The sequence below is a fragment of the Equus asinus genome, chromosome 25 (genome assembly GCF_041296235.1).
Source record: "Equus asinus isolate D_3611 breed Donkey chromosome 25, EquAss-T2T_v2, whole genome shotgun sequence".
Lineage (NCBI taxonomy): Eukaryota > Metazoa > Chordata > Mammalia > Perissodactyla > Equidae > Equus > Equus asinus.
This window is the reverse complement of record NC_091814.1, coordinates 15,928,913-16,050,808: the sequence shown is the minus strand read 5'-3', so window position 1 is coordinate 16,050,808 and position 121,896 is coordinate 15,928,913. Positions and strand designations below refer to the sequence as shown.

The window sequence follows — 121,896 nt, the reverse complement described above, 5'->3', positions numbered from 1 at the left end:
AAATCAAGGCAGTAGCACCAAACTAGTCATTGTATTCATGACCACACATTGGCAGCAAAAGAAAGCCAGTTTCTCTTAAGAATGTCCTTAATAAAGCAAGAAAAAATATTAACATGTGATGGGTTTATTACAGTTATTTTAAATGAGTTAATAAGGACTTGTTTTAATTTCTAATGTAGTATATATCAATAGATGTAACCCACATAAACAAAAGCTCTTTGGGGCCCTCAATAATTCTTAAGGGTGTAGACAGGTCCTTAGACCACAAGGCGAACTGCAGCCTTTTCAGATACTGCATTCCCAGATTGAGAAAGAAGTTTTATTTGAAGTAGAGGGTGGAGAACATGGCTGTGTTTTCTGGCAACCCTCGCTCCCTCCAAAAGAGACACTGTCACTGGAATAAAGATTTTAATGGTCTCTGCTCACAGGAGAAGCAAGGCATACAGGCCCGCAGCCCCTCTGTGCTGCCCCTTTCTCCCCAGTGCACTGTGTCCAATGTTGGGTGGTGGGGGACAGGAAAGTGTTTGTGGCCCATGTGGGCTAGACCCAGGTGTGGACTCCCTCCATCCCCTGGATTCACCTATAGTCCCTTTTCCTATTCCCCAAAGGTGGCTCTTCCCTCTCCCCATAAAAGTCACAGTGTAGCAAGGTTGAGGGAGGAGGGCACAGGGAGGGGCAGGAGGGGCCAGGAATCCACACCCCAACCTGAGTCAGGGTGGAGAGGGGGTGTGGGTGCCTACGTGTGCGCCACTAGGCATGACTGTGTGCTTGGTCCAGTCCTGTGAGCTCCGCGGTCTCCCCCATACCAGTTCTCTTTCAGAGGTAATATCTGTGTCTCCACCGGGGTTAGCATACCGGAGCTGTTCAAACCACTTCTCCAATCCTTTGGCAATGGCAGGGCTGCTGTGGCAGAGGCTGAGGCCTGCCACCTCTCTGTCGCCTCTGACACAGGAAGGGAGGTGTGGAAGGCCAGGAAAGGAGGCAGGTCAGCCTCGGGTGCTGCTCCCCCACTCCCCCAAGAGCCAGTAGGTCCGAACTTTGCCTTTGCCCTGGAGGGAAAAGGAAGAGAAGCATGGGGTGGGAGGGGCACGCCCACTTTCCCACCTGATGGGAGTGGGGCTGGCTGCTTGAGAAGGGGCCTGGGAGGGTTACTGGCTCTGGGACCCAAGGGGTGGTGAGAGCAGGGGCTTCCTTCTCTACCTTCATTTCTACATCCCCTCGAAGCTCCAGCTCGAAACCACCAAACTCCTCCAGGACAGCCTTGGTCTCAGAAGACAAGTGGATCTTCAGGGCTGGGTAGGGTAAGAGAGAAGAAGATGAGGGATGCAAGAGACAGGAGCAGGAGAAATCAGGGACTGTGGGAGTGGAAATTTGCTCCCCTCCTTCCTTTTGGCCCAGGAAGCCTCCTAATTCAGAGCCCTCCCCACTCCCCCACGTGATGTCTGACCATACCGGCCCCTCCCTTAGAACTCTAGAGCTGTGATGTCCATCACAGTAGTCAAGAGCCACATGAGGCTATTTAAATTAATTAAAACTAAATACAGTTAAAAATTCAATGCCCCAGTTCACGACCACATTTGAAGTGATCACTAGCCCCCTGTGACAGAGGCTGCCATATTGGACAGCACGCATTACAGAACATTTCCATTACTGCAGAAAGTTCTATCGCACAGGACCCTAGAGCGTCGCCAGGCTCGGACAGTAGAGTGCACTGGTTAGGAGCCAGACTTTGGATCTTGCTCTGCCTAGTATGAGTCTCAGTGTGGACACTTGCTTGGGGAAGTAATATAAACTCTCTGTGCCTCATTTTTCTAGTCTATAAGATGCTCATAGCAACAGTACCCATCTCAAAGCCTTGTGTGAGAATTACATTTAACATTCATAAAGTATTTAAACAGACTCTGGCACTCAGGAAGCACTATAAGTGGCTGCTATCACTCTTATTTAACTCAACACTTTCATTTCATGACGGAGGGGCTGAGGCCTAGGAGAGGCAGTCTGCCCAAGACGTTGAGGTCAGACCCAGGCCTCCTGATTCCTGACCAGGTGTATCCCACACCCCTTCGACCTCCCTCTGAACCTGCCCCTACCACTCCTGGGGACACTCACAGTGTCCAGGGAATATCTACTGAATCAGCCCCCCTCTGGGCTCCCAAGCAGCCCTTTTCCCACCAAGAGGCTTAGGTAGGGTTCGCATGGACTCCCCAGCAAACTGTGGGTCTGGGTCATCACCTCTCTACAGGGCTTGGTACTCAGTAGGCGCTAGATAAATGTTTGCTGAATTGAATTGTGTTGAATACAGCAGGAGGATAGAAGATCAACAGGAAGAACGACCAAGGGAAGAGGTGGGAGGAGGCATTGATTAGGGACTGACTGTGTGCCAGGGGTTGTGCCAGGTTTTTTACAACTCTGAGACAGGCATCATTTTACACATAAACAAACAGCTGAGGCTCAGAAAAGCTGAGTGACAGTTACATGCTGGTCATGTTATATGGCTTTCTCACATAACTCTTCTGAGGTAGATATTTTCTTCTCATTTTACAGATGAGGACAGCCGAGGCTCAAGGAAGTGTAGCCAACAGACACATTGTGTCAGTTGTGGAGCTGAGATTCACACCCAAGTGGGCTGCTGGGAAGCCCTCTTTACCACACCCAAGAGGGAGCAGAGGGGCCCTAAAGGTGGGATTCCTGCTGGGAACTGTTGAACATTGACCTGGAAAGACTTCTCAATCATTTGGCAAGAAGGGGCCACAGGGTTCTGAGTCTCTGATTAGATTCAAGGTGATGGGCCCAGACTGAACCCTTGAGAAGGGAGATTAGGAGGAGAGCTAGGAGCCGGAACAGGGACTGGACAGGTACAAGCTGCCTGGAGGGCCTTCCTGGGCTACAGCTACCTGCCCTCCCCATCTGTCTAGGGGGGCCACATACCTTCCCCGTTAGACTCCATTCTTGAGGCCGTGTTGACCGTGTCCCCAAAGAGACAGTAACGGGGCATCTTCAGCCCTACCACACCAGCACACACGGGCCCTGCAGAGGGTGGAAGCCCATCAGCATGGGGATAGACGTGGTGTTAAGGGTGGTAGGTGGGAGGAACGGAGGGTGGCCACAGGGCGGGGCTCCAGGAGAGGCAGGAGGTGGGATTTGTGGCCGGTGGGAACACAAGAATGTGTGTTGGGTTGGGGAGGGGCTGAACCTGGGGACAAGTCTCCACCCCGCAGCTCCAGCCTTTAGGAGCCCCCTCCACGAGCCTCAGGCGGCCTCACCTGTGTGGATGCCGATGCGCAGGCGCAGCTGCTCGTGGGGCCGGTGGCGGATGCGGAAGGAGCGCACGGCGTCCAGCAGCGCCAGGGCCATGCGGGCCACCTCGCGGGCGTGCAGCCGCCCATTCCGCACCGGGAGCCCCGACACCACCATGTAGGCATCGCCGATGGTCTCCACCTGTGAGGACGGCGAGAGAGTGGAGGACAGGAAGGCTGGAACTTTCTCTTCCCTGTGCCGCCCCCACAGCAGGCGCACTGTCATTCTGTCCCCCAATCAGCCATCCACTGTCTTTGCTCATCCCCTACACCCCGCGCGGTTTCCCTGCTTGTTCCTGGGTCTCCCTGTGACACTGTCTTTGCCCATGTCCCTTGGTCTCCTCTCTTAATACTCTATGTCATTCTGCCCCTCACCTTTCTCTGACCCTGCCCATGTCCCTCTGTCTGTCCCTTCCTATCCCTACTCCCACCCTCACCTTGTACACATCAAAGTTGTCTATGACGGCATCAAAGCAAGTGTACAGGTCATTGAGCAGTGTCACCACCTGGAAGGGAAGAGAAGCCAAGAAGGGTGGGGAGTAAGGGACCCACCTGGGCTTGGATGTGGAAAGCGGAACCAGAGGCAGGCCTGTAAGATGGAGATGTTCAGGGACACACACCTGCCTGCTCTGACGCCTGTGGCTGCACCCTGACTCACCTGCATGGGCGTGCTCTCTGCTGACAGGGCTGTGAAACCCACAATGTCACTGAAGTAGATAGTAACGCTGTCAAAGGCTTCGGCCTGGACCGTCTCCCCACGCTTCAGCTGCTCAGCCACTGAGCTGAGGGGTCAGGGACAGGTGTGGGATCAGAGGGTGAGGTGGGTGGGGACAGGGGCAACAGGGGGTCACCAGACACGGGCACTCACTGAGGCAGGATCTGGTACAGCAGGGCTTCGGCCTTGCGCTTCTCCTCCAGGTAGGCCTGAGTCCGCTCCTCCACCAGCTCCTCCAGGTTGTTGGCATACTGCTCCATGCGGGACAGCAGGTTGTCCAGGATGTTGCTGCTGTGCTCCCTGGGGCAGGGGATGGCGGCAGGCGGGGGTGGTGAGAGAGGAGCAGCCCGCCCTACCCTGAATGCCCACCCCAGGCACTTGCCCTATCAAGGCTTCATGTCGGCCCATCTTCAACTACTGCGGGGTCCCTGGAGAGGGTCAGGGTTGGGAGGCAGGGGAAAAGGGTCAGAGGAAAGTTCAATTCATCTCTGAGACTCCAGGGTTGAGTATGAAGCTTCATACTTCAACTGGCTGTTTTGTTCCTCTTTGCTGAACACAGTGAGTTAGAAGGAGGTTGAGGAGGCGAAAGGGACAGGGATCAATTGAGAACAGAGTGAGGGCACACAGGCTGGCAGAGGGTGTGTCTGGAGGAACTGGGCCCCAGTGGGGACCCTGAGAAAGGGAGATCAAAGGGCTGCAGTGGGAGCTCCTTCAGAGGGCATAGATGCCGTAGGGGAGAAGGTGGGAGGCCAGGGGTGGGTGGCTCATTTACTCTGCACATCACTGACGACTCAGGGCTGGTCCCAGGGCTGAGTAAGAAGGCTGTGGAGTGGTGAAGTTGGTGGAGGAGAGGGGTATGAGGGGCAGGACTGGGGACAGCTGGGTGATACAGTATTCCTGGGGGGGCTGTGAGGCTCTGGTGGGCTGAAGTAGGCTATGTAAGTGGGCTATGAGTGGGCTCCCTCTGCCACTGCAGGGATAAGACTTAAGTGTGGGGTATATGGTGGCTGTAGGGGGCAGGGGAAGTGGGGGATCCACAAATAACGCCAGTGACCTGTTAAACTTGCGCAGCATCAAGCGGATCTGCTGGAAGGGCGGCCGCTCCTGCGGGTCCTCTGCCCAGCACCTCTGCATCAGCTGCCCCAGTTCCTCCAGGTGACTCTGCAGGGCCAGGGAGGGCCGGAAGGGGGGCTGCTCACCCCGAGTCACACGCTCGATGATCTCTGTAAAGTGGGGGGAGAGGGGCTGTGGGGTGGAGCCAACCATGGGCCTGTTTAGAGGCGGGGTCGGGAGGTACAGGACCAGGGCACGAGGCAGGGGAGCCCCGCAGGGAACTGGGCCAGTCATGCATCAGGGTCACTGGCAGCAATAGAGCAAAGGATGGTGGCTGAGCATTCCAGAAGGAAGGTGTGGTGGTGTTTCCAGGGGTCCCTCTCTCTGGGGCCAGGGCTAGTTAAATGTGGCAGGGCTAGGGGACAGCATGGTCCTCTCACCTTTGGGGCTGAGGTCCAAACCTTCCACATGGAAGACACCACTCCTCAGGGCAATCTCCTGAAGGATGATCCCAAAGCTGTACACGTCACCAGCCTGGGAGCCCCGGGCAGGGGGCGAGGCCATTCTCAGGAGCTCAGGGGCAGTCCACAACTTTTCTGTGGGTCAGAGGTCAGAAGTCACAGGATGAAGGGCCGCAAAGCCAAGGGGTGAGGGGAAACAAGGTCCTAAAGGATGTGGCTGGGACTGATATGGAGACATCACACTGAGTGCTAGAGCTAAAAGAGGCCTTGAGACCCCTTGGTCTGGCACTGCTTCCTACTGATGGATGAATTGAGCTGGGAGTCAGGAGGGTCCAAGCCCATCAGAGGCCAGGCATCAGTCTCCCGACTGGGCTGTGCTGGGGGTGGTGTTAGGGGTCAGAGTCAGGCCTGGGCTCACTGGCATAGAGGGTGTGTCCTTGCTCAGTCTCCAGGTCCCTGAAGCTCTCCAGCCCGTAGTCGGTGATCTTGAGCACAAAGCGCCCGTCTACCACGCAGTTGGATGACTTGAGGTTCCCATGGGAGCAAATGGCCCCATTGTGTAGGAACAGCATACCCTGGGAAATTTGGGGAGGCAGGGGTCTTGGCTCTGGGTGGGACCTACAACCAAGGCGGAAGGAGAAGCATGCCTGGCCCTCTCCCACCCCCACCCACCCCATCCAGTGGGCTTTTCTGGGCCTACCTTGACGATGTCATTGGTGAGAGAGTACCGGAACATCCAGTCCAGGGTGATGCTCTCATTCTCCAGAATGTCCTGCTGGGGCAGTGAGAGTCAGACCTGTACCCTGCAGACTCCCCCAGGAGGACGAGTGCAGGGGTCCCACTGATAAAAACCGCACAGCAGGACAAAGCTCTGGATTTACTCTAGTGCCACTGCCCTCCCCCCACTCCCATTTTACAGATGGGGTAAAGAAAGGTCAGAAAGAGGGGGAGGCTTTCCTGGGGTCATATGGCCGGCGAGGGGCGGAGCCAGGGCTAGACCCCGGTTTCCTCATACTCCCCTGTCCCCTCACCTGCAGGCTCCCCCGGGGACAGTACTCTGTGAGGATACAGATGTTGGGGGGGTCGGTGCAGGCACCCACAAACCTGGTCAGGTGTTCATTCTGCACATCCCGCATCTGCAGGTGGGAGCCAGCATCAGGAGCCTGACAGAGCCGTCACTCCTCACCAAGTTGCCCCCCACCCTCAGGGACCCCTCACTCTTCCTAACTCCCTGCAGACATTCTAGGACCTTCCCTGGTGATTCCCACCCATGTTCTTAGCCCACCTTCCCCAGAATCTGCTCCCTCCTCCCTCTGCCTCCTAAGCCCTCCACTGCCAGGGCATCAACTATGGCCCCTCAAGGACTTCCTCCATGATCTCTGCTAGTCCCTTCCCGCATCTGTGATCCCCTACTCCCATTCACAATTTGCAAGGGCCCAGCCCACGGCTACTGTCCCTGCTGTTTCCTAGGATACCCTGAGGTCCCTCCATAACCAGTTCTGTTGGCCAGCATCCCTGTGTCCCCCTGGGACCCTCCCCCAGGCCACTGCCTCCTCCCCCACATTACATGCTTCAGTTCAAACAGGACTTTTCGTGTCAGCTCAATGCGTTTACGGTTCAGGCGTTTCACAGCCACGAGGTTGCCCTGGGCAAGGAATGGAGACTGTCACTGTAAGGAAATGGCCCAATGCCCTGGGAACTCCAGCTGCTCCTGACAGCCAACCGCTGCCCCTGCGACCCTCCCTATTCTCATCAGAGCAGAGCTCTGCCCCAGTCCTGAGGACAAGCATCTTTTCCCAGGCCCACCTTATAATACGCTGTCTTGGCAAAGACTTGAAACTGGCCTTCTGTGGTTAGCAGGGAGCCGTAATTGGAGCCTCTCTGAAGGGATGGAGAGCAGGAGGGGTGGTCAGCCCGGGGGGGCCCCCCATGGACCCAGATCTCCATCCTGTTTCTTGAGCTCTGATCTTCACCCCCCTACCTTATCCTTATGTCACTCTGCTTCTCATTCCACATCATGAAATCCTATCCTTATTTACATTTTTTTAAATGATCTTTCACAAAAATACTATTTTTGACCTTTGTAAGAGCCCTGTGAGGGAGCCTCTATAGACGTAATCATCTGAGCGAGTCTCAGAGATCTACCAAGGTCACACAGCAAGTGAAGGCAGAGCTGGGACTAGAACCCTGCTCTCCCCCCTGCCCATCAGGTACTGCCCCCCACCATGCCCAGCTCTCCTCCATTCCCCCCAACAACAGTGTACTCACCCCGCTCAAGGTCAGCCGGCTGCCTGCGCTCCGGAGGTGCCTCTCAAGGCTACTGGGCTGCACATCCTCCCAGCGCACCCGCCACAGCTCTGAGGCCAGTTCCTTTTCCAGCTGCATCTTCCTGGGGCGTGAAACCTGTATCTGAGCCCATGTCTGAGCCTGGACTCAGGATGGGGGTGCTCTGCTCCACAGCCCCTTCTCAGAGCCCTGGGACCACTGCTTGTGTTAAGAGACAGCCCTACTGCTTTGCTAAGAGGCTGATGGGGAATTGCATCCTCTGGGCTGAGAGTCAGGAGGCTTGGGTGAAATTCTGCCTCATTGGGGACCTTGGGGTGGCCACTTCATTTCTCTGAGTCTCATGTCCCAAATGTCCTCATTTGGAAATTGGAGACCTTGATATTTATTTCAAAGCATTGTTATAAGAATGAAAAGAAATATTGTTGTGGAAGTGCACATAGTATATACTCAACCAGCACCGATTTTCTCCCTCCCTCCTTGCTTCTCTCTGTTGGCAACTTCTCCTGCACTTTCCTTTCAGCCTCCCACCGGAAGGCAGGAACAGGCTCCTTTATCTCTCTCCTCCGTTCCTGGTTCCACCTGGTACACACAGGGATCACCATCCCTGCTGAACTAAAATGGGCCCAATCCCAAAGGGTTTGAACTGCTGCTATCCATCCGGTCTGCTCCAGTAGGAAGGGAGGGTAAAGGGGCCTACAGGCTACAAGCCACGCCCCTGTGATGTCACTCCCCCAACTGCTCGGCTCCGTCTGGGATCCCCCACACCCTCCCTGTCCACTCCTGTCCTTGTTCCCTCCTCCTTCTCTCTTCCCTGTGTCTCAAAGCTTTTTAGTCTCTTTTCTCCCCCATCTCCCTCAGCCTTCCCCTGCTGTGCCTTCACCCCTTACTCCTTCCCTCTGGGTCCCTGCCATCTCCTCTGCTGCTAGTTCTCCTGGTCTCCCAACCTCACTCACTGCCGTCATCCCGAGGCTCACCTGTATATGAAAAAGGAGACGATCAGAATGCTGAGCAGGGAGAGGCTGCCCACCAAAGCCAGCACTACCAGGGTGGAAAAGTGGTCTGTAGGAGAGAGTCCAAGTTGCAGCAATAGAGATTTTGGTTAGACAGCAGGAGGAAGAAACTTCTAATAGTCAATCAGTCAACTAGGATGATGGACGAAGGGAAGAAAAAGGCGGGAGGAGTCTCTCCAGAAAACTCTCAGTGTGGGAGAGGAGCCCCTCTCTGACTCCCTGAGGTGGGGAGGATGCAGCGTCTCCAGAATGGAGGCCTGGATGGCAAGGGGCAGTCACCTTGGTTGCAGGCTGGGTCCTCATTGTCAAAGCCGCATTTGGGGATGTCGGGAGGCGGATACCCCAGGGGCCAGTTCAGGTTGCGCCCTGACATGGCCACAAGCTCTTGGGAAGTCCCATTGTAGTTCAGAACAACCTATGGAAGAGCAGAAGTGGTGGGCGGGCAAGGCCTGGGGTGAGGCCTCCTGTCCAGTGGGGCAGTCCTGCCTCTCACCTACCGCATCGTAGCTTCCAGGGCCTGTATCTGGGCTGTCAGCTATTCACAAGCCCCTCTGTGAGTGGCTACAGAAAGCCGTCATATCTATGTCCATGTTATCAGAGTGGAAACACTTGGAAACTACTCAAGGGTTTTATAAAGGAAGCTCCATACAGAACCCTAGCCCTACACTCAGGGAGTTTATAATCTTGGGCTGAATCACATAGAAAACAGGAAAAGGCAGTGTTCTCAGTCCACATTCCCAAGCCTAAGCCATGTACCCCTCCTCCCGGAAGCCTTGCCTGGATGATCTGCTCCTTGGTGCCTGTGGCCTCAATCCCTTCCCGTTCCTCATGTGGTTATAGAGCTGTACGATGTGCATTCATCTTGGCCCTGAGTCGGCCTGTCTCTGCTGGGCTGGGGTCCTACCTACCTTAGGAGACATGGGACTTCCTGAGGGTAGGGCTATGCTCCCTTCTAAGACATGGGGCTCCCCAAGGGTCATGCCTGTGAGTCCTTGTAATTCTGGTTGCTCCCCCAGACTGGAGCTGTGTCTCTTTTATCTAGGGCTCTCTGTAAGTGACCAAGCATGGTTGTGTGACTACAGAGTAGACAGATGCCCTGGCAGGGCCATGGGGGGAGGTAGGAGGGCAAGATGTCATTCCCAGTTGGCACTGTCTTCGAAGGGCACAACCTTACCCTGAAGGCCCCAGTCTCAGGATCCATATCCCAGAGGGAGAAGTCGGTCTCCCGATCTCCATTGCTGTCCATTTTCAAGTATCCTGTCACACCTGGGGGCACGGAGGAAGACGGCTGTGTTTTGAGAGACTGGAAGTTCAGGGACCCCCCCCCCCACCTCATCTCCATCCTGGGTCTTCTCTGCCTTCCCCTCCAAACATATACATACGGAATAATAATAAAGGGACTGATGTTTCAGCAGCAGTAATGATTGGGGCTGGGCACTTAGGAGGTCTTTTTGATGGAACTAGGGAGATAGACGTGGAAGGAGGACCTAAGGGAAGCTGTGGATGTTCCTTACAGAGGAGAGGAAGAGCTTGGCGTGGGCAAGCAACTACCTTTGCTGCGGGGCTAGAGGTTTCTCATGGCCTCCTGCTTGGGGCACCCCAAGGCAGCCCATTCCTGCCACCTCCAGGCCCTGACCTTGGAAACTTCGGTTCCACATCCGCTGAGTGATGCCCTCCCCATCGGTGACAGTTCCCCCATGAGCCAGAGTCTCTGTCACTGCCTGGACATAGAGCAGGAGCCCATCGTGGAAGGATGCTGGGATGGTGTTCACCTGCAGGGGCAAGCAGAGCTTGGCTGGGTGGGATGTATGAAGGGCATAGCGCGGGGCGCTGTGGGGGAGGAAATGGGAGGTACTGGGAGCTTGGAGATCATGGGAGAAAACAACACAGGACAGAGAGATTTTACTACTTATAAGATGCCTCTGCATATACCACCCCTTCTGAATCCTGCTAGGCAGCTAGGACAGGATGTATCATCCTCACTTAACTGGTGAGGATGTGAGTTTCAGAGGTTGAACAACTTGTCAATATCCTTCTCCATCATCAATAGAGATATAGGAATGATGGGAAGGGAAAGAAGAGGAGACCTGGGAATACTGGGCTGGCTGAGAGAACAGGTGGAAACTGGCAGAGGCCCATGGGGTGGGGGCTGGAGGTCCACACTGGAGGGTCCCAGGACCCCCTCTTACCAGGCCATCCTCCAGGGTGAAGTTGAACTGCTCATGGACCAAGTGTTTTAGCTTCTGCAGGAACTCCAAGTACTCAGGATTATCCGGCTCTTTATATGTAATGATTTTGGCAGCCTGAGGAAGGGGTCAGTGGAGAGGGGAGAGCTGGGAGCTGACCCCTGTCCTCCCAGTACCCTGGGGTCCACCTCCCAGAGCTGCATCTTTGCTTAGTTCAGGTCAAACTGGACCCTATGTCCTGTGTGAGGTGCTGCCTGCTCCAAATCAAGGGATCAATGGGATGGCTTCTCCAAGTCCTGTTAGTCTGCAGGACTGGAACTCCTCCCACTTCAAGCCCATTCTCTCATCTTTTTAGCTTCTTGGCTCTGAAGTCCCCTGGCCCTCTATACACCCCTCATCCCAGCCTCCTGCCCTCCGTCACCTAACTTTCTATGAGCATCAAGAACCTCTTTTCCGGAATCCTTTCAGACACTGAGGGACCAGTGCCCAGAAACTATGTGCCACCAGCTCAGAGTCCCACAGCCTGGGCTTCCAACCTGGACACTCACCTGAAAGGCCTGATGGGCACTGACATCATGGCCATCCCCTCTCTCCCAGGGCCTGCGTGGAGCAAGGCCATGTGCACCTTGCAGACTTTGCCCAAAGAGGTCCAGGTGGAAGAAAACGTAGTTCTCCCCACTCAGGCCAGCTTCCAGGGCCAGGAGCATCAGGGTTCTGAAGGTGTCTGGGGAGCTGCAGATGTAGATAACTGGGAAGGAAGGGGGAGAGGTCAGAGAGAGAGAAGCCTAGACTCTGAGGGAGTGAGAAGATGGGACTCATTGGGTAGGGCAGCTGGGGCTTCCAGAGGCTGCAGTTGGAGACCCTGTGGTAGCTAAGTGTAACTCAGACTTCCTCTAGTCTGCGGCTGGAGAAAGACGAAGTGTGGGAGGAGGAGGAGGAAGAAGCAGAGTTTGGGAGAGGGGTAATAGCGGAGCTGAAGGTAGGCAAGGTGGGTCAAGAAAGGAGGAAAGGGAGGGGAGGGGCCAGCTGGAGAGGGGACTGGAGGAAGAGAGGGCCGCGTGGGAGCAATGGGAGGAGAAGATGGAGGAGGGGAGAAGGCTGTTGGGAAGCGACAGAAAATGAAGGAGAAAAATAGGGATGAGAACTAAGCCAGGGACCTACTAAGTGTCAGGGTGGTAGCAGACGTTTTCTCCCTCCTGTTAACTCTGGAGGAACCGGTGGGAAGGAAGTGGGGGAGTAGGGGAGGTGAGAGGAGAGGAGAGCATAGGAACGAGAAGAGAGAGAGGTTGTTGAGAAGGAGAGGGAAGTGAAAACTCCGAGGTAGAAAGGGCCAAGGAGGCTGAGACAGGAATGACGAGCCTCGAGGCGAAAGAAGACTGGCCCAGAGAAGACCGCCCGGAGCCTTTGACCGTTTAGAGAGAAGGCCCCGGGGCAAAGCGGCGGGACCCGGGTGCCGGCCTCTCACCTCGGCCTTTGCGCCCCACTGTCCGCAGCAGCATGGTGTAGTGGTCGTGGTCGCCCTCGGCGAACTCCAGGTGGTCCACCGTGATGTTGAGGCGGTCGCGGACCCGCATGTACAGCCCCTCCACTACGAAGAAGCAGGGCTGGTCGTTGCCGGGCTGGTAGGCGTAGAGCACGAGCGCCTGGCGCTCCCAGCCCAGCCGTCGGTGCAGCGCCGCCACGAAGTCGCCCAGCTTGGCGTGGCTGGGCCCCGTGCGGGTGGTCAGCGCGTATTCGTCCTTGGCCCCGAAGCCCAGCGCCGGGGCGCCGGCGGTCAGCAGCGGCACCCGCCAGTGCGCCGTGAAGCGCCCCACCGGGGCAGCGGCGTATACGCAGCCGGGGCCCAGGAACACCGCGGGGTTGTGCTCCCACTTGAGGTCCACGGCGGCCAGGGGCGCGGCGGTGTCGGAGCAGACGCCCAGCGCGTTCTCGCTGCTGCCCAGCACCGTGCGGACCGTCCAGCCGGGCAGCAAGTCGGGCCGCGCCTTCACCCCGGCCAGGGCCAGCTCCACCGCCGGCCCCACGCGCGCCCACGACCACGGGTACGAGGTGTTGGTCAGGGGCAGCACCACGGCCACCGTCAGGTTGCCCGCGCGGCTGCCTGGGAGCAGCAGCAGCGGCAGCAGGAGCAGGAACAGGCGCAGGCGGGCGCCGGCGGGGCGCCCAGGGCACTGCATGGCCTCAGCGGGCACAGCGGCGGGCGAGCGCTCCCACCATGGCCTCCTCGGTCCCCTCCGGCTCAGCGGCCCGTCCCGGGCACCGGGCGCGCCCGTGTGGGAGGGAAGGAGCAGCGGGGAGGGGGCGCTCACCCCAGGGCAAGCTGGCTCTCTAGCCGCGAAGGTCAGGGCCAGGAGCGCAAGGGGCGCGCGGCGGGCGGGCGTACCCCAGGCAGGACGCGCGACGGAGGGGTGCACGAAGGGCGCTGAGGAGCAGGTGGGCGCCAGAAGGAGAGCGCAGGAGCCGGGAGGACCCTAGCTTGAGTGACAGCGTGTGTGTGTGTGTGTGTTAGAAGGAGAGAGAAAAAGAGAGCTCCAGCGAGCACTCCAGGGAGAAGGATGGGAGAGGGCTCGAGGGAGGAAAAGGGGAGTGTGAGTGTTTGTATGCGTGCGTGAGCGCCTGCCCCAGGGAGTGTGCCAGAAGGGGCGTCCGGCCGGCCCAAGTCTCCGGTTGTCCGCGGGGGACTGGGAAGGACCTGAGCCAAGCTCCGAACCCTCCCTCCTGGCCGCTTCCCCTCCCCGACTTGGTGACAGAGGAGCCAATCCTGGATCTTTAACTCCTTCCTCCCCGCACTTAAATTGCGGGCATTCCCGCCCCCCCCCCCCCCCCCCCCGCCTTAGACCCTCTTCCCGCTTCTCGGCGCCCGGTCTTCCGCTTCAGAGAAGCGGCACCCGCAGAAGGGGATCCCTCGCGGGGATGGGAAGGAGGGCTGAATAGAGAGGTGTGTGGGAACATCCAGGGGCCTCTTGCGCCCCACCTTGTCCCTCCCCTCCTACCTAGTTCCGTCTGGGGAAGAAAAATGTGCTGGTTTGGGATCCTGGCAGGAAGAAGTGTGAGTCTGTGGATGTGTCTATCTGAGGGTGGTGCGGGAGGGTGATGGTTTCTAAAAAAAGACATTAATTTAGGTGAGCCCAGGGTCCCCGAGACCAGTCCACCTAGGATCCCTCCCTCCCCACTCCAGCTTCCAGATTGAGCGGATTAGCAGAGAAAAATGACCAGGTGTAAGTGCGGAATTAACTCTTTAGTTCCAAATGGTTGTAGGAAGGGGAAGAAGAGCGTGTAGGTGGCTGGAGGGGGAAAGAGGAGCGACCTCAGGGCCGCTCCTGGACTGTGATTGCGTGTTTGTTTTGTGTTGAGGAGGATTGTTAAAATAGGGTTGGTGGTAGCGGTGGGAGATGGTGCTGGAAACGACCAGCGGAGGCGTAAATTGGGGAGAGGGTTTTGGAGCCCTTGACGGCTGGGCCGCTGCTCCGGACCGCTGTGGAGTCAGTCTGCCCTCTAATGGTCACCAAGAGTCATTGACAGTATCGCGCCGCCAACTTCTCCAACCCTGCGCGTAGGCAGAACCGAAGATCAGCAAACTTCTTCTGTTCAGCAAACAGTTCCAGAAGACCTAGAATGCACTAAGCATCGGCTGGATACTGAGGGCGTAAAGATGAAAATATATGTATAGCCCGTAGCTTTGAGGAGCTCAATTTGGGACAAATAGTCATAATGTAACATGGTTAAGCACTACAACAGAGAGAGAGACAAATTGCTCAGAGGCCCAGATGAAGACTATTCTGCCTGCATTGGGACCATGAAAATCTCCACAGAGAAATAATTCAACAAACATAGAAGGGTGAGAAAGGTATTCTGTGCAGAGAGAGAAGAATACTGAAGTATGTTTCCTATATATGAAATTTTAGGAGAATTTGGAATGTTCTTATGGTCTAGAGCAAACGGTAGCCCATGGACCGACTTCAGACGGCAGGTATGCTTTGTTGGGCCTTCAGTCTCCCTATATATATTTGATTTAATTGCCCATACGTAAAAATCAGCAGATGGCACATGAATATTTGGATTTCTGACATGGCTTGAAAATATTGGAGAGCAGGTAATATAGGTCCTGCTTCTCTCCATGTACAATCAGCTGGAACCAAGTGTCCCTTACCTCCTTGAGATGAGTCCTGTTCTCCGCAGTTCCTATCCACCCTGTTCACTCACTTGCATTACTGGCTGCAGTAGTTTTCAGCTCTCATCTAGGATGTAAGGTGTGTGTATGTAAGTATGACTGAGGAGGAGAGGCAAGAAAGGGCAGCAGAGAGCCCTTTTGTGTGACAGGCGTAATGTCTTTGTCCTGTAAGGGGAGCTCCAGAGGCTGTAGATGTAGATAGGAGATTGGAGACTTTTTAAAAGGCAGTTTTATTGAGGTATAATTGATATACCATAAACTTTACTATTTAATGTATACAATTTGATGAGTTTGCATATATGCTTATACCCGTGAAATCATCACCACAATATCAAGGTAATAAACATATCCATCACCTCCAGAAGTTTCCTTGTGTCCTTTTCTGTGTGTGTTGTGTGTGAGTGTGTGTACTAAGAACACGTAACATGACATCTGGGGGCTGGCCTGGTGGTGCAGCGGTTAAGTTCGCACATTCTGCTTCGGTGGCCCGAGGTTCGCTGGTTCGGATCTTGGGTTGGGACATGGCACCGCTTGGCAAGCCATGCTGTGGTAGGCGTCCCAACATATAAAGTGGAGGAAGATGGGCACAGATGTTAGCTCAGGGCCAGTCTTCCTCAGCAAAAAGAGGAGGATTGGCAGCAGATGTTAGCTCAGGACTAATCTTCCTCAAAAAACCCAAAAAACATGAGATCTATCCTCTTAACAAGTTTCTTAATGCATAATACCTATTGTTGACTATAGGGAGATGTTTTGTAAGTAGAATCATTTGGACTTCAGAAAGAAAGACAGTATACAAATAACTGAAGTCTAGGTGACATTGACCCATTAGTTGAGGAACTGAAGAAGCAGATTGTGGGGGGATGATAAAAATTTTAGTTTACTGGGTTTGAGGTGCCTGTAGATGCCCAAGTGGAGGTGTCCAATAGGCCATTGGATTAGAGGAACTGGAGCTCAGGAGAAATGACTGGACTAGAAATTGAATTTAATAACTGAGCTCCCCTTTCAACAATGGTGGACTCAATAATTTGTCCAATCCCCAAGCTGAACAACTAAAAATGTTGGATGAAATACTTTTAAAAATCAAAGAAGTAGTAAGACAGTGAGGAATTATTGGTGTGGGAGCACGAAAGCACAGGAGAGCAGAGCGGCGACACAGCAGCAGGACTGCTTTTACCCTGGGCTCATTTGCTGACCTGGAGTTGGTGGCAGAAAATAGGCTGTGTGGGGCAAGTGAGACAAAACTGGAGTCCAAATGTCCCCAAAGGTGAGAGCCACCTTCCTGTTTCGGGTTAGGGTCCTGAAAGGCTGCACTCCTAGGGGAAACCTAGGGTTAGGGTAAATCAGAAGTAAACAACACGTCAGAACCCAACATGTTCAAAACCAAACCAAGAACCAATCGATGGGTTTAGCAGCCACTGACACTCAACTTAGGAGTGAGCAATGAATTGGAAGAAAAGATAAAAGAAATTACCCAGAATGAAGCATGGATAAAAAGGAATGAAAAACATAAAAGAGAGGGTTAGGGACATAGAGGGTACTGTGAGAAATTCTAACACACCTGTCTTTGGAGCCCAGAAAAGAGGGAAAAAAAGGAAAATAAAATAAAAGAGCAATATTTGAAGAGACAATGGCTGAGAAACTTTAAAAATGGATGAAATACATCAAGCCACGGATTCAAGAAGTTCAACAAACCTCAAGTAGGATTTAAAAAAAAAAAATCCATATCTGGACCCATCAGAGTGAAATCACATGAAATTAAATTGAAGTTGAAATCTTTAAAATAGAAAAAAGAGGACTGATTACCTTCAAAGGAGCAACCATTAGATTGACAGCTTTTTTTTTCACAGCAAAAATGGAAGACACAGACAGTAAAATCACATTGTAAATGTGGTAAAAGAGAATAACTTCCAGTCTAGGCTTCCGTACCCGGAGAAAATGTCCTCCAAAAACAAAGGTGAAGTAAAAATGTAGGCAGACAACCTGACATCAAGAAAGTTAGCCACCAGCAGAGAGGCGCTAATTCTGAAGCAGAAGGAATATTATTCTAGATGAATGGTTAGAGATGAAGAAAGGAGTAAAGAGCATTAAAAACGGTAAATTGAAATGACTGTTAATTTAATTAATAAGCATTAAGGTCTTGTGAGATTGAAAACATATATAGAATTTAAATTCTGTACACATATACACCTATACCTACCCAAGAAAAAAGAATGCATCTGACCGCAAGACTCTCATACAAAAATGTTCACAACCGGGCAGCCTGGTGGCACAGCAGTTAAGCACAGACATTCTCCTTTGGTGGCCCACGGTTCGCCAGCTCGGATCCAGGGTTCGCACATGGCACAGCTCATCAAGCCGTGCTGCGGTAGGCGTCCAACATATAAAGTGGAGGAAGATGGGCACGGATGTTAGCTCAGGGCCAGTCTTCCTCAGCAAAAAGAGGAGGATTGGCAGCAGATGTTAGCTCAGGGCTAATCTGCCTCAAAATAAATAAATAAATAAATAAATAAAATAAAAATATATAGCAGATTTGTTCATAATGGTCCCAAACTGGAAACAACCCAAATGTGTTCTATGGGTCTCAGCCAGTTGGAGGTCCTGAAGTCATCAACAGGAGAATGGATAAACAAACTGTGGTATGTTTATGCAATAGAATGCTATTCATAAATAAAAAGGAGCAAATTTCTGATGAATGCAAGAACGTGGAAGAATATTGAAACGTGTCAAGCAAAAGAAGCTGGACAAAAAAGAGTACAGACAGTGCGAATCCATTTGTGTGAAGTTCAAGAACAGAGAAAACTAATGTATGATAGAAACGAGAATAGTGATTGCCTCTAGGGGCAGGGCAAAGGGATATGAGCGAATTTTCTGAGGTGATAAAAGTGTTCTTTATCTTAATCTGGGTACATGGACGAAATACATTATTCAAAATTAATGGAGCTGTAGACTTAAGATCTGTGGATTTTGCTGTAGTAAATTATGCATCAATAAAATACTTAAAAGAATTACGCAACGACAATGGTATATAATTCTGGAGGGAGTGATGGTGGTAAATGGAATTAAATTATTTCTGCATTTTCACCAGGAGGGTAAAAGTATTACAAAAAATTAGATTTTGCTAAGTCAAGGATGCATGTTGTAATTTTTAGGATAACCCCTAGAAGAGTAGAAAAAGAGTGTATGACTTGCAATAACAGAGGCAGGGAAGGAATAATAAACATTAATCAACGCTTAAGAAGGCAAGAAGGAGAAGAAAAGCGATTATAGGAGAAAGAAAAAGCACATAGTAATATGATTGATTTAAATACAAATACAGTATACCTGTGTACATGGCTGGTGAGACCTCGTATAAGGGTGAAATGAACCAGGTACTGTGTGGAGTGAGGAGAGAAGAGAAATTGGAGGGGAATCGGGCAACAACGGGTGGGTCCTTCTCTTTTTGCCACTTCTTTTGTTCTCTTTTTCTGAGCTCTCTTTCTAAAGGCTGCCTCAGTTTCCCTTCTCAGTCTCTCACCATCAGTATTTTCCCCCTCTGATTCCACCAATATACTTCCTCCTTTTCTCAAATCTGCTCCTCCTGCCTCGAGCTTCCAGCCTTCTGTGAACTACACTCAGACGTGTAGTGTTTATTGCTGCCTAAAGTCCCTTCCTATTCCCCTATTTCACTTGATAGCAAAAACAGCTTCTAAAGGCTGTGTTTTTCACGGAGAAAAAAGTAAAAGGATGGCATTTACATTTACTGAAGAAATTTAAGTCACAAATACCGTTGTACGGAGTAATGAGAAGGAGCAAAAGCACACTCCATAGCAGAGGATGGTTTCGATCCATCGACCTCTGGGTTATGGGCCCAGCACGCTTCCGCTGCGCCACTCTGCTATCCGAAGAACCGTCTCTTCATGGTTTCTACAGAAAGCTTTCTGCAGGTTGGCCGTCTTGACTGCTTCATACAGCGCCGTCTAGCGTCTGGTAAAAAAAAAAGTCATTACTGTTAAGTCTGTTCTTATTGGGTAGGTCCTCACACAGTAGGCGTTTTTTATTGGTTCACAAGCCACTTTGCCAAAGTAAACCAATAGGCACAAGCGGCGGAGTAAGGCGGGAGCCAATCGCGCCGGAGTTTGTTGGGACGCGCCGGCAAGCCAGCGCTCCGGTTGTCGGCTCCTCAGAGGGAAGGGGCGGTTGGTGTGGCCTCCATTGTTCGGGTTTTAGGGCGCCATGAGGTAAAGGCAGTGGGGGGGCTCTAGAAAAGTGTCGGATGTTGGACCGAAAACTTTGGGAAGGTGGGCCGAAAGGAGTCGGAGAACCTGAAAGGGCCACGTGTCTGTGGGCTGCCCTAAAACCTGAGAACGCCGGGTTGGGGGACGGGGGGGAGATCGGAGAGCGCGGGGCGGGGAAACTTGGGCCTGGGCTGGGGGTGGGGCCCGGAGTGGGGAGGCGCTCGACACCTCGGTCTCGGAGGGGTTTAGGTGAGGGGTGTCCTCAGGCCCCAGCAGAAGCACCGCCATCTAGACTGGGAAGGCTGGAACGTGCCTCATTCATTCTCAATACCAAGTGCTTGTCATATGGGCAATGCCCGCTAAACGTCTTACTACGTTAATGCATGAGCGATCGCTTTAGTCCCTGAAGTGTTAGGGTTGGTGCTTTCCGGGGGTGAGGGGGTATTTCTTGGAGGCGTTCAGTGTTGGAGCCCATCATTATTTGGCGTGGAGTGTGATTAAATTATCCAGAATGGAAGATCATGGGGGTGAGACGGGGCGTTTGGAATGAGGGAATGGGGTCTCTTGGCTTCCAAAGGTAAGTTCAGAACGATGGAGGTAGGCTGATTTGAAATGATAATGGCCAGTATGGTGGAGATTCCTTCAACGGGTCAAAACAGGTTAAAATCTATTTATACATTTCTAGGGGTGACAGAGGCCGAGGTCGTGGTGGTCGCTTTGGTTCCAGAGGAGGCCCAGGAGGAGGGTGAGTGCCAGTTTTTAGCGTCTCTGCAGTGGTTAGTTTCCATTTCCATCATCTAAACAGGAGTTTGGAGTGGACTAATACCTGCTTTTGTGAGATCCAGCTGTGGTTTAGAAGCATTTCCTTTCATGCTCTCCTGCTAAATGAGTTTGGCCCTGTTATGCTAAGTCACTTGATTTCTGTGGTGAATAAGTTGGACTGTTTTTCTTGTTTTAGGTTCAGGCCCTTTGTGCCACATATCCCATTTGATTTCTATTTGGTGAGTATCTTGGCCCCTTTCACGTGTAGAAATGGAGCTTGGCCACTGTTCACTTGTAGTTTCCAGAAGCCCAGCATCTCCCTGTCAATGAAGTGAAATAGTGGTTGGAGTAGGAAAAGGGATGAGTGACTGGAGTTGGGGTTTTCAGTCAGTTGTGTGTTGCTTTACTTACAAAAACAGTGTAAGCAGGGTGGGGAAGATAATTCCTTGGGTACTCTTAGCAGTAACATGATTATAATCCTTGTTCTGAATAATTAATTCTATCTCTGGCTTATCTGTTAGTATAAAGATAGTGAAAACTTAAATTATGGCTCTTCATTCCAGCTTGTATCCTTGTTTGAACTTCTTAAGGAGTAAAGACAAGTGTTGTAGAATTTTCTATTTTCAGTTTTTTCTGTTGCCACAATCTGTCCTGTATACTATTTTTGCTAAGTAGTTTATGGTGGTTTATTTCTGGTTTAGTGTGAAATGGCCTTCCCCCGGGTCAAGCCAGCGCCTGATGAAACTTCCTTCAGTGAGGCCTTGCTGAAGAGGAATCAGGACCTTGCTCCTAACTCTGCTGAACAGGTACCTTCTTTTGGCTTCCTTCCTGAGATTTCACTAAGAAAGCTAGAGAAGTGAATAACTACTGGTGCGGCTACTGTTATCAGAGCCTAAACTGCACAGCGGGTTGAATTGTTTTATTTCTCATCATACGTGGAGGGAGAGCACCAGGTGAGTATATAAATAGGTTACATATGCATTCATGTTTTTATTGGGGAATCTATCTTTAGGATCAAAAACTTGTTCTTTTATGACATATTCAAGGCCAGAAGGGTCAGTGTTTTCAAAGCCCTATATCAGTATTGATTTGGCTTGTATGGAACGGATTAGGGGAAAATATTCAAATTTGAAGTTGCTTGTAATTTTTCACCTTAGGTTATTTTTTGTTTCCTTCTGTTTTTCAGGCTTCTATTCTTTCTTTGGTGACAAAAATAAACAATGTGATTGATAATTTGATTGTGGCTCCAGGGACATTTGAAGTGGTGAGTTTTTGATGATTTAGTCTTAGGAAAGGGCAGCCTTGGTAGTGTAGAAGTTTCCTTGGCTCCTGTCTCTTAATTCTTTTGTTGACTGTTATCTAAAGCCAAGCCTAAAATGGGAAAGTACAGTGGAATTCCTTTGTAGTACTGATTTTGGGGATCACTGTTGGCATCTAGTCATGATGTATCAGGCTTGTCATGTGTGTGTTTGGGGATATGACTTGACCTCTCCTACATCCAAATCTGGGTAATAAGAAGCTGTGTTGTAATTGAGTTCTGAGAGGAACAAGGAGGTCTTTTCACTTCTGATCTTTTCTTCCTGAAATCCCTTTTCTAACAGCAAATTGAAGAAGTCCGACAGGTCGGATCATATAAAAAGGGAACGATGACTACAGGACACAATGTAGCTGACCTGGTGGTAATCCTAAAGATTCTGCCAACATGTGAGTGTACCTCTTTCTGGCCACGGGAGAACATAGCAGTTGGATTTGAAGCATAGGGATCTTTAAAGCCCAAATTTCTCTTCTTTGCACCCCAGGGGACATTTGGTAGTATCAGGAGATGTTTTTGGGCTACTGGCGTCAAGGGGATAGAGGCCAGGGATGCTGCTAGGAATCCTACAGTGCACAGGACAGATCCTACCCCCAACCCCTCCCAAAAAGAATTATCCAGCCCAAAATGGCATTAGTGCCACTGATGAGAAGCCCTACTGTGGGAAGAGGGTGTGGATATAGGAGGGTGTGTCCTGTCCTGTTTCCTGAGCCTTCCAATATTTCTGTCCCGGCATTAGCGTCCACTTGTAAAAGTGTTAATTCTGTCGCTTGCCCTTGTTCCAGCCTTGAACATGGGGCAGAATCAGAGTGTAAGGCAGATTTAATTTAGAGATTTATAGAAAGTCTACATAAATAATAACAATGTTCATTATCTCCTTTTCTCTCAATCTAGTGGAAGCTGTTGCTGCCCTAGGGAACAAAGTTGTCGAAAGCCTAAGAGCACAGGATCCTTCTGAAGGTTTGAGTTTGTTGCTGAACATGTATTTAGTGGTCATAGAAGCCTGGTTTATAGTTAAAAGTACACTTTTAATAAAGTCAGGTCAGGCAAGAAGGAAGAGTGAATGCAGAGTTTTATGTTGGGGAAGTTTTTGCAGAGATCTCCAGTGTTCAAAATCCAGTCAATCTCCCTTACTTTTAAAAACTCTGTACTCTAAATCCTCATTCTGGACTCGGTGTTTTTATTTCTTAGTTATTTTTTTTGAGGAAGGTTAGCCCTGAGCTAACTCCTGCTGTCAGTCCTCCTCTTTTTGCTGAGGAAGACTGGCCCTGAGCTAACATCTGTGCCCGTCTTCCTCTACTTTATATGTGGGACGCCTACCACAGCATGGCTTGCCAAGCGGTGCCATGTCCGAACCCGGGATGTGAACCGGCAAACCCCAGGCCGCTGAGAAGCGGAATGTGCGAACTTAACTGCTGCGCCACTGGGCTGGTTCCTCTTTTTTTTTTTTCCCCTCCCAAATCCCCCCCAGTACATAGTTGTATATCCTAGTTGTGGGTCCTTCTAGTTGTGGCATGTGGGACGCCGCCTCAGCATGGCCTGACAAATGGTGCCATGTCCGCGCCCAGGATTCGAACTGGTGAAACCCTGGGCCGCCGAAGCGGAGCGCATGAACTTAACCATTCGGCCAAGGGGCCGGCCCCCTCTTGGTGTTTTTAAAACTATATCTGTTCCTCCACCCACGCACCCCAACCCGGATTTACCTTTGGTAGTCTAATGGAAATGTGAACATTATAACTTTTGGTTTTTCTTTTCTTTCAGTTTTGACCATGCTGACCAATGAAACTGGCTTTGAGATCAGTTCTTCTGATGCTACGGTGAAGATTCTTATTACAACAGTGCCACCCAATCTCCGAAAACTGGATCCAGAACTCCATTGTTAGTCCTTTTTTTCCATTGCTGGGAAATTTGGGGGAAAGTCAAAATATGGTATAAAGTTACTGTTGCGTTTACTTAGCTTATTGCTATTCCACATGAAACCTCTGGGACCTATGTTTACCTCCAAACTTTGCTATGTCCCTCTGTAATTTGGAGACAGTTTTACCAGCTTATTAGTGAAACTGTCAGACAGGATGGCCAGGAAAGCAGTATGAGGACTTAAGAAAAAGGTCTGAGGAAATATTTATGGAGGGGGTATGCTTTGGGAGAAAATCATGATCTTGCATGCTTCTAGATTTAGTTTGGGGGAGGAATAGTGATTTGGGGACAAGTGATTTGCTGACCTGAGGAATATGTGGTAGTTTAAGGAATTACTAAGTTAACCTGTCCTCCTTCCAAGTTCTTGGAGTGTGGCAATGGGATTGAATTGCTTGCTTACTAATAGGAATGCTTCATCTTGTCCTGTCATGCTTGTCGTCTAGTGGATATCAAGGTGTTGCAGAGTGCCTTAGCAGCCATCCGTCACGCACGCTGGTTTGAGGAAAACGCTTCTCAGTCCACGTGAGTCCCTCCCTCACTGTTTAAGATAACCCAACCTTCTAATTACAGTGAAAGACAGAATACCCCATACCTCCTCTTACAGGACTTTTTCAGTTGTGATCTTCTGTCTCGATTTTGATTTTTACCTTAAATAAGCAAATTTAGATTGAGAGAAAGAAGAGAATGTGTAGTTCTGGAAATAGCTTCAGCTCCGTACCTCAGGTGTGGAAGGTACATGATCTTACTACCTTTAATCCCTGGGTCTCTTTTACCTTCAGAGTTAAAGTTCTTATCAGGCTGCTGAAGGACCTGAGGATTCGTTTTCCTGGCTTCGAGCCTCTCACACCCTGGATCCTCGACCTACTTGTAAGTAAAGAAGGGCATTTGGAGTTCCTGATCATCCCTATTTAATAGTAGTTACTTTGAAACCTACCAGAATCTGAAATTTGGTGAAGCTTAAAAGAAATCTCATTGGTGGGCAAGTAACCCAATAAAGATTCAACATTTATTATTTCATTGGGTTTTTGGAGTACAGTCATGCATCACTTAACAACTGGCTATGTTCTGAGAAATGTGTTGTTAGGCGATTTTGTAGTTGTGTGAACATCATAGAGTGTACTTAGACAAACTTAGATGGTATAGCCTATGACACCTAGGCTATATGGTACTAATCTCATGGGACCACAGTCATATACGCTGTGTGTGGTTGATCGAAATATCATGTGGTGCATGACTGTATTCAATTAAATTGAGTAGTTATTACTGCTCCTGGGTCTTTTTCATTATTGCTGTCATTTCATTAATGTGATAACGGAGAGAAATTACTGAATGAACAGTCATTTCAGAATTGCTTCTGAACCTGAAAATTTTGGCTAGACCTTAATAACCAGTTTTCCTCATGATGGTTAACTTTTAGTTTGTTTGAAGATACACTTGCCACATTTATGGCATACCTACCAGATTTATTATTTTTTCAGGGGCACTATGCTGTGATGAACAATCCCACCAGACAGCCTTTGGCCCTAAATGTAGCATACAGGTATAGCATGTGTTTTTGGGTTTGGGGCTGGATGTAAGCTGTGTGTTCTTTTAATACCTCCCTGTGTTTCAGGCGTTGCTTGCAGATTCTGGCTGCAGGACTGTTCCTACCAGGGTCAGTGGGTATCACTGACCCCTGTGAGAGTGGCAACTTCAGAGTACACACAGTCATGACTCTGGAACAGCAGGTATTAGGACAGCTCTGGAATGGTCTGTTATGCCCCACTCTTGGATGCTCCTGATCAGAAGGCAAAAGGGTCAGGGATTTGAGGGTTCTTACAGGCTTTGGTTTTCAAATTAAAATTTGTCTACATCTCTATTTTTATGAGAATATTAGTCAAATAAAGTATTTTGATTTTCCTTGCAAAATAAGGTACTTAGATTTTCCTTGCTAATTTACCCTCACTTTGCTCCCCTTCAGGACATGGTCTGCTACACAGCTCAGACTTTGGTCCGAATCCTCTCACATGGTGGCTTTAGGAAGATCCTTGGCCAGGAGGGTGATGCCAGCTGTGAGTGACCACTGTGGGTCAAGGGTTCCTTGTGGTACTCTGTGGTCTACAAAGAAAGCAGCTCTATGCTACTCAGATGTCTGAATATTTCTGCCTTGTGGATCCTGACTTGTATGCTGGGCTACTTGTCTGAAATCACCTTTTTTTCTTTTAGATCTTGCTTCTGAGATATCTACTTGGGATGGAGTGATAGTGACACCTTCAGAAAAGGCTTATGAGAAGCCACCAGAGAAGAAGGAAGGAGAGGAAGAGGAGGAAAATACAGAAGAGCAACCTCAAGGAGAAGAGGAGGAAAGCATGGAGACTCAGGAGTGACCTTCCCTTGTCTTCACTTCCTTTCTTACCCAAGGGGAAGACTGGAGCCTAAGCTACTGGTCTTTGTACAGTGGCATTTCTGAGGGATAGGGCAGACAGGAAGGGAAACAAAAATGAATTCTATAGAAGGAAGTGTCATTCCATTGGGTTCTGATATTGACGCAGTAGCCAGAAGTCTCCCGTTTATGACCTATGCCATCTATAGTGAAGCAGGATACCAACTTTTCTTCCTAATACTCTAGAATCCCCGGGTCCTGGAAACCGCTCTCAACCAGTACTTTGTTGTTGAAATGTTGTGAACTGTTAGTGTCTAGAAATGTTTTTTCTAAGAAAAATGATTAAAGTACTTCCTAGTAGGGCTCTTGGTCCTGTTTTTCCTTGGTGCCTGACGACCTTGTTTGCTTCCTTTTGCTTTCTAGACTCTTTATTGAAAATGATACTTGAATCTTCATTATAAACAACTAGATCACAATTTGAAGCTGTAAAGTACAAAGACACTTGGAACCTTTCCATATACCAGAGTAAACTAGAATACTGTTTAAGCATTTATTCAATTAAATGGTTCTAGCAACACTGCTACTGTATTCAAGCCAGTGCAATCAACAAAAGAGGGTAGGTGGGTCATTCACCTTGACTTTGCCTTCCTCCAAATTCTCAGTGTAAACAAAGGGAAATGAGAAGTCACAGGGAGCAGACATGTTGCCCAGGTGCCAACAACCACACATGTAACAGGAAGCCCTCCCTGATTAACTAGGCTTGAAGGTAGAGTAGGTGGGCCTTGAATATGTAGCTTTAAAAAAAAATCAAATGTTAGGGCCAGCCCAGCGGTGCAGCAGTTAAGTGTGCACGTTCTGCCTTGGCAGCCGGGGGTTCGCTGGTTTGGATCCCGGGGGTGGACATGGCACCACTTGGCAAGTCATGCTGTGGAAGGCGTCCCACATACAAAGTAGAGGAAGATGGGCACAGATGTTAGCTCAGGGCCAGTCTTCCTCAGCAAAAAGAGGAGGATTGGCAGCAGTTAGCTCAGGGCTAATCTTCCTCAAAAACAAACAAAAATAAAGGTAGAGGCCTCAGCTCATTCTTGGAAGGAAGCAAGAGCCATAATCCATTGGGATCCTGAGTCCTACTGTACACAGGTTTCTTTGGGGCCCCACATAAATGGATCAGACCTAAGTGCTTCAAACACAAACCACAGGGCTGCCTTTTTAATGTCCTAAGGTTTAAGGGAGTCCTGGAGGAAACAAGGCAGCTAGGGAATGGTACTTGTGCTATTCTGAGGCCATGGGCCCATCTTCTGGCCTGTTACTTGCTTGGGGAACCAGGGGGGTAAACTCCTGAATCCAGCATTGCCCTCCTGCGGGCTGTTTCCTTGGCAACACTGTGGTTTAGCCGCCTCAGCCGTTCCTACAAGAAAGATTTGGAATGTAATTAAACTGTTCTGTGAGAGGCCTTAGAACTGTCAACCAGGCGCTGGAAAATACCTTAGGCTTGCTCCATCTCAAGTTAAGTCTTCTAAGGTATATGAGAATGTAAATGACAGCAACTGGGTATTGAGAATAAGAACAGTGAGTTCGGGCCGCCCCGGTGGCACAGCGGTTAAGTGCGCATGTTCTGCTTCGGCGGCCCAGGGTTTGCTGGTTTGGATTCCAGGTGTGGACATGGCCCCACTCGTCAAGCCATGCTGTGGCAGACATCCCACATAAAATAGAGGAAGATGGGCACGGATGTTAGCTCAGGGCCAGTCTTCCCCAGCAGAAAGAGGACTGGCAGCAGATGTTAGCTCAGGGCTAATCTTGCTCAAAAAAATAAAAAAAAAAGAACAGTGAGTTCTATTATGGCTGACACTAGTTCAGTTGACAACTCCTTTTTCCTAAAGACTAAAAATTATGGTGACTTTCATTGTGTTGGGGACTTTGTGACATCCTTGAAAACTGGAGAATACCCTGAGGACTTAGCAGAACAAAGAACCGCTGTTGGTAGGAAATTCTTTTACCTGGGCATTCTGTAGAATGTTGTTGACCAAGACAACTCGTCGCCGGGCATTAAGTAGCTTCTTCACATAGGGGTCGAGATCCAGGGCCACTTTCTGATCCTCATTGATACGGCACAGTTCTGTGGGGACAAAAGAAAGGTGCAACTAACACCTAATGGCTCATTTCTTGTTCTTATGGAAAGCAGGTTAGCATATGGGACAGAAAACACTTTTCTTTTTAAAGATTTTATTTTTCCTTTTTCTCCCAAAGCCCCCCAGTACATAGGTGTGTATTTTCCGTTGTGGGTCCTTCTAGCTGTGGCATGTGGGATGCTGCCTCAGCATGGCCCGATGAGTGCTGCCATGTCCATGCCTAGGATTCGAACCAGTGAAACCCTGGGCCGCTGAAGCAGAGCGCGAGAACTTAACCACTCAGCCACGGGGCTGGCCCCTGGAAAACACTCTTGTACCCACATGGACCACAGTCACTAAAAACTTAAGAAAGGAGGAGTCTGTTGGCAGCCCTGATGTTCTGGAAGCAAGTGACAGAAACCCAGCCCAGAGGCTGGCAAAACATAGGTGCTGAAAGTGAGTTGGGGGGCCAGTCCAGTGGCTGGTTAAGTTTGAGCACTCTGCTTTGGTGGCCTGGGGTTCACAGGTTTGAATCCCAGGTGTGGACCTACACACTGTTCATCAAGTCATGCTGTGGCAACATCCCACATACAAAGTAGAGGAAGACAGGCACAGATGTTAGCTCAGGGCCAATCTTCCTCGCCAAAAAAAAAAAAAAAAGAAGAAGAAGAAGAAGAAAATGAGTTGGAGGATTCTGGATATTCAGGGATGTTTACTCACCGGAAGCTAGGTTGTCAATTTGTTCCCGGAGCTCTACCTGGCTCTCTCTGCAAAGAGGTACAAGGCCTACTGACAGTTAACGGAACTCAAGAAACCTATTCCCCTACGTGTTTCCCAAGTGCTGGCAGAAGCCAGCCTCCACCCCCTACCTGCGGCCTTCCGCCTTTCTGCCCTGGCGCCAATCAGTTCCCACCTGAAGCCAGCTGGGCCCATCGTGGCCCCGCCCTTTCTTGGTCCCGCCCCGCCCTTCCCTCTCGGGCACCTGACGGCGTGGACGTGAGAGTCGAGCTGCTGCACAGCCGGTCGCAGGAACTCGAGGAGCCCCTCGGCGAAGAGGTCTCGGCCCGCGGGCCCCGCCACCGGGGTCCCTGCCCCGGACACAGCAGCAGAACCAGCCCCCGCCATCGCGAAACGCCTTTACGTCCCCGGAACCTGCCGCGAGGGCCGCCGGGAACCGAGGCTCCGCTGAAGTGCGCCGCGAGGGGGCGCCCGGGAGGTGCGGGCTCCGTCCCAGGCGGTGGGATTTCTGGGAAATGCAGTCTCTGGAGCGAGCAGGGCGGGGGGGAAAAGGGCTGTGGGGCCCTAGGGCTCCCGGGAGTTGTAGTTCTTTATAGTCTTTGAAGTTGTGGGCTCTGAAAATCTCCAGACACCGGGAGCTGGGAAAGGAAGCATTTTGGTAGGGTGGGTACTTCTTGTTTTCTCCAAAGATGAAAAATAAATGCTTATATCCCCAGTTGTCTGTAGCTTTCCCATGTTAACTTTATGAGAAAACCAGATTATATTCATAGTATACTTTTGTATTTCTAAATTTGAGTGTATTTTTTTTTAAGATTTTATTTTTCCTTTTTCTCTCCAAAGCCCCCTGGTACACAGTTGTGTGGCTTTAGTTGTGGATCCTTCTAGGTGTGGCATGTGGGATGCCATCTCAGCATGGCCTGATGAGCAGTGCCATGTCTGTGCCTAGGATCCAAACTGATGAAACCCTGGGCCGGCGAAGCTGAGTGCATGAACTTAACCACTCGGCCACGGGGCTGGCCCCCAAGAGTGTATTTTTTAATGGCGCTAAAATATGCATAAAACTGCATGTGACTATTATTCATCCTTAAAAAGGAATGAAATTCTGATACATGCTACAATACGGATTAAACTTGAAGACTGTAGGGGATCAGAATTCACCACCCCAAAATGTGTCTCTTTGGCTTGATTATTTTTAGGAACGGAAGACTCAGAAAGAAACTTTTACCTTCCTCCTAAGTGCCTGAAGGAATTTAAGATGGAAGGCCTGTCCCAGGGAGGAGCTATCACCATAGCGAAGTATACATATGGTAGACAGGAAAGCACAGGAAGGCCCATTTTTATCAAAGTTCTCTCTCTCTCTGCTCCCGTTGTCTGTAGATGGCCCAGCAAACGTTAGTTTGCCAAACATTAGCTTTTCCATCTCCATATGAATTGCCTTCCTCCCCTTTGAAGTCACAAACCACTACCACCAACATCCTCCTTTGCCTTTAGCTGAAGATGGTATTTAAGGTGGTGGCTTCAGCTATTTTGGCACCTTACTCAGTTTTCCTGGGTTTCCCTCATGTATACATGTAATTAAATTTGTTTGAGGGGCAGGCTCTGTGGCCTGGTGGTTAAGTTGGTGAGCTCTGCTGCGGCAGCCTGGGTTTGTGGGTTCGGACCCCGGGCACAGACCTACACCACTGTCAGCCATGCTATGGTGGCAACCCACATATAAAAAATAGAGGAAGATTGGCACAGGTGTTAGCTCAGCACTAATCTTCCTCAAGCAAAAAAAAAAAAAACAGAAAAAGTGATTTTCTCCTGTTATTCTGTCTCATGTCAATTAAGTTCTTAGACCGGCCAGAAGAACCTAGAGGGTAGAGGGGTATTTCTTCCTCCACTACGAGACATTATGCTAAGTGAAATAAGCCAAATACAAAAGGACAAATGTTTTATGATTCCACTTATATGAGGCACCTAGAAAAGTCAAATTCATGGAGGTAAATAAGGTTTTGTCTCTTTATCAGAAGAGCATTGCCAGGGGTGGGGTGGGGGTGGGGGAATGGCGAGGTAATGTTTAATGGGTACAGAGTTTCAGTATGGGATGATAGAAAAGTTCTAGAGATGAGTGGTGGTGATGGTTACACAATAAGGTGAATTTACTTAATGCCACTGAACTGTACACTTAAAAATGGTTAAAGTGGTTTTTTTTTTTTTTTTTTTTGGTGAGGAAGAGTGGCCCTGAGCTAACATCTGTTGCCAATCTTCCTCTTTTCGCTTGAGGAAGATTGTCCCTGAGCCAACATCTGTGCCAGTCTTCCTCTATTTTGTATGTGCGACACCCCCACTGCGTGGCTTGATGAGTGGTACATAGGTCCTCACTTGGGATTTGAATCTGTGAACCTTGGGCCACTGAAGTGGAGTTTGTGAACTTAACCACTACACCACTGGGTCGGCCCCACTGCATTTCTATATTTTCATTTTTTCCTTCCTCAAAAAACTTTTCTGGGGCCGGCCCGGTGGCACAGCAGTTAAGTTCACACGTTCTGCTTTGGCGGCCTGGGGTTCACCAGTTCGGATCCCGGGTGTGGACATGGCACTGCTTGGCAAGCCATGCTGTGGTGGGCGTCCCACATATAAAGTGGAGGAAGATGGGCACGCACGGATGTTAGCTCAGGGCCAGTCTTCCTCAGCAAAAAGAGGAGGATTGTCCTGATGTTAACTCAGGACTAACCTTCCTCAAAAAAAAAAAGTTCCTTTAAAAAAACAAACAAAAAAAACTTTCCTTAGTTTTATTTCATTTTTCATGGCTTTCCAGAGAATTTATATCTCTTGTTGAATTCTCAACAATAAGCACAGTCTTCTGTCACTTAAGCTCTAATGTGCTCCAGTGGCTCACAGCTCTGTGAGCCATGGGAGAAGGTGTGCGTGCAGAAATGCTCCTGGTTGGGAGGCCGGCCCAGTGGCGCAGTGGTTAAGTTCGCATGTTCTGCTTCTTGGCAGCCCGGGGTCCGCCGGTTTGGATTCCGGGTGCGGACATGGCACTGCTTGGCAAAGCCATGCTGTGGTAGGCGTCCCACGGATAAAGTAGAGGAAGATGGGCACTGATGTTAGCTCAGGGCCAGTCTTCCTCAGCAAAAAGAGGAGGATTGGCAGCAGTTAGCTCAGGGCTAATTTTCCTCAAAAAAAAAAAAAAAAAAGAAATGCTCCTGGAGGTCAAAGGGGTCCATAGAGATGAATGGGTGCCAGAATATTCCACCTTGAGCTTCATCCTCAGGAATTAAGGAAAAGGTATTTAAATCACTGTGGGAGAGTGGTGGTCAGCAGCTGTAAACCTGAGACCCTGACTGTGGTAACTTTTGAAGCCTTGTACACTCTTTGTTGTTTATTATATCTGTTTCCCTGTATCTTTCCCTCTAGGGGTTAGAGGTAAATTCTCATGAGAGGCTGGGGGCTTCTTTTGGGAGCAAGCAGCAAGGAAGGGGGTAGCCAGGGCAATTGCAGCCTGCTTCACACTGAGCTCTTCAAAAGAAGCCCAGGGGACAGAGGGAGTGATGACAGTGTTGAAGAGAAAAGGAAAAAAGGCCAAGTCCTCGAGGCCTGTGTCGCACTGGGAGAGAGGCCGGGGGCTGGCCTGGGCTGGGAAAGGCTGTTGATGGCCCACTGTCCAGACAAGAAGCCCCCCAGTTAAGGCCACAGTCCTTTCAGGTACCTCTTTGAAGTAGGGCTGCTGGACTTAGAAAACAGAACAAATGAAAAACCTGGGACACTAGGTAAATTTGAATTTCAGATAAACAACAAATAATTTTTTAGTATAAGTATCTTATCTGGTAATCCTACTTCAAAGGCTGGTTCTCTGAGCAAAAGCGCTCTGTGTTTCACTTTTATGCTTTCCTTTCCACTTCTCTTCTTATCACCTTGAGTTAGCTCTTATCTCTCAGGGGGGCATTGCAACAGCCTCCCACTGATCTTCTTGCCTCTGGTCTCTCGACCCTCCAGGTCAGTCTGAAATGACTCTCAAATACCAGTCAGATTACATAAGAACCCTGCTCAGAGAAAATAAGTGCTGAAGGGGACTTTAGAATCCACCCTGCCTTGGTTTCTTGGACACCTCTGGGCAAGGGTCTTACAGAAACCTTGAAGTTTGATAAGAGGTTGAAGGCCAGTGCTGGTTCAATTATTCATTCTCTAAACACTTATCAAGTTCCAGGCATCATGGCACAAAGTATTCAGTGCAAAACGCCCCTCCTCCCTGCTTACACCATATCACATAGCAGTGGCCTCCAGTCCTTGGCTCTCCACAGAGCCTGGAAGCAGCTCTGCAGGAATAGGCTGCACGGGCTGAGGCAGTATAGCCACACAGTGCCCTCAGCCTGGCGGGCTGGCCGCGCCCCACACTCAGTGTGGAGCCTGGGTGGGGCAAAGCGGGTGGTCAGGGTTACCAGAGGGTCCTTCTTGTGGATGGGGGCAGGGGAGGCACAGAATAGTGTCTCGTGATGGCTTAACTGGGGAAGGGGAGCTGAGAGTCAAACTTCTTTGGGCCTCTGTCGAATCCAGGTAAGTGACAGGGATTTCCTGGTCCACCCTGCTTTCTGGGAGGTCAGAACTTTGGGGAGCCCTACAATGCTTCAGTGGCGGAGCTGAACAGGGCAGCGTAGGGATGAGAGTGGGGAATGAGTAGGGCAGGCAGTCAGGAGGCCTGAGATTCCAGCTCTTTTATCAACTGGTGCTCCTGGAGAGCTGCCATCCCCACATCCACCATGGGCAAATTCTCTGGTCAGACCAGGATCAGGTCAGACTGTAGGACTCCTGCTTATCACGAAGGGGTCAGAGGATGAGGGTGAGGTCCTGGCCTTCCCAGTGCTGGGGAGTGTGAGGAGGCTGAGAAAGCCCATCTTCTTCTTTAATCTTTCTCGTCTAGCTTTCCCCCATCTCCTCTCGCTTCTCTATTTGTTGACTTGGTTTTCCCCCTGAAATGAAATTCCTTTCGAGGATGTGCTTTGGGTTAAAATCAAAGGGCATCCATTGATGTTAAAAGTTTAGGACATCTTGGAGGAACTCTTTTCACCCACTTCTCTTCCAGATAGCTTTTTCACTGTGTGTGTCTCCCATCCCCGAGTCTTTGGGGTTCCTTGACTCAATTCCAATGTGTGTGTGCAGGGTTCCCCCACACCTCCAACAAGCAATTCTCAGACATCAGCAGGGTGTCTGAGAATTCAACTCAATTCTCTCACTACCTACCCAGAGATAACATCAGATTCCACAGTTTAAGAGTTCAGTTCTATGAGACTGCCCCCCACCCCTTCCACTTCAGATGCCAGTCCTAAGCCCAGGTCGTTACGTGTACTTCTGACCAACGGGCTGTAAGACAGAGGTTCCCATAACTCCCTCCTAGGATTTGATTAATTTGCTAGAGCAGCTCATAGAACTCAGAGAAACATTTTGCTTACTAGATTACCAGTTTATTATAAAAGGATATAACTCAGGAAAAGCCAGAAGGAAGAGATGCGTAGGGAAGGTAAGAGGAAAGGACACGGAGCTTCCATGCCCTCCAGGTGTGCCACTCTCCCCGCACCTCCACGTGTTCACCAACTTGAAAGCTTGGAAGCTCTCTGAACTCAGTCCTTTTGGTTTTTTATGGAGACTTCATTACATAGGCATGATTGACTAAATCATTGGCCATTGCTGATGATTGAACTCAACCTCCAGCCCTTCTTTTTTTTTTCTTTTGTGAGGAAGATTGGTCCTGAGCTAACATCTGTTGCCAATCTTCCTCTTTTCTTTTTTCTTTTCCTCCCCAAAGCCCCAGTGCCTAGTTGTGTATCTTAGTTGTAAGTCCTTCTAGTTCTTCTATGTGGGATGCTGCCACAGCATGGCTTGATGAGCGGTGTGTAGGTCTGTGCCCAGGATCAACCCGGTGAATCCTGGGCTGCCAAAGCAGAGGGTGCGAACTTAACCAGTATGCCACCCAGCTGGCCCCACCAGCCCTTCTTCCCTCCCAGGAGGTTAGGGGGTGGGACTGAAAGTTCCAACCCTCTAATCACAAGGTTGGTTCTCCAGGCAACCAGCCCCCATCCTTAGGTGGGGTCCAAAAGCACTTCATTAACATACCTGTCTCCAGCCCTTCTCCCCTCCCCGGAGTTCTGAGGGAGGGACTGGAAGTTCCAATTCTCTAATCACATGGTTAGTGCCACTGGCAACCAGCCCCCATCCTTAGGTTACCTGAGGCCTTTCCAAGAGTCACCTCATTAACACAACAAAAGATACTTTTAGTGCTCTTAACACAGGACATTCCAAAGTTTTTAGGAGCTCTGTGCCAGGAACAGAGTTGAAGACTATATATACTTATAAATCATAATGTCACACCGTGGATGTGTTTAAATCTTGAGCTGATAATCACCTTATGCTTAAAGTGTAAAGAAATTAAATAAATCAAGCCTAAATGGAGAATCAAGTGAATCCTTTAAAGAGGCCTCACAGGGCCTTAGCTGCCTCAGGACCACTGTCCGCCTGCCCTACAGGCTAAGAGGCCCAGGACAGGGGGCCGTTGCCACCATCACAGCTCCCAAACCCGTCCTGGGTCTCAGTCTTCACCCTCAGGTGTTGTTCTGCTCTCCTTGCCCCTGGCCATGTGGTCAATCAGGGCCCGCAGCATGCCTGGTTGGATCACTAGACAGGGTGGGGTGCAGGTTGGAGAGCCCACCCAGGCAGGGGCATGGCACCTGGAGCACCTCTCCATTGGCACGACCGACCAGCTAAAATTTGGAGGCAGAACATCAAGAGTATGAAGCTGTGGAGATTCCTAATAAGAGGCTGGAGGTGGTGTCTGGAGAAGGTCCAGGGTCAGAAACCAGACGATATGCCCCCACTGGGGCAACTGTGGTGTGTATGTGAGTGTGTCTGTGGGGAGGGAGAGGGAGCAGGAGGTGAGTCCTTAGAGGAACCTCCTGACAAGAGATTTTCACGTATTGAGGTATATGGGGTAACTTCTGGTTCAAAACTGATTTGGCTTGAACTAAAGAAGCCAGACTTAAGGCCTATCAAACTTACATTGTACATCTGCTTTAACTACTAAGGAATGCACTCTCTTAGGAATGCATACTTCCCCTCCTAAGCCAGGACCAGTACCAGTAACATCCTATCGGTAACGCCCACCTGGTATTCGTCCTTTTCCCAACATCAGGGTCATGTTGACCTGCTAATTTGCAACTGAATACTTCTTTGAAACATAGATGAATATGTATCCTGGGCGTGTTTAATGTATGTTACTTTGTTCTAAAAATGTATGATTGTACTGAAAAACCTTGCTTCTGCTGAACACTTTCTTCCTTTCTGGAAAATGCCTTCCTGGGTCATAATCCTCAGTCTAGCTCAAGCAAAACTCACCTTATCCCTAGAATGATTACTGGTTATTTTGCATTGACACTCCTTAGAGCAGGAAGTGAGTCCTTAGGGAAATGAAGGCTTGGGCACCCATGCCCTTCCCACATGGCCTGGGGAATCAGTGGGAGGAGAGGTGGGAGAGCGGGGGCTGCAGCGGGACTGACTGGACAGCCCACAGGAAGAGGAAAGGGGACACAGAGGCCAGGCCAGAACTTCTTCCCAGGTGCCAACTTCTCTGGGCACCTTGCCTCCCTTCTAGGAGCCTCCCTCCCAGGCCTGCCCTACTTAGTGCTGGTCTAGGTACTGTTTGGCTGGTGGGGTGATATTAGCTGGAACCAGCTGACAAGGCCCCAGGGAGCCTGGAGGAGGGGAGGAAGGAGCTGCCATTTGGGCTTATGGGAGCTGGAGCCCTGTCCTCGGCCAGCCCCTCTTGCCTGGAGGCCTGGCTCTTTCCAGGGTATGAGGCCATGGGGAGTGGGTAGCTGTGGTGCAGCCTGGCTGGGTTGAATGGTGAGTAGCAGTGCTTCCTTTGGTTCCAGATCCGGCATCATGGGGTCACCACACGGGGGCACTAAGGAGACAGAGCAAGAGCAGGCCAGGGAGCAGCACATGCCTGTGCTTTCCCTCGTTGTGTTTGCTCAGGTGACCCCTGACTCCTTTCTCTTGCTCGAGTAGATATCCCAGACAACAGATAGCTAGGAAACTGCTGAGAGTGTGGCCTTCCCCCATCCACAAGGCCACTGCCCAGGTTCGGGCCCGCTCTAGTTTTTCTGGACTAACCTAATAGCCCCCATGGTTTCCCAGCCTCCATGGTGGCTCCCTCTAGCCCATCTTCACCTCCCACTAGTATTGTGTTAATCGCCCCATGGTCCTCTCCTGCTTAATACCCTCAATGACTCCCCACTGCCCAAAGCATAAAGTCCAAACTCTTTAGCAGACAATTAGACTCCAGGCTGCCTGATTTTATCAGTTGCATCTCCCATCCTACCTTGGAGGCCCACTGAATACTCACTCTCCCTGGCATACATGTTCTTGTAGGCTTCTGTACTTTTATATTTGTTGTTCCCTCTACTTGGAATATTCTCCCTTCTCTGTTAAACTTTCCGTTGACTTTCCAGATCCATCTCACCAATCTCTTCTCTGTGCTTCCAATGCCCTTCTAACAAAAAATGTCTGTTCATGTCTGTGAGGCAAGCCCTCTGCAGGTGGTGGCAGAATGAGTGAAAGGCTGACCCAGGAGCGAAGCTGACTCTCCTTGTCCCACTCTACCCGGGAGGCTCACTAGGGACCGAGGATGGCAGAAGTGGGCATAGGCCTCAGATGTTGGGAACTGCAAGTGAGCAGCAGGTGGAGCTGGAGGGCCTGTGACCTTGTGCCCACTGTTGGGAATGAGTTTTTGTGATAGGAAGAGGGGTACAGAGAGGCAGAAAGGGAAGGGGGCTTAGGCTCCAGTGGTCCCCTTATCACCCATCTCCACTGGGACCCTCAAACATCCCTCCTCATCACCGCCTCAGGATGCCTCCATGTCCCCTCACTACCATGTTGAGCCTTGACATTTTCATAGTAGTAAAGATTCACACAGATGCTAGAAACAGTAGCTCCAACCTGGTCTTAGCTCACTACATTGCAAATTGGGCCAGTTCAAGAAACAGGTGTAGTGGTCATGGGGCAAGTCCTTTTGGACAGCACACTAAGAGCACTCAGTCAGCAGGGTGGGGTGGGGTGGGATGGGAAGCACTCGGGGCAGGGTGAGCCTGAGCTGGAAGTCTAAGCTAGGAGAGAGGGCAGCCAAGGCATACCCAGCACTTTGGGAAGCTCCCCTTTCTCAAGGACCCAGGTATTCTGGCCCCAGCATCTCTTCCTTAGCCCAGGAGATTGAGGCATACAGGCACTCTGTCCTGAAACAGACTCCTGAAAGGATTCCATCAGGGCATGAAGGGGCCGTGGTAGGAGTGAGGTGTCAGCGTCAGACACTTCCATCTTGTGCCCCTCTCCCCATTTCCTGAGTCCAACACTTCGTTCTTCTCCTGGAACCTGGCCAGAGTGCAGGGCAATCTCCAAGGGAAGACAGGCAGGGCACGGGCATAAAGGTATGTGAGCTGCAGTACTGGAATGGGGCACTGTGAGAGCTGGACCGCCCCTGCTGGAGGCCCCCATCGGGGCCACTCCCCCTCTTGTCCAGCTAGGTTCCCTTTTCCTCACATACGCTCCAAAGCTCTTGGTGCCTCTCACTCCTTTTCCTACAGAGGATCTCAGTGGATTATCTGGAGTGGGACCTCAAAAATCACATTAAAATTTTCTTTGGGCAACTGCTAAGTAAAAAAAGTCGTATTTGGAGGCACTCACCTGTTATCTACCTTGGGGGAGAGGCAAAGTATTTGGGAAGAGGGAGAGGGCTAGGGAAAAATTCCAGAGATGGGTCATCCAAGGCTGTGTGGTTGAACAGGGTAAGGAACCCACTCACCTTGCAGCTCCCTCCCGTTCTTTCTTCCCAAAGGTGTCCTGGAAGCCCTGGGAGGTGCCTGATGCAAGACAGTGAAGTTTGCAAAGGATAGCCTGCCGACTGCCAATTAGCACCTCCCTCACAGAAGCCTTGGGGGCTGACCACAGTCTGGGGTCTGCCTAAGGAGTGATCCTTAGGACTGGCTTTGCCCACACAAAAATAACTTTTCTCACTCCTCCAATTAAAGATTATGAACACCTGTCTGGGCTAAAGACCTCCAGCCTCAGAGTCCATTCCTTTTTTTTTTTCCTGCTTGTTCTCCCCAAATCCGCCCCTCCCCGCCCCCGTATATAGTTGTATATTTTAGTTGTGGGTCCTTCTGGTTGTGGCATGTGGGACGCCGCCTCAGCATGGCCGACAAATGGTGCCATGTCTGCCCCCAGGATCCGAACCACTGAAACCCCAGGCTGCCAAAGCGGAGAATGTGAACTTAACCACTGGGCCACAGGGCCCGCCCGAGTCCATTCTTAAGAGGAAGTAATTACAGTATAGGCACTTAGAAACCAAGTCAACTTGGTTGTCAGCAAACTTCCATCTGCTAACCCACAAGACCTTTCAACCTCTCCCTCTATGGAATATCTAAATCACTTGCTTCACAATTCAGAGGTTAAGCAGCGCAGGTCATAGAGAAAGAATTCAAGTTCAGGTTGTCTTGACCCAAATTCCCTTTTCAGCCTGCAATACAACTTCCCAACAGTTCCTGGTAGTTTGGATGGAGGTTCTTAAGATTCTTTTCCCTTACACAGCACAGGGAAAAAGGGAAACCAGTGTGAGGGTTCAGGATGCCAGGGACCATCATGCTTGAGTTTTCTACAGGTAAACGGGTGAGTACACTGCTTTATGTGGTTAATAATCTTCCTGCAGGTCTTACTCAAAGGATGGCAAAATTTTCACTTTTTGCACCAAAGCCACATCCCCCCAACCCAAATTTTAATGTAACTATGAAGAAAAGGACTCTCAACTCTGTAAGGGGTGTTATCAAGATATTATCATCATGGCCATAGCATTTCAAAGAACCCAACAAATAAAGAGAAAATCCTGGCTGGATATGAGAGAACAATTTCTTGTTATAATGAACCAGAAATACAAGATTCCACGGAAACTCGAACAGTTGACAGAATATGGGTGAACTTAAAACTTCAAGGGAAATAAGAAAAGGGTCAAACAAAGCCAATAAATGGAGAAGCCCCAGACTGGTTTGGGATAAACACAAGAATAGCATTTCAGCACGGGTATTTTCTGACCCCCCTCAGCAGGTTATCTGCCAACCGTCTCCCATTCTTTTCTCCTCCTGAAGCATCCACCAAACCAAATGGCTTATTCCTCTCTATGGCAAGTCTAAGTCAAGCCAATAGTACCTCTTTAGATGTGATGCAAAGCCAAGAGGAAAGTTTATAAATCTCATTCCAAGACAGAAAGTGCACATACACTACCCAGCACACTGGTTATGTGTCAATGTGCATGGCAGCAACTTTAATCAAACCAGAACTGCTACCATGTGTAACCTATTATGTGGCCCTGTAGCTATGTCAATGTTCCTAATTTACTACACTAAAATATCAACAAGGTATAACGCATTTCTGAGCTCCATGTTTTCTAAACACTTCTAAGAGGCTATTAAAGATGATGTAGAACAGACCTAACTCTCAGAAACCTATGCATTAGGGAGGAACACTGATGGGCTCCTTTCGGGGACTTGTTTCATGGGGGCACAGAGACCAACCGAGGAAATGTTAGAACATCAGTATAACAGGTGACAGGAGAAAGAGGTGGGAAGAGGGTGTCCTAGCCACAAGGCCAACACATTCACGTTCAAGGAGAAATTTCAGTGAAGGAAAAAAAAAAACCCCAAACAACATAACAAAACAAAACCCAAGTCAGAGAAAAAAGGGTTTCATACAACACAGTATCAAAAAAGTAAAAGGAACACACTAAATGCACAAACTGGTGGCAAGTAAATCCATAGCCTATTGTGATAGGTCCTTCCAGCATCAATCAGGTTTCTTCTCATCTGTTATCTCAAGGTTATGTACAGACGTGGTGACTTTAACAAGAGTCTCTCACAGGAGGGCGGGTAGGCTTCAATCATTGGTTTCAGGATCTGTCTGTGCCATGTAGGCATCCAACTCAGCATCCAGGTGTCCTTTCGTTTTCGACATGTATGCATCCAACTGGTTGTCCAGCTGCTCCTTGGTCAGTACGGGGCGAGCAAGGGCACCTCTCCCTCGTCCACGGCCTCTGCCTCTGCCTCCAAAGCCCCCTCTTCCCCGACCTATCATACCCCGACCTGGCCAAAGGGAAAAAAAAAAAAAGTTACAAGTAGGTTTAATGGGTGCTATGGTAAATGCCCCTTAGAGCAGTGGGGCCTAGCTGAGAAAGGCTGAAGGGCAGGGCAAAGAGGAGAAATCTGGAAAAACAGGAAACACACTGGGTAGAAAGCAACACATGGAAAGCACACATAATGAATCCCCTATTACATGCTCATCTCTAAATGCTATTTTAAAAAGACTTATTCTATCAACAAAGTAAGGGAAAATAATTGACAGTTAAAAAATCTTACTCTCCTAAAATGAAGAAATTATCTAAAGTTTGAGACTCACTATATGTTCATAATTAAAATACAATATTATAGATAACCCCATTTAGTAAGATAGGGAGGAAGTAACAAGGGCACAGAGAAAAAGAGAGGTGAAGCTAGACGGTTTCAAATTAAGCTTTATTGGAGATCCTTCTGGAAAATTAGCTCATCTTTCCTTAAACTTATCAAACCTAACGAGCTGACCCCACGTCAGGAGACTGAGGAGTTATTCTGACATAGGAACAATGTGGGGAGATGGGGAAAAACATTTTGAGTAGTCTTAGCCACCTCTATCTCTGATTCTAGTCACCTTATAACAATTATGGTTATTTGAGAGGTGGTTTCAATTCACTTAACAAAACATACCCAGCTTTCTGAAAAGCTACTTTAGACTCCCCCACCCTCATGATGTCTCTCTCAGAAAACAAGTCAAGATAATTTGGAAACATGCTATTTCATCCTGAAACTCAAACTAGCTTGCACTTCACTCAATAAGCCAAGCAACATATAATGGGAGAGAAGAAAACAAGCCCTCGGTTATCAAATTTCCTTTCCTAACAGTTATTATCCCTTGGCAACTTCAAGGTCATAAATTATGGAAGACCCACCACACACTTTAAAAGGACCAAAGCAAATACACACAGGGGCTACAAGAATAGAATTTTTTTTTTCTTGGAGAGGTGTTGTTGGGAGTTTTCCACTAAGCTCTAAGCCAGAAAACTCCCACGAGATTTGGCATTAATACCACCACGACTAAACTCTTTCCCAATCTGGGTCATGAGGTCACAAAACAAATATCACAGTCTCAAACACTACGATCATCAACAAGAGTCAGTTAGTTAAACTGACATGATACTCATCTCGCCTTCTACCTTGATCAAAAAAAGTCATCTCTGGTTTCCCAGACACAAACTTTAGCTTGAATTTACTTGGTTTCAGAGTCAATACCCAGCTCCAAGCCTCACAATCCTCTTTAACTCTGCTTCATTTTTGTAAATCTCCTTCTCTATTCTTAGACTAGAAGTGAGGTTTTGAGCTATGGGGTGGGGTGTGTGGTGGTGGAACAGGGACAGAGAAAGGTAAAATCCCCAACTGACCATTTTGTCATTTAACAATATATGTAAACTCACAGGAGCCTGGAAGAAGACTGCATATAATCTGGCTCTGAAATATGTACCTGACTGCTTCTTGGAAAACCCACTACAGACTTTTGCACTACCAGCATGTGAATTCAGAAAATAAGCCAGTTTCAAAAAACAAAACAAGACAAACAAATAAGCCTGCCTATGACTTGAAGCTGCAGAAAGGTGGCTCTGAGTTTTGAAGGGAGAGAAATAAAGGGGAGCTATTCTCTGAAGTTGGTAGCTGACTAACCTCTACCACCGATTCCGCCACGACCCATAGCTCCACGCCCTAGGCCCCCTCTCCCAGGACCTCCACGACCTCGAACACCACCTCTTCTTAAGCCCATTCGGGGAGCTACGGCTCGTCCACCTCGGAGCAGGTTTTGACCTTGGAGAGGAGGCATACAATGTATATGCAGGTAAATCCAAGAGAGACAAAGTAGATTCTAACCAAAGGAAGGCGGTGAGGGTTAAATGAGAATTAATTCAGTTAATTTTTAGGTTGGGTGGGGCAAGCTGCACACTGGGTGTGAATAGATTAAGTTGCTCTTTATTTAATCAATTCAACAAGTCTGACCACAAATCTGTTTTTGGAAGAAGCTGGGAGTTAATGTAACATGTAGCTAAGTGCTATGGGTCAATTTGTTTTCTCTTTTTTTTCCAGTGTAATAAGAGGGTTTCACTAGCACAGGAATATAGATGGTTGATTAAGATACACAGGCCAACAGACCTATAAATTTCTTAGATTTGACTTATTTCTAGAACTTGAATGTGCTTTGATTCAAGCAGCAGCAGGGTGTTTTAAAATGGAATGGAGATGACATGAATTACCTGTTGTTATGCAGGTCATAGCCTCTCACCATTGCACATTATCAGAAAAGGAATGGTATCGATAAAAGACATGCAGCACTATTAAAAATATGTGATTTCAAAAGTTATTAATTATATTAATACAAATTCAGGCTTAAAGATGTTAAACAATGTGTCCATAAGCAGCCCAAGAGAAAAGGGAAGGGGGTAGGGCCCGACAATCATCAGGTACATAGCACTGACCTCGGAGCGACATCCCGCCCCTAAGTAGGGTTCTTGTGGCACGTCCCCCACGTAGTCCTCCTCTGGGCAAGCCTCTCTGGATTATGGGCAGGCCTCGTCCTCCGATTGCTCCCCTGGCCAGGGCCCCTATGGGTCGGCCTAACCGTGCCTGGATGTTACTCTTACCCAGGCGCTGCTTTAAGCTCTTCTGGAAGAAAAGGTTTTGGGGGATTGAGATCAAAAAAGCAATCCAGTGGGACGTGGCAACTCAAAGTGCAGAGAAAAAGAAGCAAGTGAGATGTCTGCGTGGAGGGAAATAAACCTGCTGTGGGTGTCAGGATCCCAAACCAGAAGCAAGCCTTTGCCTCAGAACACGGTATAGAAGCTGAATTCTGATCCACTGCTTCTAAGCAGCTTGAGTATGGTCTCATGAAATTGGCATCACCACAAATTACCTCACTAGTTTGGCTACAGAAGTCATATACCACTGCTTGGAACTTAAGTTTTAGTAAGAACACTCTATATTTCAAATCCTAGATTCTGCTGTTTTTGAACCAGAGGTTGACAATAATACGACTTGATTCATACCTGCCCAAGGACTACCACTGTCTTCAAAGGCTTACTCAAACACCATAGGAAGTTCATCACACTCGGGGCAAAATTTAAACCACAAGTTCATTTGAATTCTTGTGACTTAAGAACAAGATTTGATTTCTCAGTCAAAGAGGTCAGTGTGCTCCATTTTTCCTCTGAGTATCTATCTCCAGACGGTCCACTTTTTACCTTAAGATGTAAATAAACACAAAAAAGTCAAACCCCTTTCCTTACATTTCTTAAACAGTCATAATGCCGTGTCTACCCTTGCAAACAGCTCCTGTAAGCCTGTATGACCTTTAATTCAAACTAAACATATAAATCAAATGTATCTCCAGAAAGCACCAGCCAAACTTGTATTAGACTTAAGACAGGTGAGCTATAATCACAAAACTCAGGGCTACACAGTTGAGGATAAGGACATATACATCAGAGACGGAGACTGTCAAGAATCTGTTCCTCAAAGAGAAACTATGAAGATCACATGTCAGAGAATTAAATTCTTTCAAAGGAAAAGGTGACTGTGTAGCCTTGAACACAACCAAGGTCCTAGCAAACCTGTTTTCCTATAAAGCCATCAGTCAAAATGAACGGAAATAAATTCTATGCTTCCTCAAGCTTCATCCACGAGTGACAACCAGTGATTTCTTTTTGCAACCATATGCTCCGAGTTATTATTATCAGCTTTCTAACACAAGATTATAAACTGCTTCTAACCAGAGGGGCAGGCTCTGAACGTTATTCACCCAGCATGGATAGGTGTAACCAACCATAAAAGCCTGTCACATCATTCCCTTGATAGCACACAATTACGACGTCAGGACTTCATTCTACAAGTTCCTTGTGTTTGGTCATCCTGAGTATGTTCTCCTAGGATCTGTGCTTTAAGGGGAGAATCTACAGTGCTTAGAAGTTCTTCTTCCTTCCCAATCCTTAGTTGCCACCAATACTGGTCTCTAGCATTGACAGGAAGCTTAACGATGTCAACTATACCACCCAGTTTCCACTCTAGACCTGTGCTGTATCCTACGGCAGCCACTAGCCACATTCAGAGCGCTCAACAGTCACATTTGGTTAGTGACTACTGTATTGGAGAGCACAGATATAGGACATTTCCGTCACAATAGAAAGTTCTATTGGGACAGCGCTGCTCTGGAGGCTGCTTTCTGCACAGCCTATATTTAAGGCTATGTTTAAAGGTCCTGTGGAATGATCTCTCAAGAGACTTATCTTCAGCCAATTTTTTTATATTTACTCTTGGAAAATGGTGGTGCTTTTTACTGCTTTCCTGAGTCAGGGACGAATGCAGTCACTCCAAGGCTTAAGGTAGCTGAAGCAGAAGGCCTTGTTTATTTTTGGTCAGTGAGCCCGATGGTTCAGGGTGGGGGTGGGAGGGTGTTATATTTAACTGCTGAATTTATGCGCAGCCATGCAGTGCTACCAGTTAAAGTCCTTACAGTTGCATGGCACCGCCCTCCAGACGCCCAGCCACAGCTTGGACATATCCTTCCACAGCCACTGTCCGGACTTGCATATAAAGTCTATGAATAATAAAGAGCAGGTTTTATTTCAGGTCTGAATAGGATTATGTCTTACTGGAAATTTGAAAGAGAACCCACTAACTTAAATTAATTACTCAGTGCTCTCACTTGCTGTACTTTACTGACAGAACTTTAGGTGCAGTGGAGATAAGGGTCACCTTACTCTTTCCATATTTTAGCAGTGAAAACCTTTGACTAAGCCCATTCAGACTCCCTGTACCAGGGGAGAAAGAATAAAATTATTTCCCTAATTTCTACATCATTTAACAGGGAATAACAATTTTTTGAAGATCATGTAAAACAGAAACCAAAATTTCTTTGTGGAAAAAGCCAGTGAATCTACTTTAAGGGCAAAGGATCAGAAAACGAGAGATTAATGTTCATTGACAACATAGAAACAGGCCACATTGACGGTAACTCCCTAAAAGAGAAAGACAACAAAGTTATTTATTGGTACCTGTCAAAATGGGAATTCTCTGAACTTCTCTTCCTTCCAGAGAAGTTTCAGCTTTTGCCCTGAGCCACCTTGTAATCATTCATCATGTCCTGACAGCCTCAGTGGACTGCCTGACAGAGATCATCAGCTGCTTCTGGAGTGTTAAGACCCATTCTCTCACCTGCTTAAGTTTTAATGCTGCCTGGACAGAGGGTCTATTCTCCATCTGCTGGGCCAGTCTTCTGTTTCTGGCACTGGCTAGCTGCTGTTGTTGCTGCATCGAAGCTCGAATATTCACTGGCATCGGCTGTTTGTTCTTCAGCATATTAGTAAAGCTTCAAGGTCGAACAGAATGGATGTTTAAATAAAAGCTTTATTACAAGACATTTATTGGCATTTTCATGGCTTGCTAGACCAGGAGCTCCAGATCCCACGAACTTTAAGTAAAGTGGTACACTTGGATCAAGGCTGATGTGGGTTAAAGACTCCTCTGCTTCCACAAACTTGCAAGAATCAGAAACTTAGAAACGCAGCTAAGTGCAGCACATTCAATCAAAAGTGATAACAAGGGCTCAGGTAACGGCTTTTAGAGAGATGGAAGGTATGAAAAACACGCAATAAGCAGATATGATGACAACAAGAGACAGAAGATGTAGTTTCAAAGACAAACGAAGAAAGCCAAAACCTTGGGGGACCTGAGGGTGCATTTTAAGGGCAAATATAAGGAAGGACTAAAGGACCTTCACAGCCCATGAAAATAACACATATAAATTATAGGAGTGTATCACATTTTCTTATACATTTGTTCACTTAGTAACATGTGAACATGAAGAATTAGTGTATCATACCCTAAGAGATGATAAGCACATAGGCCTCAGAAAAAGCAAAAATAAACATTAGGTAAATCTTTCACTGGTCTAACATCAACTTAATAAAATCACTGATGAAAGACACTTAATGAACAAAGCTCTTGGAGACAGAAACTGCTGTTAAATACCTTAACTTTCCTTAGTCTCAAATGATTACTTTTTCTGACTCCAAGCGGTTACTTCTGAAAACGTTTGATTCATTCAATCATTTAAGAGCTTGTGAAGACACTGTTCTACTACTCCTCTCAAGGTAAGTTTAATAGAATGGAAGAGAAGAACACTTAACTGTGAAAGAATCCAAAACAAAAACAAACTAAGAGCAGAACGGAAAGAAAGTGAAATGGAGCAAAGCAAGTGCCTCTTACAAGGCCCAAGAATGACATTCGAGGGCCTTTGGACATATTCACAGCTTGCTACCTGCCTCTTACAGGCCAGACACAACACTGCCGGCCTTGGACTGGGCAGCAAGCCTACTGCAGCCAGGTACCATGCTACCGAGCTGCACCACCCCTGTATCAATGTAAAAAACGTGAAGAAAAGGGAGGATGTGAGGAGTCTTTTTAAAATACATCCCACCAGATAAATCTCTCAGACAGCTTAACATAAAAATCTACTGATAAGGGGTTTTGAAACAACCGCCCAATTTGTTTTGTGTACCACATAAGATGCAACTAAGAACAGAGGTCTGTAGCCTGCTGTTGGTATTTAGTTTAAAACCGGTTTTTGTGCATTGGACCCCAGGGCCAATTTAAGTAATGTTTTCTTATGAACGAGCTGAAGTTGCTGTTGGCTGCCTCACCGCTCATTTAGAGACATCTTGGTGGTGCTTTTTAGCACAACTTTCGGCGCTGACTGTGCAGCCATCTTCAAATCCCGAGAATCTATAAAGGACAATAGACAGAAAGAGCAAATCAGAATAACCACCACCTCATTTCTACCAGGGCCAGAGTCTCAAACCGATAACCATTGAATAGGCCTGTATCAATGATTACTGATGGTCACACTAAAACTCCTTTCAGGTGCTTACATTTCTAAGATAGTTACCTCCAACAAACAAACTTCAAGGCTACAGGATAGGAAATACCTGCCAGAGACTCCAAAATGGCAGCCCTGGACCTAGCTAACCGAAGTCTAAGAGTTTGGCTCTTAATCTAGAGCAGTCCTTCTCAACCTCGGCTGCAAGAAGCTTTAAACAAAATACAGAAGCCAGGGCTCGAGCCAATCAAAAAACAATCTCTGGTGGTGAGGTCTGGGGACCAGCAACTGGAAGGAGGAAAAAGCAAAAAAACAGGCTGCCTAAGTGCTTCTCACGTGCAGCCACAACTGAGAAGCACTGATCCAGAGAGGTGATACAGGCATACCTACTCTCAAACCCGGCTTTCGACTCCGAAATCAAGTAGGGCCTCAGCAAGGGACTGCGGACCGGGGGAGGGAGGAGGAAAGGCTTCCTGGGCGGGCATTCGCCTGGGAGTCAGCTCCCAGAGCGCGCGCTCTAAGATTTAACCCTCCCGCCGCCATCACTCCCCACCGCGCCCCCAAATCCTGTAGTCCTCGTGTCACCTCCCAGCCATCTCAAAGCCCTGTCGACACCGCCAACTCCGCTCGAACCACTTTCCTTTCCATCCCACCAAACGCCAAGCTCTCGCCCGGCGCCGGACGGGTCCCCAACCCGGGCCCGCCCCCGCCTCCTCCGGGGCTCCGCCCCCTCGCGGGCCCCCGCGCTCCAGCACCCTATCTGGGGCCATAGCCCGCCGTCGCCCGGCCGCGGCCACCCCCAACACTTCTCCCTCCTCCTCACCACAAACACGCACCGAAGGAAACAGACGCCAGTGCTCCTCCCGGGGCTGCCACCACGGCTGCGGCAGGCGGGCCGGCGGCCGGCCGAACCCGAGTGGCCGGTGGACGGGCTCGGCTTAAGTTGGTGGGCGGTTGATCAGAGGTGTAAGCGGTAAATTGCTAGGTTAGTTCGTTGCCGTTGGCTGGCTGGCTGGCTGGTAGGCCGGTCCGCCTGCTCGCCCGACCTGCCCTTGCCTGCTTTTCGTCTGTGCCACCACAGCCGCTGCGGCCAACTCCCGCTCGCTGTCCAAAACAAAATGGCCGCCACGCCCAGTGCGGAGTGGGACCGGCTAAAATGGCGTCGACGCAATTACGTCAGACGTCCGATCCACGCACGACTAGGGAGCGGGAAGATTTGTGCTACGCCTGCGCGGGGATGGGGGCGGAGCCCTAGGGAGAAGGCGGGGCCTTAGCAAAGGTCTCTGAGTTACACGCAGTGACCCGCCCATAGGGGGGCGTGGCCAACGGCCTTGCGGTTGCGTCTTGTGGCAGTTTCCTGTTGGAGGTGTGGTTTCTCGGGATCTGGGCGGCTCAGAGTGGTTTTGGTCCTGAGCAGGAAGGTTGTCTTATTTCCTCACGTGCTATCCCGCCCCCCCACGCCCCAAGCCGAGGCTGACTGTCTAAAATTATTTACGTCGGACTTGCCTGGGTCTCTTCCTTACAGCCCCCCCGAGTAATTAGCCCTGGCTCTCCCCTCATCATCGTTCGCCCTGTTCAGAGTTGTGGAGTATCACAATCGCCCTGGGGGCCCGGTGCTGGCAGCACACCTCTACTGGGTTCTGTGCTGGACATGACCGCCCGTCCGTATTTCTTGTTCGCTTCCTCTCCTCCCCAACTTGGCCTGAATATTTCTAAATCCTTATTTGGGGGGAATCTTTGCAACCCTGCTCCAGTTTCCATGTCCTCTCTTCCCATCTGCCATCTGTGTTGGATTTTTTTCCCCAAAGATTTTATTTTTCCTTTTTCTCCCCAAAGCTCCTGGGTACATAGTTGTATATTTTTAGTTATGGGTCCTCCTAGTGGTGGCATGTGGGATGCCACCTCAGTATGCCTTGATGAGCTGTGCCATGTCCATGCCCAGGTTCCCAACCGCAGAAACTCTGGGCCACCCAAGGGGAGCGGGGGACCTCAACCACACACCCACAGGGCCGGCCCCCTATGTTGGATTTTGATGCGGACCTATCCGAGATTTTTCTTATGCCTGGGCACACAGTAAAATGCTCAAATGTTTGAAGAATGAGTGAATAAGCACATCTTCAACCCTTCCTTCCCTCCCCATACAGGCACATCAGGATCCTTTCATTTTTCTTCCTAGCATTTACCTGTATGTGTGTGTTTATTTTTATTTTATTTATTTATTTTTTTAGGAAGATGAGCCCTGAGCTAACTACTGCCAATCCTCCTCTTTTTGCTGGGGAAGCCTGGCCCTGAGCTAACACCGTGCCCATCTTCCTCTGCTTTATATGTGGGACGCCTACCACAGCACGGCGTCCCAGGCGGTGCCGTGTCCGCACCCAGGATCTGAAACGGCGAACCCCAGACTGCCGAGAAGCGGAACGTGCGAACTTAACCGCTGCACCACCGGGCTGGCCCGTGTGCGTGTGTTTACTGGTCTAGCATCCTTACTGGACTTTACCTAGGTGAGGGTAAGCATCATGTTTGTTTTGTTCACTGCTGTATCCCCAGTTCCTACACAATGTCTAGCATATGGTAGGTCCTCAGTAACTATTCTTTGAAGGTTGAAGGGAAATTCTTTCTTTTTCTGGCTTTATAGCTGAGAAGCTATCTCCTCCACTTCTGGTTGGAACTTTGAACCCCTACCTTCCCGGCCTTGAGCATTCCTCAGGTAGGAAGATGTAATGGTCCCTTGACCTCTCTCCAAATAAGAGCCCTCCTCAAATAAGGCAAGCTGGGAGTGAGCAGCCTTCACTTTCCCACCCATTTCCAGACCCCATAGGAGACAGACAGCGGTTGGCGAGAGAGGAGCCTTTAATGAAAGATGAGTGGCAGGCCTGGCCCACTACTCTTGCGCCCTTGTTGGAGGGTGGGCAAAGGTGGGAGTGTGGGGAGAGGAAAAAGGGATGAAGGGGAAGCAGGGCAAAGGGGCAGGTATGGCAGGGTGGAGGGGAAGGGCGCTGCCCCCTAGGGCTGTCTGCTCAACTGTTCTCCCAGAAGAAGTTGTTACAGGCCACTGTGAGGGCAGCCACCAGCACCACGTACTCCTGGAAGTCCACCTCCCCGTCTCCGTTCTCGTCTAGCTCCTTCATCACCTTGTCCACAGCATCTGCATCCTTCTGGGCCTGTGGAGGGAAGAGATGGAGAGTTAGGTGTACAGGGAGATGAATAGCATGGTCAGGGGCAAGGTGGGTGGTTGATTGGGGAGGAGGAGGCAGAGATGAACAGTTTGTGGTTCAATAACGTGCCCAAAGTTACACAGCTAGAAAGTGGCAGGGCCAAAATTTGAAACTAGGTCCAATAAAACCTCAAAGCTGGTGCACTTTCTTTCTTTCTTTCTTTCTTTTTTTTTTTTTTTAGGAAGATTAGCCCTGAGCTAACATCTGCTGCCAATCCTCTTCTTTTTGGGGAGGAAGACTGGCCCTGAGCTAACATCCGTGCCCATCTTCCTCCACTTTATAGGTGGGATGTCTACCACAGCATGGCTTGCCAAGTGGTGCCATGTCCACACCTGGGATCTGAAGCGGTGAACCCTGGGCCGCCAAAGTGGAACATGTGCACTTAACTGCTGTGCCACTGGGCCGGCCCCTGGTGCACTTTCTATTGGCTTCTCCTTTACTATATGACCCCTGTTAGCATTTGCAGCCTACTTGTCTGCATCCTTCACTCTGGTCAAAACCACTGAGCATTCTCCACATTCTTCTTTCTCCCATGCTTTTGTTCATGCAAATACCTCCTCCTCAAACATCTACCTTTACCCTAAGAACCTTGCGATGGAAACCCATGGCTCAAGTGCCACCTCTTTGGAGAAGCTGTCTCACTTCAGTCAGGTTAATATTCTCCCATAATCCTTTCTGGCACTTCTGTTCAGGCTTTATATACTTCCTGAGGGGCTGCCGAAGGCTTCGGGGCAGAGGAAGGGCTCACTGCCTCTGAGCTTCCTTTCAGCAGAGTGGGGGCCTCTTTTGGCCCTTTAACTCTGCTCTTTCCTGAACTCACTTCCTGGTGTTCATGGTTTATTTTCAAGTGTCAGTCTTTCCCTTCTAGGCTGTGAGCCTTGTTATTGAGGCACTACATAGGGTCTTAACATAGCACTTAACAGGTGATCAATAAATCAGGGCATTTTGACTTGGCCCAGGAGGAGTAGGGGAGCCTGGCAAACCCAGGAGAGAAGCCTGGGAGAGGAAGGAGATGGTTGGTCTGAGCTGGGGTGGGGTGGGGAGATGGCAGGGAGGTACCCACTCTGTTCTGCCACCCCTTGCCCATTCCACCCTGTACCCCACCATGTGCTCACGTCCAGGAAGCCGGAGAGCTCGGTCTGCAGCAGCTCTTTCAGCTCCTTCTTGCTCAGCTTGTACTTGTCCCCTTCCTTGCCCGAGTGGGCGTGGAACACACTGATGAGAGTCTCCATCGCCGTCTCCAGCTCAGAGCCCATTGCGCAGCTCACCTACTCCCCCCCCCCCCGGCCGTGGAAGTGAGCTGGGGACCATGCTCAGGGTATCTGGGGTCCGGGTGAGGGGGGCCCTCAGCCATGGCCCTGGTCCCACAGCTCAAATAGCCGTGAGATCAGATTTCTACCGAAATTTATCCTTCAGTGAAATTTTATGTTGTAGGGGAACCCAAGAGCCCTAAATCCAGACCTGTTCTCTATGTCCCTCAATCCATACCCTAGCTAGAAGGAGTCAGGGTTTGGGGCGTGGAGACAGAGCAGCTAGAGCTGAGCTAGCTCTGGAGGCCTGCAGAGGACTCTGCAGTGGCTCTTGGCTGCCTGGGCAGACACTGAGGAGGGTGGGGCAGGCAGGCGGGGGTGGTCACAGGACCTGGCCAGGGTTCCTCTGGCTCTGTTATTACCCTGGACCTTGCCTGCCTAGCACAGCTAAGCTCTGCTGTTGGCGGTGATGGGCAAGGCTCCCCTCCATAGCCTTGTCTCTGTTGCCTACCCCAGCAAGGGGTCAGTCTGGTGTCCTTGGTCAGTCTGACGGAGAGGGTGGCAGCCTGAGTGGCTGGCCTAAGGTTTCATGAGGAGGGGGGGTTCTCACTGCCTCTGAGCTTCCTGTCAGCAGACTGGAGGCCTCTTTTGGTCCTTCAATTCTGTTCTCTCCTGACCACATCATGTTGGTTTCCCTGGGTTACGCTTCCATTACTTCTAGTTGCATTCCTCTTACTCCTCTGCAGGACCAGCCCTTCCATGGGGTGGTGGTGGGAAGGGAGAGAGGAATATCTCAGCATTTTCCCTGGAGTCAGGGCTCTCAGGGACAGGGAGAGGAATCCTGTGGGGTCTTGTCCCAGCTGCTGGCCACTCCCACCCACAGCCCGACTTAGTTGATGTAGGGACAGTGGCAGTAGGGAGAATGGATTAGTATGTGTTGGGGGAGATAAAGGGCTGAGTGCATGGGTCCTCTGAGTTCAAGGGGCTGGGAGAGAGCAGAAAAATGGAGGGGTCTGTTGAGGAGAGGGAACTGTCAAGCCAGGGGGCCTCTTTGCTTTGGCCTTGGGACAGCCAGCCCCTCCATGGTCTCAGGGGGCAGCTCAGGTGTCTCAGATCAGGTGTCCCCATCCTTCCCCAGGCCTGACAGGCTGGACAATGGGCCCTGATCAGATGACATCCCAGCTCTTCAATGGGGGCCTTGTGAGTGTCACCTGAACTCCGGACATGAGAAGCAGTTGTCACAGAGACATGCAGGAGATGGAACCCAAGCTGGGGCTGATGGTGGGGATAAGTGGGGTATGTGAAGGAGGGGTGCTGGTGGCTCAGTTATCGGCCCTATCCAGGAGGGGCACCTCAAGGTTGCCTGGAGCCCTCGAGCAGCCTGGGATTTTATGTAGGGGCCATTCTGAAAGGACTTTGGCAGGGAGCGGGCAGACAGGAAAACAAAGAGGAAAGAATTGGGGGAAAGAAGAATCTGGAGAGAAGAATCTGGGCCAAGAAAGAGGAAGAGGAGAAAGGGGAGTCATATGAAGGGAGAGTAGGGATTGGCTACAGTATCCTAGTGCCCCCTCTTCCTGACATCACATGGTCCCTGCTCCGCCACCCCCAGACTTCCCTGGGACCTAAGCTCTTGGCAAGGCTGGGTGGGGGTGGCAGAGAGACAGAGACCGAAGAGGGGGCGGGGCAGAAGCAGCTGTTCCATCTGTTTTCTTATTCTTACCCCACTGGAAGCGAGGCGAGGGCTGGGTCCCCTGCCAGCCCCAGGGAGATTGAGGGAGCCTTGGGAGGACATTGGAGGGCTCTGAAGTAGGAGGGCCTGGTCTCCTGGAAGCTTGGTGGCTGGGCTCCTCGATGGCTTCTTTATTCACTGAGCTCCCAGATCTCCCTCTGAACTTCACTTGCCTTCCTTCACGACCTTCCAAACCCTATCTTTCCCAAATCCCAAAGTGCTCTCATCAGCATTCCTCCCAGACCCTCAGTGCACCACAAGGCCGTCATCCCCAGACTCTTGGAGCCCCGCTGAAGTCCCCAGTCCCCCAAGGTGGCCAGGGCAGGATGGGGCAGAATACTCACTGTCAGCCTGGGCCTGAGGTGGGAGCAGGTTCTGGACAGACAGCCGAAGCTGCAAATGTGGCTGGCGGAGCTGTGTGGGGAGACCTGTCTTTAGTCGGCCTTCCCCCGCTGACCCCCCCTCCCCACCGGCTCCACCCCTTCACAGACAGACACCCAGTGGGGCAAGGGGCCAGGAGTGGACAGAGGCGCCCTCTGTCTCCTGGGCTGGAACAGGCTGCCCTGTGTCCTCTTCTCTAGCCTTGGTTGCCTCCCCCTGCTGCTGGTTCCCAACAGGCAGGGCCCAGGAGGGAGGGGGCTGGGAAAGGTCCTGGGAGGGACACTGAGAGGCCTCCTCCGACCTCCTGCAGTATTGGCTGTGGCTGCTAGGCAGGGAACAGGAGCAGCCCGCTGAGGGGTCTCGGTGAGGGGACCTCTGAGTGAATAACTGAGTCTTGGGACTCTCCCTGAGTTGTTTCAGCCTGAGAACGCGCTGAGGGATTTCAATCCAAGGTCTCCTCTATGGAGGTCTCAGCCTGGGATCCTGAGTGGGTCTTGGGCTGAAGGGTCCTTTGCAGGATCTCATTCTGAGGGCCCTGTGTGTTGTTTCTTAGAACGGGCCTCTCAGTGCTGCGCTCCCTCAGTTGGTTCTTCCAATCTGCAGTCGCCACCCCCCCCCCCCCCAACAGACACAGGCTTGATTAGACGGGGCTGTGGTAGGGCAGCAGGCTCCCTGTATTGGGAGGGATAGGACCTTAGGACACCCTCTGAGTGGGGTCTGTCCAGGCATTTCCAGGCAGGGCCTCCCCAACGGCGAGTGGGGGCGCGCGTGCGCTGGGTTGGGTGGCCAGGGTTCAAGGCCTGATTGCCGGGGTGGGGGGGCAGGCGGGGAGGGCTAGAGCCGTGATTGGGCCGCCTCCTTTCATCAGAATCAGCCGCGGAAACTTGACGCCTCCCGCCCGGGGCGCTTATAAAGCTCAGCCCCAGGGCTGGTACTCGCGGCACCCCTGCTCCTTGCCCGGGTGAGTCGCGTCCCCTCGCCCTGGAGGAGGCTGCGAAGCATTTTTTCTCCCTGGGCTTCCAGGTCCCTCCCCCGGAGCCTGCTCAAACAGGGATTCAGGAAGTGGCTTTGGGAGATCAAGTCGGGAGGAGGCTGGAAGAGGGGGGGATGTGTGGGCGTGTGCCCTTCCTGCCGCCGTCCCCTCCCCCAGGGCGGCGAGTGCCGGTCCCAAGCCCTCCCTGGGCGCGGGCAGTCATCCGAGTCCCGTGCAGGACCCTGTGGCCGGGAGACAGGGGCGGGGAGCGCCTGCGGGGTCCTGGGCTCAGCGCTCTGCGCAGCTGCCCCCGAGGGAGGTGGGGGCGGGCGGCGGAGGCCGGGGCTGTCCAGACCGAGCCGCCCCTGACCGCAGCTGGGCAGTGGCCAGACCCCGGCGTCTCTGCTGGGAAGGGCGGCAGGAGCGCGTGTGGGCGGGCGGAGTGCCGGCGGGTGGAGACCCGGGTCCCTACACAAACAAGCTTTGGAGACAAACAGCCTCATGACCCTTTGAGGCTGGGTGGGACTCCAAGAAAGGGCCCTTGGGACTGGACCGCACAGAGGGGCCACGAGACTGAGAGGAGTCCAAAGAGGGACCCTCAGACTGAAGGCCTTCTCCCAGACAGAGGCGTCTCCACTGAGAGGCCCCCACAGAGGGGTCCCTAAGACCCAGACCTTTCAAAGGACCCCCAGACTGTGAGACCTACAGAGTAAGGGGTTTCAGCAAGTGAGTACCCCTTCTCCCACCTATGCTGAGGTACTGTTGCCTGGTTTCCTAACCCCAAGCTCCATCCGTGTCCCCTCCTTCCTTCCCCATAACGCCTCCTCCAGGCTGAGGTCTGAGGTGGCAATGCCAGGGCAGGGGTACTCTGGCCTATCCTGACTCTTCCTCTCTGTCCTTCCTGCTCCTGCAGGTCAGCCCTGTGAAGACATCAGCTCCAGCCCTAGGGTCCTAATGGCAGCCGAGCCACTGACTGAGCTGGAGGCGGCCATCGAGACGGTGGTCACCACTTTCTTCACCTTTGCAGGACGGGAGGGCCGGAAGGGCAGCCTCAGCGTCAATGAGTTTAAGGAACTGGCCACTCAGCAGTTGCCACATCTGCTCAAGGTAGGTGGGGGGATCTCTGGGCCTGAGATTTTGGGAGACAGGGCTGTGGGACACTGTGTATGTGAGGTCATATTGCTGGGCACGCTAATGTGACCACAGGTGTGTTGTGGAGAAGGATGTAGGTGACTGCATGTGTAAGTGGTTCTGCATGTTCTTGCCTGGTGTGTGTGTAACTATGTAACACTGTGTCTTTGTGAGTGGAAGTGTGTTACTGAGCTTTGTGCTTCCATCAAATGAAGCTGTTGCGTTCTTGTGTCTGCTCTGTGCCTCTCTGGTCTCATTTCCCCAACACAGGACTGCACCCAGAGCTGGCTTTCAGGAGATTCATAGACCATCAGAGCTAGAAGGAGGCCAAGAGAAAACGCAGTCCAAACTGCTCACTTCTCATTTATGGAAACTAAGGCCCAGCCATGGGAAGGGGTTTGTCAAAAATAAAAACACAGCCAAATTCATGGAGTCTAGCATCTCAGGCTAGGAGGGAGCTGTATGTAATCTGTGATTACTTCCCATCCCCTCTGGGAATCCCCTCAATAATGCACCTGACAAGGTCATTCCTTTTCTCCTACTCACAGGATGGAGCAGGGATTTAAATTTCATCCACTCTGGGTGGGCACATCACCCCAGGCTGTTAACAGTTTCTTTTATATCTTTTCTGAAAATTCACAGGCACATAAAAACGTGTGAATATGGATTTTAAAAAACAAACGAATCTCTGAAGCTCATAGGCTGTCATCTGAAAAATCTTCTACATCCTTAGACTTCTCAGACTTTCGCCTTCCTCTTCTCACTGGAAACTTCAGACTCTCCCCTGCAGGTACAGCATTCCCTGCAGCCTCATCAAATAGTAACTTGTTTTTCTTCCAAATCCAACTCCCTCTGGGCTTGGAAATTCGGGAAGTGACCTCTTTGCTTTTCATTGCTGCTTCCGGATCTTAGTTTCTTCTTCCTAAGATGCCCAGCTCCTCGGAAGCTCCACTCCCACCTGGCACCCTTCTTGTTGCCTTCCTTATAGCTTTTCAGCTCCTGACTTACTGTTTTTCTTCTCATCACTGCTACTGTTGTTATCCTTGGTATCCACATAGACAACTCATGCAACAGCCGGCCTTTCAATTTCTTGAACTCCTCCCTTCCAAAGATTCTGTCTGCCTGCATCTCGGCCTCCCACTCTTCTCTTAATGCTTCAGATCTTGTCATTACCAAAATAACACGCCACCTCAAATTCTCAATTTCTAGCTTCCTTGTCTCTGTCTGCTACCTTCTGTCATTCCAGTTCTATTCCTCTATCTGGTTCCTCCACTCCAGCATTTCCTTGACTCCATTGGGACATTCAGTCTCTTGACTGCTTTTTCGTCTTCCATCATCATCCCTCGTGTCCTCATTTCCCTTCTTACTCAGCTGGGTTCTAAGGCTCATAGTTACAGTCACTCCCCCAACTGCCTTGATTCTGTTTCTCTGTGTCCTTTTTATTAGACGAAATCCCAACCCAGGTTAAATCCAGCATTTCACTCCTACGAGCTTGCTGGTTAAATCCACCCTTCTGTGTCTGCACTCATATAGCTGAACCTGGCTGGAGAAGATTGCACCGCCACATTCGCTTGTCTCACTTTAAATCTATAACCACAACCCCCAGGGGGACCCTTGGCAATGCCTGGCAATTCTACCACATTTCCCTAGTTGATTTGGTTGCCAGCTCTTTCAGATGATTTCACAACTTTTCTTTTCTCCTCAAACTCCAGTCCCTCTTTCCACATTCTCCCTCTCACTGAGAAATCTTCTCACTGAGAAAATAAGAGCAATCGGGAAACTTTTGTATGCTCCCTCCCCCAAACCCACCCTGCCTGCCTGCCTTCCTTCCGGCTACAGTGAATGATCTGTCTCTGCTCCTAAGGCCAGCACCGCCTCTGGTGCCCTGGATCCCATCTCTTCTCATCTACTTGAAGATTTTACTCTTTCAACTCTTCTCCCTCTCTCTTGCATCGTCAGATTATTCCTCTCTGTTAGATTGTTCTGATCAGTTTACAAATATGCTGTCATGTCTTTCATCTTAAAAAAAAAAAAAAGAAAAGAAAACCTCCCTTGACCCTGTAACTCCCTCCAGCTATGCCTTCTGTCTCAGCTCCCCTTTATAGCAAAACTCCTCAAAAGCAATGAGAGTTGTTTATACTTCCTGTCTCCACTGCCCCTCCCCTGGTCCAGAACGCTCCTCCCCCGGTGTTTGCTAGGCCTTTTCTTCATGTAACTCATGTGTCTGCTCAAATGGCAAATCCTTAGCGTGGCCTTCCTTCACCACTGAATACAAAGATCACCTCCCTTGTGTTGTAGTCCTTTACGCCACTTTATTTTCTTTTGTAACACTTCCATCACACCTTGACCTCCATTACATACTTACATGTTACCAAGAATGTACGTCCCATGGGAAAAGGAACCTGCTCACTGCTTTTTTTTTGAGATTTTAGGGGCCGGCCCGGTGGCGCAGTTGTTAAGTTTGCACATTCCGCTTCGGCGGCCCTCGGTTCGCTGGTTAGAATCCCGGGTACAGTACATGGCACCGCATGGCAAGCCATGCTGCAGCAGGCATCCCACGTATAAAGTAGAGGAAGATGGGCACGAAGAGGAAGATGGGCACGAATGTTAGCTCAGGGCCAGGCTTCCTCAGCAAAAAGAGGAGGACAGGCAGTAGTTAGTTCAGGGCTAATCTTCCTCAAAAAAAAAAAAGATTTTATTTTTCCTTTTTCTCCCCAAAGCCCCCTGGTACATAGTTGTATGTTTTTAGTTGTGGGTCCTTCTAGTTGTGGTATGTGGGATGCCGCCTCAGCATGGCCTGATGAGTGGTGCCATGTCCGCACCCAGGATTTGAACTGGCAAAACCCTGGGCGGTGGAATTGGAGTGTGCAAGCTTAACTGCTCAGCCACGGGGCTGGCACCCCTGCTAACTGTTTTATCTCCAGCACTTAGAACAGTGTCTGTCTCCTAGTAGGTGCTCAATAAAATGTGAGTGAGTAGATAGTAAAAAAGTGGAAAAAAAAAAAAGAGTAAAAATTGTTGAGTGAGTCAATAAATGCATCTTACCTACTGTGCTACAAATAGCTTTTTAACAATGTAACAGTGCGTATAGACTGGCTATTTTCCCATAAAAAAAAATGGTGCACTATATTCCATTACATATGTTAACACAAATTATGTAGCCAATCCTCTCTTGATAGACATTTCTCTTGTGTCCATCTTTTTCTGTAGTAAACATCCTTGTTTATATATCTTTAAATACTTAAGGGAAAATATCAACATAAGGTAAATGTCTGGCAGTAGAAATCTTAGGTCAAAAGACATGTTTATTCTTAATTTTTACGGATATTACCAATTTGCCTCCCAACAAGGTTGTACCAGTTTTCATGGCCACCAAGTGCATGCCAATGCCTGTTTCTCATGTCCTTGCCCAAACTTGTTCTTACCAAGCTTTTAATTTTTGCCAATCTAGTATGTGAAAATGGTATCTTGTTCTGATTTACACTTCTTTACTTCTGAGTGAAATGGAATATTAAAAAATATTTTTGATGGACATATATACTGCTTTTTCTGTGAACTGCTTATTTCTTTTATCAAAGAGTTTTTCTTTTCCATACTGATTTATTGTAGCTCTTCCTAGAATAAAGAAATTAGCCTTTGTCTATTATGTGTGTTGCAAATATTTTCTCCTAATTTGCCCTTTGTCTTTTGACTTTGTTTTTGGTAGTTTTATGCCAAAGAGAATATAAAAAATTTTATGTAGTCAAATCAGCTTAACTTTTCCTGAATGGCTTCTGTATTTTATGCTGTGCTTAGAAGGGTCTTCCCCAATTCCCCAATTTAACATATTAAGAAAAACCCCAGACTTTATTTTATTATTAAAATTTTCCTATTGATGTGAAATACTACCTTTATTATTTAGTCACTTCCTATGTGTATTTGTGATCTCTTTCTGCTGTATCATTCATCTGTTTATTATTTATTTAGTAATCTCATTGATTACTATAGTTTTGTAATATGCTTTCATAACCTATAGGGTTGGTTCTCTCATTATTCTTATTTTTCAGAATTTCACTGGTGGATCTCACATGTTTATTTTTCAAGAAGAATTTTAATAACATTTAATCATGTTAGGAATTCTGTAGATATTTTAATTGGGATCATATAAAAATGATATTTTAGGGAAAACATATCTTTATGCTATTGATTCTTTGTCTCTAAAAAATGGTATGTTTTTCTGTTTATTCAAGTTTTTTTTTGTATCCTTCAGTTCAGTTTTCTTCTCAAAAGCTTAGTAGAGTTCTATATTTATGCCTAAGTGCTTTATTTATTTATTTTTTATGATCTTAAGTGGGATCTTTCCTATTATATTTCTGACTGGTTAACATTCGTATACCTAAAGGGTATTGGTTTTTACGTGTTAATATTGTAACCAGACACTTTATCATTTCTTTTTGGGACAGAATAGTGGATAAGAGCACAAACTGAGTCAGATAATCTGGGTTCAAATGCAGGTTCAAGCTGGTCGTCCTTGCTTAGCCATGCAGTCTTTCAGAGCCTTAATTTCTCGTATGTGAAATGGACCCAGGATAATACCTTCCTTATTGGATTGGTCTTGCGTTTATTTAATCAGTCTTTATTGAGCACCCACTGTGTCCCGTCCTGATGCCGTCCTGGGCTTTGGAATACAGTGGTGGACAAGCACCTGCCGTGCGCTGGACATTCTCCCAGGCACTGGGATCACAGTGGTGCACACAGTGGACAAGCGCCCTGTGCCCATGGAACCTTTCCTTCTAGGAGATTGTAAAGATTAAATGAAGTAGAGCTATAACGTGTTTAGCATAATACTTGGAACAGTCAGCGCTATTAAGTGCTTACTCTTGTTGAAATGTTAGCCATTATCATTCTTTTTTTTTTTTCCTAGGTATTCAATTATATACTTGCTAATATAATAAGAAGTGCATTTGCCTCTTCTTTCCTAATACTTATACCTTTTATTTCTTTCTCTTGACTAATTGCATGTTTTTTCCCCTGCCAATATGATGTTACACTGGGCATCTTTGCCTTCCACTGACAATGCTTATAGTATTTTACAATTAAGCATGATTGTGGCTTTTAAAAAAGTCTTGTTTAGGTCTTCTGTGAATTAGCTTTGTCCTATCTACAGATTTGGCAAGTCTTCATCCAAATGTTGATTCAAACTTCGAGCTCTGCCTGAGGCGCCCTTCTCTGGTTGACATCCATCTATTGTTCAACAGTCAACTTTTTGGTTGTGATTGTTTATCTGGCAACAAATCCTTTGATCATGATGGTCCAGCTTACAGTTTCCTTTGATTTCACAGGTCTGTCATGAGAGACATTGTCAAGGGCCCCCTAGAAAACCAGATACCCTGTGTCTTCGCCATTCGCCTGGCCTACTAGGCTAGTGATCCAGTTGGAAAAATGAGAAGACCTTAGGGTTATGCAAATGAGCAGCCAAGTACTGTGGACTTCTCCAGCTTTCTGTGAAGGAGGAGGGTGGCCTGAGAAGGCTCTGAGGGTGGTGGGAGTGGGTCCATCCCTACAAGGGCTCCCCGAGGGTCCTTGGGCAAATCCCAGGGCTGGCGCGGTGGTGTGCTGGAGCCCACTGGTACTTGCAGGCGAGGGCCCATTGTGTCATCTCTTCCCAGCTCTGTGTTCAGTGACATCATGTTTGTGGTTCATAATCTGCCATAATTTACCACGGCAAACATTACAAGTCAAGACCCCCACCCCTCTCTGCTGCTGCCTCTTGGAGTTGGGCACTAAGGCAGTGCGTCTTGGGGCTGCAGCCTCCTCCTGAAGGTGTAGGGCAGGTCCTAGTGCTCTTGGAAGGAAGGGGACTGGCAATTCTTCCCTCTCTCCTTGTCTCCAGAACCTTCGTTCCTAACCCCACCCTTCCCTTTGTTGTCTCCTCAGGATGTGGGCTCCTTAGATGAGAAGATGAAGAGCTTGGATGTGAATCAGGATTCAGAGCTCAAGTTCCATGAGTATTGGAGATTGATTGGGGAGCTGGCCAAAGAGATCAGGAAGGAGAAGGCCCAGGAGATCCGGAAGAAGTGAAGTTGGCTGACTGGGGTGGGGGTGGGCAGGGCAGGGCCAGGCACAACCCTCTTCCCCTAAATAAAGCCTCCTCCTTGAAAATACAATGTTTCTTGTTCACACTCCACCCTGATTTCTTCTCTTCAGATTAGGGGGTGGGAAAGCTCTGCCCTGAGGGTGGGTCCAAAAATTATGAGCTCCTTGAGGACCAGGAATGTTATTTGTCTTTGAATATTGTGCATCTAGCATCTAACACCAGGTCTTGTACAGGATAGGTGCTTGATAAATAAATCGTTGATGAATGAATAGAAGAAAGAGACAGATTTCTGGGGCAGGTGAGGAGACTCATATCCTACCAGGTGCCTCCTGGGCTGGCTCAGGGGCATGGTCCTGGCTCAGTTTTCGTATTCCTGGGTTTTGTGCCATTGGGTGATACTGATGGCAGCGAACATGTGCTGAGGACTTGCTGTGTGCCAGGCCGGGTGCTAAACATTTTCTTGCATTATCTTAGTTAATTCTCACAGCCCTTTGAGGTAGGTACTGTTTTTGAGTCCTGTATTAAAGATGAGGAAACAGATTTTAGAGAGGTTAAGTAAAAAAGACAAGAATAAGTGGAACTGGCTTGAAATTCCAGAACCTCTGTGATGAACTGGGATCCTAGCTGGATGGGCGTTTGGGAACACCAGGCCTTCCTCTCCTCCCTTCCTCCTTAGCAGGGGTGAAGCAGAAGGATGGGAAGTTCAGGTTGGAGGGCTGTGGAGGGAGGGTAGCAGTGGTCCTGCAGGAAGCGGAACTTTAGGGTGCCCTGGCGCCACTCTCCTTGTGCTTCTTGGCTTGAGGGGTATGTGGTTTGCACTGTGGGCCACCAGAGGGAGCAGGGGCAGAGCAGCTCAGCAGGTGGGGCCTTCCATGGGCTGTCCATTCAGGTGTCCATTAAGCAGGACTGTTATTCCAGAGGAACATTTAGGCTGAGACAAGTGCCCCACCACACACGGAGAAAGGGTTCTGGGTTGAGATCTTCCATCTAAGTGCCCCCAGACTGAGAGACCTCAGAGGGACCCCCAGGCTGGGACTCTTTGAGGAGCCACTTGGTGGAGACATTCCACAGGGCTCCCCCTTAGTGAAAGACCCTAGGAGGGACCCCCAGGCGGACCCCAGGCTAAGGCACTCTTGGAGAAGCCCTCAGACTGAGAGACCCTCGGAAAGGTCCTCAGACAGACCTCTCAGAGGAACTCTCAGAATGAGACACTCTTGGAGGGTCCCTTCATTGGGACACTAACAGACACCCCCTATTAAGGCCAAAAGTACAGGGGAGCCCTGGAAGGAGACACAGGGAGGGGCACTGGGAGGTATGCTCTGATCCCAGAGTTTAGGAAAGGAGCCCAGGAACTTGGTCTCTCGGCCCCACCCCAACTGTTCTCTGACCCACACTGACTTCCCTGCCCTTCTCCCTTCCTCCTCCCATCAGGTGAGAAGAGCCACTTGGGTTGTGCCGAGTCCTGGACCTACCTACCGTCTAGGCTCCCTGGGATGTCATCCTGGGTGCTGGATTGGGAAGGAGTTTACTGTGCAGTCACTGGGTTAGGGAAATCATGGGGTTCTGAGGGAGGGAGGAGCAGGCAGCCTAACCAGTTTGCAGAAGTCGTTTGCTGCCAGATAACCCATTTGGGTCTGAGATAACCCACATGTGCACGCTGAGCTGAGGGGAGCAGAAAGGAAGTCAGGACAGCACCCCATCTGGCCCCCTACCAGGCTGCCCTTCTCTGGCTCCTTCCTCCTGACGGAGTCCTCATTCATCTCTGCCATCAGGACAGGGGAAGCCTGGGATCTGGGATCTGGGCAGGCTTGAGTGCCACTGTCCCAATTGGCTGTGGTGGGAGGAGTGTGTGAGTGTATCTGTGTGTGCACGCGTGTGCAACACACACCAAAGCACAGAGGGGCCCTGACAACCTCTCTCAACTCACACGTCCCTCATTCCCTCTGTGCCACAAACCCTGCCTGGATCAGCCTCTGTTGCTCCTTCTTTCCAGGTTATTGACTCAGAGCCCTTCCAATTTCCTGCCCTATAGTTCCTTAAGGCCCTCCCACCTCCCAGGCTAGACTCCACAGTGTTTCCAAGCCCTCCTTCTCTCCCTCCACAACGCCCCTCCCCTCTCCCCTCCACTCTGCCTGCTGGTCTGACGCCAGGGGTGTCTCAGACCCAGCGCTCCATGATTCCCTCCCGTGGCAGGGGTGAGGGCCGACTCTTGGAGCTCTGGCCAGTGGAGGGTGGGGCCCACACAGCTGGCTCACAGCCCAGGCAGCTGCAATAGCAGGGGTGGCTTAGGGATGAGGCCCAGCCCTTTGCCTCCCCTCCCTTCCCCCAGGTATAAGAGCTGAGCTCAGGTGAGCTGGCTCCTCCAGTCTTGTCTCAGTGGCTGCCAGCAGGTAAGGAGACCCAGGGCTTTTCACCCCAGTGGGCTGTCCCTGTCTAGGGGGCACACTTAGCCTGTCCTGCTCTAGTCTGCCAGGGGAAGGGCTGGGGACCAGGTTCTGGAGGCTGGTGTGTGTGTAGGAACAGAGGTGGGGGGTTGGAGGAGGTGGAAGGAGTGAAGCTAAAGTGAGGCCCAAGGGATTCCTCTCAATGGGTTGGCCCAGGGGCCAGACCTTAGCTCCCGGACCCTGGGCAGGGACAGGGCCTTGTGTGGAGTTGGCTCTGACCCACTGGGTGAGGCACAGAGTGTCTGGGGTGGAGCCAAACGGGGTAGTTGAGAAATGCTGAGCTCTTCCCTTACCTGGGCCTCCCCACTCCTCTAAGCAGATCATGAGCCGTCAGCTCCTCTGGGGCAGGCAATAGGACCACCAAACGCTCACCAAAGGACCAAGTGCACGGGCACCATGGGACAGTGTCGGTCAGCCACTGCTGAGGTGGGCGCATTCATTTCTGGCCTTTCTGCTTCTGTACTCCTCTCCTTCACCCTGAGGGTCTGTGTCCCTCAGTGACTTCTGCCCCCTCACCTTGGCCTTGCTTTGCACTTGAGACCCTGTGTATGAGACCTGAGGCCCCTCTCTGGTGCCCACACAGGGTGATGCAGATGGCGCCCTCCCAGGAAGAGGATGCCTGGCCGCTTGCTGGGACCTGCCCTGCCTGGGTGCCGGGGTGTAATGGGGAGGAGGCCTTGTCCAACTTGTGGCTCAGGGTTGAGGCCAGTGGGGGTGAAGGGGGCTGCATGCTGGCTTTTGGAGTGGGCGGGAGCCTGTGTGCCTTCCAGCTCTCTTCTGCCTTGCTGGCCTCCTGGGGAAGCAGGGTGTTGTAAGGTGGGTGGCCTCTCTGACGTGGGTGATGTCCCCCGCCCTCAGGATGCTCAGGAATTCAGTGATGTGGAGAAGGCCATTGAGACCCTCATCAAGAACTTCCACCAGTACTCAGTGGAGGGTGGGAAGGAGACGCTGACGCCCTCTGAGCTGCAGGACCTGGTCACCCAGCAGCTGCCCCACCTTATGCCGGTACTGAGGGAGTGGACCCCACCCCAGGCAGTACTCTGACTTCCTACATAAGTGCTCCAGACCCCACACAGTCTGCCACGGCCCCTGGCACTAGCCACTCCCAGCCCTTCCCCCTTGCCAGGGCCAGGTAGGCTCGGCTCCTGCTTCCTGATCCTGGGCAGGGTAGGGTGGGAAGATTGGAAGGTGCTGCCTCACTGAGCTGTGGTGTCTTCTTTCCCTCAGAGCAACTGTGGGCTGGAAGAGAAAATTGCCAACTTGGGCAGCTGTAACGACTCTAAACTGGAGTTCGGGAGTTTCTGGGAACTCATTGGAGAAGCCGCCAAGAGTGTGAAGCTGGAGAGCCCTGTCCGGGGGAGTTGAGAAGCTTCCCCTGGAATTTGTGGGAGGATGTGGGGGAAAGGGGACTTTAGAGACTGTGGGCCTGGAAATAAAACTCTTCTCTCCAGTACCACCACACTGTTCCCCAGCCCGCACCTGCCTCACCTCTGCAAGGTTCAGATTTATAATGGCCCTCCCTGGGGCTCTGTGCCCTTCATCCCTGGGAGCTCTATAGAGCTAATGGGTCCAGGAGTCTCCACCAGAGGGAGGCTCAGGGGGCGGGTTGGGGCCAGGGATGGATGTGGAGGGATGTTGGAGGGATAAGGATGGTGTGAGGGCCAAGTAACTTGGTAGTGGGGCAAGGGCAGACAGCAGCTGGGCTGTGGGAAATGATTGAAGAAAGCTGGGAATAGGGCTGGATATTTGGTACTAAAAAGGGTCTCTGAGAAGCTACCCCTCCTAATCTCTCCCCCAACCCAAACCGTAGTTTCTGTCCAGTGCTGGCCCTTCCTGCCCCCAGCTCTGCTCAGCCTCCTGCCAGGACTCTGTCCGTGGGCTAGGGCAGGGGAAGAGAGAGAGCAGGGTTGGGGAGAGGCTGAGGAGGGTGTGACTTTGGGAATGAGAGGACCAGCTGGGTGCTTGGGCATTTACAGAATGATGGTTGTTTTGTATCATTTGATTAATAAAAAAATGGAAAAAGTGAAAGATGTTGCCTTGATTGGACATAGCTGGGGTCCATGGGTCCACGGGGGGAGGTTGGGGTGAATGGCAGAGTCATCAGGCGGCACGGGATGTGGGGCGGCAGTGGTGGGCAGTGGAAGTGAATGGGGACTCATTTTTCCCTGTGGATTTAGGCTGAGGATGGTACCAGGCCAAAAAGATGGGAGACTTGGTCTCCTCTGAGGGATAGGCTTCTCTTTGCTGTGAGCCGGCCCTCTGACAGGAGAAGAGGGCGTGTGTGCACACCTGGGGAAAAGGATATGAACCCAGGTGTGCTGGAGCCTGGCTGACTAGTAGCCAGGGAAATGTGAGACTGAGAAACAGGCTGCCCAGCCTGGGTTTGGACCCAGCTCTGCCAGTTATTATCTTTGGAACTTTGGGCATGCTGTCAAAGTATCAGTCTCCTCATCTGTAGAATGGGGATATTAATAGTACTTCCCCCACAGGATTGTTAGGAGGATAATGTGACGCATCACGTCAAGTACTTAGCAGAGGGCCTGACACGGAGTAAGAGTCCAGTGAGCTGAAGTCACCACTTTTGGAGTGGGTGAATAGGTCCCCTCTGGTTTCAGCTGTTACCTCCGGATAGGGATGTCAAACTGGACAGTTTCCTTGGATGTCTTGGGGAGAGGATGGAGGGGCATTTCCAGAGGAGTCCTCTGCTGCCCATGAGAGGCCCCAGGGATGGGTGCCAGGATCTTCTGGTGGGCTGAACTGGAGACGGAAGACCAAGGGGCCAGATCTGGTCCCTGGTGTCTACTTTCTGACTTGAGCCCACAGAAATCAGGCATTACTCCAGAAACCCCAACAGCAAGGAAGTTTCTGTGGCCAGCCAGGCTGGCCTGGAATGCCAGCTGAACTTGTCTATTGGGGTCCCCTGAAACTGGGCTCCCAGTGACCCAGGTGAGAAGGGCAGGTGACAGTCTTTCCCTTCCTTTATCCACCTTGTAGGTTCTGCTCAGGCCGTTCAGGGCTAGGAGGGTGGGGTTGGGGGAGTTCCAGCTTCTACCACTCCCTCTGGGGTTGGGGTGGAGGGGTGTTAAAAAAGGTGTGTATCGCTTTAACAAGGGCCCAACCCCAGGGCCAAGTCAAGAGGGAGCTCAGTCACTACCTCCCCACAGAGCCAGCTCAGCCAGGCAGGGCCGGGAGGGAGTGGGACAGACTCTGGGAGTGCAGCGGGGAGGAGTCCTGGCTGGGCTGAGCGGGGAGAAGCTTGGCAGTGCCAGAGCCCAGGCCCCAGAGCCTTGCTGGAGAGGAGGTGGACTGGAGAGGCAGGTGAGCACCCCAGGCCAGTCCTTGGAGGTCCGCGGCTACTGGGGGGCCCCACAGGCTTGGGAGGCCAGGAGAAGGGGCAGGGAAGGGGGCCTGCCAGAGACTGGGCAGGAAGGTTTCGTTAATTGTTAACTTTCAAGGCTGGTACGGGAATGGAGAGTTCTGGTGGGACTGAGGGCTGGAGAGGCCTGCAGAGGAGTGGACAGGGTAGGGAGACCCCCTCCCGGCCCAGCAGCTGACTGGGCTCCTGTCCAGGGTCTAGGCCACCAGGCAGAGTGTTTGGGAGTTTTGCCCACAGCTGCTCTGATCACCCCCTAACAGAGAAAGGGCAAATGCGTGTTGGTGGGGGTTGAGGGGTGGTCAGACCCTGGCCAGAGGCCTCACTGAGCTCTGGGAGCTGCGTCCTGGGAGAGGTGATGGAGTCCAGGAGGAGCCAGGGGGGGCCCAGGGAGTCCGAGAGCCCAAGGAGAGGAAACAGGTGCTGAGGTGGCTTTTCTCCACCTTGGGACTCAGGCAGGTCCCTGGCCGCAGGCCCCATTGTGCTCTGGGAGCTGTTCCTTGGGAGGGACAATGGGAGCTGGGAGGAGCCTGGGTGAGGCCTCCCGGGAGCCTGGGAGCTCTGGGAGAGGGGCCTGGACCTGGGCAGCTTCTCCTCCACCTCAGGACCCAGGCAGGTTCTGACTTGACTGGCTTTGCTTGGTGGAGCCACCTGCACTATAGGAGCATTCCGCTGCCCAGCGCTGTGGGGTGGGGTGAGGGCAGGGGTGCTGGGAGAGGGAGCCCTGGAGGTGTTGGGGAGTGAGGCATAGCCTTTCCCCATCCTGTGTAAAAAGCTGTCTGGGTGTTGGTGAGGCAGGGGCAGCAGCGCATGTCAGTGTGTCCACACCAAACTCCTCCAACTTCACTTGTCTGGAAAACATTTCAGAGGAGCAGGCTTTTTCCTCTGGCTACGTGCTCCGAAAGCAGAAGTGGGTGGCAGGTAGATGGGTCACCCAAGCAGAGGGGGTCAGGAATGACAGAATTCCTTGCTCCATGTATGTGTATGTGTGAAGTAGATGCAGTGAGTCTCGTGAGGGTGGGGAGGGGTGGGGCAGGGACACTTGTGCGAGATACTAGCCTCTGGCACTGGGAATGGAGCCTGAGAAAAGAGAGCAGAGAACGGGGCTGTTGAGGCTGGAGATGTGAGTCTGAAACAGCCTTGCAGATAGAGGAAAGTGTTAGGGGCACAGGGCAGATTGCTCCTCCCCTGGGGATCGAAGGCTGTTGCGGCAAAGGAGTGAATTAAGAAGGAGATGAAGGAATGAATGAGAGAACGAGTAGGTGAATGAATGAGAATGAATAAATGAATTAGTGAATGAATGAGTAAGCAAATGAAGAAATGAGTGAACGAATTTGAGGTGGAAGGAAGGGACACAGAGAATGCCTAGTTTAGGCTTGAGAGTAGGCTGGGCCCTAGAGAGGATGGTGACCAGGAGGCATGGGAGGCCAGGGACCTATCCCAACACTTGGAAACAATTTAAGACTCAAAAAGTGTGTGTTGGGGTGGGAAGAGAAGGTGAATTTTGGAGGATGTGGTGGATGTTGAGCTCCACATTGAAGTGGACTGGGGAGTCGAAGGGATGGAGGGTGGTTAGGAAGCACTTGGAGGGGTTGGGCCCAGAACCTGGGGTGGGAGGGCCGGGCTTGTGTGGCTAAGACCCAAGGGCAAGGTGTCAGGGCAATATGGGCTTTTAGAGAAGTCAGCAAGCTGGGCTGAGGTGGGTGGAGTGGAGGTAGGGGCCTCTTGGTTGCTCAACGATGAATCAGCCAAGGAGAAGACAATGAGAACACTGGGGAAGGGCTGGGGGCCCCAGGGGAGAGCGCCCTTTGGAGAACAAGTGGTCCCTCCATTTCCATTGTTTTGGAAGGCTCCAAGGTACATGTCCACCTCCCCCCTCTCTCAAGTCACGATCTACCTGTGGCAAAGTCAATGCAGGACCTACCTCCTGCCCTACCCTTCTGAGTCAGGTGCTGATGGGAAGCACCCCCTCCCCCCGCCCCTGCCAACCCCACCCTAGGGACCCTCCAACCTGGCTCATGGGAGGAGTACGGGGCAGGCAGGAGGAGCAGGTGACTGTAGGAAGTGTGTGGTGGCAGAGTCCTTCTCCTGGCCCCCAGGGGAGGGAGGAAGGAAGAGAGTAATGACACCTGACTATCCCACTCTTGACACCCTTCCTTCAGAAAAACTTCAGAAAAGCACTTACCCAGATGATTATCTCTGGAGTTGCCCATTTGACTAGAAGCAGGTTGGGGGGCAGACTAGTGGGAGGCCTGGGAACTGAAGCCTAGAGATGCTGAAGCGACCTCTCTGGTGTGACCATGTACCTGACAGCAGATGGGTGAGCTGTCTTCTGGGTGCTCACCTGTGTCTTGCCAGGTGGGGAGAGGCTGGTGTGGAGGAAGGGCAGGAGGAGGCTCCCTTGGTTAGAGAAACAAGACTCCAAGAAGACAGGTAGTGGGACGGGTGAGCGGGCTAAGGAGGAGAGGGGCAGAGGCACACCACCCCCAAAACTGACTTATTTCTCTTTCCTCTCCCTCACTATTTCCCACAGGATTCCTCACTTAGAGAACAAAGTCTGGGATGGTTAAGGGTGGGGCTCTCTGAACTCTCTCCCCACTCCCAAGGCCAGCTGGGAGTAGGCTTGCCACAGTTCTTGCTGAGGTGGGTACAATTTTCAGAATTCCCAGCATGCTGGTCATGGGCCTGGGCTACTCCTCACCCAAGGGCAGGAGAGCAGACAGTTCGTGGATTGCAAAATTATTTTCCTCCTCATCTGTGAATGTTAGAGTGTTTGTATGGAAGTCTTACAAAGATATAAACATTGAACCACACAGTTACACACTTAATAAATAAAGAGCATGGAAAAAGAATGTGGTTTCCTGCAGATCTGGTTCCATACTTCATCCTTTTGGCCACAGACTAGAATGGTCAGATGGACAAGGCAGAGGAGAGAAGGGCAGGATTCCTGGTCAGAGATGCCCCAGCCTGACCCCTCTCCTTCCTTCCTGCATCCTGCCTTAGTCTGTCTGGGAACCGTTCTTCCTTCAGAAAAAGCTTTGTCAAAGAAAAATCTTAGAAGCGTGGCCAGGGCCCTTGGGTACCTGGTATCAGGGCTGGAAGGATGTGGAATATTTATAGAACATCCACCTTGAGTGAGGATTGGGCCCGGCAACGTGGGAGAGGAGAGATGCTGGGAGGTTGTATATCCAGGATTTTAAAAAAGTGGTCCTAAAGTCTGTGAGTTCTGCTGTTTGGTTCAGAGAATACAATGGCTGCATGTAAGAAACCCTATCCTTGCCTCAAAGAATGTCTGGTGTTGGGGAGACAAGATGCAGGAAGGGACTGGGGCCACATCAGTTTGTGGGCCCCAGACAATGCTGGCTGAGAGTCCACGGGAGCCAGCAGAGGAGAGTGCTGAGGGCAGGGGTAGGGCAGGCTTCCGTGGGACGTGTGATTTGGACGGGCTTCAGCTAGGTGCAGAGGGCAGAGCAGTGGGCACCGGAGGAGGGACGGCCACAAGGGGGATTAGAAAGCAGGTGGCAGGGGCAGGGGCTGCGGTGGGGCCTGGCAAAGCAGATCTCCCTTCCAAATCAGACAGTGGGATGCCCAGGCTCTGAGGGTGGCTGTGTCCACCTTCCCTTGCCAGGACCCAATGGACAGGGCAGCTGCAGCTCATTCCTGGGCTTGGGGCGGGAGGGGAGGCTCATTTGCCAGGGTTCACTTGGGGGGGCTCTGGGCATGGGCGGCGACTCACAGAGTAGACCCGCCTGCTCCCTTCATATCCTGTTATTCAGTAGGCTGTATCCGCTCGGGATGTGAGTGCCTTTTGTCCTGGGGCCAGGGGGTGACGTGTGTGGCCTCTGGCTGCTGCGGCTCCATCTCCATCTGGGGCAGAAGAGGGCCTGGCTCCTCCTTAGGTAATGGAGTGGGGGGTCTTTGCGTCCTGCTGTACATTTCGGAGTAGGTGTGAGGGAGGATAGGCCAGCAGGGTGTGGCTGGGGGCCTGTACAAAGTCTGACTTGGTGGATCAGGACATTGTCCTTTCCCAGAGACGGGCAGCCTGAGACCCTGGGCTCCCTGTCCAGGAACCTGGCTGAAGGGATTGGGGAGGGCCTAGGTTCCTACCTCCTGCTTTGCTGCCTGGGGCTGGGGTCTCAGACAGTTGTGGGGGTAGTGGATGATGGCTCCTGTCCCCCCAGGCCCCTTGGCTCATCCTGGCAGCTCCTAGCTATGCTTGGCCCCAGGGTAGGTGTCCTGCGTGGGCCAGACGTGGAGAGGGCAGAGGGATGGTCGCTTACTTTGCTCCTCTTCCCACGGGAGCCTCTTGCTCTCACTGGGGCTCTGACAAGCCCAGTGCCTGGGGCTGGGGAAGGGCCTAAAGAACCTGTTGAAGCAGTTGAGCTGGGGAACACCTGGATTAGAGGAGCCACATAGTTGTCATTCCAGGCCCACCCCCACACCCTCTCTGTAACCCCCTTTCCCTGCCTCCTGCCTCCTCCCTCCTCCTGAGGACCAGCCAGCCTGGCCACCAAGGGCGCAGGGGGAGGAGGCATGCGGGAGGAGGACAAGGGCAGAGAGACAGGAGGAGGTTTGGCCCACGGGGTCTCTTATATTCCCTTCTCATGGTGCCCAGGCCCCACGAGGAGTGAGGCAGTAAGATGGCGGACAGCTACACGGAGCTGGAGAAGGCGGTCGTCGTGCTGGTGGAAAACTTCTACAAATACGTGTCCAAGCACAGCCTGGTCAAGAACAAGATCAGCAAGAGCAGCTTCCGGAAGATGCTTCAGAAAGAGCTCAATCATATGCTGACAGTAAGTTCCCCTCACCCAAGCCCCCGAAGCCTTTATCCTCTCAGGGTATCCTTCCCCAGTGTAGCTGCTGTACTTTCAGAGTTATCCCCCCAAACTGGGGTCTCAACCTCACCCAGTCCTCTGTCCTCTCGGGGTACCTGGGCCTGAGCCAGTGAGGGCTGTGTTCTCATTTTCCAAGGGCAGCAGCTGCCCAGGCCAGATCCTGAGACTGTCTAGGGTCCTGCCTGATGGATCTTTGGGGCTATCACCCTCAGCATTGCTGATCCTGGTTCCTCCCTAGGACACAGGAAACCGAAAGGCTGCTGACAAGCTCATCCAGAACCTGGACGCCAACCACGACGGGCGCATCAGCTTTGACGAGTACTGGACCTTGATAGGTGGTATCACTAGTCCCATTGCCAACCTTATCCGCCAGCAGGAGCAACAGAGCAGCAGCTAGAGGACCCCTCCCTCTGTCCCTTCATGGCACTGCCCCAATACCCAGCCCCTGATGTTCTTTCCAGGCTCCCCCCTCAGCCTCCCGCCCACCCAGGCCTCTGTCCTCACTTCTCCTGGCAGACCTTCTCCTGACCCTTGCTGAACAGGGAAGGGGGGATGTCGGGGCCCCTTTGTGAGTGTCTCAGTCTGGGGGTACCTCCTTAAGGGTCTCAGTCCTTGGAGCCAGCAGGCCCCGGGGGGCCCCTCTGTGAGATCTCAATGCTGTTTGGGGATCCCTGAGAGTTTTCTCACCTATTCAGTCCATCTATCCTTCCAATGTCTGATGTTCCTGCCTGCTTCTGGGTCTCTGCTGACCTCTGGAGGTCAGCTTGCTGATTGAGGTCTCCCTGCTCCTGGCAGCAGCAGAGACCTCTCCCCTTTCCTTTAGCCCCTCTGTTGGGTAGAGAACACTTCCAGGGTCTCCTCTCCAGCTACCTCTAGGTCTGGGAACAGCTAAGCAGGGTTGAGCCCCTCCCTCCTGCTTAGCCACTGAAACAATGACTATAAAGGCTGGATTTGGAGTCTGTATCCCTCTCACTGGGTCCTTTTGTGATGCTCATTAAAACCTTTCCACTCCTTGGAACCTCTCATGCATTGGTGGTCTTTACCCTGGGCCCGGAGGCAAATGGGAATCTCACTGAGAAACCCCAAGGGCAGAGCAAGAAAGAAGCCACAACTCCTGGGTTCCAGCAGGTGCTGTCAGCCCTGGGCCAGCAGCAACGTCCCTCCTGCTCCATGAAGGGCCGAAGGCCATATGTCCCCATCTCTGGGCCCTCACAGCCCAGACTCAGACTCTTTTTTTTTTGAGGAAGATTAGCCCTGAGTTAACATCTGCTGCCAATCCTCCTCTTTTTTTTTTTTCGCTGAGGAAGACTTGCCCTAAGCTAACATGCATGCCCATCTTCCTCTACTTTACATGTGGGACGCCTGCCACAGTGTGGCTTGTCAAGTGGTGCCATGTCTGCACCCGGGATCTGAACTGGCGAACCCCGGGCCCCCGAAGCAGAATGTGTGAACTTAACCCCTGCACCACTGGGCTGGCCCTCAGACTCATATTCTATGTCCAGGCACAGAGTGTGTCCCATTTAGTCCTCACTGCAATTTCATGAGAGAGGGGCCACCACCTTCAGTCTTGGGTCACGAGCAGCCCTGAGACCCTGAGTCCTCATCAATGGATTATTCTAATACTCAGAGAAGTTTGTGGGGTGGGAAAGAAGGAGTGCAAGAAAAGAGGGTTGTGGGGGCCGGCCCCATGACCTAGTGGTTAAGTTCAGCATGCCCCACTTGGGTGGCCCAGGTTTGGTTCCTGGGCCTGGACCTACATCGCTTGTCAGTGGCTGTGTTGTGGCAGCAACCCACATACAAAATAGAGAAAGATTAGCACAGATGTTAGCTCAGGGGTGAGTCTGTCTCAGCCAAAGAGAAAGAAGAGAAAAGATGGTTCAGTCAACCAGAGTGAAACTGGGAGGGGAAAAGGAAACCATAACTTGTAGCTGCTGGAGGGACAATGCCAGCTTCTCTGTTCTCTACTGCTCTTGCCCTGAGGGAGCCCCTGCCAGGGAGAGACCCTACCTCATGGGAAGGCAGAGAAACAGGCAGGAAGTCCAGCCTGCAGAGACTTGGATCAGTGATTTTCGCCTGGGGCAGTGTACCCCAAGGTTTAAGATTTTTCAAAAGATGCACAGACAAATTTATTGCAATCCCTTTACAGATCCTCAACCTTCTAAAACTGGTCTGCCTCAGAACAGCCTGCAGTCCAGGCAGCATGCTGGTCTCCCTTCCCACCTCTCCTTCACAGCAACCCTTCCCCAGCTAAAAATAGAAGGCTTACCCTTCATCTGCCCCGGGGGTTGCTCTTGATCTTCTGCCTTGACTGGATGGAGAAGAAGAACTTGTTCACATTTTTTTGAGGGGGGAATCTTATCACATATATATTTTATTGTGGTAAAAAACACAAAATAAACGTACCGTCTTAACAAATTTTAAGTGTACATCACAGTATTAACTATATGTACATTGCTTTATGGTAGATCTCTAAAATTTTTTCATTTTGAGTGATTGAAACTCTATACCCAGGGAACAGCTCCCCATCTCCCCCTCCCCTCGGCCCCTGCCCACCACCATTCTACTTTCTGCCTCTGCGAGTTTCATTACTTTAGGTCCCTCATATAAGTGGAACCATGCAGTATTTGTCTCTTTGTGATTGGCTTATGTCACTTAGAATAAAGTCCTCAAGGTTCATGCATGTTGTTGCATATGTCGCATTTCCTTCATTTTAAATAATATTTAAAATATTACATTGGATGTATAGACCACAGTTTCTTTATGATTCATGTGTCAATGGGCGTTAGGTGCCTTCTACATCTTGGCTATTGCGAAAAATGCTGCAAAAAACAAAGTAGTGCTAATCTTTTCAAGATCCAGTTTTCAATTCTTTCGTATGTATACTCAGAAGTGGAATTGCTGGATTATATGGTAGTTCTAGTTTCAAAATTCTGAGGAAACTCCATCCTGTTTGCATTATTTTACATTTGCACCAACAGTACACAAGGGTTCCAATTTCTTCATATTCTTGCCAACGCTTGTTATTTTCTGTTTTTCTGATAGTAGCTATCCTAATGAGTGTGAGATGATATCTCATGGTTTTGATTTGCATTTCCCTGATGATTAGTGATATTGAGCCTCTTTTCAAGGGCTTGTTGACCATTTTATATCTGTGTTGGAGATACGTCTATTCAAGTCCTTTGTCCATTTGTTTTTTTGAGGAAGATTAGCCCTGAGCTAACATCTGCCGCCAATACTCCTCTTTTTTGCTGAGGAAGACTGACCCTGAGCTAACATCCATGCCCATCTTCCTCTACTTTATATGTGGGATGCCTACCACAGCATGGCATGCCAAGTGGTGCCATGTCCGTACCCGGGATCCGAACTGGCGAACCCTGGGCTGCTGAGAAGCGGAACGTGTGAACTTAACCACTGTGCCACCGGGCCGGCTCCCTTTGTCCATTTTTTATTTTATTTTATTTACTTTTTATTTATTTATTTATTTATTTATTTTTGAGGAAGATTAGCCCTGAGCTAACATATGCTGCCAATCCTCCTCTTTTTTGCTGAGGAAGACTGGTCCTGAGCTAAGGTTCATGCCCATCTTCCTCTACTTTATATGTGGGACACCTACCACAGCATGGCTTGACAAGCAGTGCATACGTCTGCACCTGGGATCCGAACCTGTGAACCCCAACCGCTGAAGTGGAAGGTGCGCACTTAACCGCTGCGCCACTGTGCCTGCCCCGTGTCCATTTTTTAACTGAGTTATTTGTGTGTTTTTGTTGTTGTTGTTATTCAGTTGTAGGAGTTCTTTATATATTCTGGATATTAACTGTTTATCTGATATATGGTTGACAAATACTTTCTCCCATTCCGTAGGTTGCCTTTTCCCTCTGTTGATTTCTTTGCTCTGCAGAAGTTTTTTAAATTTGATGTAGTCCCATTTGTCTATTTTTGCTTTTGTTACTTACTTTTGGTGTCATATCCAAGAAATCATTGGCCATTACAATGTCATGGAAATTTCCCCTTATGTGTCTTCTAGTTTTATAGTTTCAGGTCTTATGTTTAGGTTTTTAATCCATTTTGAGTTAATTTTTGTATGTGGTGTAAGGTAAGCGTCCAACTTCATTCTTTTGCATGTGGATATCCAGTTTTGTCAACACTATTTGTTGAAGAGACTATCCTTTCCCCATTGTGCAGTCTTGGCACTCTTGTTGAAAATCATTTGATGTCATATGTGCGGGTTTATTTCTGGGCTCTCCATTCTTTCCATTGGTCTATATGTCTGTCTTTATGTGAGTTCCATACTGTTTTGATTACTGTAGCTTTGTAATACATTTTGAAACGAGGAAGTGTGAGGCTTCCAGCTTTGTTCTTCTTTCTTAAGATTGTTTTAGCTATTTGGGGTCCTTTGAGATTCCATATGAATTTTAGGATAGTTTTTTCTATTTCTGCAAAAAACACCATTGGGATTTTGATAGGGATTGCATTTGATTTGCAGATCACTTTGGGTAGAACGTACATTTTAACAATATTACATCTTCTAATCCATGAACACAGGATGCCTTTCCATTTACTTGTGTCTTTAATTTCTTCTAGCTCTGTTGTGTAGTTCTCAGTGTACAAGTCTTCTCCTTCCTTGGTTAATTCCTAAGTATATTACTCTTTTTGATACTACTGTAAATGGGATGGTTTTCTTAATTTCCTTTTTGGATTGTTCATTGTTAGCGTATGGAAACACAACTGATTTTTGAGTGTCTATTTTGTATCTTGCAACTTGGCTGAATTTGTTATAACAAATTTACATAACAGTTATAACAGTTTCCTTGTGGTATCCTGAGGATTTTGTACATATAAGATCATGCCATCTGGGAACAGAGAGAGTTTTTCTCCTTTCTTTCCCGTTTGGATGCCTTTTCTGTCCTTTCATTGCCTAATTGCTCTGGCTAGGACTTCCAGTACTGTGTTGAATAGAAGTGGTGAGAGTGGGCACCCTTGCCTTGTTCCTGATCTTAGAGGAAAAGCCTCTAGTTTTTTCACTGTTGAATATGATATTAGTTGTGGGTTTTTCATATAAGACCTTTATTATGTTGAGCTGGTTTCCTTCTATTCCTAGTTTGTTGAGTGTTTTTATCATGAAAAAGTGTTAAATTTAGGCAAATGCTTTTTCTGCCTCAGTTGAGATGATCATGTGTTTTTTCCCCTTTGTTTGTTAATGTGGTGTATTATATTTATTAATTTTTGTATATTGAACTATCCTTGCAACCCAGGGATAAATTCCACTTGGTCATACAGCATAACCTTTTAATGTTCTGTTGAATTCAGTTTGCTAGTACTTTGTTGAAGATTTTTACATCAATATTCATCAGGGATATCGGTGTGTCGTTTTCTTCTCTTGCAGTATCTTTGTTGGGCTTTGGTATCAGAGTAATGCTGGCCTCATAAAATGAATTTGGAAGTATTAGTTTCTCCTCAATTTTTTGGAAGAGTTTGAGAAATATTGGCATTAGTGTTCTTTAAATGTTTGGTAGAATTCTCCAGTGAAGCCATCTGGTCCTGGGCTTTGCTTTGTTGGGAGGTTTTTGATTACTGATTCAGTCTCCTTGTTACTTACAGGTCTGCTCACATTTTCTATTTCTTCATGATTCAGTCTTGGTAGGTTGTATGTTTTTAGGAATTTGTCTGTTTCTTCTAGGTTATCCAATTTGTTAGCGTATGCTTGTTCACAGTAGTGTCTTATGATCCTTTGTATTTCTGTGGCATCAATTTTAATGTCTCCTCTTTCATTCCTGATTTTAGCAATTTGAGTCCTCTCTCTTTTTTTTTTCCAGTTAATATAGATAAAGACTTGTCAAATTTGTTGATCTTTTAAACTCTTAGTTTTGTTGAGTTTTTCTATTGTTTTAATTTGCTAATTTGTTTCTGTTCTAATATTTATTATTTCTTTCCTCCCGCTAACTTTGTGGTTGGTTGGTTTGTTTTTTTTTTTGAAGAAGATTAGCTCTGAGCTAACTACTGCCAATCCTCCTCTTTTTGCTGGGGAAGCCTGGCCCTGAGCTAACATCCATGCCCATCTTCCTCTCTTTATATGTGGGACGCGTGCCACAGCATGGCTTTTGCCAAGCAGTGCCATATCCACAACTGGGATCCAAACTGGCGAACCCCGGGCTGCTGAGAAGTGGAACGTGCGAACTTAACCGCTGCGACACTGGGCCGGCCCCTAACTTTGTGTTTAATTTGTTCTTCTTTTTCTATTTCCTTGAAGAGTAAATTTAGGTTGAGATTCTTTCTTTTTCTTTTATTTTTTTTAGAGCATTTTTAAGTTCACAACAAAATTGAGGGGAAGGTACAGAGATTTCCCACATACTCCCGCCCCTACACATGCATAGCCTCCTCTATTATAAACATCTCCCACAAGAGTGGTACATTTGTTATAATTGATGAATCTGCTTCGACACATCATGATCACCTGAAGACCATGGTTTACATTACAGTTTCCTCTTGGTGTTGTACATTCTGTGTACAAACGTGTAACAACATGTATCTGTTATTATAATATGATACAGAGTATTTTCACTGCCCTAAAAATTCTCTTTCTATTTTTTTAATGTAGATGTTTACTGCTACAAACTTCCCTCTTGGTACTGCTTTTGCAGCAACCCATAAGCTTTGGTATGCTGTCTCTTTGTTTTCCTTGTTTTGAAATATTTTCTAATTTCCCCTGTGATTTCTTCTTTGACCGATTGGTTGTTCAAGAGTTTGTTATTTGACTCCACATATTTGTGAGTTTTCCATTTTTTGTACTGCTGTTAGTTTCTACTTTCATTCCATTGTGATTGGAAAAGACTCTTGATGTGATTCCAATCTTCTTAAATTTGTTAAGACATATATATACACACACACATTTTTTAAATGGACGATGAAGAGTATGAAACCATTATGATTAGATTTAGATTTCATCAAACACACATTTAAAACAGTCTCAATGGTTTTATTTAAAAATGTCACAATACCTAAAACATTTCAGAAATTATACCTTTGGCAATGATTTAAAGTTATGATGAAAAATCTTAGCTGTCAACTTAAAATACAGGAGAGGCAGTACATAGTTTTTTCAAAATGCCCTTAGGGAGCACAGAAGCAAACCCTGTGAAGACCGCTGCTTTAGAGAGCCAGGTCACCGGGATGCAGGGTGGGGGCCACCTGGGAAAGCTGTGGAGGAGGGATGAGCGGAACTGGAATGGAAGCAGGAGAGGGACAGATCTAGTGGGGAGGAAAAGGGGCAGAGATCCTCTTGGAGAATAGAGCAGGGATGACAGTCAGGTGCCAAGGTGAGGTGGTTCCTTGAAGCTCAAAGTATGGGGGATGCCATGAGAAATCTCAGAAGCAATTCAGAATAGACCTACCCTTCCCGCCTCCTCTCTCCCAATGATGGACTCCTCAGTCATTTTCCACTCTCCACACTGGGCCTGTCCCCTTTTGCCCCACTCAGCATTCCCATCCTTCCTTCCAAAGAGAGAGGAAACTGGGGAGATAGGGAAATGTTACCTCCATATCAGAGGCCAGAGAGAGCCTCTCTTAGGAGGCACGAGAGGGAGTCAGGGGTCAGGTGGGCCAACCCCAGCCCTGTTCCCCAGGACCCACTTCTGTTTTTTTGACAGAAGGGCTGTGCTCCCTTCACTGCCCCTGGTATGCGTCTGGAGCCCAGCACTTCTACCCCTCCAAGACTAGAACAACTGGCGGGAAAGAGCAGATGTGTGACCTCAGTTAGAGGTCTGTTTCTTGGGGGTCTAAGCTTAAGCCTAGAGCCCTGAAGAGCACACTGAGCTTCAGCAGAGGTCAGAGAACCTTAACGACAGTCAGGGCTTGGGCTTCAGGGCCAGGAGCCACAGAGGCCCCAGAGGGGCAAAAGCAGCCACTGCAGGGTCAGGCAGCCCAGCCAGAGGCCTCCCTGGGGAGTGTTGGGGCGACAGAAGGGTTGGTCTTCCTCCTCCTCCTGTCAGTGCAGGAACCAGACAGTGTGAGCAGCGCCTGAGCAGAGCAGAGAAGAGGGGCCCAGACGCAGGCTCCTGAGAGGTCCTACAGCGGGCTGAGAAGGATCTCTCTGTCTGGGGTCTCACACTGGCCTGGCCTATTATCTAAGTCACTTGGGACTGAGATGGTGGGCGCCCAATAAATTGCGCCCATCTGTAGCCAGACTCTTCATTCTATGGAGTGAGAACCTGGCTTATCTTGTCACATGAAGGCAAGGAGCCTCAAACTACCTGTGTCAGCTTTTGTACTTCCTGTACATTTGGTTTTTCTCTCCATTTAGATTCCTAGTAAAGTTCCTTTTTAAAAATGAAAAATTCCTTTCTGCTTGTCCAATGTTACAAGTTTTAAAAAACACTTTCTCATCCAAGGCTCATTTGGTCCTCTGACAATCCTGTGAGATAGGAATCATGATCCATATTTTACAGATGAAGACATTGAGGCTCAGAGAGGTGATGTGACTTAGCGAAGGATGCACAGATGGTGACCAGCAGACCTGTGACTCGGACTCCTTCTTTTACTAACTCTGTGTAGATAGCCCAAAGGGCAGAGGCTCTTGTTTACATCTTGGTCCCAATAACTATGGAGGGCCAACAGTGACTGCTTAAGGCCCCTGAATGGTGGCTGTGGTTGCTTCTGCTGCAGACCCCTTCATTCACTCATTCAGAATATAGTACCTTGTATGTGCCAGACAGCAGGTGCTGCAACAAAAAGAGCAGGAACAGATATGTTTCCTGATTTTATAGGGCTTTCAGTTTAGAGGGGAAGACAGCAAATAACCATGTGATTCCACAAACAAGTGGATAATTACAAATTGAGGTAACTTCTAAGGATCACATTTGTAGCAATTTTTAATAAAGTAATCTGACTTAGCCTGGGAGTGGAGAGTATCCTGGCAGAAGCAACACTTCAGCTAAGATTTGCAAGATGAGTAAAAGTTGTCCAGGCAAAGGGCGAAGGTGAGAGTGGAGTTGAGAGGAAGAGGGCTGCCCAGAAAGAGGGACCATCATATGCAAAGGCCCTGTGGCAGGGTGGGGAGCATGATGAGTTTAAGTTACTGGGGAAAGTGAGTGTGGCTGAAGCCCAAGAACAAAGTAGAGAGAGATACAAGCCAAGGCTGGAGAGGCAGGCAGGACCTTGGGGCACACGTTAAGGACTCGTAGCCACGGAATGTTTTTTTCAGTGATGTGAGTATGTGTGTGAGCACACTTGGTGTGCAACATGATCAGACTTGCATTTTGAAACATCTCACTTAGGCTGCAATATGGAAAAGATGAAGAAAGAGGAGCAGAGTAGAAGCAGGGAGACCAGAGAGGAGGTAATTTTCAACAAATAACAGCTGATTTTTACTGAGTACTTATTCCGCACGAGGTGCTGTTCTGCGTCTTGCATGTGTTAACTCCCTAATTCTCACAATGCACTGAAGTGAATACTTCCGTTGCCTCCTTTTTGCAGAGGAAACCAAGGCACAGAGAAGTCGCATAACTTTCTGGAGATCCTAGAACTGATAAGTGGTGGAACCCAGGCAGCCTGATTTCAGAGCTGCTGCTCTTAACTACAGTTGTCCCCTGAACTAGGGTGGTCACAGTGGAGACTTGTTCATCCAGACAACGTGTCCTTATTTAGTGCTCACTCTATGCCAGCTACTGTTCCGTCTGCCCTCATGGAGCCTGTAGTCCGCTCAGGTGGAGATCCATGATCAGCAAACAAGGAAATCATATGTTGTGCAAAGAAAAATAAAGCAGAGAAGAGGAACAGTGAGTTCTGGGAGTCGGGTGGTAGGGAGATGTAAGAAGGGAATAGATTTGTGAGAGACTTTAAGGCATAAAAAGAGGCCGTGATGGACTGGACATGATGGACCAGGGAGAGGAAGGCGTCCAACTCCCATATTTCTGGTTTGTGTAACCAGATGGATGGTCATTGACACAGGGAACACTGGAAGAGGCCCAGATTTTTGGGGGGTAGGTATGTGGGTATTGCAAGTTGAGTTTTAGACATCCCTTTGAGATAGTCATGTGGTAATGTCAAAGAAGTAGTCGGATTTACACATCTAGAGTTCAGAGCAGAGGGCTGGATTGGCAATGTGGGAGTCAGAAACATACGGATGGAAACCTAAGCACTGGGCATGGATGAGCTGCCAAGGGATAGAGCATGGAGTGAGAAGAGAAGGAGATGCTAAAAAGCATCTCCAATTCTGACACAAATTCCAATTCTGATGTGTGCCCCCCTTACCCCCCCGCATGAAGCAATTCTCCTACACCAGCTGGATGTCCTTCAATTCAACTCAGTTCTGACACTATCTGGAGATAACATCAGATCCCACCCATAGGTTAAGGGCTCAGTCCTACAAGACTGTCCCCTTGTCCCCAACTTCAGACACCAGGTTGTTACCTGTGCTTCAGATGGACTGGCTATAAATCAGAAGTTCCCATGACCCCCTCTTTGGGTTCGATTAATTTGCTAGAGTGGCTCACAGAACTCAGAGAAACATTTTACTTACTAGATTATCAGGTATTCTAAAAGGATATACCTCATGACCAGCCAGATGGAAGAGATGCACAGGACAAGGTACATGGAAAGGGGTGCAGAGCTATGCCCTCTCCAGGCTCGCCACTCTCCCAAACCCCCAGGTATTCACCAATCTGGAAGCTCGCTGAACACCATCCTTTTCTGGTTTTTATGGAGGCTTCATTACAGAGGCATGATCGACCTTCAGCACCTCTCCTCTCCCTCGAGGTCAGGGGGGGTGGGACTGAAAGTTCTAACCCTCTAATCACACTTGGTTGGTTCCCCTGGCAACCAGCCTCTGTCCATAGGTGCTTTCCAAAAGTCACCTCATTAACATAACTTCAGGTATGGTTGAAAGAGGTTTGTTATGAATATCAAGACACTTGTATTGCTCTTATCATTTAGGAAATTCTAAGGATTTTAGGAGCTCCAATACCAAACATATATTTCTTATGACAAATCACAATATCACAGCATCTGAAGTTTAACATGTCCAAATGCAAACTCCTGATGGCCTCCCTCTGCCCTCCATCTGCTCCTTTCATGCTCTTCCCTTTCGTTCATTGTCAACTCCATTCTCCTGGCTTTTCAGGACGGAGACCTGAAGCCATCTTTGGTTCCTATCTATACTTCACATCCCACATCTGCTCGGCAAATCCTACCAGTTCCACCTTTAAAATGCATCCAAAAACCATTGCTTCTCTCCATTTCTGCTGCTACCACATCAGTATGAATCACGGCCATCTCTCACTTGGACTTTTGCAATAGTTTTCTAATTATTTCCCAGCTTCTCCCCTTGTCCATTTATAGGGACTGCATGCTACATACTCATCTTGTACACTCATACAGCAGCCAGAATGATTCTTTTAAGACGTAAATCAGATCATGTCCCTCCTCTGCTCAAAATCTCCCAGTGGCTCATTTCCCTCAGAATGAAAGCCAAAGTCCTTCCAATGGCTCTGGAGCCCCCGTTAGTGCTCTGACCTGCCCCCTCCCCCTCCCCCCTCTTCACTCCTCCCCAGCCCTCCTGGCCTCTTTGAAGGGCACCTCCACATGTGATCTCCCCTGCAACCCTCTTCCCCACACATTCACATGGCCCCTCCCTCACCTACTGCAGGGCTTTGCTCAAATGTCGATCTCAGTGGAACCTTCCTTGACCACTGTAGGGGAGGAAGAACTATTCCTCTGCCCTCTAGGTCTTTCTATTAACATGAGACAGAACAGTAGGAGAAAATCAAACAAATTTAATAACATGTATACATCAGAGAAGCCCAGGGAAACTGAGTAACTTGACAAAATGGCTGAAGCCACCACCTTAAATACCATCTTCAGCTAAAGACAAAGGAGGATGTTGGGGGTAGTGGTTTGGGGCTTCAAAGGGGACCAAGGCAATTTACATGGAGATGGAAAAGCAAATGTTTGATAAACAAATGTTTGCTGGGCCATCTATAGACAACAGGACCAGAGAGAGAGAGAACTTTGATAAAAATGGGCTAAGCAAGGATTCTCCCAGTCTACCATACCCAGAGTTCTCTATGGTGATGGCCTGCCCTGGGGGCAGGCCTTCTATCTTAAATTCTTTTAGACAGTTAGAGGAAAGGTCAATGTTTCTTTCAGAGTCTTTTGTCTTTAAAAATAATCAAGCTAAAGAGAAACTTTTTTGGGATGGCAAATTCTGATCCCCCACACCACTTTGTTTAAAATTGAAGCTCCCCTGAAGGCTCATGCCCCCCCACCTCTCAGTTCTGCTCTATTTTTCTACGTAGCACTTATAACCTCTAAAACACTCTGTGTTTTATTTATTGTTTTTCCTCATTACAATGCAAGCTCCATTGTCTGTCTTATTCACCATAGTGTCCCCAGTGCCTGGCACAAAGTCAGTGCTCCATATTTGTTGAAGTAATGAACGTGCACATGGATGTCTCACAGTGTCAGAAACTGACCAAGTCCAAAACCAAACTCTTGGTTTTCCCTCCAAATCCACATCCCCACCTCCCATATTAAGGGTGCTACTGTCTACTCAGTTGTGCAAGTCAAATTCAGAACTCTTCTTGGGTTCTTTCCTACCTGTCACTCCCCATATCCAGTTGATCAGCAAGTTCTATTGGTTCTACCTTAAAAACAAATGTCAAATCTGTCTACTTTTCCCCCCTCTCTAACGCCCCTCCCATTATTTAACCCACCACTGTGTCCCCCCACTGTAAAGGCCAGTCTTCTCTGTTTTCCACAAGTCCTGCTTCAATTTGTTCTTAGAAACAACTGCCAAGGTCATCTTTTCTGCTTCTTTTTTAGAATGCCCATGACCCACATCCATTTAGCTTCAGCAACAACAGCAACAACAACAAATTAAGCAATGCAGCAAAGTACAGAAAAGAAAAAAAATGTAATCACTAGCCTACCACCCAGAAATAAGCATTAGCCTTTGATGAAGACTATTTGAACCTCTCTCTATCAGTATATACAGCTAGAAAGACTGAGAAACTTAGAGAAGAAAAAGTTACAAAAATAGGACCATGATACATGTTATTTATAACAACAGGTACTATTTAAGTTTTACTTATAGGTAACAAAAGGAGAAAATACTAAAGGAAAAATGAACAAATTACTACACTTCAGGTCAATTTTTTCTCATCATAGAAATATTAATTTGTAAAAGATTCTAGAGATAAAAAATAATTTCTCACCCTATGTTTTCATTTTAGACAGTAGCTTTGGACTCTGACAGAAGGATGAGGAAAATAGTAGCTTTATACTTCCATTTCCCCTGCCCTGATCTGCCAATTTCTGATAGTTATATTAGTCAATTTAAAAATGTCACTGTATACGATGTTTACATTCTGTTTTGTAATCATGATTTCCAATGCAATTGTAGTCTTAGTTCTATGAATTCAGTTGCTCACAAACAGACCTTTTAGCCTGGCTTCTGCATTTCTGCATTCTGCTTCCTTTATTTGATTCATTATTTGGTTGATTGGATTTGAAAGGGCTCTTGGCTTATGTATTCCCTGAGTCCTTTCAGCCTGAGACTGTTGCTGCTTGGCAGGGCACAAAATTCTCGGGTCGTGCATTCTTTCTCTCTGAGCCTTGTAGACATGGTGCCACCATTTGTGAGTCCCATGGGAAAATCTCTAACTGGATTTTCCTACCTTGTACATGGCTTGCTTTCTCTTCATGGATGCTCTCTTTTCTGTTTGCCTTTTCTTTTCCTGCTATTTTAATTATGAAAGATTTCAAATGTACAGAAAAGTATAGAAAATTGCACAATAAGCTGTTTTGAATTTGAACATTTAAAAATATTTTCTTTAGATCACTTTAAAACAAAACAAATAAAGCTTACGGATCCAGTTAAAGACCTCCGTGTGTAATCCTATATTGCACTGGCCCTCTCCATAGCCATAGCTACCATCCTGAACTATGTTTACAATTCCGTTGAATTAAAAAAAATAATTTTGGTCACATATGTACATATTCCTAAGCAATATATTATTAGGTACTGCATGTTCTTATACTTTACATAAACAATATCATTATGCATAGATTCGTCTGCAACTTCCTGTCTTGTTTGAAGTAAGAGATTCATCCATATTGATGGAGTTCATTCATTTTCACTACTGTATCATATTTCACTGTTTGAACATACTCTAATTTATTTATCCATTCTCCTGTTGATGGACATTAGGATTATTTTCAGGGTTTTTTTCGGTGCCATTTCTTTTAAAACTATTATATTATCTATTAATTTAAAATTTGTATATAGTAAGAAAACATAGTCATAATTATAATCTGTATAATAATGATTCTTTGGAATTTATCGAGACTTCTTTTGTATTCTAGAGCATATTCCATATTACATGCTCCACATGTGCTGGAAAAGAACGTGTATTTTCTCTTTGTTGGATGTATATACCAATAGCTTGAATTTATCAATAATATTACTCAGCTATTTTATATTTCTGCTTATTTTTGTCTCCTTGATCAATCTGTTTCTGAGAAGAATGTGTTAAAAATCTCTACCCATAATTAATTTATTTCTTCTAGAAGTTTTGTTAGTTATTGCTTTATATATTGGGCTTTATCATTGATGTTTTTATGTTCATGATGTTTGTATTTTCTTGTATTATGTTCCTCTTTGTCTCTTACATTTTTTCACCTTGAATTCTCTTTTGCCAAATATCAAAATTACTTTCCTGATATTTTTATGCTTTATGTTTGCCTGGTTTATTTTCTCCTATTTTTTAATTTTAAATATTTTTAAAAGTTTTTTCTTTTAAGCATTTCTCTTGTATGCAACATATTGCCGAAAAAGTTTTAAACCCAATCTGGGAAGCCTGGTCTTTTAAGAAGTGTATTTACTTTGTTCATCTTTATTACAAATACTATTGTGTTAGGACTTATTCTGCTATTTTATTTTAATTTTCCATATACTGTGCCTTTTCTGTTGTATGTTTCTCTTTTTTTTTCCTTTCTTGCTTTCCATTGGCTAGATCCATTTTTTTTCTTTTATTTCAAAAGTTGTACATTCTATATTTTTAAATTGTTGTGGTTGCTTTAATTTAACCCCGCATTACTCCTTTTAATAATTCCCAAGTGTATCGTTCATTACACATTTCCCTTAACAAGAAAAGTACTTTTTCACACTTGTAACCCTTCAGTCTTGCCTTTTCCTCTCTCTTGTATCCACCATCTTGACAGTTCCTAAACTTCAGGGTGATTCTTCCTTTGTGTAAGTCCCCAACCATAGGCCCGCTGTCTTGTTCTTCAGATGCTTTTCCTCAGGCTGATAATAGAATTCTGTGCCAAGCATTTTTTGCTTTCAGCTCATCTACTGACAGAGTCCAGCTGCAAACACAATCTGCAGCAGCTGGAGACTCTGCTCTCCAACCAATCATTCCATTCTCTCGCTTGCTCCCTCCCACTTTAGCCTAGTTAAATAATGTTTTTATTTTTATTTTTTGGAAGATTAGCCCTGAGCTAACATCTGCCAATCCTCCTCTTTTTTTTTTTTGCTGAGGAAGACTGGCCTTCAGCTAACATCCGTGCCCATCTTCCTCTACTTTATATGTGGGACGCCTACCACAGCATGGCTTGCCAAGCGGTGCCATGTCTGCACCCGGGATCCGAACTGGCAAACCCGGGGCCACCAAAGTGGAATGTGCGCACTTAACTGCTGCGCTACCAGCCGGTCCCTAAATAATCAGTTTTATCATCTTATTTAACCAACTTTGCTCCTCATATCTTAGGTATCATCCTGATTTATTTGTCTTCTTATTTGAGTAGTTTCTTTAAGAGTGTTTTTAATGTAGTTCTTTGTGTAGCAAACTTTCTTTCTTTTTTTTTTTTTGAGGAAGGTTAGCCCTGAGCTAGCTGCCAGTCCTCCTCTTTTTTGCTGAGGAAGCCTGGCCCTGAGCTAACATCGTGCCCATCTTCCTCTGCTTTATATGTGGGACGCCTACCACAGCATGACTTGCCAAGCAGTGCCATGTCCGCACCCGGGATCCCAACCGGCGAAGCCCGGGCCACTGAGAAGTGGAATGGGCGAACTTAACCGCTGCACCACTGGGCCGGCCCCACGTGTCGGCCCCGCGAGTAGCAAACTTTCTGAGGCCTGTTATGGGTGAGAGTATTTTTATTATACCTTCACATTTGGATGACTGTTTGGCCATATACAAGATTTCTTTCTTTTTTTTATTTTTTATTTTTAAAAATTTTTCCTTTTTCTCCCCAAAGTCCCCTGGTACATAGTTGTGTATTTTAGTTGTGGGTCCTTCTAGTTGTGGCATGTGGGATGACGCCTCAGTGTGGCTTGATGAGCGAGTGGTGCCATGTCTGTGCCCAGGATCTGAAGCCGGGAAACCCCCGAGAGCTTAACCACTCCTCCACGGGCCCGCCCCCAGATTTCTTTCAATACTTAAAAACATTGCTACTTTGTCTTCTTGTGTCTAGTGTTTGTGCTGAGAAGTCTGACGTCGATTTGATTTTATTTCCTTTGTGTTGCTTTGGGAAGTGTTTAGCATTTTATCTGACTTTAGCGCTCTTAATTTTAATATGAATCTAGATGTGTTTTTCTCCCACTTAGTCACTCTACTTAGCACTCTGTGAGCCCTTTCAATCTGAGACCTTTTACCTTTCTCTAATTCTTAGAAATCTGTCACAATGATTTCTTTTTTTTTTTAAAGATTTTATTTTTCCTTTTTTCTCCCCAAAGCCCCCCAGTACATAGTTGTATATATTTTAGTTGTGGGTCCTTCTAGTTGTGGCATGTGGGACGCTGCCTCAGCATGGCCTGACAAACCGTGCCGTGTCCCCGCCCAGGATTCGAAACAGCAAAACAGTGGGCCACACCGAAGCAGAGCGTGTGAACTTAACCACTTGGCCACAGAGCTGGCCCCTGTTACTATTATTTCTTCAACTATTTTCTCATCTCTCTCTCTTTGAGGAATGCTATTATCCGGACATAACACTTCTATTCTCAATGTCATTTAGCTCCTTTTTAAATATTCTATCTCTTTAGTCTTTTCTTCTGCCCTCTGAGATATTTTCTCAATCTGATCTCCCAGCTCACCCATTTTTTTCTCCAGCTGCATCCATGCTTTATTTTTCCCAATTGGTCTTTTCTTTTCTTTTTTATTTTTTGAGGAAGATTAGCCCTTAGCTAACATCTGCCGCCAATCCTGCTCTTTTTGCTGAGGAAGATTGGCCCTGAGCTAACATCTGTATCCATATTCCTCTACTTTATATGTGGGATGCCTGCCACACATAGCATGGCTTGACCAGCAGTGCATAGTCCACACCCGGGATCCGAACTGGTGAACCCAGGGCCACTGAAGTGGAATGTATGAACTTAACTACTGTGCCACCAGGCTGGCCCCCAACTGTTATTTTCTTTATGCCAACTAATATATATTTTATATTCAATATGCTTTCTTTGTTCTTTTTGTATGACATTCTTATTTCTATCACTAATCTTCTCTTTTATTTTTTTCAAGATTTTATTTTTCCTTCTTCTCTCCAAAGCCCCCTGCTACATAGTTGTATATATTTTCAAATGTAGGTCCTTCTAGTTGTGGCATGTGGGACGCCACCTCATCATGGCTTGATGAGCAGTGCTAGGGCTGTGCCCAGGATCCAAACCAGCGAAACCCTGGGCTGCCGTAGCAGAGCGTGTGAACTTAACCACTCGGCCACAGGGCTGGTCCCTCTTTTATCTTTTTGAGAATACTTATTTCTTTTAACTTATTGGTCCATCAATTTTAATAATTTTGCTTCAAATGGTTCATGTTGCTCCTTTGGATATGTCATATAACAGCTACACATCTCACGTTCTGATTATTTTCGCTTGTGAGCGTGTTTCCCGGGCTGGGATGTGTGCTGTTCTCAGTCACTGTGCCTGGTGACGGGTATTGGGAGTAACCCTCAGTGCGGACAGACAAAAACATCAGAGAACTAGTGTTACCACCTCTTTGCTGCCACTCCCTGGCAACATCCTGGGCAGAGATTTACCTTTAAATTTTAACTTAAAATGCAGCTCTGGGAAGAGGCAGTCTCTTTAGGTTATAATCCTTCGGCTCTGGGGATTTGCAGGAGGAGGAGACCTGGCTGCCCCAGGTCAGCCCACACCTAGTTTCATCAGCTTCTGATCCCAACAGGCCTGTCATGTTGCCCTGTTTGCAGTCACCTGTCAGGGTTCTTGTTTTTTCTATGGAGGCAATCATATCTTGTTATTTTTTCCCAATCCTCAGACTTTATGAAAAATGTTTTTCTTACCGAAATGGCCATAATCTTCAATTTGATGTTGAGTAAGTTGATAATAAAGGGAATCCTTTCCCTGTTCTCGACTTTAATAGGAATATACTTTAAAGCATTTACTGTTCATTCATTTACTGTTAAGAATGAAATTGCAGCAGGTTTTTGGTAGATGTTCTTTGTCGGTCAAGATATTTCTTTCTATTCTGAGATTACTAAGAGTTTTTGTTATGAATGGGTATTGAATTTATTCTGGCATCTCTTGAGATAATCTTATGGTTTTAGTTTTTGATCTGTTAAAGTGATGATTTAAATTAATATATTTTCTAATGTTAGAACCATCCCCGCATTTGTGGCATAAACCCAACTTAGTCAAGATTTTTTTAAAGTATAATGCTGGATTTCATTTGCGATGGTTTATTTAGGATTTTGTATCTTTAAGCATAACTGAGATTGGCTTCCAATTTTCCTTTCTCATATGGTTCATTTCTGGCATTAGTACCTAGGGTGATCTACTTAGTACACAGATTTGCTGTGCGTAACAGGTACCAAAAATAGCAGTGGCTTGAAGGAGGGAGATGTACTATCTGGAGTCACGTACAATCTGGAGGTGTGTGGTCCAGGGCTGGTTGGGTGGTTCTGCTCAGCTATCCCTAGTTTGGCTCATCTGTTTGCTAAGCAGCAGTGCGAAGGAATGGCATGCTCTCTGCCTTTAAGGGCGTGAATCAGAAGTTGCATACATCACTTCTGTCTACTTCTCTTGTCCTGAACTTAGTCATGTGGCTACACCTAGCTGCAAGGAAGGCAGCGTGGCCATTATTTGAACTTAAAAGTAAGTGTTCTTTTGCTATGAGATGCAAGGGGAGAACAGGTAATGGGGCAACCAGCAGCCTTTACCACAAAGGTTATTTCATACCTGCCATGTAAAGTAAGTTGGGCCGTATTTCCTTTTTCTATTTTCTGGAAATATAAATTTGTACAGTCATGCGCCACATAACGGCGTTTCGGTCAACAGTGGACTGCGTATATTACGTGGTTACATAATATTGGCACCGTATAGCACAGATGGGCAGTAGGCTGGACCATCCAGGTTTGTGTAAGTGCACTCTATGATGTTCTCACAATGACTAACTCACCTAATGACGCATTTCTCAGAATGTATCCCCATTGTTAACTGATGCATGGCTGTATGAGATATTTTTTCTTGGTTATTTGATAAACTTGCCCATAAAAACCATCTGGCAGAGTGGTTGAGTTTGTGCTCTCCACTTCAGCTTCCCAGGGTTTTGCCGGTTCGGATCCTGGGCATGGACATGGTGCCGCTTATTAGGCCATGCTGAGGTGGCGTCCCACGTGCCACAACTAGAAGGACTCATAACTGAAATACACAACTATGTACTGGGGGGATTTGGGGAAAAAAAAAAAACAGAAAAAAACCCCTCATCTGGATCTGTTTTATTTTTCATTTTTATCTTTGTTGTGTAGATTTATACTACTGATCAATTTCTTTAATGGTTATAGGCCTTCAGATTGTCTCTCTCTTAGTCAATGTTGGTAAGTTATATATATTTTTTCTGCAAAGCCACCTATATTTTGTAATTTTTCAAATTTCATTCACAGCTTCATCTGGGGGAATCCTGGTTAACCTGGTCTAAGGGTGTGAGCCTTCAAAGTCACTTTGCTTTTCCCAAATGCCTCAAGGCCATTCCTGGTTTAGCATCATTTTTTGTGTTAATTTCTTGTTTGGGGATTTTCTGAACCATGTCAGCCACGTAAACTAAAATCCCAAATCTGCATGAAGGCAGGGCTATGGTTAAAATTTCTCTTGGAAAACTATTTTTCCCCATCTAGAGCCCGGGTCAAGATATACAAACTTCCTGGTAATCTCATTTTGCTGTGGAGATTTTTCTTTTAGGCCATTCTTTCACTACGGGCGTAGTTTTTTGAGGTCTTTGCTTCATGTGGGGGGCTTTCCAATTCCCAGCTACTTGCAGGATATAAAGACTCATCTCTTCTCAATTGGTCCTTCAAAACTGAAGCCCTTTGTTTCCTGAGACTAGAAGCCACCCTTCCCAAGGACAGCTGTAGCATTAACCCATGCTTAGTTGGTTTTTAGTTCCTCCTTTGCTTTCGGCCTCTGAGAATTTCCTTTACTTCCTTCTGAGCTCAACTATGAATTAAAAAACGTATAACTGTCATATTTTAACCAGATGGAAACGGAAGTCTAATTCCTTTTTCTTAACACAATAACTTTACCAGAAGATGCCTTGGTTTTGATGATTCTGGATCATTTTTTTTCCTTGGAATATGGTGTGCCCATTAGATTCGAAGAGTCTGGTATTTATTTTAGATTATTTTATTCTATTTGCTTTGTTCTCTTCTTCAGGAATACCAATTATATGTTGGTTGGATTCTTCTGGTTTCCACATTTCTCATTCTTTTCCTCATAGTATTTTCTTTGTTGTCTTTTCTATTTCATTTTTATGATTTTCTTAAACCTATCCATTATGTTCCTGATTTTGTTTTTCATTGTGTTTATCCTGTTTTAAAATATGGACTTTATCTATGTAATGTTTTAATTTTTTCCTTTTTTGTCTTTTCTGAAGTCTTCTAATTCTCCCTTCTTCACCTTCTTTTGGTATGTGACCTTTTCTTTGAAACGTTGTACCTCTTTTTAAAAATCATTTTTAAAAAAGAGGTCATGTTATATGAATTTTTAAAACAATCATCCTTTTTGATTATTATTTACTTTGACTGGAATTAGTTGTCTCCTGAAGGATGGTGAGCTGTAGAGTGGGGTGGGAGTATAGTGGGCTCAGGTGGTCCCTGGGGGTGTGAGGGGGATCTCCTTTCAATTTTTGGCCTTTGGGCGATAGGGTTGCATCACGGTAAAACTTGGTGTCATGAGGTCTGGCATTCCCTGCCTCCTCTCCTGCTTCACCCCAGTTCAACTCAGGTGGCATATTTGACTAGGAGGCCATGTCACAAGGCAATTGGAATGTCAAGCGAGCATGGTTTCTTCTTAAGCTACCCCCTCCCTGTTGTCCTGTGGTATTAAATTAGGTCTCCACAGGAGACCTCTCCTCAGCCTTTCCTCAACCTCCAATGTTATTGCTTCAAACAGAAGGACACTGGATATCCCTTCAAGGGGGTGGTCTACCCAAGGGTTTGGGCAGCATGTTTCTACCTTCCTGTGATACCCTTGTTTAGATCCACACATGACTGTATTTGGCAGGTGTCCTTGATGATTTTTGGCCTGGAGTTATACCAGTTTCCTTAAACTTGGTCTTTCCCCTCCTCTATGTTTCATTTTGTTTGATTATTCTTAGTGAGGTTCCAAAATGGAGAAACAAAAAATACCTCTACTCTACCATCCTGCATCGAGAGTTCCCCAGTCAGCTTTAAGACCTAAATTAGCTTATGTCATTCTATTACTTAAAATCCTCCAACGGCTTCCTGTTGTACTTAGAATAAGACTCAAACTCCTTACACTGGCTTACACAGCTCTGCATGATTTGACCCCCCCGACCTCTCCAATGCCATCTTATGCTATTATCTCCCTCGCCATCCACGCTCCACCCACACTGGTCTTCCTTTGCTTCTTTCACACCCCAAACTCCTCCCCATCTCTGGGCCACTGCCTGGAGTGCTCATCCTCTACTCTTTATGTGGGTAACTGCTCATCCTTCAGGTCTCAGATGAAAGATCTCCTCCTTCGCAAGCCCTTTCCTCACCACTCTCCCCGGGCGATGGTTCTCAATCATTGCACCCACTTCTTTTTATTTATAGCACTTACTACAGCTTGTAATTACACATTTATTTCCTGTCTTTCCTTGATTACATGCTCCACCAGGGCAAGGAATATGTCTGTTTTATTCACCAATATATCCCCAGGGCCTAGTGCAGTGTCACTACCTAATAAACATTTGTTGAGTATATGAATGAAGAATGAGTTGGAGAGTTGTATCCTTGGGAGCTGTGCTGAAGAGTTTAAATGATGCGGTGGTCAGCAGAGAGACCAGAAGGTTTTTGAGCAAGTGAGTGGCAGGATGGACAGCTATGACCAGAACGGATAAAAAAGAGAGACTGGAGTCCAGGAGGAGACTGGTCAGGAGGTTGTGTCCCAGGCCAGCTGGAGTGAGGCAGTAGCTACAGGCACAGAGAGCAAGGGTTGACTAGATGAGGTTCCAAGGAAAACCCAGCAGCATTTGGTATGTGCTCAGTTAGGACTTGTGGCTGCCGAGGCTGCCTGGCTGGATCTGGAATTCTATAGAGCAAGGCAGAGATGATGCCTATGTTGCGACTGGATAACATGGGGGGCTGTGACAGCCTGGGGCTGGCAGGATGGAGCTGCCTGAGTGCAGATTCAAATCCTTTCAGTTTAGGAATGTCTAAACTGAGAGGGTGATGATGCTGTGAGAAAGAGAAAGAGAGAGAAAGGAGACAGAAGGAAGCAAGCAAGAGAGAAGAGGGTAGAAGACTAGTGATAGCCTTACCAGCAGGGGTAGGGAGAGGACGAGGAACTGGGGAAGTGGTCAAAGGAGAAACTTTGGGGTGAAGGAAGACAGTCAGGGTGACTGAGGAGCACTGCTCTGCAGCCAGGCCAACTGGAGCTCAAATCCCGGCTCCACATGTAACCCCCTGGACTGCTGTTTCCTGATCTATTGATCACAGACACTGCCCACGTTCTAGGGTGGTTGGGAGGATTAAATTAGATGATGAATGTACAGTACTTAGAGCAATGTCTACACAGAATAATCACTCAATAAAATTTAGTTTCTTTCCTCCTCCCTGTCTGCCACCCTCTTTCCTTCTTAGGAGGAGCTGTTTATCTAGCCAGAAGCTGGGCAGGTTCAGAAAGTCATTCTGTATCACTTCACTTAGGGATGATCTTGTTCTGAGAGACTAATTCTTGTTCATTCTTATGATTGCACGGTAAACCCAAGCACTCCAGAAATCAGCTCAATTTCTTCCCACAAGGAAATTTCCTTTGAGAATCCAAATGCACACTGGAGGCTGGTTGGTGAAGACAGAGCGAGGATAACTGGAGGTGGATGATCTTAACGGGCTGTGCAAGTAAGCAGGGACGATGACGGGCGTATCTACCCCATGGAGGGAGTCAATCTCCTGATCTATGAAATGAGGAACGGAGTGGCATTGATCTAGATCAGGCTAGGTTGTCATTAAACTGCCATTTTTGAAGCTGGACAGAGGTGTTTTGCCAATTATAATGGGAAAAATATGATCATTTCCAAGCCAGGAGAAGAAATGAAGCAAAGGAACAGATTTTTCACAATTTTAAGATTTTCTTTATTCTTTTTTCTTAAACTCTTAACACCTGATACTAGCAGATGACAAAATGAGGGCTCAAAGAACAAATAAATGTTGACAGGGAAATCAGGAGTGGATTATTTGTATTTTAGTGGATGTATGGGGTTGGACATGGTTTTATGTTGCTGACATGTTGGATGACCCCATCTCCACAATGACATTGGTTCTAACTGCGTGTCATGGTTTCTTCTTCTACTGCTGTATCTAATAACATTCACTGAGTGCTCACTATGTACTTTACATGCGTTATTGCATTTGACCGGTGAGGTGGGCGAGAGTATTCTCATGTTACACAAGAGGACACTGGTGCTTAGAGGGAGGTTGAGTAACCTCCGTAAGGTCCAACGGCCAGTGTAGTGAGTGGGGTAACTTGATTCCTTGTTTTGGTAAGAGACCCTTGACCATAGGGCTATCTGACCCACACTGGCCAATCATAGCATCCTGCCTCTCTGGAAACAGAGATTGGTCCACAGCTGAGTCCATGAAGCAAGCAGGGCCAGCCAGGGCTGTTCCTGGGCTATACGGACACTGGGTTTACAAAGTTAGAGCAGTCTGTGGCCATGTTCCTCCTTATATAGAAAGGACTTGCTACAGTAAGAGTGAAGCCGACATGCAAAGAGAGACAAAAAGTGATGAGGGAAGGAGGAAAAGGTGGATGGATGGTGGGACGGAGGGTGTCGAGTTCCCTGTTCTAGCCCCCAGGGCTGTGGTTCCCTGATCTGGTGAATTATCCCAGGGACCCTAACAGTTATAACACAGTACATCCTCTGTTTTGCTTCAGTGAGCGTGCGTTGAACTTCTGTCTCTGATCGCTGAAAGATCTTGATTAATAGAACTAGAACACGGTGAAGACAAGATTCACACTCAGAATCCAACATCTTAACTTCTCTGCTATAAGCATTTCCTGGTATCATGCACTGATCTCTTCAAACGTCTCTTTAAACCACTTCCTCTTGAGCAATACCCTGTAATTTTTTAAATCACTGCTCACCTTCCTGAGTCAGCTTTCTTTTTCTGAAGCTGCCCTTAGTCCTTTCCTGAGATTTGGGAAGTTCCCTGGGTTTATCAGAGCACATTAGAACACATCTCTCGAGTTGAGTGTTTCTGGGAAAATTGTTAATCACTCTGCTTTATGTTGATTCCTGTTGGCACCAGTTTCACCAAGTGACATTTTTTCCATCCTCAGTCCTCCATTCTGGCAAATGGCAGAGCCCAGCTTCAGACTCAAGTCAGGCTGACACTCAGGCCTGTGTGCTTGCTGGGCAACAGCTGGCCTCCAGGCTGTGGGAGGCTGTGAGGCATCTGCAGGCTGGAGTGGAAGGGTCGTGGCTTCTAAGTCAGGCATCTGACCTCAAGATCTACGGGGCTCCATACATTGACTCTCTAAGGAGTTGTGGGTCAGGGAGGCAAGGCCCCACGCCTGAGGTCCAGCTGTGCGAGGAGACGGCCCCGAGAGAATGTGCTCCTGCTAGCCTACTTTCACAAGGACACCAATGGCGGCGGGGCGGCCGGAGGTTGGGCACACAAGGAATGGTTTGTTCCTGACTGGAACCCCTGAGGAATGACCCTGGTTAGTTGTGTAGATGACAGCAGAAGGCCCAAGGAAGAAGCCTGAGTCCTGGAGTTTCTGAGGGTGCTAACTGTTCACAGCCCTCTCCCTTTTGAGTTCTGAGAAAATCTCTGAATCTCAGCTGTGGACCAGAGAACGTAATTTGGAGCTGAAACCAAAAAAGTCCTTATATTCCAATCTTGCTGCTTCCCAGACTGACCTTCCCCACCTCATCACAGAGAGAAGCTGCCCAACTGCACCCTGCTCTCAGGGGTGGTGGGGTCACCAGGGAGGTGGGGAGAGCAGGAGGAGGGGGTGGGGCCGGCTGATTGAGAAAGAAAGAGCCTCACCCTTTTCCTTCGGAGGAGAGAGGGAGTGGAGGAGAGAGGAGTGGGCTGAAGAGCCCCTCGGAGGAGAACCCCTCGGAGGAGTGGGTGTTAAATTGCCCCCTCCCCAAAACACTGGCAATGGCAGGAGGGAAGACATTCTGGTGATGTTGGAGATGGCTGGGTCTGTGGAACGGTAGCAAGTCAGCTTTTAGAAGGTCCAGGTCTGTGAGTAGCAGATTTAGAGCCTGTGTCTGGAAATGTGGTATTGAAGGGAAGAGAGAGGCTGGTGGCGATGGGGGACTGCACGCGTGCCTCCATCTGGCCATTTGCCAAGCACCTGGTCTGTGTCAGGCACCAGGGATACCCGGAATTAACAATACCGAGTGTCTATGTCCAAGCAGCCCAGTCTAGTAGAGGAGACACATAAACAAATAGTCACAGTTAAACATGAAAAGTGCTGTTATAGGGCGATGGGCAAGGGGCTGCAGAACTTCATAGGAGGAAGGCCTAACTGTGTGTGTGTGCATGTAGGCACACTCACGCCATCTAATACGTGGGGAGGCTGGGACGTAGATTCAGGGATGCTGCGTGCTGCACAGAGAGGATGACCTTTGAGATGTGTTTAAAGGGTGATTAGGAGATTGACAGGGGGACGAACCGAGGAAGGACTTTCCAAGGGAATGAATGGCTTAGACAAGGGCTCGGAGGCAGACAACGGCACGGCATGTGCATCAGTAAAGCTGGGTGCCGAGGAAGGTGTGCCATGCTCTGTAGCCTTCTCCTGAAAGTTATGGGAGTTCCCTCAGTGCTTCACCTGGGGAGTGACATGCTCGGATTTGAATTTGGGGAAGATCACCCTGGTGGCAGAGCTGAGAAGGGGTCAGAGTGGGGGGGCAAGGTTAGAGGTGGGAGAAGAGACCAGAAGTGTTTACGGAAGACCAGGAGCAAGGTGATGCAGCGGGATCCCAGGCAGTGTGGACACAGCGGAGCCCTACGTAGTACACGGAAACAATAGATCGCTTGACCGGACACCTGGAAGGCAGTGAGGAGGAAGCAGGAGGCTAGGAGGACAGCCAAGTTTCTCATCTGGGTCATTGGGTGGATGGTGGTGTTATTTTGGGCAAAGAGGAGGGCCAAGGGAGATGGGAGATCGAGGAAGGATCCTTTTAAGCTTATTTTAAATCCAGGCCAGAGTGCAACTGGAGGCAAGAGGAAAGGGGATTACTGAAGACGCCTGACCAGAGCAGGTAGAGGAGCTGGGCTTCTGGGCAATGGGTGTAGGGGTGGGGAGAGGGTGGGCAGAGAGACTGAGGCTGGTCTGGGTACGAATCGAAACGTCAGGCTCTCTGCGAGATTCTTGATGACTGGGGTTTACAGGGAGGTTTGCCATTGTGACTAAGTCCTGTGTTTAAGTCATGCCTCATTAATTGTGTGAACTTGGGCAAACTTCCCTGAGCCTCAGTTTCTTCCTCTGTAAAGTGGGGTAAGGTTGCACTAACTTTTTGGGACTGGTGTGTAAATTAAATGGGGATAATCTATGGAACTCGCCCAGCACACAGTAGGTGCCCCACAATGTCAGTCTGACCCCTCTGGCAAAGGGAACGCACAAACCCGTTTCTCATGGTGAATCCAGGCAAATCCAGAATGACCCGAACCACGTGTGATAACACGGGTTCTCTCACGCTAATCATGCTATCAGGGGATAGTTAGATAAATTATTTAACGCAGTTAAGAGAAAATATTTCAAAGTGTATTTTAGGGGGCAGAAAGAATAATAAAAGGGATCCTTGTGGGAAAAAGTTTAAGTTCAGAGGCGTGGTGCAACTCACCCAAGGCTGCCCGGTGAGTCAGAGTGAATGGCAGGGCTTAAACCCGTGGCCGCAGCAGTGAGGCCATTTCTCTTTCCGCTGAACTACCTTCGGAGAAGGGGCTGGGCGGGCAGAGCTTGGCAGTGTTCAGCCCCTCAGTTCTGCTACCTAGCTCCTTCCTGCCCCTATCCTTAAGGCTGTTAAACAGCTTCCAGGCATCTGGCTTCCATCTCAGAAGTCTACCTGGGCTTCTCGGCAGGGACTGTCCAGGAAACACCTTATATGTTAGGCAGGTGTGAGAGGTGTGGGTGTGGGAAGGCTCCCCAAAGGTGAATCAGCACTGCCTCCTCCTGCGTGAGTCAGGAGACGGGCATGGCAACCCTGGGGGATGGGCGGGAAAGAGGGAGAGCAGGGAGAGACCTGCCTGCAATGACATGTCGCAACCACCAGGGGGCACGAACCAGGCGGGCAAAGCCCAGCCGCCGCTGGTGGTGGGAAACCTCTGGCACCCGGAGCCAGGGCGGGGACGGAAAGCAAAGACTCAGCTTCTCAGGCTGGACACGGGCCGAGTCACTGCCAGGGGTGTGCCCACTGCCTGCCCGTGTCCCGGCTTCTCTGCCTTCCTGGAGAAGTGGAGCATGTAGAGCGGGGTTGGGCTCCAGGGGTCATTCTATCCAAGCCTCCTGTTCTGCCGTGGGGAAGAGTTACTCAAGATCACACAGGCAGTTACTAACAAATTAAAGTGATCGTCACCAGTCTCAGGAATATGGCCGCTTGATGAGCACCATCCTTTTCCTTCACAGTCCCTTTGTTTCTGTGATTGTTTTGCTCTGGTCATTTCTCCCAGTTTCCATCTGACTGCCTCTTTGTCTCCCTTCTGTCCGCCTGTCTCGTCCTTGCGCACTGGGGAGTTTGCTCAGCTCCCTCCCTCACTGGGTGCCTGGAGGGAGATGTTTCCGGCAGGCACTCCTCAGGGATTTGTAGCTCTCTGAAGCTCTGTTTTCCAACCCAGTGTCTCAGTTCCACTCCTGGGATCTGGAGGAGAAGTTATGATTTGGTACATAATCAGTGGCGTGATTTGGGGAGGTGAGAAGGCCCCCTGGCTCCAAAATACTACCCCCAGCACCCCCCCACCCTTGCCATTCAGTAGCCATAACCACTGACTGGCACCTGCTTCTGCAGAAATGAATAAGACCCAGGCCCTGCCCAGTGAGCTCACCATGTGGGGGTGAGGGCAAGAGAAGACAAGCACACAAGTGATTCAGTCGAGGGCAGAATGCTCCAAGCACACAGGGACAAAAGGAGTGCTTTGTATGGGACACAGCAGGTGGGGAGGAATCTGGCTGGGCCTGGGGTAGTTCTCCATGAAGTAGGTGGCATTTGACTGGCCTTTGAAGGATAGGTGGGATTTCAACAGGAAGAGATGTGGTGGGTGGGCACATTCTGAGCAGGGGGATGAGCATAGGCAATGGGGCTCAGCCGCACCGGCTGTGCTCCAGGCACAATGAGCAAAGCAGGTAGGGTGTACGCAAGGGAGGCTGGAAAGCAGGTGGGGGCCACAGTCCGAGCACCTCAGTGCCAGGCTTTATGAGAGAGCCATGGGGACGCCACTGCGACTCCTGAGCAGGAGCGGCACCTGCTGAAGTCCTCAGTTACAACAGAAGCCGCACTGTGGAGAGCCACGCGTTGCACCCTGTGTCCTTACCCTCAGGGTGAAGGACTCTCGTTCCCAGCTCTTCCTGAAATAGGTTTTCATGGGGGAAATTGTAGTATGAGGGGTCCAAGTGCGTGGGGATGAGGGGACACTGGCTGGCTGTGCAAAGATGTAGGAGAGGATGCCAGAGGCCCCAAGGCTTGACTTCATCTGTGCTGCTCAGACTGCCCCCACGTCCCATGGTGACCCCCAGAAAGAGAGCAGCCTGGCTTCCCGGCTGATCCTCTGTCAGTTCTCAGTCTGAGCTTCTCTGTGGCGTCCTGATCCAAAGCTCCCCGGGTGGGCCTGAGGAAGGGTGTCGTGCCAGCTCTCTCCTCCCAGGCTGGGCTGGGGTTTCCGCCTGTGCTGCCCTGGCCCTGGGGGAGGAGGGCGGTGCCGCTGAGTCACTGCCTGGGCCTCTGGGCCTGGAACCACGGGTGAGTCACCTAGGATTAGGGGGTGCTGGGGGAGGGGAAAGAAGCTGCTGGACATCTGGAGCGGAGGGGGGAGCTGGGCCCGCAGGAAGGGCGTTGCCCGCGCCACCGGGTTGTGGATAGACAGAGCAATAGGCAAAGGGGGCCTGAGAGGGGGCAGCAGGAAGCCTGCTCTGCCCCAAAACCCTTCCCCCGGGCTGGGTCCTGAAAGGCTGCCATATTTGCCTTTCTCTGGGTCTGGGGAGGGGCCTGTGGAGGGGGGTTAGGGAGGGTCGTGACTGTGGCCTCCCCTCAGGCCTGGCCTCCTGGCTTGGGAAGCTGTCCTGGCCTCACTCACTTCCCCCGCAAGCTGGAGAAGAGGAGGCCTGAGTTTACTCTTCTCCCTTTCAAACTCCTTGGGGCTTCCTTACACTCCACACAGACGTTGCTCACCCCAACTGCCATCGAAGCAGAGCCACCTGCATGTCTCACTGCTTCCCTGTCTCCTTCCAGACCCCTTCCCATCCAAAGGCAGCCTTTCAAGGTATTTCTAAGCACACCCGCTTGCCTCATGACCTGGTGAAGAGGTATTCCGGCGCCAGTGCCGGTGCCGGCTATTAGAAGTACCTTTGTTTCCCCCACTGCCTGAAGTCAGCCCTGCCCTCTTCCTCCTGATGTCTCCCAGCTGCCTTCTCTGGCCACTCGCTGTCTAAAGGTGGCCCCAGACGTGTGCACACGTGCATGCACAAATGCAGACAGCCCTGTGAAGTCCCCGCTTGCACCTGCAGCCCCTGACACACCAATGAGCTGTGACTCACAGGCATGTATCATGAGAACAAGGTCTGGCATGAGTCTCCAGGCCCCACGAACAGGGCTGCGTCCCCTCACCCTGGGCCCAGGCTGACCCCGCCCCATGACATCTCTTACTTCCCTCTGTGGTCTGGGTGGGTGGGGGCTGGGGGGGGGCTGCCCTTGGCCGCCTGGAGCTCCCCTCCAGCTGGTGGTGGAGCTGGCAGTCTCTGGGAGGGAGGGGGCCGGAGCGGGGCAGTGGGGGGGATGGCAGGAGGCCAGGCTTTGGCTGGATCAGGTTAGGGCAGGTTGGGTTTCCTTAAAATGCCAAGTTGGGGGCCAGTGGGGCTGGCGTATAAATCCCCACTCTGGGCACCTGGCCCTTTGCTTCCCTTCCTGAGTCTCTCTCTGCCCTCCGGTCTGGTGAGTACCTCTGTCCTGCTGAGGGCTGGGTGGGGCGGACTCCCATGGGTCTCTGCCTTTGTCCCTGTGTCTTGATCTTTGTTTCCAGAGTTTTCTCCCTCCGGCCTCCTTGGTGGATCAGCCTGGGACCTCTTGGGTCTCTCCTATTTGGAGGGATCTCTGTGAAGTATCAGAGAGGGTTTTTCCAGGTTCCTCTGTGAGATCTCAGTTTAGGGGTTACTCTGAGGCACTCTCTCTTGGGTCTCTCAGTCTAGAGGCCCTTCTTGGGGTCTAGGCCTAGGAGTATGAGGGGTGTGTGGGGGTGCTTAATGAGAATCCTGAGTTTGTTTGTTTTTTATTCTTGTTTTTTGCCAAGTCCTGGATTCTAGCAGGACTAAGGAACAAGAGCCAGAGCGCTCAAGTGCTTGGGCCCACCTGGGTCCCTGCCCTGAGTGGTGGCGTAGCTTTGCCCACTGCAGCCTCCACTCTTCCCCCACCTCTGGAAGGTGGGGTTGGAGGGGTTGGCGGGGCTGGCAGGAGCAGCCCAGGGCTTTCCCTGCCTCTGGCACCAGCTCCTCTGGCCACACCCTGGGACCTGCTTGTCTGGGCGTTCTCAGAGGCAGGGCCCTGGAAAAGATGACCCCTGAGGTCTGTCCCTGTGTTCCCAGGTTCCTCCCAGATCCTAGGGCACTGGACATTTAATTTCTTTAATTCCAGTCCCAATAGGATTCTCCTTGGTGGGGAGGGTGTTCCGTTGGCTCCGTCTACCCATGCCCTGCCTGCATTGAAACAGCAGCCCTTGGCTCAGGGGAGGGGAGACACGTTCCCTACCCTCTTAGAGCCCCTGTTCTGAGGGAGGAAACTCACCTGCCCACAGGGGCTTCCATGGAATGATGTGAGCTGGGAGAGCGACACCCCCTGGCCTTGGGAATCCCTGGTGTGAGGAGAGAAACAACTCCTCAGGGAAGCTCATATCCCTAGGCTGCAGCCATGGCTCCTGCCAGAGCCCAGCGAGCCCCCCTAACTAGCCTGTGGGGAAGCCCATCTCCCCATTGCTGACTCAGAGCCCACTGGCCTGGGAAGGAGCTGTGGAGAGAGGGTTCCAAATGGAACTCTGGCCACCTTGTCATTTCCCTTTCCACAGACATCAAGGCGGGGAGCCCTGCCCTCGGGGTGTGCCCCAAGTGTAATCAGAGGAGACACGAGGCCCTGCCCTCGGTGACTTCCAATGCGGGGGGAGGGTTGGCATCTGCCCTCAGAGTGAGGTGGAAGTGTGGCCCCTGCCCAGGGAGCCGCAGTCTGAGGGGAAGATGCAGCCCCTGCCTTGCCATTCAGAGGGATCTGGAGAGGCAGGTGCGGGCACAAGGGCAGAAGTGGGTCCTGCAGACTGGGCTCAGGCATGTCTATCACCTGCCACTCCTGTGGCCACAGATCAAGATGTCCAGTCCCCTGGAGCAGGCGCTGGCTGTGATGGTCGCCACCTTCCACAAGTACTCCGGCCAAGAGGGCGACAAGTTCAAGCTGAGTAAGGGGGAGATGAAGGAGCTTCTGCACAAGGAGCTGCCCAGCTTTGTGGGGGTGAGTGGGGCTGCCCTGGGCCGGGAGGGTCCTGGTGTGTGAATGTGGGTAGATTAAGTCTCTTCTCCCCTCCTCTGGGGTGCCTGCTGATACAGATGCCAGGATGGAGCCAAGCCCTTCATGGCCTCCCCTGAGTGGAAGCGAGGCCCACATGTGAGTGCTGTATGACTGGCTGCTCCCTGCAGCTTTGCAGAGAACAGATGTGCTGGTAGGGCCCTCAGAGTCCATCTGTCCAATCCCCTCATTGGAGAGTTGAGCAAACCAGAGCCCAGAGAGGGGAAGTGAGTGGCCTAAGATCGCACAGCTCTCTCTCTCTCTTATTTTCTGTATTTTATGCCAAACTAAGAAGGTGTGTAGGGAGAGAAAAGCCCAGCTAAGATGTGCACCCTGGGACGTTTTGCAGAGAAATGCAGTTAACTCTCAATTTGCCCTTTACCCTCCCCATTTCCACTAGATTATCCGCGGACACCTGGATAATCACAAAGTCAGGTCTCAGACATTGAACATATGAGGCATGCCGTTCTTTTCTTTTAAAAAATTTTTTGGTCAAATTTTTCTAGTTTGATTTCATTTTGGCTGATATTAAAAAGAGTTCACCTTTTCTGAATTTACCTTGCTGGTGATCGGAGTGGCCTTGGCTCCAGAAGTCAGCAAAATGGGGGTAACATGCCCATCTTGCCGGGCTCCTGTGGGGAGCGGAGCCGATCCTGGGCTTCGGGAGTGCCTGGCGTGCTCCCAACTTCCAGCAGGGAGAGATGGAGACTCTCCCCAATGAACATCTGTCTGTCCATCCTCATTTGCGGGGCCTCTTAGTGACTCCCAGGGGTTCCCTGCCCACCGCTTACCCTGCTGTCCAGGGGGGAGGGGCAGCCGGGCTCTGACCAGTGCGTGTGTTTGGTGTGGAAATGGGATGGAGAACAGCCTAGCGATGAGCCCACTCTCTCTCGCTTTCAGGAGAAGGTGGATGAGGAGGGTCTGAAGAAGCTGATGGGTGACCTGGATGAGAACAGCGATCAGCAGGTGGACTTCCAGGAGTACGCTGTTTTTCTGGCCCTCATCACTATCATGTGCAACGACTTTTTCCAGGGCTCCCCGGACCGGCCCTGAAGCAGAGCTCTTGGCTGCCTGCCATGGGTCTCTTGGGCCCAGGAGGACTCTCCATCCCTTTTTGTTTTGTACTCAATAAACTTTTTTTTGTTTGTTGGTAATATTTTAATTGCTCCGTGATGCGCTGTAACCTAGCTAGATCAGCTGGAGTGTTAGAAACTGAGGGCCTCTTAGATCCCACCCCCTTCTGGGCCTTAACTCTCCTTCTGGAAGTCTCCCCAAGGCCAGAGCTGTGCCTTAGGTCCCAGACTTTGGGGTTTCAAATACCAGTAAAAATTTGGAAATTGAGATAGTTTGCTAATATATATATATATATATATATATATATATATATATAATGTTTATTGTATATACCAAATAAAGATATTAAAAAAGGCAAACACCATCTAGCATCACTATCATTTCATGAAAAAAGAAAATTCCAACAAGGAAGGAAGGATATAATCTCAGAATGAAGGACAGACCTTGACATTCAGTACTGTGAGAAACCAGTTGTCCTGGGATCTGCTCAAGAGACACATTAGTCTAATCAACCCATCCAAGCTTCCTATTAACGACTTGTCAGATTTCAGACCATAGGCGATGTCCCTGTTTCTAGCAAAGCTGTGTTTCTTTTGATATCTGCTTTCAGGTCGGCTAGCTCTAGTTTAAGTTATTCCTCTCCTGTTGGTCTCTGTTGAAAGCTACGAGGAGCTAGTTCATATCAACATTCTGATTTTTTTCTATAATTTTTCCTAAAATTGTAGCCTAAGTTTCCACATATTACACATCCTATGGTGCATCAGATAACAGTTTGACCAAATGCTTTACTATCTCATAACAAAGTCACCAACTTTCCAGACTGCAAAGGTTAAGTTCTCATATTTTATTGTTTCTGCCTTTGATGGCTCCCACTTTTAGTTACTCAATTCTCTACCAGTTAGGAAGGTATTCATTTGTAAGTTACGGGAAACCTGACTAACAGTGGCTTAAATAAGTTGGCATAAATGCCTCACACAATAAGAAGTCTGAGGTGTGCAATTATGCAATTCAGGTTTGGTTCAGTGACTCAGAGACGCTGTTCTGGTTACCTATGGCTGCATAACAAACCATCTCAACACTTGATGAATTAAAAATGTAAATTTATTATCTCTCAAAGTTCTATGAGTAGACTGGTGTCAGTTGGCGGGTTTCTTACTAGGGAATCTGTCATGCAGTTTCAGATGAAAGTTGGGGCTGGAGTCATCTGAGAGTTCCAATGAACTCGACATCCAATGTAGCTCCCTCAACATGACTGGCAGTTGATGCTGGTTGCCAGCTGGGAGCTCAGCTGGGCATCTGGAATGCCTACTCATGAATTCCATTTGTGGTTTGGGCCTCTCAGAGCATGGCAGCTAGGTTCTGAGAGGGAGTGTCCCAAAAGTGAGCATCCCAAGAAGCCCAAATGGGAGCTGTGAGGCTTCTCAAGATTTATCTCAGAAATCCCAGAACATCACTTCTGCTGCATTCTATTGATCAAGTAAGTCATTAATGCTGGCCCAGATTCAGGGAGAGGAGAATTAGATTCCATTTCTTAATGTGAGGAGCAGCATGCATGAAATTGACAGTGACCATCTTTGGAGACAATATACCATAGTCTGTCTTCTAGCAACCACAGTTCACATTCCTTCTATATGCAAAATGCGCTCACCTCCTTCCCCAGACCCACACAGTCTCATCTCCTTAAGGCATCCACTTGAAGTCCAGGGTCGTGTTGTCTAAGTCAGGTCCGGATATGGATTTGCCTTCCCAGGGGCAGTTCCTCTAGTACCGCTCCTCAAGCACAACTCCCCTTGACCTGAAGATCTGTGAACAATATATTCAATGTACAAAAGTGAGACAGAGAGAGATAACTGCAATAAACACTTCTATCCAAAAGGAGGTGGTGGTGGATTGAAGGTACAGAGTGGTTATTGGGTTCATAGCAATTCTGAAATGGAGTCAGACACATGCCACCAGATTCTGGATTAGTTCTGCTCCCTATAAATGGTTCTTCTTGGCTCCGTTCTTTAGGCTCTTGATTACATTTTCTGAGCCAACTCCTTGCTATAAGAAATGTCTCTGTCTATAGCTAAATGGCTCTCTCAGCTTCTTCCTGCTTATAGGAAGTTGAAGACCCAAAACTTCTTTTTGTTTTGAGCTGTCTTTTTTCCTTTCAGTCCAAGATGATATAATTCCCCTAAAAATGTTGTGGGCTTCCTGTGTATCAACTTATAATTCATTTAATTAGACAAAAGCCACACCTACAAATCTCTTTGAGACTGGCCCCTCTCCACCTTAGACTGAGAGTCAGTCAGTGTGCTGTGAGAAAACGTCCTTATGATTTTTAAAGACCCTCTTGTCTGAAAGCATCTAAGAGGCACACTTCTAAAATTAATAGAAGCTGTATTGTTTATCTGAGAAGATCTATGAGACTTGCCCTTAAATCTTTTTGAGGTCTCCATGAGGGATCTGTCTTTAGACTTCATCTTTGCCCTCAGGCCCTTTTTATTGGCAGGGCCCTAGATTTGACCTTTGCCCTGAGGCCATTTATTACTTTGAAAGCCATTTGCTGGCTGGAAAGACTGTCCTAGGTCTTCCATATTTCCTCTAAAATTCTGCTCAAAAACTGAACAGTTACTTCTTCTTCTTTGTTTTTTTTTGGTGAAGAAGATTGGTGCTGAGCTAATATCTGTTGCCAATCTTCCTCTTTTCTTTCTCCCCAAAGCTCACCGGTACATAGTTGTATATCCTAGTTGTAGGTTCTTCTAGTTCTTCTATGTGGGATGCCACCTCAACATGGCTTGATGAGCAGTGCCAGGTCTGCTCCCTGGAGCCAAACTGGCAAACCCCAGGCTGCCAAAGTGGAGTGTGCAAACCCAACCACTAGGCTACAGGGCTGGCCCCTGAGCAGTTCCTTCTTTGGTTCACCTCTTTCTTCTCATATTTTACCATAGGCAGCTGGAAGAAGCCAATCGGCACTTTCACTATTCTATCTAAAAACCTCCTTAGCCACATCCATGAATTCACTAGGTACTCTTTCTGTTTTCCATGCTACCACAGACGATAGTGTTTCCAGACATTCCGCCACTACGTAGTAGGGGTTGCCTTTTCTTCAGCCTCCACTGTCCTTCAAATTATTACTAGCCATCTCCTTGAGGTTCTCCTAGCTTTCTTCCATTGCCTGGTCCCAAAGCCAGTGACATCTGCTCTCGGTTTTTGTAATAGCAGCATTCTACTCTTGCGGGTCTTTGATGAAAGATGCGAGGAGCCAGTCCATGTTAACTTTCTAAACTCTTCCTATCGCTTCCTCCATCGCCACACCTAGGTTACCATTTGATCTGCATCCTGAGTTACATGAGGGTACAGTTTGACCAAATATTTTGTCGTTTCATAACAAGGGTCCCCCACTTTCCAGCCTGCGCATATTGGGTCCTGCACATATCTCACTGTCTTCCCTCCTCCACTTAGCCAATTCCATATTTTAGATTCTTTTGCTTGAAGACTCTACTTTCAGATATGAAATTCTCTACCAGTTAGGCATTCATTCAGCTTTGAGTTGCAGATAACCCGACTAATAATAGTGGCTTTCGTTGCCTTCCATAACAAGAAGGCCGGGGCAGGCCCTTCAGGGTTGGTTCAGGGGCCCAGAGGTGCCACATGACACCCAGTGTCTTTTCATCTTTTTGCTCTGTAATCTACAGCATGTCTGCTTTTCCCCTCATGCGTGTTGCTTCATGATCACAAGATGGATGCTATACCTACAGGTCTCACTGCCCATGTTTCAGGCTGGAAGACAGAGGAAAAGTAAGGTGCAAAAAGGTTTACCTCAAGAGACTTTGCCTTTTTATTATGCAAGAAGTATTCTCTCCAGGATTTCCACTTAGATCTGTTTGGCCTGAACTATGTAATATGGCTAGTCCTAGCTGCAACCAAGTATTTTAGCTGGACGTGTTGACACTTGGAAAGAAAAAAATGGGTTTCTTTCAAAAATAATAAGGAAAGAGGGGATGGATAGTAGACAAGCAGTAGACAATATTGTCCTGAATCGTTTCCTTACTTGTCTTACGTCCCTGGGAAACTCTGATGCTTGGGAACTGCTTACAGGGTAGTTGAGACTAGAGCCTCTGAGAGATAGAAAGGAACCGAGTGAGAAGGTGCTGGGACAACCTGCTTGTCCTCACTTACTGTTCTACCTTAACTGTGCATCTGGGGCAGGCGAGGCAAGGCCGGGCAGGTCCCAGCGATAAAAAGAGGGAAGCCCACCTTCCTAATATCCTGTAGGAAAGGGAGCCAGTGAATATAGGTCAGGGCATCAGGACAATGGTAATTAACATTTCCACAGCAGCTCTCAAAGCTTCATTTGTGCACACTGTCATTGCAGCCTCATGGTAACCCCGAGAGGAGCTATCATTAGTCTCTTTTTACAGACGAGGAAACCGAGAGGGAGCAGCATCTGCCGTTCATGGAGCACTCCCTCTGGCCAGGCTCTCTGCCTGGCCTGTTTGACCGTCGTCTCACTGAATCCTCACAGCCTTTGGGTGGAGGATGTGCTATTAGTTTCTGCACTGCACAGAGGAGGAAATAGAGGCTGGGAGAGGTTAAATAAAGAGTAGTGTTGGGGCTTGGCTCAGCTCTGTAAGAAAAGGCCTCACTTGTATGGGACGTAGGGGTGGTGGTCTGGGCCTTCCTTCCCTCCCCCCGCCGTCTCCAAAGCCTTGGCTTAGTGGAAGGTGAGGGGACCTGGGTGAGCACAGTCTAGACACTCTTGGTCTCTTGATCCTGAATCAACCGGGAACTGGGCCCACCCAGTTGCGTTATTTAGAGGTTGCCTTATTTTAGTCTGATTGAGCACAGTAAATTCTGGCTTCTGTTGGGGCTCAGTTCCAGGTTCCGGGGCTGTTTGGGCTGGTGGAGACTGGCCTCAGCTGGCTGCGTCTGGAGCTGCCCCCAGCTGGCTGGGGACAGAATGGGGCTATTTCTTTTCCTTCTGCTTATTTGGCAAACAAAGACCAGACGTTCCTAGCTGGTCTCAACAATCTTCCCTCATCCCGCCCCTCCCCCCAAATCTCTGCGCTGGGGGAGAGAGCTGGAAGGTCCAGAAAACAGCACTGTTCCCAGGACTGCTGGCCAGGGTCTCTATTCCTTCCTCCTGGAACTGTGGCTGGGAGGAGGGTCTCAGGAGTGTACAGCTCACCTCTCCTCACATCCTACTGTCACTTTAGCCTTTGTTCTTTTGGGTTCACTCCTGGTAGCCAATTGACCATCCAAGAAAAGAGAGACTGAAGGCAAAGGTGGGCTCTGAGACAAGGGAGTGACTGAAATAGGGCTCCCCATGCTCCTGTCTTCAGGTCATGCGATCTCCCCACCACCTCACTGCTCCCAGCTGGGAAATGGGCCCGGCAGGCATTGACTTGGCAGTCAAAGAGGCGGTAGGGCACAGGCTCTCCTTGATCCCAGTTCAGCTCCTCTCCCTGCCCCCTCCCCAATTCTGTAGCAAAGGCCTCCCTGCTCCAGCCCCAGTCATCAAGTCTCCCTTCCCACGCCTTCCCCAGCCTTGGCTCAGATGGTGAGAAAGGAGGTGATTCAGTTTGACAAGGTTCATTGACCCCATGGGGCTATGGGAGTGGGGGTTCACACTGTCTCTTGGGCCCAGGCCCTTTGGCACAAGCACACAGAATGTCCAAGTGTCTAGGACACTTCATCTTATTTCTCTGAGGTGCAGAGCCGGACATCGATCCTCAGAGGTGAGGCATTTCCCCAGGGGATTCGTAAGGTGGTGGTGATAGCCGGGGACAGAGGCAGGGAACGGGTCAGTGCTGCAAGTAGTGCTGCCGGGTCTGGTAGCATCTGCTGTCACTTCTCACACCCTTCCGCTCCTCCCGTGGGGAGAGGCCCTCACCCTCCAGATGTGGTGCACCTCTCAGTGGTCAGCTCCCCATCTGCAGCAGGGAGCTCTGCTGAGGGACCGAGGGTGTTGGGCTGCACCCAAGGGTAGAGACTCGAGTGTGTGGACCGCAGAGGGTGGGAAAGGAGGAGGACAGTGGGTCCTGCTGGGGCTTGGAGGGGCTGTTAGCGTGGAATGCATTTGGAACCACAGCAGAAGGGGGATTCAGGGTAGACCCAGGGGAACAGCTTCCAGCAGGGCAGGAAGATTCCAAAGCCTGCAAGAAGGACTTGGGAAGGCGAGGGAAGAGATTACAGCTCTACCCCCTACTGTGTGTAGGCAGAAGGGTGGACCAAATGATATGGTGGGGACAGCCTAGTTCTCTCCCTCCACCTCCCCCCTCCCTGCTGCCTCCATCGAGGGGACTCAGCGTGGGATTGTTGAGTTGGACTCAGAGACCTCTGCGCTGACATGTCCACAGTAACAGCAGGTGATACAAAGCACTTTCACTTTGGAGTCTTAGGGTAGGCATCTTCCAAACCCATTTTGGAAGCAAGGAAATTAAGTCCCAAACAATGCAAAGGACGTGCTCAAGGTCAGGTGGCCAGAGGGTGGTGGAGCTTGGAGTGAGGGTCCTCCAGCCACAATGTGCCTATACCCAGACCTCCCTCCACCCCCTCCCAGCTGTCGCCTCCCAGAGTGAGCTCTGGCCTCTCTGCAGTCAGCCTCTCCCAGTGCAAACAAGGGTGCAGCACCCTGGAGGGTGGGGCGGCCCTGCAGAGAAACAGGAGAGGACAGGGGACAAGGACATGTGTGCTCCCCTGACCACCCGTATAGAGCGTCCCAGCCCTGCGCCGTTTCTTTGCCTTAGCCCCGCATTACTGTTCTTCCTGGCGGTCAAATCACCAGTCTGTCTTACATTTATTTGTAAACGTCTGTTTCTCCCACTAGCTCGGCTTCTCCACAGAGCAAGGACTTAACTGTTTCATTTATGGCTCTACCTCCAATGCCTAGGACAGGGGCCTCTAAATTTTATGTGAATAACGAATGGTTCCGAGACCTGCCACTTTTTGGTTGCATGACCTTGGGCAAGTCATCCACCTCTCAGTTAACATTTATGCTCTTTCCATGTGCCAGGCGATGAGCTTTGTAGATATTAATTCATTTAAGCCCCACAGCAATCCAGTGAATTGGTCACCATGATTATCCTTGATCACTGATGGGTGAGGAAAATGAGTCCTGGAGAGGTGAGGTACCCTGCTCTAGGGAGGTGGCCGGTGGCGAAGCTGGGATAGCATAGGTGGGAATAAGTGCTTGACCTAGAACTGAGTTAATTGCTGGTCCACTCTGGCCCCCACTTCTGTTCCCTACTCCCCATAATTCCTTGCCTATAAAACAGGGCTAATCACAGCTCTCCCTTCCCTTCCCTCCCCTCTGCTCGCTCCCCTCACCCACAGGGGCTGAGTCTTCAAGGAGACCATGGTACAAGCAAGGTCTTGGTGCTTGGCCCCGGGGGAGGTCAAGGTCTTGTAGGTTAGCTCTCTGGCTGCCTCCATGAGCATTAGGGCTTCTCAGAGTCCTGGGCGCTCACCTCCTCTTCCCCCTCCCACACTCTTCTGGGCCTTGGATTCTTTTTCTGTGAAATGGGGAGGGGTCTCTCAGGCTGAGGGATGAGGGAGCTAATAGAGAAGTGACATGAGGGGATTTCCATTCCTGGTCACATGGTGGCCTGTGCCTGCTCCAGCTAAAAACAATGAAAAAAATGCTGGATAGCATGAAAAAAATCTTTTTCCAAAGCATCAAGGAGCTGACAAGGCAGGAAGGAATGAGGACATCAAAATCTAAGTGAAAGCTGACTCCAGGAATGAGCAGAGTGCCAGGGCCCCCTCCTGCCCCAAGGGCATTGGCCAAACACGCCCAAATGACCTTTGGCTTTGATGATTTGTGGAGAAAGACAGAAGCTGAAGCCAGGGGCTTACTTTAGGAGGGGAGAGAAGGGTGACACCCCCCATCATGCTGGGACCCCAGAGGGCTACACGTTTAAGCTAAAAGCCAGAAGAAACCCACCCCCACCCCCATGGGACGGCAAGGAATGTGGCCTTGGTGCTGAATGGAGTGGGAGGACTGGACACAAGGCTGAGGAGCTCCAGGCAGCCCATGCCTGAGTCTGCAGTCCAAATCCAGCCACAGCACTTGGAGAGCAGTGCGGGGAGAACTCAGCCTAGCCTGCTGGAAGTGTCCCCAGGAGAAACACACCTTCCTCCTATACTTCGGAGACGTCCTAGGGATGATCTCCCCAGGGAAGCAAGCAGCGTACAGCCCAAAGCCACCAAGGACCATGATCTGGAGATCAGGCAGGGAGGGTGGGTCTCCTGGCCTCAGTTGTTTCACCTGTAAATGAGGGGGCTTAACCCGATGCTCCCCAAGATCCCCTCTGCCACAGGATTCTCTAGGGGTGAGGCTGAAGTGTGTCCCCACTTTGGTTCTTCTGGGATCCCTGTTCACAGTGAAGAGATAGGAGGTGTATACGATGGCCTAACCCAGTCCATCTCCTCCAACTAGGCTGGAAGGAGATGGGCAGAAGGCTGGCCCCAGTTCCCAGCTCTGGCGGAGGGCGGAGGGAGGATGAAGAGGGCGGTGTCTGAGGCCCAGAGTGGGCCTTTGATGTGTGCATGGGTAGGTGGGCGGGTGGGGCCTGTAATAGTGGCTGCCCAGTGAAGGATGGAAGGGGAGCCCTGGGGCATCCTCAGCTTGACCTACTTGGGCTCCATAATTGCTTTCTTCCTTCCTTGGGAGGCTACAAATAGGGATGTCCCATCTCTAGGATCCTGCAGCTGAAACGCCAGCACCAGTGGTGAGTGCCAGCTGGGTCCTTCCCTGGACTGGGTGTCGGGCAGCTCAGGGTCTGTCTCCTGGCCCAGGGTCTGGGCATGGGGGCAAAGGGATGACCACAGCAGGGACTGATGATGTGAGGGCTTCCCTTGTACAGAAAGGGGCTATCAGGAAGCTTGGGATAGGAGATGTGCGGAGCTGAGGTGGCGCCTTGGGGTGGGGGCAATGGGCTAAAAGGGTTGGCGTTACCCGCAGTTAGCTCCCTCTCCCTCCCCCTGCCTCCTTCCTTCATTCCTGCCAACGGGTTGAGACAGGCCAGGGCTGCATGGGGAAGAGAGGATTCCCTCCAGTCTCCAGGCACTGAGCTTCTGAAAAAGCAACAGTGGTGGCGCCAGGCAGGCTGGCAGGAGCCCAGAAGGGCAGCTCAGCACCTCTGAAGTTCCTTATTCCCTGGGATCACGGCCCTTTCCTCTCCTGGGACCCCAGACACCCAGCTCCAATCCTGGGCTGTCACAGAGTGAGACCGCAGGCAGTGCTTGGTCCTATGCTCCCCTTCCTCTTATCTCCGCCCACCCGCCCAAACACAACCATGCCAACCATTTGTTCCATAGGGCCCAGCAGAGGGGGACTCATGAGGGAGAGAGCCTTGGCCCTGGCAGCCTTGCATCACCAGCCGCCTAGCCCCTGGGGGAACAAGGAATGAGTCACTGGGCTCACAGGGAAACAACACTTGCCTTCCTGGCTGCCTTAGGGTTTTCCCAGGCTGGAGGCATCCTTCCAGAAGGGCGAAAGGAAGGGACAGTGGAATTGAGGGGGTGGGCAATTTCGAGAAGGGCTTTCCCTCTTGAAGTGTACCCCTATGCAGGGCCTTCTGTCTCAAGATCCCCAGGACACAGGGGGATGGCCTCAGGTGGGGCAGATCACAGATTGGTAAATACCACAGCTGGCTTTCTCTAGAGGCCATGTGGTTCAGGTCCCTGACTAAGGCTGTGAGGTGAGATTAGCTCCATTTTGCAGAAAAGGCATCTGAGACTCAGAGAGGGTAAATGGCTCAATTGGGGTTGCACAGCTAGTGAGAGGCAGAGAGGATCCCAGAAGTTTTTCTTTTGGATGCAGCTTCCTTGAGTTTGGAGGAGGAGAGATCAAGAGGAGGGGATGGTGGTGAGGCGATGGGTGCTCCTCTTGGACTGACACTCCCTGAGAATGTCCAGCTTCTCCACGGGCCTGAGGACAGGGACAGGGGCAAGGGCCTCCTTGAGCAAGTTTCTACAGAAGGAGCTCTGGGGTTCTGAAGCAGGGGAGGCTTCTAGGACCAGGGGGCTGTATCTCATGGGGGCTGCAGTGTGGGACTGAGCCCTTCCTGGGTTTTGGGGATGAGAAAAGGTGGAGGGAATCAGGGAGTCCCGAGGGAGCCCCTGTGTTAGGGGGTGCAGGTGGTGTTGGGGGCACTCTCCTTGAGGGGTTTGCAGTGATGCTGCGGAAATGAGACCTCTGTCCAGGGAAATCACAACGGGGAGCAGTAGGGAAGCAAATTAGTGCAGCTGGTGTGATCATGGAGGTCCTCTCAGAGGAGGCGAGCTTGTGGGTCCAGAAGCCTGGTGGGGATCAAAACAGGTGTAGAGCAGTCCCCGGGAACACGGAGGGCAGAGGTGAGCAGAGGGGCAGTGAGGGCCTCTGCCGTGACTCACATCCTTGTTCTGTGACAGTGAGGATGGCCAGGCCTCTGGAGCAGGCGGTGGCTGCCATCGTGTGCACCTTCCGGGAGTATGCGGGGCGCTGCGGGGACAAGCACAAGCTCTGCCAGGCAGAGCTCAAGGAGCTGCTACAGAAGGAGCTGCCCACTTGGACCCCGGTGAGTACCGGGGTGACCAGCCCGCAGGGAAGCACTGCTTGGAGAGTCTCTGCAAGGAGAGACCTGGGGATGAGCTCTGTGCACAGGACAGCAAGGAGGGGTGGAGGCTGCTCTTTGGGGAGAGGACTCTGGGAGAGAGCTGACACAGCAGGCGTCTCAGTTTCCTCATCTGTAAAATGGGGTGACAGTCATCATACCTGCTGCCTTGCAAGGTTGTCAGGAGGATGAGCGAGATCATGGCGAAGAAGGTCTAGCACACAGTAGGCACTCAGGAGCACATAGTAGGTGCTCAATAAATGATCCCAGGAGGAGGAGGAGAAGGAGGTGGAGGAGGAGGAGGAGGATTAGGGAGGGGGTTAACATGGGTGAGTTATCAGAATGGGTAGGTGAGGTTGGCCCCCAGAAGAGGTGTGGGTTGGGCTGGGTGAGACCAGCCAGGAGGGGAGGGAGGGAAGCAGTGTGTGTGTGTGTGTGCGTGCCCGCGTGCGCACGTACATGCATGCACACAAGGCTGTTGTGCTCTCCTCAACCTGCCCCTTCACCCCACCCCTCCCTCACAGACGGAGTTCCGGGAGTGTGACTACAATAAATTCATGAGTGTCCTGGACACCAACAAGGACTGTGAGGTGGACTTTGTGGAATACGTGCGCTCGCTCGCCTGCCTCTGCACCTACTGCCACGACTACTTCGAGGACGGTCCCCCAGAGCCCCCCTGCTCCCAGTAGCCTCTGCTCCAGTGGACAGGGCCGGCCAGAGGACGGGGGCTGCTGGGGCCTGCTCCATCTCTGCGCTGAGCTGGTCCTGGGCATGTCACTCACACTCCACCCCACTCCCGTACTCTCTCCATCTGGAATCTCTCAGCTTTGCCCCTGATATGTTAACCCATTTTACCCACGAACCCATGTGAGGGGACCTCCCCAGGATCACAGCTAGTGATGGGGAGAGCAGCCAGCCGCTGCCTTCCTATGGTGATGGGTTTGAGGCTGTTGAGGCCCAGCAGAGTGTGTGCATGAATGAGACCATGATGGGAAAGGGCCTGTTTAACTCCTAATAAAGAACTGGTGTCACTTGGCTTGGTTTGCTTCTGCGACAAGAGCCAGGGCCTCGAGTCAGAGACCCGCTGAGGTCTTCATTCCCCTCTGGCCTTTTCCATGGGAGGACAGGAGGCTGAGCGCAGTTTCAGACCCTGCAGAAACGAAATGGTCTCAACGGCCCAGCAAAAGGGGGTGGGGTCCACACAAGGACAATGTCCAGGGGAGGTTGGGGGGTGTCTCTCTCTCTCTCTCTCTTTCTGGGGTTTTTGAAGAAGAAGCTCCCTTGGGCTGTCAAGGAGCATGAGAGGGCGGCCTGAGGTTCGCTGGGGTGGAGCTCAGTCCTCGTGACAGGATGCTCTGAGGGTGGGGCCATTGGGGGTGGGGTGGGTTTGTTCCTGCCCCCTGCTGAGGGAGCCCAGAGTGCAGCACTAATAGGATTAGGGTGTCTGACGTCTGATCAGGGTGTTGCTCACCCAGCCAGGGAGGGGTGCCCTGCTTTGGAGGAGGAAGGGGATACCTTGAGTCAGACCCCAGCCCTTCACCCCCAACTTCTGACCCCCACTCAATCCCTGAGTTCATACCCCACCCTGAGAGGTTAACCCTGATCCTTTCCTCCCCCATTTGTGCCATTTCACCTCCAACTTTCCATCCCAACCTGCATTCTTCATTCCTGGTACCCATCCCAGCTCTAAGCTCCCCCTCCTGACACTCTACCCAGCCCACCCGCTCTGGGTGCCTTCAGTGCATCTCTGAGCCTCCACGCTGGACTCCCACTCCCCACTGCATCCCTCCCTCACCCAGACCTTTCTCCACTGATGTGTCTGTCTGGTTCCAAGGTCTCCTTTGGGTGTTAACCTGTTCCGCATCCCAGACCCCCAGCTCCTGCCCTGGGCCTGACCCAGCATGGCAGAGAGCACTATGGGGAGGGGAGAAGGGCAGAGTGAGCTGTCCTACAGCACTGAGCCTGGGGTCCCCTCCCTTAGTTTCTGGGCAGCCACATTTCCAGGACAATATCCTACCTGTCACCCACGACCCCTGGATCCCCTTTCCAAGCTGCTGGGTGGGACCATTCCCTCCTTGTCCCTCTACTCCAGGCACAAACCGCCCCTTCCTCCAGGTCCCTAAAACTCACGCTGAGCTGTGCCCACTGGGGAGGGGCGTACTCCACTGAGGCCCTCACCTGTGCCCCCTAGGGCTCTCCCATTGTTCACCTGTATCTGTGCCAGCCTGGGGCCGGAAGCTGGGTTTCCAGGCTGGGCTGGTGGAGGGGGCCGAGGCACTTAAACCACATCAGCCCACAGCAGGAGGGCTGTCTTTCCCTCTCCCCCATCCCCTGTCATGGGCAGGGCCTGGCCAGGGTATAAATAGGTCAGACCGCTGGGCTTTCCCCGCTCTTCCTCTCTCCCCAACCCTCTCTCCTCAGCGCTTCCTCTCTCTTGGCCTGGTGAGTTGTGGTCGCCTGACTGGCATGCGAGGGGTGTCAGGCCGAGGCTCGGGGTCGGAGAAGGGGGGCTGGTGGCGGCCAGATGTGCTAAGTGGGTCCAGATGTGAGGTTCTGATGTGGAGGATCTGGGGTGGGATGTGTGTGTGCGTGCAAGAGAGAAAAAATAGCAAAGTGTGCAGGTGGCTGGGTTCGAGCTATCGGAGGGGTACTGGGATGCTGGGGCTTGCAAATGCTGCTGTTGTAGTATGTTTTGGTGTGCATGTGACCTGTGGGTATGCACAAGCACAAAGCTTCTGTTTGCACAAGCCCATGTGCACACTTGGGTGAGGGAGGCAAAGTGAAGGCAGAAGGCGACTGTGTGGGCTTTTGTTTAGTAGTGTCCTATGAGCCTCTGCCTTGCACCCTGCAGCCCAGCCCAAGGGAACTTGGCTGCCCGCCCCACCCCTTCCCTGCATCCTTGCCTCTGCCACCTCACCCGGCCCCTCCCTATGCTAGGCTAGGCGCTAGGCCACTGTTTTTTTCCGCTGCAGGCCCCTGGGCAGGCTTCCAGCAGCCTTGCCCAGTGCTGGGAGGGAGAAGAATGGGCCTGGGTGGGGCTGCTGTGGGCTGAGCTGTGGGAGTGAACAGACTGAATAAGGGATGGAAAAAGGGCTGTTGTTGAGCATGGCCCGAGGGAGGCCCCGGGAGCTTGCTGCCTGAAGCCCAGAGCCTGCGCGCAGTGGGCCTGCAAATGTTCACATTGCCCACCGCACTCACCCTTCCCACCAGGGGCTGAGCCCTACCTTTCTGGGCTCCCCGATGGCAGGAGCAGGGTCTCACCAAGTGGTCCTGGAGGAATGGGGGTGGGTGAGGCATTCTGAATACATGACTGGGAGTGGGGGTGGGAAGACAAGGGTGTCTCTGTGACCCTGCCCCCAGATCCTGACTGCCACCATGGCGTACCCCCTGGAGAAGGCCCTGGATGTGATGGTATCCACCTTCCACAAGTACTCCGGCAAGGAGGGTGACAAGTTCAAGCTCAACAAGTCAGAGCTAAAGGAGCTGCTGACCCGGGAGCTGCCCAGCTTTTTGGGGGTGAGTGCCTACTGCCTGGGAGTATGCCCCCATGTGGAGCATTCCCCACAGAGGAGGGCAAGGCCCTGGGAGGCCCAGTCTTCTTGCAGAGCAGTAGCTGCAGCTGGCATCTATCACTGAGATGGGGAAGGGGGGCAGAGCTTGCTGTGGCTGCCTGGGGTGGAGAGAGAGAGTGCCCACCACTCCCTTCCTGGCCCCCAGCAGAAAGGGGGCTGAGTACGGGCCAGACACTCTGCCAGGTGCTTTGCACAATGTAACTGAAGAGAAATTAAGGCTCAGAGAGGTTAAGTAATTTCCCAAGGTAGTGTGCAAAGCTGAGATCTGCAAACCAGGATGGTCTGCCTCTTGCTGTCATTGCAGCCATGAACAATTTCCGAGTTTCTATTTGGCTCGTGGATGTGAAGGCACAGTTAGGGAGACACTCACACATCTACAGACTTCCCCAGAGCAATCGCAGCTTCCATCTGTATCAAACTTTATGCAGTTTATAGATTGCTTTCATGGCCACTATCTAATCGGATTCTTAAAATGACCCTGAGGGAAGACACTGTGGTGCCCTTCTCCAGCTGCACCTAGATACTCTGACTTCCTCATCTGAGGGGTAACCCTCCTCCCATCCTACTTTAGCCCTGAGAGCTGGAGTTCCAAAACTGGGCCCCCAAAGGTGGCTGCACCTTCCTGAGCTCTGATCTGGAGATGGAATCCTGGTCTAGTCTTGGTTCCACTCCCGGGCTTCTGGTTTCTACCTGTAGCCTCTTCCCCCGTAGAAAAGGACAGATGAAGCTGCATTCCAGAAGCTGATGAGCAACTTGGACAGCAACAAGGACAACGAGGTGGATTTCCAGGAGTACTGTGTCTTCCTGTCCTGCATCGCCATGATGTGCAACGAGTTCTTCGAAGGCTTCCCCGATAAGCAGCCCCGGAAGAAATGAAGGCTCCTGAGATGCGGGTGGGGCCTGCCAGCTGGGGTCTTCTCTGTTGGCAGTGGGCATGGTGCCTCACCTTGGCTCCTCCAGATGGGTGTATGATGCAGAGCAAGTTCAATAAAGATTCTTGGAAGCTTTGAGGCTGATGGTCTGAGAGACTCTAGGGGTGTGTGTGTGGGGGGCGCTGAGAAATATGTAGGGGTGGTGGTGGGGAGCACTGGTGGTTGAGCTTAGTTTTGTGGAGAGCAGACTAGTGAAGGTGGGAGAGGGATGTGAGGTGACTGAGGGTGTGTGTATGCACGTGTGTGTTTGCGTGTGATAGAGTTGACTCTGATGGGGCCGAAGGCAGGGGGAAAGAGACCCGCAGAGGCTTGGAATGCCCCAGCTGTGGGATCTTAGCCAGCCTGCTCACCCCTCCCCACTCTCCAACCTTGCCTCTGGCGAGACCTATAACTGAGGCTGGAATGGGACTGAAGGTCACATCTGTTCCTAGTTGGGGTCTGGAATGGAGTCTGGGCACCCTGGGGGAGAGATGGGGAAAAGGGTTGAGTCACAGGGAGGGAGTAGCGAGG

General features: G+C 49.6%; 11 protein-coding genes, 2 long non-coding RNA genes and 1 other non-coding gene across 37 annotated transcripts; 8 read left to right on the top strand and 6 right to left on the bottom strand.

Annotated features, from left to right (window-relative positions):
• Nucleotides 1–309: 309 nt before the first annotated feature.
• NPR1 (natriuretic peptide receptor 1) lies at nucleotides 310–13,727 on the bottom strand. The gene is made up of 22 exons (XM_014864950.3): nucleotides 12,473–13,727; nucleotides 11,556–11,755; nucleotides 11,011–11,124; nucleotides 10,458–10,593; nucleotides 9,996–10,087; nucleotides 9,101–9,236; nucleotides 8,786–8,870; nucleotides 7,794–7,914; nucleotides 7,332–7,406; nucleotides 7,093–7,170; nucleotides 6,557–6,661; nucleotides 6,226–6,297; nucleotides 5,944–6,100; nucleotides 5,505–5,660; nucleotides 5,066–5,234; nucleotides 4,165–4,311; nucleotides 3,955–4,078; nucleotides 3,734–3,802; nucleotides 3,264–3,438; nucleotides 2,929–3,027; nucleotides 1,201–1,292; nucleotides 310–1,049 (listed from the first exon to the last, which is right to left on the bottom strand). Exons 1-22 carry the CDS (start codon nucleotides 13,182–13,184, stop codon nucleotides 987–989), a joined length of 3,177 nt encoding a protein of 1,058 aa, XP_014720436.3. The 5' UTR covers nucleotides 13,185–13,727; the 3' UTR covers nucleotides 310–986.
• A 1,662-nt stretch (nucleotides 13,728–15,389) lies between these two features.
• On the bottom strand, nucleotides 15,390–19,141 carry LOC139042039 (uncharacterized). The gene is made up of 3 exons (XR_011498241.1): nucleotides 18,943–19,141; nucleotides 17,376–17,538; nucleotides 15,390–16,502 (listed from the first exon to the last, which is right to left on the bottom strand). It is a non-coding gene; the product is annotated as an uncharacterized lncRNA (long non-coding RNA).
• Nucleotides 18,983–19,054, bottom strand: TRNAM-CAU (transfer RNA methionine (anticodon CAU)). The gene has a single exon. It is a non-coding gene; the product is annotated as a tRNA-Met (tRNA).
• Nucleotides 19,142–19,249: 108 nt separating the features above from the next.
• ILF2 (interleukin enhancer binding factor 2) lies at nucleotides 19,250–26,105 on the top strand. The gene is made up of 14 exons (XM_014864951.3): nucleotides 19,250–19,395; nucleotides 20,078–20,137; nucleotides 20,351–20,393; nucleotides 20,856–20,960; nucleotides 21,341–21,418; nucleotides 21,756–21,858; nucleotides 22,361–22,426; nucleotides 23,228–23,344; nucleotides 23,827–23,905; nucleotides 24,163–24,250; nucleotides 24,862–24,923; nucleotides 24,996–25,110; nucleotides 25,344–25,434; nucleotides 25,589–26,105. The coding sequence occupies exons 1-14, from the start codon at nucleotides 19,391–19,393 to the stop codon at nucleotides 25,747–25,749; spliced, it is 1,173 nt and encodes a 390-aa protein (XP_014720437.1). The 5' UTR covers nucleotides 19,250–19,390; the 3' UTR covers nucleotides 25,750–26,105.
• Nucleotides 26,106–26,281: 176 nt separating this feature from the next.
• Nucleotides 26,282–30,355, bottom strand: SNAPIN (SNAP associated protein). 2 transcript variants are annotated; one of them, XM_070497633.1, is made up of 4 exons: nucleotides 28,723–30,355; nucleotides 28,574–28,639; nucleotides 27,743–27,861; nucleotides 26,282–27,153 (listed from the first exon to the last, which is right to left on the bottom strand). In XM_070497633.1, exons 1-4 carry the CDS (start codon nucleotides 28,976–28,978, stop codon nucleotides 27,052–27,054), a joined length of 543 nt encoding a protein of 180 aa, XP_070353734.1. In that variant the 5' UTR covers nucleotides 28,979–30,355; the 3' UTR covers nucleotides 26,282–27,051. The 2 variants fall into 2 exon arrangements, with proteins under 2 accessions (XP_070353734.1, XP_014720438.1); XM_014864952.3 differs by having other exon boundaries at nucleotides 28,574–28,620; nucleotides 28,836–30,355.
• Nucleotides 30,356–39,506: 9,151 nt separating this feature from the next.
• Nucleotides 39,507–48,860, bottom strand: CHTOP (chromatin target of PRMT1). 8 transcript variants are annotated; one of them, XM_014864954.3, is made up of 7 exons: nucleotides 48,445–48,737; nucleotides 47,433–47,514; nucleotides 45,946–46,099; nucleotides 45,245–45,328; nucleotides 43,215–43,401; nucleotides 42,412–42,549; nucleotides 39,507–40,746 (listed from the first exon to the last, which is right to left on the bottom strand). In XM_014864954.3, exons 2-7 carry the CDS (start codon nucleotides 47,495–47,497, stop codon nucleotides 40,541–40,543), a joined length of 834 nt encoding a protein of 277 aa, XP_014720440.1. In that variant the 5' UTR covers nucleotides 47,498–47,514; nucleotides 48,445–48,737; the 3' UTR covers nucleotides 39,507–40,540. The 8 variants fall into 8 exon arrangements, with proteins under 8 accessions (XP_014720440.1, XP_070353300.1, XP_014720444.1 ...); XM_070497199.1 differs by having other exon boundaries at nucleotides 43,215–43,398; XM_014864958.3 differs by lacking the exon at nucleotides 45,245–45,328 and having other exon boundaries at nucleotides 43,215–43,398; nucleotides 48,445–48,860.
• Nucleotides 48,861–49,836: 976 nt separating this feature from the next.
• Nucleotides 49,837–51,115, top strand: LOC106846263 (uncharacterized). Of its 2 annotated transcripts, none has more exons than XR_006519488.2 (3): nucleotides 49,837–50,115; nucleotides 50,244–50,315; nucleotides 51,005–51,115. It is a non-coding gene; the product is annotated as an uncharacterized lncRNA (long non-coding RNA). The 2 variants fall into 2 exon arrangements; XR_006519489.2 differs by lacking the exon at nucleotides 51,005–51,115 and adding an exon at nucleotides 50,418–50,537.
• On the bottom strand, nucleotides 50,441–55,027 carry S100A1 (S100 calcium binding protein A1). Its single transcript, XM_014864961.2, has 3 exons — nucleotides 54,147–55,027; nucleotides 51,939–52,091; nucleotides 50,441–50,769 (listed from the first exon to the last, which is right to left on the bottom strand). Exons 2-3 carry the CDS (start codon nucleotides 52,077–52,079, stop codon nucleotides 50,626–50,628), a joined length of 285 nt encoding a protein of 94 aa, XP_014720447.1. The 5' UTR covers nucleotides 52,080–52,091; nucleotides 54,147–55,027; the 3' UTR covers nucleotides 50,441–50,625.
• A 24-nt stretch (nucleotides 55,028–55,051) lies between these two features.
• On the top strand, nucleotides 55,052–62,433 carry S100A13 (S100 calcium binding protein A13). Of its 3 annotated transcripts, none has more exons than XM_014864964.3 (3): nucleotides 55,052–55,144; nucleotides 56,070–56,263; nucleotides 62,204–62,433. In XM_014864964.3, exons 2-3 carry the CDS (start codon nucleotides 56,111–56,113, stop codon nucleotides 62,345–62,347), a joined length of 297 nt encoding a protein of 98 aa, XP_014720450.1. In that variant the 5' UTR covers nucleotides 55,052–55,144; nucleotides 56,070–56,110; the 3' UTR covers nucleotides 62,348–62,433. The 3 variants fall into 3 exon arrangements, with proteins under 3 accessions (XP_014720450.1, XP_014720449.1, XP_014720452.1); XM_014864963.3 differs by lacking the exon at nucleotides 55,052–55,144 and adding an exon at nucleotides 55,255–55,882; XM_014864966.3 differs by lacking the exon at nucleotides 55,052–55,144 and adding an exon at nucleotides 55,328–55,912.
• A 2,072-nt stretch (nucleotides 62,434–64,505) lies between these two features.
• On the top strand, nucleotides 64,506–66,835 carry S100A14 (S100 calcium binding protein A14). Of its 2 annotated transcripts, none has more exons than XM_014864967.3 (4): nucleotides 64,506–64,753; nucleotides 65,127–65,233; nucleotides 65,666–65,812; nucleotides 66,035–66,835. In XM_014864967.3, exons 2-4 carry the CDS (start codon nucleotides 65,204–65,206, stop codon nucleotides 66,170–66,172), a joined length of 315 nt encoding a protein of 104 aa, XP_014720453.2. In that variant the 5' UTR covers nucleotides 64,506–64,753; nucleotides 65,127–65,203; the 3' UTR covers nucleotides 66,173–66,835. The 2 variants fall into 2 exon arrangements, with proteins under 2 accessions (XP_014720453.2, XP_044613578.2); XM_044757643.2 differs by lacking the exon at nucleotides 64,506–64,753 and adding an exon at nucleotides 64,827–64,868.
• A 1,072-nt stretch (nucleotides 66,836–67,907) lies between these two features.
• Nucleotides 67,908–74,033, top strand: S100A16 (S100 calcium binding protein A16). Of its 4 annotated transcripts, none has more exons than XM_014864970.3 (4): nucleotides 67,918–68,125; nucleotides 70,714–70,823; nucleotides 72,796–72,973; nucleotides 73,254–74,033. In XM_014864970.3, exons 3-4 carry the CDS (start codon nucleotides 72,821–72,823, stop codon nucleotides 73,410–73,412), a joined length of 312 nt encoding a protein of 103 aa, XP_014720456.1. In that variant the 5' UTR covers nucleotides 67,918–68,125; nucleotides 70,714–70,823; nucleotides 72,796–72,820; the 3' UTR covers nucleotides 73,413–74,033. The 4 variants fall into 4 exon arrangements, with proteins under 4 accessions (XP_014720454.1, XP_014720456.1, XP_070353305.1 ...); XM_070497204.1 differs by lacking the exon at nucleotides 67,918–68,125 and adding an exon at nucleotides 70,499–70,613; XM_014864968.3 differs by lacking the exon at nucleotides 70,714–70,823 and having other exon boundaries at nucleotides 67,908–68,125.
• Nucleotides 74,034–99,680: 25,647 nt separating this feature from the next.
• S100A2 (S100 calcium binding protein A2) lies at nucleotides 99,681–106,379 on the top strand. Of its 4 annotated transcripts, XM_044758461.2 has the most exons (4): nucleotides 102,921–102,946; nucleotides 103,088–103,222; nucleotides 105,025–105,171; nucleotides 106,126–106,379. In XM_044758461.2, exons 2-4 carry the CDS (start codon nucleotides 103,205–103,207, stop codon nucleotides 106,276–106,278), a joined length of 318 nt encoding a protein of 105 aa, XP_044614396.1. In that variant the 5' UTR covers nucleotides 102,921–102,946; nucleotides 103,088–103,204; the 3' UTR covers nucleotides 106,279–106,379. The 4 variants fall into 4 exon arrangements, with proteins under 4 accessions (XP_070353298.1, XP_070353299.1, XP_044614396.1 ...); XM_070497197.1 differs by lacking the exons at nucleotides 102,921–102,946; nucleotides 103,088–103,222 and adding an exon at nucleotides 99,681–99,735; XM_070497198.1 differs by lacking the exons at nucleotides 102,921–102,946; nucleotides 103,088–103,222 and adding an exon at nucleotides 102,236–102,426.
• Nucleotides 106,380–111,928: 5,549 nt separating this feature from the next.
• Nucleotides 111,929–117,917, top strand: S100A3 (S100 calcium binding protein A3). Of its 5 annotated transcripts, none has more exons than XM_070497393.1 (3): nucleotides 111,929–112,022; nucleotides 116,701–116,846; nucleotides 117,407–117,917. In XM_070497393.1, the coding sequence occupies exons 2-3, from the start codon at nucleotides 116,706–116,708 to the stop codon at nucleotides 117,569–117,571; spliced, it is 306 nt and encodes a 101-aa protein (XP_070353494.1). In that variant the 5' UTR covers nucleotides 111,929–112,022; nucleotides 116,701–116,705; the 3' UTR covers nucleotides 117,572–117,917. The 5 variants fall into 5 exon arrangements, with proteins under 5 accessions (XP_070353494.1, XP_014720459.2, XP_070353493.1 ...); XM_014864973.3 differs by lacking the exon at nucleotides 111,929–112,022 and adding an exon at nucleotides 114,725–115,016; XM_070497392.1 differs by lacking the exon at nucleotides 111,929–112,022 and adding an exon at nucleotides 115,746–115,924.
• Nucleotides 117,918–118,277: 360 nt separating this feature from the next.
• Nucleotides 118,278–121,464, top strand: S100A4 (S100 calcium binding protein A4). Of its 2 annotated transcripts, none has more exons than XM_014864975.3 (3): nucleotides 118,278–119,324; nucleotides 120,243–120,398; nucleotides 121,166–121,464. In XM_014864975.3, exons 2-3 carry the CDS (start codon nucleotides 120,258–120,260, stop codon nucleotides 121,328–121,330), a joined length of 306 nt encoding a protein of 101 aa, XP_014720461.1. In that variant the 5' UTR covers nucleotides 118,278–119,324; nucleotides 120,243–120,257; the 3' UTR covers nucleotides 121,331–121,464. The 2 variants fall into 2 exon arrangements, with proteins under 2 accessions (XP_014720461.1, XP_014720462.1); XM_014864976.3 differs by having other exon boundaries at nucleotides 119,273–119,324; nucleotides 120,213–120,398.
• Nucleotides 121,465–121,896: the final 432 nt, after the last annotated feature.

Coding starts and splice junctions, on each gene's coding strand:
- S100A1 (XM_014864961.2), bottom strand. CDS start 52,079: ATGGGCTCTGAGCTGGAGACGGCGATGGAGACTCTCATCAGTGTGTTC. Junction 50,770..51,938: donor AGCTCTCCGGCTTCCTGGAC/GTGAGCACATGG, acceptor TTCCCTCCACAG/GCCCAGAAGGATGCAGATGC.
- S100A14 (XM_014864967.3), top strand. CDS start 65,204: ATGGGACAGTGTCGGTCAGCCACTGCTGAG. Junction 65,234..65,665: donor GTCGGTCAGCCACTGCTGAG/GTGGGCGCATTC, acceptor CCCCGCCCTCAG/GATGCTCAGGAATTCAGTGA. Junction 65,813..66,034: donor AGCTGCCCCACCTTATGCCG/GTACTGAGGGAG, acceptor TCTTTCCCTCAG/AGCAACTGTGGGCTGGAAGA.
- ILF2 (XM_014864951.3), top strand. Junction 20,138..20,350: donor AGAGGAGGCCCAGGAGGAGG/GTGAGTGCCAGT, acceptor TTCTTGTTTTAG/GTTCAGGCCCTTTGTGCCAC. Junction 23,345..23,826: donor ACTGGATCCAGAACTCCATT/GTTAGTCCTTTT, acceptor CTTGTCGTCTAG/TGGATATCAAGGTGTTGCAG.
- S100A3 (XM_044758613.2), top strand. Junction 116,847..117,406: donor AGCTGCCCACTTGGACCCCG/GTGAGTACCGGG, acceptor CCTCCCTCACAG/ACGGAGTTCCGGGAGTGTGA.
- NPR1 (XM_014864950.3), bottom strand. CDS start 13,184: ATGCAGTGCCCTGGGCGCCCCGCCGGCGCCCGCCTGCGCCTGTTCCTG. Junction 10,088..10,457: donor GTGGAACCGAAGTTTCCAAG/GTCAGGGCCTGG, acceptor CCGTGCCCCCAG/GTGTGACAGGATACTTGAAA. Junction 3,439..3,733: donor ACAACTTTGATGTGTACAAG/GTGAGGGTGGGA, acceptor CCGTCCTCACAG/GTGGAGACCATCGGCGATGC.
- S100A16 (XM_014864968.3), top strand. CDS start 72,821: ATGGCGGACAGCTACACGGAGCTGGAGAAGGCGGTCGTCGTGCTGGTG. Junction 72,974..73,253: donor AGCTCAATCATATGCTGACA/GTAAGTTCCCCT, acceptor GTTCCTCCCTAG/GACACAGGAAACCGAAAGGC.
- S100A2 (XM_014864971.3), top strand. CDS start 103,516: ATGCCAAGTTGGGGGCCAGTGGGGCTGGCGTATAAATCCCCACTCTGG. Junction 103,615..105,024: donor TCTCTCTGCCCTCCGGTCTG/GTGAGTACCTCT, acceptor CTGTGGCCACAG/ATCAAGATGTCCAGTCCCCT. Junction 105,172..106,125: donor AGCTGCCCAGCTTTGTGGGG/GTGAGTGGGGCT, acceptor TCTCGCTTTCAG/GAGAAGGTGGATGAGGAGGG.
- S100A4 (XM_014864975.3), top strand. CDS start 120,258: ATGGCGTACCCCCTGGAGAAGGCCCTGGATGTGATGGTATCCACCTTC. Junction 120,399..121,165: donor AGCTGCCCAGCTTTTTGGGG/GTGAGTGCCTAC, acceptor CTTCCCCCGTAG/AAAAGGACAGATGAAGCTGC.
- CHTOP (XM_014864954.3), bottom strand. CDS start 47,497: ATGGCTGCACAGTCAGCGCCGAAAGTTGTGCTAAAAAGCACCACCAAG. Junction 46,100..47,432: donor AAGATGTCTCTAAATGAGCG/GTGAGGCAGCCA, acceptor TCGACCTTGAAG/CTTTACTAATATGCTGAAGA. Junction 40,747..42,411: donor TGGCGGAATCGGTGGTAGAG/GTTAGTCAGCTA, acceptor CCCTTTGGCCAG/GTCGGGGTATGATAGGTCGG.
- S100A13 (XM_014864964.3), top strand. CDS start 56,111: ATGGCAGCCGAGCCACTGACTGAGCTGGAGGCGGCCATCGAGACGGTG. Junction 56,264..62,203: donor AGTTGCCACATCTGCTCAAG/GTAGGTGGGGGG, acceptor TTGTCTCCTCAG/GATGTGGGCTCCTTAGATGA.
- SNAPIN (XM_070497633.1), bottom strand. CDS start 28,978: ATGGCGGGGGCTGGTTCTGCTGCTGTGTCCGGGGCAGGGACCCCGGTG. Junction 27,862..28,573: donor AATTGACAACCTAGCTTCCG/GTGAGTAAACAT, acceptor TTGTCCCCACAG/AACTGTGCCGTATCAATGAG. Junction 27,154..27,742: donor ACATTCTACAGAATGCCCAG/GTAAAAGAATTT, acceptor TCTTTCTTGTAG/GAACGGCTGAGGCGGCTAAA.